The sequence below is a fragment of the Lagenorhynchus albirostris genome, chromosome 15 (assembly GCF_949774975.1).
Source record: "Lagenorhynchus albirostris chromosome 15, mLagAlb1.1, whole genome shotgun sequence".
Taxonomy (NCBI): Eukaryota; Metazoa; Chordata; class Mammalia; order Artiodactyla; family Delphinidae; genus Lagenorhynchus; species Lagenorhynchus albirostris.
In genome coordinates this window covers 22,272,394-22,415,762 of record NC_083109.1, presented here as the reverse complement: position 1 = coordinate 22,415,762, position 143,369 = coordinate 22,272,394, and the positions used below count along the sequence as shown (strand labels likewise).

Here is a 143,369-nt window from a genome sequence, read left to right as displayed (position 1 = left end):
ACGGGTTCGTGCCCCGGTCTGGGAAATCCCACATGTCGCGGAGTGGCTGGGCCTGTGAGCCATGGCTGATAAGCCTGTGTGTCCGGAGCCTGTGCTCCGCAACAGGAGAGGCCACAACAGTGAGAGGCCCGTGTACCGCAAAAAAAAAAAAAAAAAAGTCCTTCAAAATTCCTTATGAATTTTAGATTTTTTTTTTCTATTTCTGTAAAAATGCCATTGGGATTTTGATAGGGACTGTACTGAATCTGTAGATTGCTTTGGGTAATATGGACATTTTAACAATATTAAATCTTCCAATTCATAAACATGGAATGTCTTTCCATTTATTTGTTTCTAGGTTCTTTGTCTTTTGCATTCTATGTTTTCTTCCTTCCTTCCTTCTCTTGTGCTTTAAAATGTCTGCAAGATGCTTTGCCATTTCTTTTTAACTTGTTCATGCTAAATGGATAGTTCAGTTCAGATCTATTTATTCAAATGCTATGAAGGTAGATCTTTATGAATCTTCCTACTTTACATGCAATCTGCTTACCTTCTGAGCTATGGTTGAGGCTGGGGCTTCTTCTGTCCACTTTTCTATAGACTGAGGTTTGGGGACTAGTGGGAGGGCACAGATGTGCTATGTTCAGCTTTTGTTAGAGGATCAGGGCTTTGCTTTCTCTTCTGAGATTTAGTTAAATGTCCCCATTCCAGGGTTCACTATACCTTGGTCAGAGATATCTTCTAGTTCTATGAAGATCTCTCCCCAAATAAGCTAGGAATCTTGGAAAATGGTAGGTCCTGAGAATTTTTCATATTTCTGCTATCTTGGTGGTATACAGGGACTTTCACTTGGGGAGGTTTCTATGACTTTTTACTCATATGCCTACTCATGCCATTTGTTTCTCTCCACATCTGGGTTATTAATGAGTATTTTCAAGATCCTATCAATAGGACTTCCCTGGTGGCACAGTGGTTAAGAATCTGCCTGCCAATGCAGGGGATGTGGGTTCGAGGCCTGGTCCGGGAAGATCCCACATGCCGCGGAGCAACTAAGCCCGTGCATCACAACTACTGAGCCCGCGTGCCACAACTACTGAAGCCCGCGCACCTAGAGCCACACTCTGCAACAAAAGAAGCCACCGCAATGAGAAGTCCGTGCACCGCAATGAAGAGTAGCTCCCGCTTGCCACAATTAGAGAAAGCCCACGCGCAGCAACAAAGACCCAACGCAGCCAAAAATAATAAATAAGTAAAATAAATAAATAAATAAATAAAAAGATCCCATCAACACACCCTTTCCCCCCAGTAACGCTTCTTGGGGATAGGCATACCAGAAGCAACCATTTCCTTTCCTGACCACCACTTTGGAAAATTATAGCATGAAATCATATCCCTCTCCTCATTTGGTTTCTGCTGATAGATAGTCTGCTGATTTTTACTATTCTGTTATTAGGTATTAGGAAATAAGGTTCTCTAATCTGGCCTCACTTTATCATCTTTACTATGAAATATGCTTCTTTTTCTTAGACAATTGCATAAAATTCCATTTTACAGCTGTACCATCAATATGTAACCAGTCTCCCATTTGATGGACATTTATATTGAACCCATTTAAAAACAATGTAAAAAGAAAAACAGTAATGCATAAATTAGGGGTGTTACCAGAATGGAATGTTGGAGCTAAATAACCTTTAAGATACATTTAACCTTGAAAGTCTATAATAATACGAAATAAAATTTATATATAATTTTTAATAGGTACTTCTATCTGATTTTAGGTCAACATACTTTGTGATTGAAATGGTACAGTAAAACTTGCCAGATGTATATCCAGTATCTCCAGAATTCAGAAATACTGAAAACAGAATGGAATACAGAATCTAATTTAAAAGAGACATTTGGAAAAATACTAGTATTGTACTCACTCAAAAATGTTTATAAGTTGTTCACTTGGTGCATTTTTCAGTCCGGCCACAATACTCTGTAACCGGCTCACACTTTGGGTGGCTGAAGCAACAGGAGTAATGACTGCTTCTTTTTCTCTTAAATATCGTCGTCCTGTCAGTGGTGTAGAAGGTGCAAATGATGTTTTCTGTCAGAAAAGAAAATTATGTGAGATTAAAAAGCTACCTTCTTCCCCATTATGTGTTTAATTCAGTACATATGACATCTTCTCTATTCACGTTTAATAGGTTACTTTCTCCCCCTCTTCTGGTTACCCACCAAAATTTTAGCAATATTATGCTAATAACATCCTACCTTTGAATAACACTTTCCCAAAGTGCTTTCTATCTATAATCTCATTTTATCTTCATAACATTCATTTGAAATATAACAGGCACATTTTCATTTTACATATGAGGCAATAGGCACAGAGAAGTTATAAAACTTGTTTAAGCTGACAAAGGTAATGGCAGAGCTGGGACTAAAACTTAGGTTTCCATCTTCTGGACCAGTGAATTTTCCATTAGACCTCATCCTCCAACCTACCTAAGACATAAATACAGAATTAAGCCTTGGCTATTAACAATCAAATCAGAGTTATATGGCTGAAGTTTGGGAAGAGCACATAGTTCGTCATGGGTAGGAAAGCAAACTAAATTTTAAATCAAGAGAAGAGTGGCTAAAGTGATGCAAAGAAAAAATAGGAGGAAAGCATAAATCCTTCTTCATATCCAAAGACACATACTCTACTGAAAAGCCAGGCATTCTGGGAAAATATCCAAATATGAAAAATTGCAAGAAATGAGGTAAAAATACTAAATGCCACAGTTTTGAAAGCTACCTTTAAGGCTTTCATGGGAAATATGAGTTAATAGAAGAAACTCAAGATTTAACTTGAAAGATGCTGCTGCTGTTAGTAGAATCACACACACAGAGAAAAAGATCATTCAAGACTGAGGCCAGGCTAGGTTAATTACTTTTTCAAAGTGTTGTTGAAGGTTACACTCCACATTAGCCTGTGCTGTCAGTTTCCCTAATGGGGCATCACCAGTGAACTTTCGAGGAGTTCCAATTTCCTCTTCTGCATCTGCTCCCAAAAAGATCCTCTCATCAAAGTCACCAACAGTTAAAACATATTCTTCATACTCCTTGTTCACTGCTTTGCTGAAAAGAGAATTATTTTAAGCTGCTAGAACAAAACTAAGTTACACAATGGATTTATCTTGACTTGAAGATAGATTTTGACTCCACAGACTAGAAAAGCTCATGACTTTCTAGTTTTTATTAACTTTGCCCATCTAACAATATCAGAGGTTTCTATCCGATCACAGACATTCTTCACATTCACATACATGGCAATAAATTACTTTGAAAGGTGAATGAAAAGAATATACACTTAATCTGGAAACTAGTTGAACCTAATTAAGACCTGATCATTGAGGAAACAATTGTGTGTGTCCTTGAAATATAAGCACATTCTGAACTTGCCAATATTTGATTAATTTGCCAATATTAGTTTACAAAGAATGTAAACTCAAATACAGAAGTCATTGGGTCTGTTTATGAGTTTCTTAGGAGAGCAGCTGTTTTAAGAGCAAATGGGATCTTAAAATAAATGTACTTAAAGACAGCAAGGCTTAATGATAACACCCACTCAGCCACGGAAGCAGAAGGAACTTGAATTTGGAGCAGTTACCTTCATACAACATTTCACTTAACAAACTGCAACAAATCATATTGATAACTTATGATATGCCAGATACCATCAGTGCTAGACACTTACCTATTATCAGTAAAACTAGAAAGGTCCAGAAGGCATTCTCCCTTTAAAATCTGGGGAAAAAAACCCACTTTGTGACTTCATGTAAGTAAGCATATTAACATACACACAAAAATACTACATTTATCTAAATTTTCACATTGGTAGTTATAAATAACACACACACACACAAAATAGAATTACTAAATATTTCTTTCAGACCTGTAAATCCTATTTAGTATGCAAATAAAATATTAAAAAACATTTAAAGTCAAGTTTTGAAAATACTTTGTAGTCTATAGCAGTGGTTTCCAAATTTTAGTGACATAACAATCATGTAGGGGAACTTGTTAAAAATGCAGACTGACAGACCTCAAGGTCTGAACTAAGGCAGCAGTTTGTTTGTTTTTTGTTTTTGCGGTAGAGGGCCTCTCCCGTTGTGGAGCACAGGCTCCGGATGCACAGGCTCAGCGGCCATGGCTCACGGGCCCAGCCGCTCTGCGGCATGTGGGATCCTCCCGGACCGGGGCACGAACCCGCGTCCCCTGCATCGGCAGGCGGACTCTCAACCACTGCGCCACCAGGGAAGCCCAAGGCAGAAGTTTTAACAAATTCCTCAAGTAATTCTCATGAAAGCTGTCCAATTTTAAACATTGGTCTATGGAAAATGGAAACTAACAGTTACTGAATGATAATATATGTCAGGCAAGCAAAAGATTTGAAAGGAATATAGGTACTGTTACTGGTGACAGAGGAAAACTACACTGTTATCAATATTTTCTGTGTATCCACACTATACTTAGATTACTACATCACAAGGGTTGCAAACTCAAATGATTTCAGGGGTCAGGGATCAACGTACATAAATGAAGATGGCAGAAAGCATGCTTCCCATCCTAAAAGAGGTGGCCAAAAGACGTGGCCATCATTTAGCTTGACAACAGTTACCATGTAGAAATTGCAAACTGGTATTGCCATAGCTTCTGATTTTTAAAAAATTTTCATATAAAAGATCTTTATGTGTAAGTTAAAAATTGAACAAAAGAAAAATGAAATAAAAAATTAAAACACCCTAAACAGGCCAAATAAAGCGTCTGGCCCATGGTCAGGAGAACCACTGTCCAAACCAGGATACTTTTGGAGTGAAAGAAGACACTATAATAATTATGCCAAGACAACAGCCAAAACCCAGATAATTCAGGCAAACCAAGATGAATGGTCATCATAGCCAGGGGCCACTAGTGCCTTGCACAATAGACATAATCCTTGAGTTCCTTTAAAAGTTTATTTTGCTGGAGATTAAAGTTTTACAAAAAGATATTTTACATAGATATACACACAAAAATATATACTGTGTATATATACACATAAATAAATACTTGTTTTTTTGCTGAAAGATAAGACTAAATACAAAATGATGTCCAAGAGGGACTTCCCTGGCAGTCCAGTGGTTAAGAATCCCCATTCCAATGCAGGGGATTCAATCCCTAGTCGGGGAACTAAGATCCCACATGCCGTGGAGCAACTAAGCCTGTGCGCCACAACTACTGAGCACACAGGCCACAACTACAGAGCCCATGCACTCTGGAGCCCGTGCACCACAACTGGAGAGAAGCCCGCGTGCCGCAGTGGAGGATCCCTCATGCCGCAACTGAAACCCAATGCTGGAGATTGGTTCAAGATGGCAGAGTAGAAGGACGTGCTCCTACTCCCTCCTGTGAGAGCAGCGGAATCACAACTAACTGTTGAACAATCATCAACAGGAAGACACTGGAACTCACCAAAAAAGATACCCCACATCCAAAGACAAAGGAGAAGCCACAGTGAGATGGTAGGAGGGGCACAATCACAATAAAATCAAATCCCATAACTGTTGGGTGGGTGACTCACAAACTGGAGAACACTTATACCACAGAAGTCCACCCACTGGAGTGAAGGTTCAGAGCCCCACGTCAGGCTTCCCAACCTAGGGGTCCGGCAATAGGAGGAGGAATTCCTAGAGAATCAGACTTTGAAGGCTAGCGGGATTTGACTGCAGAACTTTGATAGGACTGGGGGAAACAGAGACTCCACTCTTGGAGGGCACACACAAAGTAGTGTGCACATCGGGACCCAGGGGAAGGAGCAGTGACCCCACAGGAGACTGAACCAGACCTACCTGCTAGTGTTAGAGGGTCTCCTGGAGAGGTGGGGGGTGGCTGTGTCTCACTATGAGGACAAGGACACTGGCAGAAGTTCTGGGAAGTACTCCTTGGCATGAGCCCTCCCAGAGTCTGCCATTAGCCACACCAAAGAGGCCAGGAAGGCTCCAGTGTTGGGTCACCTCAGGCCAAACAACCAACAGGGAGGGAACCCAGCCCCACCCATCAGCAGACAAGCGGATTAAAGTTTTACTGAGCTCTGCCCACCACCAGTCCCTCCCATCAGGAAACTTGCACAAGCCTTGTAGATAGCCTCATCCACCAGAGGGCAGACAGCAGAAGCAAGAAGAACTACCATCCTGCAGCCTGTGGAACAAAAACCACATTCACAGAAGGATAGACAAGATGAAAAGGCAGAGGGCTATGTACCAGATGAAGGAACAAGATAAAACCCCAGGAAAACAACTAAATGAAGTGGAGATAGGCAACCTTCCAGAAAAAGAATTCAGAATAATAATAGTGAAGATGATCCAGGACCTCGGAAAAAGAATGGAGGTAAAGATCGAGAAGATGCAAGAAATGTTTAACAAAGATCTAGAAGAATTAAAGAACAAACAAACAGAGATGAACAATACAATAACTGAAATGAAAAATACACTAGAAGGAATCAATAGCAGCATAACTGAGGCAGAAGAACGGATAAGTGAGCTGGAAGACAGAATGGTGGAATTCACTGCTGCGGAACAGAATAAAGAAAAAAGAATGAAAAGAAATGAAGACAGCCTTAGAGACCTCTGGGACAACATTAAATGCAACAACATTTGCATTATAGGGGTCCTAGAAGGAGGAGAGAGAGAGAAAGGACCCGAGAAAATATTTGAAGAGATTATAGTCGAAAACTTCCCTAACATGGGAAAGGAAATAGCCACCCAAGTCCAGGAAGCGCAGAGTCCCTTACAGGACAAACCCAAGGAGAAACATGCCGAGACACATAGGAATCAAATTGGCAAAAATTAGAAACAAAGAAAAATTATTGAAAGCAGCAAGGGAAAAACAACAAATAACATACAAGGGAACTCCCACAAGTTTAACGGCTGATTTCTCACCAGAAACTCTACAAGCCAGAAGTGAGTGGCATGACATACTTAAAGTGATGAAAGGGAAGGACCTACAACCAAGATTACTCTACCCGGCAAGGATCTCATTTAGATTTGATGGAGAAATCAAAAGCTTTACAGACAAGCAAAAGCTAAGAGAATTCAGCACCACCAAACCAGCTCTACAACAAATACTAAAGGAACTTCCCTAAGCGGGAAACACAAGAGAAGAAAAGGACCTACAAAAACAAACCCAAAACAATTAAGAAAATCATAATTCTATCAAACATTTAGAGAAGAGCTAGCACCCATCCTTCTCAAACTCTTCTAAAAAATTGCAGAGGAGGGGCTTCCCTGGTGGTGCAGTCGTTGAGAGTCCGCCTGCCGATGCAGGGGACACAGGTTCGTGCCCCGGTCCGGGAAGATCCCACATGCTGCGGAGCAGCTGGGCCAGTGAGCCATGGCCACTGAGCCTGCACGTCCGGAGCCTGTGCTCCGCAATGGGAGAGGCCATAATAGTGAGAGGCCCGCGTACAGCAAAAAAAAAAAAAAAAAAATCTACAAACAACAAATGCTGGAGAGGGTGTAGAGAAAAGGGAACCCTCTTGCACTCTTGGTGAGAATGTAAATTGATACAGCCACTATGGAGAACAGTATGGCGGTTCCTTAAAAAACTGAAAATAGAATTACCATATGACCCAGCAATCCCACTACTGGGCATATACCCAGAGAAAAACATAATTCAAAAAGACACATGCACCCCAATGTTCATTGCAGCACTGTTTACAATAGCCAGGTCATGGAAGCAACCTAAATGCCCCTCGACAGACGAATGGATAAAGAAGATGTGGTACATATATACACAATGGAATATTACTCAGCCATAAAAAAGGAACGAAATTGGGTTATTTGTAGAGACGTGGATCAATCTAGAGAGTGTCATACAAAGTGAAGTAAGTCAGAAAGAGAAAAAACAAATACTGTATATTAACACATACATGTGGAACCTAGAAAAATGGTACAGATGAACAGGTTTGCAGGGCAGAAATTGAGACACAGTTGTAGAGAACAAACGTATGGACACCAAGGGGGGAAAGCGGTGGGGGGCGGGGGGTGTGGTGGTGTGATGAATTGGGAGATTGGGATTGACATATATACACTAATATGTGTAAAATGGATAATAAGAACCTGCTGCATAAAAAATAAAATTAAAAAAAAAGACCCAAATCTACCAAAAAATAAAATTAAATAAATAAATTTTTTAAAAATATATTTTAAATAAATATTTTTTAAAAAGTATGTGTAAGAGAAGAAACCAGTTAGGGAAGACTTTATGCTCAGAGGAAAATCTCATAATAGTATTTGCAAAGAGGGGAACTATAATAATGACCTAATCCATATTCCTATTTCTTTTTTCCAACCAAAGAGAAAACTCAAGTCGTAGCTGGATTAAATGGCTCAGCGTTGGGGAAATAAATTGAGACCCAAAGGAAAAAGCCAGGGCTTCCCTGGTGGCGCAGTGGTTGAGAGTCTGCCTGCCGATGCAGGGGACGCGGGTTCGTGCCCCGGTCCGGGAGGATCCCTCGTGCCGCGGAGCGGCTGGGCCTGTGAGCCATGGCCGCTGAGCCTGTGCGTCTGGAGCCTGTGCTCTGCAGCGGGAGAGGCCACAGCAGTGAGAGACCCGCGTACCGCAAAAAAAAAAAAAAAAAGGAAAAAGCCAACTCAAACATATAGAAAGAGCGAGGTAAATTATTGAGAAAAAAATCCAGAATGCATGTAGGTAGCCCACAACTGTAAGGGATTTTCTGTTCTACTCATATTGAATTAAAGTTACAGTTGTTATATTGATACATCATCCTACTTTTAATAAACAGTCAGCGAGTTATTCAAATTGTGGCAATAAACTAGCTTACTCTGACCTCCTGCTTTTCATAATTCTTTATCAGGCTTACTCTGATGTTCTGTTCTTTATAATTCTCTATCAGAACCTCCTATAGTTGCCTCTGACAGTGCATTTACTTGACAGTACATACAGATGGTCACATTCTTCAACAGCTCAGTTTTGCACATCACAGAAAATCACAGGACAACTCCACATCACATCAGAGACTGAAACCTGGGAATCCTGACCCTGAGTCCTATAATGTTAAGAACTTGCTTAAAATATTGCTTTTCCCCTTGAGGCTGCTGCTGCTGACCCCCCAAAATCTGAGTCATTTAATTGTAAGTATAGTACCTTCCTGTCAAAGAGCTTTGAAATATATGGCTTAAAGTAGTGCTCCTTTATTCCTTTGGCTTCTACCAGAAGTCCGTCATGTAGTTCACACAGTACAGGAATGATGCAGGGAGGTTCTTCAGAAGCCCTAAAGTCAGCAGTATGGAAATCAGATGGTAACCCTAGTTTGACAGGGTATAAAGAGCAATGGAGGGAAAAGAGAATATGGTCAATTTTTGAAACTCTTTTTCTAAAAATTGATAATCAGTTTTCAAAAATACATAAGGTCTTACCTTTAAATGACGGATTTAGCAAGTCTCGTCTATTTGGGCACATAATGGCATTGGCAAAAATCAGATCCAAGCAGCACAGAAGTAAATGATAAGAGTTTACTAAATCATCTCCAATCATACGAAAATTACCTTTAGAAGAAAAGAGACATAAAACCCAGAAACCTTTCAGGTCAAATAGCACCAAGTTCCCACAGCAGAAATGTAAAACACCTGAAAGTGTCACCTTACCCTTAGTATAAACAAAGAGTGTCCAACAGAAATTAAAGAGCTCCTTAACACTGCAAGGAATCCTCCTAAAAAGGGGGAAAAAATGTACTTTTTATCTGACTTACTAAATATCATTCCACATTTGTCACTTAAATTGAAACAGCAAATATAACAAATAGTAAAGTCAAATTACATATAAAATCTCATTCACAAAGGACAGACAACTATGTTTTATTAAATGGAATTAAAAAGTAGACTTTTAAAAATGCAAATTCCCTTAATAAGTTTGTATCATAATTTTTATGTCAATTATATGAGGATTAAGTGTCTCACCTCTGCTTCCTGCTTCGTGGTAACTTTGGTGGCTCTTCATATGGATTTTGAAATATATCTAAAAAAATTGGCTCAAATTTTTTGAAAATTACAGTAGACACCTCAAAATTTCTTTCTAGCCTTTCTATACGTTCACGAAATTCTTGTGGCAAGTTTGACATGTCCATCCACTTCTTCATTTTACTAAAAAACTGTATTAAACTAAAAAAACAGAAAAAAAGCAAATTTAAAATGAGTCCATATAATGGAAGGAAAAGAAGACACTCTACTTATGCCTAAAAATCTTTATAAAATGCCTGATTTTATTTTTAAAAAAAAAGAGAGAGAGAGAAAACAAAAACCTCACTCCAAGTGCTATGAAATTACTTTGGTTCCCAGAATCACTGTGGGAATGTAGATTTTGAATTAGTAGTCAATACATAAAATACCTTCTACTATGCAGGGAGTACCTATCTACTTTTATTCCCTGCAGCACCTAGACAATACTCTGCATATAAATTACAAAGTAAATGTTAGGCAACAGACTGATGAGTTCACAAAACTAGTTTGAAGAAAGACAGAATCTCCCAATACTGGATTCTGGAATTTGATCACAAAGCACCAGACTGTTAGAGGGCAGGAATAAAATTCAAATGTTTGTGTTCCAACGTGTGGTTCTACCTCCAAATATAAACTAAGAAGGTAGTACATAACCAGAAAATCACTTAATGGATAATGGCTCTACCTTTCTGGCTTATTTAATTATGAGTGCATTTTTTTTATGTCCTCATGTTAGTATGGTCTTAGACTGAAATTTTGTAGTGTTAAAGCTCATTTAAGTGTCTAGGGCTATATACAGAATGATACTTGTAATTTTTTTCTTAAAAAAGGTGGTGGAAGAAATCATTAGCTAGTTGTCCATAGGTGTTCAAACTCCAGACATGCTGATTGAAATCTAAAAATCTGAGTTATTTTTAAAAGATCTTTATCAGGGCTTCCCTGGTGGCACAGTGGATAAGAATCTGCCTGCCAATTCAGGGGACACGGGTTCGATCCCTGGTCCGGGAAGATCCCACATGCCGCAGAGCAACTAAGCCCGTGCACCACAACTACGGAGCCTGCGCTGTGGAGCCTGTGAGCCACAACTACTGAAGCCCGCATGCCTAGAGCCCGTGCACAGCATCAAGAGAAGCCACCACAATGAGAAGCCCGCGCACCACAACGAAGAGTAGCTCACGCTCGCTGCAACTAGAGAAAGCCTGCGCACAGCAATGAAGACCCAACACAGCCAAAAAAAAAAAAAAAAAAAATGTATATCATGATACCCTGTGTGTGAGAATTCTCCTTTTTGGTTTTCTTTTTTTAACGGGTAATATGCATAATTACAAAATTTAAAAGGTACTAAAGGATATATGATGTCTGCTACCACCGCCCTCCCAGTTTTTTTCCACTAAAGCAATCAACTTTGCCTTAGTGACTAATTACATTGTTACTAGTTATTTGTCCTTGCAGAGCTTTTTAAGGCATTTATAAACATATACCTACTTAAACGTTTTTCCCACTCATACGATACCATACTACCTACAATATTCTGCACTTCATTTTTTCCCTGTAATTTATTTTGGAGATTTTTTTTTTTTTTTTTTTTTTTTGCGGTACACGGGCCTCTCACTGTTGTGGCCTCTCCCGTTGCGGAGCACAGGCTCTGGATGCACAGGCTCAGCGGCCATGGCTCACGGGCCTAGCCGCTCCGCGGCATGTGGGATCTTCCTGGACCGGGGCACGAACCCATGTCGCCTGCATCGGCAGGCGGACTCTCAACCACTGTGCCAGAGAAGCCCTGGAGATCTTTTTATATCAGTTCATGTAATACTCCTTCCATAATTTTAAGAGCTGCGTTTTATTCCACTATATGAATGTACCATAAATGTATTTAAACATTCCCTTTTATCCCTTAATCTTTTTATTTTGAAATAGCATCAAACTTACAAAAAAGTTGCAAGAATAGTATACAAGAACTCCTTTATTCACCGATAATTAACATTTTGTGTATTTGCTTTGTCATCCATCTCTCTCTCTCTCTGTATATATATGCGTATACAAGTGTTCCTTGATTTATCATGGGGTTACATCCCGATAAACCCACTGTAAGCTGAAAATATTATAAGCTGAAAATGCATTTCATATACCTAACCTACCGAACATCATAGCTTAGCCTAGTCCACCTTAAACATGCTCAGAACACTTCCATTAGCCTACAGTTGGGTAAAATCTAACACAAAGCCTATTTGATAAAAAAAAGTGTTGACTATCTCATGTAGTTTAATGAATACTCTATTAAAAGTAAAAAACAGAATGGTTGTGTGGGTACAGAATGGTTGTAAGTGTATTGGTTGTTTACCATCCTGACTGCATGGCTGACAGGGAGCTATGGCTCACTGCTGCTGCCCAGCATCATGAGACAGTATCACACCATCAAGTCACAAATCTTAAGTCGAATCATCATCTGTATATGTATCCACATGTGATGGTTAATTTTAGGTGTCAATTGGACTGAGCCACGGTGCCTAGATAGTTGGTCAAACATTATTCTGGATGTTTCTGTGAAGATGTTTTTTGGATGAGATTAAAATTTTTTAGAAAAGTTATATACGGGCTCATGGATTTCCACTGCCTATCTGGACCAAAGCCAACCTGCCTGCAGTCACTGCTGAATGCCCAATCAGCCAGCAGCAGAGCAAGGTTCTTTAGGAGGCTGTATATGCTCCGAATCAGCAAACAGTATAGTGCTGTTTCTTCCATAGCCAGGATTCACAGGTCCAGGAATCAAGAGGTGGGGGGAGAGTGGCACCACTCACTATTACCCCTACTGACCCACCAGCAAAATTTTTGCTTCCTGTCTCTGTCACATTATACTCTGTTGGCCTAGAGGTCTTAGTTCCAAAGAGAGTAATGCTTCCACCAAGAGATACAACAATATCCATTGAACTAGAAGTTAAGACTGCATCCAACCACTTTGGGCTCCTCATGCCTCTAAAGCAACAGGCAAAGAAGGGAGTTACTATGCTGGCTGGAGTCACTGATCCTGATGACCAAGGAGAAATTGGATTGCTACTCCAGAATGGAGGTAAAGAAGAATAGAATACAGGAATCCCTTAGGGTAGCTCTTACTATTACCATCCCCTGTGATTAAAGTCAATGGAAAACTACAACAACCCAACAGGCAGGACTACTAATGGCCCAGACTCTTCAGGAACGAAGGTTTCGGGTCACCTCACCAGGTAAAAAAAACCACAACCAGCTGAGGTGCTTGCTGAAGGCAAAGGAAATATGGACTGGGCAGTGGAAGAAGGTTATTAATACCAACTACAACCACATGACCAGTGAAATGAGGACTCTAATTGTAACGAGTATTTATTTTGCTACAAATATGTTTGTGTGCGTGTATTAAATCTTTGTATTCCTTCCTCTCTTACCCACTTGTTACGTAACATAGCACGTACTGACTTTATACCACAGTATTGTTAACTTTACTTCCGAGCATTTAAGTTATAGGATATCAAGAAGAGTAAACATCACCCAAGGATTTTGCATCCTCTTTTGGGGAAAGGGTTAGGGCATTTTGGGTTGTACAAAGTATACTTATCTCATGTTAGGCTAATGTATGATCTTGTTATGGCTTTTATTTGCAGATTAAGTATGGCATAAGGAGATGTGTATGGGCGCCCAGATATTCAGTCAAACATTATGCCAATGTTTCCATTAAGGTATTTTTTGGAATGAAATAAACATTTGGATTGGTGGATTCTGAGTAAAGCAGATTACTCTCCATAATGTAGGGGGGCCTCATCTAATCAGTCTGAAGGTCTTAACAGAAAAAGACTGACCTCCTCCCAAGTAAGAAGGAATTCTGCCAGCAGACTGCCTTTGGATTCAAACTGCAACTCTTTCCTGGGTTGCCAGCCTGCTGGGCTACCCCATATTTTAGACTCTCCAAGTCTCCACAACCATGTGAGCCAATTCCTTAAAATCCCTCTCCCTCTCCTCTTCCCAACCTGTGCATGTGTGTGTACATGCTATTTTGCATGTGCGCTCGCTCGCTCTCTCTCCATATATATGTGTGTGTGTGTATATACACACACACACACATTAACACATTCTATTGGTTTTGTTCCTCTGGTGAACCCCAATATAACATACATATAATTTTTTTCTGAAGCATTTGAGAGTAAGGTGTAGATATCATGCCCCTTTACTCATAAATACTCTTCTATTTTCATAAAGAGAAAATGTATTTACTCAAAAATATAGTTTCTATTTCCTGAGAAAGAGGTCTTACATGATTAAGTGCAATTATCAAAATCAGAAAACTTTATATTGATAAAATACTATTAGTTCATATTTAAATTTATAATTCACCAATTGTCTCAAGAATGTTCTTGATAGCAATCTTAAATTTCCCAGTCTAGGTTGTAATCTAGTAGCATGAACTGCATTTATGTGTTATTTCCTTTTAGTTTCCTTCGGTCTACATCAGTTCTTTAGACTGTCTCTTGTGACACCAACATTTTGGAAGAGGACAGGTCAGTTATTTTGTAGTATGTCCCTACATGCTTCCCTCATTATTAGATTTAGGCTATGTATTTTTGACAGAGTACTACATAAGTGATGTTATATCCTTCTCAGTGGGTCATAACCATTTGTCCCATCATTGATAATAACTCTGCACTTGATTTAGGTGGTATCTGCCAGGTTTTCCACTTCAAAGTTACTATTTTTCCCTTTGTAATTGATAAGTGACTTATAGGGAGATACTCTACAATTATGCAAATATTTAGTTGGCATTCTAATATAAGGAAGATATTTCCCTTCTCCCCTATTTATCATCAGTATAGATTTTATTCAGTGAGCTATAATCCATTACTGTCCCTATTCATTCTGATGCTCAAGTTATCCCAGGTATGATTACAAATGGGAGCCTTTTCAAACTAGCTCCTATGCCCCCTGGACATGTCCCCAACATTTTTTGAGCACTTCCTTACTTTCTGGCATAAGTTGTTCCAGGTTCGTTAGAAAAATAGGTCTGCCCCAGCTTCTGAATCAGCCATTTCTTTGAAGACATTATGCTAAGTATTCATTTGTTGTGTCCTTCCTTGGAGATATTATGCTATTATTTGAAGACATTAGGCTAAGTGAAATAAGCCAGTTACAAAAAGACAAATACTGTACGATTCCACTTATGTGAGGTACCTAGAACAGTCAAATTCGGAGAGACAGAAAGTAGAATGGTGGTTGTTGAGTGCTAGGAGGAGGAAGAGGGAAGTTATTGTTTAAGTGGTATGGAGTTTAAGTTTGGGAAGATGAAAAAGCTCTGGAGATGGATGGTGGTGAGGGTTTAACAACAATGTTAATGTATTTAATGACAATGAACTGTACAATTAAAATTGGTTAAAATGGTAAATTTTATGTAATGCATATCTTATCACATACACATACAATTCCCCCCAACCCTGCTGCCAAAAGCAAAGTATAGAGTAGGGATGGTAATATGGAACATACATTCCAATAGTGGCACACTACCTAATTTTAATGGCACTCAAAAGATAAAAAAGAAAATTACTCTGTAAAAATTAGTATCATCAATGTTCCAATTAAAATTATGAAAAATCATTTTTCATTCAGGTTCTATTATACTATGAAAATAATGAATGAATGAAAGTTGTCTTGATTTAAGTTACTGAAAAACTTGTAAAAAATTAGTTCTCAATACTTAAAACAATAAGATATAGACAACTAACTGTTTTATTAAAGTGAATTGAAAATTCAAATTATAAAATAGATACAATTTTTTAATACCCTTAATAGCAGAATAAATTTTTACATGAAACTTTCTTTTTAAGTTGGAAGTTGCTTTGGTTAAATTTTTTTTGTTTTGTAGACTGAAGCTGAATATAGATACAGTTCAAAAGGAGACATACTAATGTATATTTGTATATAGATACATATGTAATACAGCATGACTTGGGAGGCTCGCCACTTTCTTAGGTATATAACCTCTGGGAAGTAATTTAATCTCTTGGTGACTTGGTTTCCTCATCTTTAAAATGAGATTTATTTAATACAATTACTGTGAGGATTAAATTAATAAAGATATGCAAACTATTAGCACATATTGTCTGTCACACAGGTAAATATTCAATAAAAATTTGCTAGTTTTACATGTTTATGTATAAATCTATACTTAATCAGTATTTTGCAGTATAATTTATTAACAATATTTGATGGATATTTTCCAATATCTATAAAGATCTACATAGTCATTTAAAATTACATTTAAAGTTGAAATTTTGAAAATAGCCCAAATTATTATAAATCAATGTAAATAATAATCATCACTTGAAATTCTTTTTTATTTGCCTGAATGAACATACTGATGTTGGTCAACAGCTCTTTTAGCAATTAGGAATGTGACACTTAAAAAAATTTTTTAAAACCAATCCACATTTTAAAAAGTATCTTTTGGGCTTCCCTGGTGGTGCAGTGGTTGAGAGTCCGCCTGCCAATGCGGGGACACGGGTTCGTGCCCCGGTCCGGGAAGATCCCACATGCGGCGGAGCAGCTGGGCCCGTGAGCCATGGCCCCTGGGCCTGCGCGTCCGGAGTCTGTGCTCCACAACGGGAGAGACCATAGCAGTGAGAGGCCCATGTACCGCAAAAAAAAAAAAAAAAAAGTATCTTTTGACTCATCACTACACTTTTAGGAATTTATCTGAAATACACACTTACAATAATGTTCACTTGTCTGTAATCACAAGGGACTGGATATAATCTAAATGCTCATCAATAAGGGGGCTGGCTAAGTATATAAAACATCCTTATAACTTAAAATATCCCACAGTCACTAAAAAAAAATTAATGAGGTAGAGCTATACATAGTGATATAGAAGGATTTCCAGAATATAAAGTAAGAAAAGCAACAGAAAAATACATTTAGCAATGATCTCATTTATGCTTAAAAATAAAATGCAAAAAACTAAAAAACAGATTTTTTCCTGCTTAAAAATTTAATAACAGTAAATTGCTAATAGTGGTAAATTCTGGGGGATGGAAAAAGAGACATCTTTCTATTCTTCTATTCTTCTATAGACATCTTCTATTCTTCTTCTGTATTATTTGAAAAATTTTAAACCTTTTTTCTTTTATTGTGGTAAAAGTATATACAATGTAAAATTTACCATTTTAACCATTTTTAAGTGTACAGGTCAGTGGCATTAACCATTACCACTATATACCTCCAGAACTGTTTTCATTATTTGAAATTTTTATCATGAGCTTGTACTGTTCAGTTTCCGCAACAACTTATTATTACAAAGATTTAAAAATTTAGTATGGTCAGTGATGAGAACCATCAATAGAAAAAGATCATATGACAATGGACAAGGTTTTGCTCAATTAAAAAAAATTACCTTAACTCCTTTTATCTTAGTTATTTTTTCATTTTGTTTTTATCATGAATGACAAAAATTATATTTACTAAAGTTTTAAAAATTGTCTTGACTTAATTCTTTTTCCATTTATAGAAACCAAAATTGTTCTGAAGATTTTTTTTTTTTTTAATTTAGCATGAACTGAAACTTAACCCTTGCTGGATAGGGCTTTACACTTTCTCCTCTGTCCTGGAAACCCAGGATAGCAAATAGACAATGACCTCAAATAGTCATTATGAACATTAGCAACTATCCAAATGTGAATCACTCCATTTCTGTTGTTTGGTATTCAGGCAAATAGTTCCATACAGTTGATACCAGAGCAAGTAAAAGCTATAGCTAAGACCCACCAATTGCTTAGTACTTGCAAGGGAAAAAATATCAACCATACAGTAGAGCAACAAGAGAACATCGTTAGCAGATGATCAAAATTAACATCACCAATGAGAGGCAGAAGGATATCATGTGCCTCTAGATGTGATATACTGAGGACACAAAATCACTTATGTAGTTTTCCACCTAGGAATGTCAAACCTGCACCTAATCATAAGGAAACATGAAACAAAACGAGGAACAATCTATTAAAAAGGGGGGCAGGGTGATTGTGAACTATACTCTTCAAAAATGTCAATGTCGGGGCTTCCCTGGTGGCGCAGTGGTTGGGAGTCTGCCTGCTGATGCAGGGGACACGGGGTTCGTGCCCTGGTCCGGGAGGATCCCACATGACGCGGAGCGGCTGAGCCTGCGCGTCCGGAGCCTGTGCTCCGCAACGGGAGAGGCCACAGCAGGGAGAGGCCCGCGTACAGCAAAAAAAAAAAAAAAGTCAATGTCATAAAAGACAAAGGCTGTGGAAATGTTCTTGTTTAAAGGAGACTAAAAAGACATGGCAAGTGAATGCAATACCTGATCCTAGATTGGATTATTTTTTTTTTAAGATTGGATCTTGAAGGAAGAAAATGCTATCAAGAATGTTACTGGATCAACCAATAAAACTACAATAGAGATGCTAGATTATACAAAATTACTGTATCAATGTTAACTTTGTTGACGTTGATAACTGTACTGTAGTTATTTAAGGAAATACACACTGAAGTATTTAGGGGTAAAGGGCTACAATGGACACCACTTAAATTGAAATAGCTGAGGAAAAAAATACTATTTAACAGAAAAAGATCAAATGATAAAGCAAATGGAGTAAAATATCAATAAAAGGTGAGTCTAGGTCAAGGGTACATGGATGTTCTTTGTCGTTTTCTTATTTCTGCAACTTTTCTGAAAGCTTGAAATTATTCTCAAATTTAAAACATTAATGAAAAAGTTACAGAGAAAAAAGATTTAGAACCTCTAAATCTAAAAAGATTTAGAGGCCTCTGGTTTAAGTAAGTTAGAATTTAAGGAAGAAAGGCAGAGAAAGAATGTGAGAATTGGGAAAAGATACCTATATGGATAACAAACTTCGAATGGGATGAAGCTAAATGATTTAAAATAAAGAGAAATTAAATCCTAAAATTAAATTTAGGACTTATAAAATAATGTTTGAAAAATCAAAGTGCTTTACCTTAATTTAGCTGAACGTAGTATTCTGGTAAGTGAAACACAATTTCCTTCCATGATACCCTTTCCAACTGTGGGAATAATGCTTTTGCGGCAAGCGACATATAATGAACATGCCAACCAGTGGATAACTTCTCCCTGGCAGGCAAAAGATAAAACAGCAAAATGGATACACTATGTTAAAACGCTTGAATTCTAGAATCAAAAGAGATCTTAGAATTACCTGATCTAATATTCATCCTGTATTAACAGGCCAGAGAAATGAAGATATTTGCCCAAGGTCACAAAACTTAGTTGGTTGCAGTAATGGGTATAAAACTCCTTACTCTTAGTCCTGTGTAACATGCTAAATCCGTATTAATCTAAAGATAGATCTCTCACCTATACCCCAAATCTAGTATTATTGAAGAGTTTTCAATTTCTCAGCATTAGCTTTCTCAATATTATAACACCAGTCATGGCCTTGATGATGCTGAAGTTCCTACCATTTTAGTTTTAGGTTTCTTTTTTAACCAGTTTGGCAGAGAAAGGAAAGAACAGAGTAGAAGATGGCAAGAGAATTACACATATAAAAATTAACACCCATCACAACACAAAGGAGACTGTCAGTTTTGTGAGGTAAAAATTTGGGGAATTATTTACCCTAATCTTTAAAATAGTAAGTATGGCTCTCTATCTCAGCAGACACTTCAATTTACAATGCTACAAAAAAGGTGTCATTTGGGAATTCAACACTTAATTCTCTGCTTTAGGCTTGAGATATCCAAGCTAGATTCACTTTATGACTTCACTGATGAGTTTTACATAAAATTAAGAACTAGACTCAAATCTCATAGCACAACACAATACTGTTGTGCAGATCCTCTTTAAGATCAGACTCTAAAAGAATAAAATGATTGATAAAGATTTCTTGTAATAATCCAAAAGGGGTGGGTAGAGATGGGTAGCCACCAATAAAGCTAAGACCTAGTGTTCCTACCCTAAAGTACTATAGTGAAAAGTCTCATTTGCTCAAGGCATTAAAGGAGGCAGGTAAGCTTAAGGTTGAATACTTTTAGAAGCCTTGATTAACGAATTGTTTGGGTATAGCATCCAAGTACTCTACAGCTTTTGGATACAGGCTACTAGATGAAAACACTATTAAGACAGAGAAAATTTAAGAACCAAAATTACTGCTTTGATTTTTTTCCTTAAAAAAAAAGCACCTATAGTATTTAATTTAGTTCCTTTACGCTAGGCCTTAGAAATACAAAAACAGTTTCTAACATCAGGGTACTCCAAGTGTAGAGCTAAGAGGAACAGATATTATACTATTATCTATAATTGGTGAGATATATGTTTTAAAAAGAATTTAAGAGAAAGTGTTTTGGGAGAATATAGTGTAGTTACTGATTTTGACTGGGGGTCTGGGAAGGGTTCACAGAGGGAGACAAAAGTGCTAAGTGGCGAAAAATCACCAGAATGTACGGGGGGGGGGAAGTGGGGTGGGTAAGCAGGAGCTAGTCAGGTAGACTAGAGGGGATAGGGGCTGGGCAGAGGGGTTCTTAGGAAGCAGCAGATATATGAAAATGCCCTCCACCAAAAACAAAGCATAAAAGAAAAGGAAAATAAAACACTCTAGATAGAATAAACACTCACAAAATCTCAATTCACACAGCTGTGATTTTGGTCAAACATTTAAGATATCCTGATGAACTCGGCCTAAATGGAGATTCAGCTCTTCAACTTTCTCTGCAGTTGGGAGTGAGGGAAAAGTTTCCAGGCAGAGGGATCGGCATGGAGAAAGCACGCAAGTAGGAACAAGCTTGGCATATTCAAGAATCTGAAAGATGTGCCCAGGTTAATACCTTGACCTCCATCTGCACTCAGCAGTGCTTTTTCAGTGACAGACCAAATGAGGACTCGATGTCAGAAATGCTTTCTCAGACTTTAAAAGTTTGTTTCCAATCTAGAGACCATAATTTATAATCTCCCTTAGCTTCTTATTCTTTCCTCAGCTTTCCAGTCGTGTCACCCAGAGATGCACATCACTGTCCTTCATCCAGTCTATCCAGTCCTACCCTGGAGACATACAAGAGTCTCTCTTCTCCTCTCTCTCTCTCTCTCTCTCTCTCACACTCACTCACACACACACACACACACACACACATTCAACTCCAAATTTCCAACTCTATGCCTTAGAGCCCACCGATTATTTCACCAGGTGATGAGTCAGCAGAGCACTCTGGGTGAGACCAGCTCTCTTGGATCACGAAAACCTTTGACCATAAGGCTACTGGAGTAATTGCAAATACATTCCATCACAATTCTACCTCTATACTGGGCTTATGCTTGTCTGGGTTCCTATGACAATTAGCAGAACGACCCTGGGCAAGACAATCCTCTGGGCCTTGATAATATTGCCTGGAAAGCAGGTTTAATACTCGTTGCCCTGCCACGTTCACAGGGCTGTTGTGAGGACTTAATGCAAGAACAGTTGGGGAAAATCTAATGATAGCCTACATTTATTTTGTTTAGAGACAGACACTGTGATTAGCATCTGGATAATCTAATTATCCCCATCTGAGAGAGGAGGAAACTGTGGCCGAGAGATAAGCATTGTGTGCACACTGGCTCTGATCAAACTGCTGTACAGTGGCAATACTGCCGAAAGAGCAACCCACACCTCGAGGCGGAAGGGTGAAGAGATTATGGCTCAGACTCCTAACTCCGGCTCCACCTCTAACGGTGCGACCTTGCGCTTAACCTCTTCGGGGCTCAGCTTTCCCATCTGTGTAACGGGGATCACAACATGTTCGAAGAGGTGTGGCGGCGAGAACCAAGTAAGATGACATATTTAAAGCGCTGGGCAGTGTCGTCTGGGCACACAATTCACGTAAGCTTCTGCCATTAGAGTAACTGTTTAAGCAGATTTAAGGGCAGTCCCATGACGTTTGTGGCACTGGTCTGAAGACTAGGGGACCCCTGAGTGGCATGTGACCTTGGACAAGCCACTCCTTTTCCGGACTTCGGTTTCCCGCCTCAAAATAAATGGAGAGATTGATCTACACTCGCCCTTCCAGCTTCGCACTCCTCGGCGCGGGGCTGGGCAGAGACCCTTCCCGGTGAGGAAACTCCCACCGCCCCATAGGGTGGGGTAGGGGCGGGGCGGGGGTGGGGCCTGGCGAGCTCGGTCTCGCCGCCCCACCTGCCGCCGCTCACCTCTAGGCTGTAGTTGCCCCGGATGGCGGTGAAGTCGTCCAGGGCTTCGGCCGCGCTCCCCTCATCCAGGTTCAGCTCCTGGCACAGGGCCTGCAGCGCCTCCCCGGCCGCGGCGACCACCGCCGCCCCCTCAGAGTGGGGATCGTCCTCGTCCATACCCTCAGGCCCGGCGGGCGGCGCGGTCACAGACCCCCCAGCTCCTTTCTCCCTCCTGGGCGCGCTACCCACAACCACCCGCGCCAAAAGCGCGCGAAAATCGGGAGCCGCAGAACGACGTCTCTTCGATGGTCTGCAGCCGCGTTTCTCCTCAAAAAGGTCCGTTTCTCCTCCAGGGCTCCTAGCCTCCCTCTCCGGAAATGTGATAAGAAGACGGACTCCGGGGCCTAGAAAACCTGGACTTGGCCCTTGGCGGACAGCGGTGCACACAGCCGGCAGGGCAAATTTGGAGCGGAGGGATCGGCGGTCCGCGCGCAGGATCTGCTGGGAGTTGTAGTCCATATCCTGCCTCCCTTTCTTGGTGGCTCTTTGGTTTGGGCCCCGCTGGGCTGCCAGTTGCGAGGCGGCCCCGTTCATCTTAGGGGGAAACCTCTTCTCTTCTGCCCGGCCAACCCACGGGCCTGGGTTTGTCACTGCCCCGGGACGCCATAGTCTGATCGAGAATTGCCCCTTGAGTTAGAAGATGGAGGAGGGACCTGAAAAAAGTGGTCTCTCGACAGCGAGGGCGGGGGAGGGCCTCGTCGCCCTCTCCTCAGTGTCTCCAGCGCCTAGTGAGTGGTCTTTTGAATGACTGAAGGGTTGGTGAGGCAAGGTTTATTGGGGGACACTTGTCCATCTCTTCTTGATCGCTAGACGAGGCTTGACCTGGGCTGAAAGAAATGCAGTAAGGAGGCACTTTCTCAGCTTCCTGGGAACTGGGACCCTGGAACTCAGTAAAGACTGTTATTCCAGACTTAGGAATGGCCTGAGCATAAGCCTGAAGGCGTGGAGCTGGTCTCGAGGCTTACCCTTCCGCTTCACCAAAAACACCTTCTCCAAGAGCCAGAGTGATCATTTGAAAAGGTAAATCAGAGCACGTCAGTACTTCACACAATACCCTTCAGTAGATTCCTTTTGCCCTTAAAATAATGTCCAGACTTCTTGACCTGGCCTATAAGGCCCCATGTGATCTGGCCTCACCAGGGCATTGTCCCCCTCCTCAGGTATATAATAAGATCCAACCTCATTGCTTTGTTTTGGAACCTTGGAAATGCCAAGCTGCCAAACTAGTTCTTCCCAAGAACCTTTTTCCCGTGCTGCTCAAACGGCCCCACATACTCTATGCCAGACCTTTGCTTGTCAGGCTCCTCCTCATCCTTCAAGTTCAGCTAAAAGTCATCTTGTCAGGCCACCCCTGAGCACTGTATTTAAAATAGCTGACCCTGGTGGCGCAGTGGTTGAGAGTCCTCCTGCCAATGCAGGGGACGTGGGTTCGTGCCCCGGTCCGGGAAGATCCCACATGCCGCGGAACTGCTGGGCCCGTGAGCTATGGCCGCTGAGCCTGCGCGTCCGGAGCCTGTGCTCCGCAATGGGAGAGGCCGCGGCAGTGAGAGGCCCGTGTACCGCAAAAAAAAAAATAATAATAAATAAAATAAAATAGCTGACCCGCATCTCCCCCCATCCACCCCATTTCATTGTCTTCATAGCATCTTACCACTATCTGAAATTATCCTATTTGTTTATTCGCTGGCTCTTCCTACTAAAATGTGAGTTGCATGAGAACAGGGGCCTTCCTTTCATGTTCACTGTATTCCAAAGTATATAGATGAGTGACCAACTCGTAGTTGGCACTCAGTACTTAGCATGGTGTGTTTGAAAAATTACAAAGAAAACCTTTGTTGCTTGGATGAGGGAAGGAGTCACCAGAGATGAAAATGGAAGACAGGTCAAGTTAGGTTGCAAAGGATCTTATAAAGGTAAAAACGTGCACATTATCAGGGATTTTAATGAAAGGAGGTGAATGATCAGTATGTGTTTTGGACAGGTTCCTCTGGCTGCAGTGTCACACGTGGAGTGCATGGGGTAGAGAGTAGAGGTATGAAGATGGTGGGAGGTGGGTCCAGCGTAGAAAGGAGCCAGTCTGGAGAGACAACTTTGTCCTAGAACTGAAGGGGGCACTACTGAAGGGGAGGCGTCTCCAATACCAGGTTTCCATCTGGGCCAAGAGGGTGAAAGGTGATACTGTCAACTAGAATGGGAGTACAACCAGAGGGATAAGATCAGTTCTGGAACTGTTGTGTATGGGATGCTTGCAGGCAGTTTAAAAGGAGGCTGTTGGATCCTGGAACGTAACCCCTCTCTCCTGGGCAATTTCCCAGTCTTCTACATTCTCCACACGTGGGGAGGGGTGGGACTTGGGAACCAGTGGCAAGCCGGGTCTCAAATGAGTAAAAACTCAAACTCCCCCTAAAAATTCAGACGCAAACTGAACCGCCCATGTGGAACTTCCAACTCTGCTTTCTTCTAGCTGACTTCAGGGCCATCTCATTATTATTTTCTGAAACGGATGTTGGCACATAGTGTCCGTACAGAGACTTACCTCCCATGAGATTTTACTTAGAGGTTATGGGCCGTTAAGGGGAGGTCTATCTCCAGTGCCAAGGGTTCTGTAACAGGGCTTATCATCCCTCCTCCTAACTTCCTTTCCTGTCAGCAAAGAAATGTCAGGATTAGTGGAGGTGAAATGGATGAAGTTCTTCCTGTACTGGCTCATTTGTTTTCTAATTAACCTACTGTGCTTCTTTAAGAGAGAGCTCCAGGAGTGGAGACAGCCTAGACATGAAGATTTGGGAATTTTCAGGCAGTACCTGAAGCTAAGGGAGCAGGTTCATATCACTCAGGGAATGTGTTGGCATGAGAAGAGACTCAGGGGTAGAACCTCTAGGAACACCAACATTTCAGGGATGGGCAAAACTTTAGGAGTGAATGAAAAAAAAAAAACTGTCCAGAGAGGTATAAAAACAAGGAGAAGTAATTCAGAGGCCAGGAAAGAATTACTCCATAGAGTACTACCAACACGACAGAGAACTCAGATAGGATGAGGAATTCAAAGAAGATACCTCATGTATTATCTTTCATATGTTTTCAGTGACCTTTGCCAGAGACAGCTGCCTTTAGCACAGTGGGAGTGGAAGCCAGATTACTGTGATTGAGGGGCTAATGGGAGGAAGGTCAGAAAGTTGAAGTAGGAAGTAAAAACTTCTCTTTAAGTAGTCCGGTGGAGGAGAGCCAAATGGAAGGGTATTTTCTAGGACTGGGAAACGCAAGCATGCGAGTAATCAGAGACAGGCAGCAGGCAGAGATTGAAAATAAAAAAAGATCATCAATATAGTCAGGCTCCGGAGAAAGTGGCCAAGCCGGGGATCCAGAGCCTGCCCTTCCTCTTCACAGCTCTTGTCTGGAAGGGGGTCACCTCACATCTAGATTAAGCACAACGGCTAGGTGCTCTGGTGAGAGCAAAATAGCAACATACAGTCGGGTGTTGAGAGTGGGAAAGGTTTGGAACAACTTGAGAAATATCACTGGCTCTGTCAAATGCAGACATCATGGTTGGAATTTTTTGAGGAAAAATGCAGTAAAAGTAAGTCTACCCCATGAGATCCTGGGTTTCGTAGCTAGTCCTGGACAAGGTCACAAGAGCTGAGAAGCCTCAAGTTTTTTTGCCTTTGCCATAACTAATCAATCTCTTTTTTATCCAGATCTGAACTTCAGAGGGTCATTCTGGCCTTGAAAAGAAACCAAGATAAAAGAAAACAGCTCTCAGGAATTATAAATCAAATAGAACCTGAGACTCATTGCCCCATTTTTCATCCCTTTAGTAAGTAGTTGGGCTTTCAGTGAGTTGCAGTATGCGTACTATAGCCCATTTCTTCTTTGCAGCTGGATTTGATTCTCCTGATTCTTGTCCCACTTCATGCATACTAAGTCCTGAAAACCCTTCATTTCTTCATTCCAAAAATGTTTACTGAATGCCTGCCATGTGCAAGATACTGATTCTTCCTTTGTTGTGACTTTCAGGTCATCCAGACTTGAACTGAGGGGCATTGCTGGCTTGAAAATGATCCAAGAACAAAAGAAACACCTCTCAAAGGTCATCCACCAAACAAACAAAAACTGAGAAACACTCTGTTGTTTTCTCCTCAGGAGTGAATCTGGGCTCTAACTTTGGATTTTCAGTAAGTCATATCCTATCTATGTAAAGCCTTCCATTTTCCCCTCCTATGTTTTGATTCATCTGATCTGTAACCCTTTACATCCAATTAACCACTCATGTCTATGACTTTTCCGTTTGCCATGTTGTAATTCTCAGACTGTCCTGAATTGAATTATTAGGAAGTGCAGGCCTTGGAAATGAGGCCACGATAAAAGGAAAATACTCTTGAGTTCCCTTATTTCCCTTATGAAATAAAGCAAATTTAAGCAGTACTCTTTTTTTTTCCTCTTTTGGATTGTAACTAAACTATATCATTGTTTTGTTTTGTTTTTGTACATCTTCATTGTAGCATAATTGCTTTACAATGTTTTGTTAGCTTCTGCTGTGTAACAAAATAAATCAGCTATATGTATACATATATCTCCAAATCCCCTCCCTCTGGGGCCTCCCTCCCACCTCCCTATCCCACCCCTCTAGGTGGACACAAAGCACTGAGCTGATCTCCCTGTGCTATGCAGCCTCTTCTCACTAGCTATCTATTTTACATTTGGTAGTGTATATAAGTCATTGCCACTCCCTCACTTCGTGCCAGCTTACCCTTCCCCCTCCCCATGTCCTCAAGTCCATTCTCTATGTCTGCGTCTTTATTCCTGTGCTGCCCCTAGGTTCATCAGAACCATTTTTTTTTTTTTTAGATTCCATATATGTGTGTGTGTGTGTGTGTGTGTGTGTATTTGTTTTTCTCTTTCTGACTTACTTCACTCTGTATGACAGACTCTAGGTCCATCCACCTCACTACAAATAACACAATTTTGTTTCTTTTTATGGCTGACTAATATTCCATTGTATATATGTGCCACATCTTCTTTATGCATTCATCTGTCGATGGACACTTAGGTTGCTTCCAAGTCCTGGCTACTGTAAATAGTGCTGCAGTGAACATTGTGATACATGTCTCTTTTTGAATTATGGTTTTCTCAGGGTATATGCCCAGTAGTGGGATTGCTGGGTCATACGGTAGTTCTATTGTTAGTTTTTTAAGAAGCCTCCATACTGTTCTCCATAGTGGCTGTATCAATTCACATTCCCACCAACAGTGCAAGAGAGTTCCCTTTTCTCCACACCCTCTCCAGCATTTGTTGTTTGTAGATTTTTTGATGATGGCCATTCTGACTAGTGTGAGGTGATACCTCATTGTGGTTTTGATTTGCATTTCTCTAATGATTAGTGATGTTGAGCATCCTTTCATGTGTTTGTTGGCAATCTGTATATCTTCTTTGGAGAAATGTCTGTTTAGGTCTTCTGCCCATTTTTGGATTCGGTTGTTTGTTTTTTTGATATTGAGCTGCTTGAGCTGCTTGTATATTTTGGAGATTAATCCTTTGTCAGTTGCTTCGTTTGCAAATATTTTCTCCCATTCTGAGGGTTGTCTTTTTGTCTTGTTTATGGTTTCCTTTGCTGTGCAAAAGCTTTTAAGTTTCATTAGGTCCCATTTGTTTATTTTTGTTTTTATTTCTATTTCTCTAGGAGGTGGGTCAAAAAGGATCTTGCTGTGATGTATGTCATAGAGTGTTCTGCCTATGTTTCCCTCTAAGAGTTTTATAGTGCCTGGCCTTACATTTAGGTCTTTAATCCATTTTGAGTTTATTTTTGTGTATGGTGTTAGGAAGTGTTCTAATACCATTCGTTTACATGTAGCTGTCCAGTTTTCTCAGCACCACTTATTGAAGAGGCTGTCTTTTCTCCATTGTATATTCTTGCCTCCTTTGTCAAAGGTAAGGTGACCATATGTGCATGGGTTTATCTCTGGATTTTCTACCCTGTTCCATTCATCTGTATGTCTCTTTTTGTGCCAGTACCATACCATCTTTTTTTTTCTTTTTTTTGCTGTACGCGGGCCTCTCACTGTTGTGGCGTCTCCTGTTGCGGAGCACAGGCTCCGGACGCGCAGGCTCAGCGGCCATGGCTCATGGGCCCAGCCGCTCCGCGGCATTGGGATCTTCCCGGACCGGGGCACAAACCCGTGTCCCCTGCATTGGCAGGCGGACTCTCAACCACTGTGCCACCAGGGAAGCGCAATACCCTGGGCTTGATTACTGTAGCTTTGTAGCATAGTCTGAAGTCAGGGAGCCTGATTCCTCCAGCTCCATTTATCTTTCTCCAGATTGCTTTGGCTATTCAGGGTCTTTTGTGTTTCCATATGAATTGTAAAACTTTTTGTTCTAGTTCTGTGAAAAATGCCATTGGTAGTGTGATAGGGATTGCACTGAATCTGTAGATTGCTTTGGGTAGTATACTCATTTTCACAATATTGATTCTTCCAATCCAAGAACATGGTATATCTCTCCATCTGTTTCTATCGTCTTTGATTTCTTTCATCAGTGTCTTATAGTTTTCTGCATACAGGTCTTTTTTCTCCTTAGGTAGGTTTATTCCTAGGTATTTTATTCTTTTTGTTGCATTGGTAAATGGGAGTGTTTCCCTAATTTCTCTTTCAGATTTTTCGTTGTTAGTGTATAGGAATGCAAGAGATTTCTGTGCATTAGTTTTGTATACTGCTACTTTACCAAATTCATTGATTAGGTCTGGTAGTTTAGTTTTAGTTTTAGTTTTCTGGTAGCATCTTTAGGATTCTCTAGGTATAGTATCATGTCATCTGCAGTGACAGTTTTACTCCTTTTCCGATTTGTATTCCTTTTATTTCTTTTTCTTCTCTGATTGCCATGACTAAAACTTACAAAACTATGTTGAATAATAGTGGTGAGAGTGGGCACCTTTGTCCTGTTCCTGATCTTAGGGGAAACGGTTTCAGTTTTTCACCATTGAGAATGATGTTGGTTGTGGGTTCGTCACATATGGCCTTTATTATGTTGAGGTAGCTTCCCTCTGTGCCCACTTTCTGGAGAGTTTTTATCATAAATGGGTGTTGAATTTTGTCAAAAGCTTTTTCTGCATCTATTGAGATGATCATATGGTTTTTATCCTTCAATTTGTTAATGTGGTGTATCACATTGATTGATTTGCATATATTGAAGAATCCTTGCATTCCTGGGGTAAACCCCACTTGATCATGGTGTATGATCCTTTTAATGTGCTGTTGGATTCTGTTTGCTAGTATTTTGTTGAGGATTTTTGCATCTATGTTCATCAGTGATATTGGCCTATAGTTTTCTTTTTTTGTGCCATCTTTGGTTTTGGTATCAGGGTGATGGTGGCCTTGTAGAGTGAGTTTGGGAGTGTTCCTCCCTCCGCTATTGTATCATTGGTTTTTAGTAAACAGTACTGCCAAAATCACCAAAAAGAAAACCCACCCCATGCTGTCCTCTTTGTTATCACTGACTCCCCTGCTCCTTCATCCTCTATACCTAATTACTAAGTCTTGTGGATTCCTCCTCCACCAGATTTCTAGCTGTCTTTCAACATGTTATATTTTCTTTTACAATCCATCTTATGTTTACTTACTAGTCTAGTCTTTCTCAAGCAGCATTTGTAACATGTCTCTTTCTCAGGACTCTTCAGGGCTCCCCTATTACCAGTTGAATCAATTTAGGCAGCTAAGCATTGAAGCACATCTGTCAGGTCCAGCCTCACCTGCATGCTTTTTTTTTTTTGCTTTTGTCGATATGCTCTCCCTACTTTTTCTCAGGGTACATGTTGGGTTTTATTTTTCATTATTATCCAATGGCCTGCCATGTTAACACTCAACTGAGCTTTTTTGAATAGAAAATGAAGTATGGGTGGTTAGATAGATTTACTCTGCCCTTCATTTCTGATCCAGATACATCATGAAGGTTGTTTCTATTTTGATCCCACTGTGCCTCTATGATTAGCCTCCCAGTTGTGGTTTAGTATTTCATAGTTCCCCAGAGCATGTGTCGAGAGCCTGATGAAGACCTTTATAGGCTCCAAGACTAAAAAGATGATAGTATACAGCCTTCCAAATGTAATTCAAAATATAAACAATTCCAAACCCCAAAATAAGGGTAAGAAAGTACAACAAAGTTCTGATTATTTTTCCCAGCATGAATATTTCATTTTGAAATTCTTTATAAAAAAAAAAAATTTTTTTTTCCCCCATCTTTGTTCTGCCCTAAGCAGCTACTTAGTCTGCACATGCCCCTCTTAGGAAAAACTACTCACCAGCTAACCTTCTAACTGTCAAAAAAAAGCAGTTAATAGTTGTCGGGGAGGGGCAAGACCAGCCCTCATCATTCTTCTGGTTCTTGTTCCTCAAAGGAAAAACTAACGTGGTGGTCCTTAAGCTGAGTCCCTACAGAGAAAGTAGTGCCAGCCCTACTCGAAAGGATAGTTAACGATTTTTCTACCTCGCTTAGACTTTAGATAAAGAAATTAAAAACCAAAAAGCCCAATTTAACCTAATGTTAATTCTAAGGCATTTATCCATCAAAATCTATGTCCAGGGCACTCAATTTAGTCACAAGAAGATATTTCAGAATAGCGTTTTCTTTGAAGTTTTCCTCTAAGAGACTGTCCTGACACTTCATTCTACCTAGAACCAAAACTTAGGATCACTTTTGTTTCCTGAATGTATAATGTTAATCCTGCTCTGCTGTATTCCCAGAGAAGTTGGAAAAATGAACACTGGTTTAACCTACCCCCTACCGCCCCCCAGAGAATAGCCTTTTAATCAGAAGGTCTTGGTGGAAAAGTCATTCATATGAGAGGGATATATGTAACACCCAAAGATAGCAACAGCAGGAGCAGTCTTGGCGAGATTATCCCTGTTGCTTTTTTCCTCATTTCGATTTCCTCATTCAGTTTAGAGAAATTGATATTTTCCTTTTCTTCTTTGAAACAGCTAAAGCTATTACCTAGGGAGCTACTGAAGAAGGTACAGACAATTGGAATCAAGAAATTTGAGTCGGGCTTCCCTGGTGGCGCAGTGGTTGAGAGTCCGCCTGCCGATGCAGGGGACGCGGGTTTGTGCCCCCGTCCGGGAAGATCCCACATGCCGCGGAGCGGCTGGGCCCGTGAGCCTTGGCCGCTGAGCCTGCACGTCCCAAGCCTGTGCTCCGCAATGGGAGAGGCCACAACAGTGAGAGGCCCGCGTACCGCAAAAAAAAAAAAAAAAGAAATAGGAGGCAGATGAGGATGAGGCCAGATGGCTTAGCAACTTATAAAACGTTGTAAGGATTTTGGATTTTATTGTGTGTGAGATGGGAAGCCATTGGAGGGTTTTGAGCAGACAAAGGACACAAGTGACCTACATTTATTCAATAAATATTAAATTGAACATCTACTGAGTGGCAGATTCTGTGCTGGAATAAGTCAGGGGTGTAGAGAGGCAGGAAGAGCTAGATCACACAAGACCTTGTATTCTAAGAACAGATGGAAATCATTGGATCAAAAGAGTGACATGGGTTTTAAGAAGGTAACTCTTATGGCTACATGTAGAGAAAAAATTGGAAGGAACTGAGTGGAAGACCCCATCCCAACATACTCATGCAGAAAAAAGTACTCAGAAGGAATAAATAAAAATGTTAACAGGGGCTATCTCCAGATGACAAGATAGTTTCTCTTCCTTCTAGTTTTAAAATTTTTAACTTTCTATACTGAGCCTATTTATATTCATAATATTAAAAAATCTCAAACCTTATTAAGACAGAAAAGGTTATTGGAGAATTATGTTTTTAGTCTGACCACTAAGTAGCTCTTTAGTGTTCTCTTTTTCAATTCTTTATCGTATTAGGTTTATTTGAGAATATAAAAAGAGTAGATGACCCAGAGAATATACATTTGTCAAAACTATACACTTGGGCTTCCCTGGTGGCGCAGTGGTTGAGAGTCCGCCTGCCGATGCAGGGGACATGGGTTTGTGCCCCGGTCCGGGAAGATCCCACATGTCGCAGAGCGGCTGGGCCCGTGAGCCACGGCCGCTGAGCCTGCGCGTCCGGAGCCTGTGCTCCGCAAAAAACTATACACTTACATTAGGTGGATTTCATTGTATATAAATTTTAATATATAAATTATAACTCAATAAAGTCGATTTAAGAAAAACTATGGACCTTCCTCGGACTGCACCACACAAAATTCTGCATACAACTTTCTAGATGTTCACAGACCCCAATGGCACCTAAGTTAAGCACCCTTACATTAGCAATTCTCCCCAGGAAGAAAATGTTAAGGAAGATCTGCAGGGCCTAGAGAGAGATTATGTATAGGAAGGAGTCTTTTGAAACTCTTGTCTTTAATCTGCAGCCAAAATTAGAGGTTGAGGAAGAAGGAGGCATTGTTGTTAACAATAGAGTAGTCAGTGAGGACAGAATAAGGTAGTCAGTGATAGCCACAAGCCACTTGCTATCACTGACTAAACAGAAAAAAAGGGAAGTAGCATAGTTTGAGGGACTGAGCTTCAATAGGAGGTGGAAAGTTTGGATATGCTTTCAATGGGAGAAATAAGAAAGTTAGTGGAATGCTGTCCTTTTAAACATGACTGTTAGAATATTTATATCAAGGGCAAATTCTCTAAGGAATTCTGGCATAAAGACCTAGTATTCCTACCCCCCAACTTCTCTTCCAATTCCTGGGCCTTATTATGCAGATTGGAGAAATGATGGATAGAGAACAGAAGAGGCTCCAGTGCCTAGAAGATCTGCTGGGGAAAGAAGAAAGAGATTTGCGGATGAAAAAAGGAACAGATTAGGAGGGAGGATCCTAGTTTTGGGGAATTCTTTTTGGGAGTTATGGGAGAAGATTCAGAATAAGTGAGAAGTGAGAGAGTGAAAGAGGGAAATGAGGGGATTTAAAGAGAGGTACAATAGAACCATTTTCTTTGAGGTGCTGGGAGATATTTATTTATTTATTTTAACATCTTTATTGGAGTATAATTGCTTTACAATGGTGTGTTAGTTTCTGCTTTATAACAAAGTGAATCAGCTATACGTATACATATATCTGCATATCTCCTCCCTCTTGCGTCTCCCTCCCACCCTCCCTATCCCACCCCTCCAGGTGGTCACAAAGCACTGAGCTGATCTGATGCTGGGAGATATTTAAATTGATTCACACACTTATATTTGCCCGCTGGACTTTACTACTTCAAATATAACAATGCACAGAGGGCTTCCCTGGTGGCACAGTGGTTAAGAATCCACCTGCCAATGCAGGGGACACGGGTTCAAGCCCTGGTCCGGGAAGATCCCACGTGCCGGGGAGCAACTAAGCCCGCGAGCTGCAACTACTGAGCCCACGTGCCACAACTACTGAAGCCCACGCGCCTAGAGCCCATGCTCTGCAACAAGAGAAGCCACCGCAGTGAGAAGCTGTACACCTCAACGAAGAGTAGCCCCTGCTCGCCTCAACTAGAGAAAGCCCGTGTACAGCAACGAGGACCCCACGCAGCCAAAAATAAATAAATAAAATAGATACATAAAAAAAAAAAAAAGCAATGCACAGAGACTAGGCCACTGAAGGCGCTCAGATATTTTCAGGTTACATTTATTTACGCATTCATATGAAAACGTATACGCTGTTGTTATGTACCAGCTCTTGTGCATCCCCATGAAGATGCAAGATTAATACACAGTAGCTGGCCTCAAGCTGTTCAGTTATGGGAGAGGAGCAGATATGTGAATAATGCTAAGGGCTATTATGTAAGCACCAAGAAGTCACCAGTTTGGGGAGTCATAAACAGGAGGGGAAATAGGCAGTAAAAGGATGGCTCTGGATCCTTCATCCTCAACTAAAGGGCTGCTTACCTTCAGGCTGAGATTTCTGGATAAACACTTCAGAACTTGAGCCATGCTGGCTGTGGCCTGTTCCCGCTCATGGTCTTTGACTGACTGTAACCAGGGGTCCATGTGCTGCGAAAAATAAAGGGAGCCTGAATGGTTTATCAGGATGATCTGGGATAACACCTATATTCTTTTGGAAGAAAGTGTGGAGGGAGAAGTCCCACATGTCACTACTATGTCTGAAAATATCTTCCTAAATGATAAACCAGTTTTGTTTGCAAATGAAAGTAGTGGGATGACAAACAAGGCACAAAGATCTAGGGCATCAGGTGGTCAGGCTTCTACAGGGGCTTATTGTCTAGACTTATTTTCCCTTCATCCACCTTTCTTCAATTATTTATTCTATTCTTCTGTATGTTTTTAGCCTTCTGAAATCTACTTTGGAAAGAAATAAAATTAATGATGTGCTGTAAAGGAACTCTGAGGATGGGAAATTGCATCTGCCTGAAACAGGGAAGGATTCATGGAGGAAATAATATTCATGAGCGGGAGCTTCATAAAGAGGGTGGCATTTCAGGTAGAAGAAACGGCTTGTATTAAGCCGCCAAGACAGGAAAGTACAAGACACAAGCAGATGAAGGAGAGAAACCCAATCTGGCTGGAGTGTTGATATATAAATAGAAGAGGAATGAGAAATAACGTTAAGGTTGGTGTGGCAAAGACAAATGTCCACCTGTATAAAGGCACAAATTATTAATAATAGTTTAAAGGGTTATCCCTTTCTGGAATATTTGCATCTTAAAAAGGGCAAAGTGAGCAAGATGCTTGAACTGCAGTGAATGCACTCCAATGAATAAATCTCTATTGGTGGAATGGCAGCTACTGGAACAGGTACAGGTGAGGGCAGGTGGTTATTAACAACCTTTGAATCTCGCATGGTAGGCAGCTGCCTATTTACTCACTCACGAGGCTGACTCTGTTCTCCTGGTCACTGATTGAAACCCTTCTATAATAATAAGCAATAATAATTTAAGGAATAATTATAGCAACGACTTAAATCATTTATTGAAGGCCATTTATTCAACACTCATAGTAACTGTAATCTCCATTTAAAGGTGAAAAGACTGAGAGATTAAATTCCTTGCGAATGTATAGCCGATGAATGGCAGGGAGTCAGAATTTGAGCCCAAGTCTGACTCAAAATGGACAGCTGATACTCAACTATTACGCTGTCTCCTAAAACTTAATCCTTCCATATTTTCTTCTTCCACTTTCACCAGTTAGTAGCAATAGTTTCCTGTTCTCTCCTGATATCCTGTTTACCTTAAAAATGATGTCAAGATTTTTCAAATGTGGGTCTTTTATCACCAAACTCTGGAGCCATCTCAGAGAACGCCTGAAACGTCTGCCTGTAGAGACACTGCAAAGGCACAGGGTTAGTGAGGACCACCCCCCACCCTGTGAAGTTCCCCAACACTGTACACTTGTAAGGCTCTCCTTGTTATCTTCGACTTTACTCAGAGGTGAAGGACTTTTGAGTACAGTACTAGCAGGCAGTGTGTGACCTGAGATGAAACAATAAATCTTCATTTCAAATGGATACCTCAGCCTTACTGGGAACACAGTTAACTGACTCTCACTACATTTGAGAAATTACTTATGGGTCATCAAAACACTTTCAAAGTTTGACTTGTGAGTCTTTCTGACACCTTGAAACCTAGGGGAACAAAGTCTCCTTGGGCAGTTGCTTCACCTTCCAGTTTACCAGCTGCAGAAGGAAATCCAGGCCTTTGCACTTCTTTCCTCTTCTCTCTGCCTAAATCTTCTCTTCCAGAGATATTCACGCCCTCTCTCTGCAGCTGTCATCTCATCAGGAAGGCTTTCTCTGGCCACCTTATGTAAAAAAAAAAGCCCCTGGACTTCCCTGGTAGCGCAGTGGTTGAGAGTCTGCCTGCCGATGCAGGGGACAAGGGTTCGTGCCCCGGTCCGGGAAGATCTCACATGCCGCGGAGCGGCTGGGTCCGTGAGCCATGGCCACTGAGCCTGCGCATCTGGAGCCTGTGCTCCGCAACGGGAGAGGCCACAACACTGAGAGGCCCGAGTACCGCAAAAAAAAAAAAAAAAAAAAAAGCCCCTGTGCCTCCCAAACACAGTACTATGTATCCTCCTCTTTCCCTGTTTTATTTTTTCATAGTATTTCTTACCACCTAATATTATATTTATTTATTAGTAGTTTGTATCTCTGCACTAGGAGGTAAGCTCCCTGATGAGACAGCGTACTGCTGTATTTCTGCTGCCTGTCATGATGCTTGGTATCAGTACCTGATAACCCTATATATCTGCTAAGCATATGAACACTCCCACCTTATTTTAAATATTTATTTTTTTGGCTGCTCCGGGTCTTAGTTGCGGCATGTGTGATCTTTTAGTTGCGGCATGCAGGATCTTTAGTTGCGGCATGCGAACTCTTAGTTGTGGCATGTGGGATCTAGTTCCCTGACCAGGGATCGAACCTGGGCCCCCTGCGTTGGGAGCGCGGAGTCTTAGCCACTGAACCACCTTATTATAAGTCGTTCCTACCTTATTTTAAAGCCAAAAGCAGGGAAAGAAGGAATGAAGGGAAGAAGAAAGAAGAATAAAATAAAGTGGAATAAAAAAGCTATTTAATTTTACCACTTATTTTATTCACCAGACTTGGCTTAAATGGTTTTTTGGCTAGTTCCAAAAAATCAAATGCACTTTCAAAAGTTCAGCATCAGCTGACCTTGTGGATGGCAAGTTACTAAAGCCAAGGTGTGAGCTACCTCAGAGTTGTAGGATCCACCTGGCATGATTTCCTGCAGCTGGGTAAGAGTCTTTACAGAGGGCAATTACACTTTTGATGACAAGACTGAACAGGTCAGCTCGCTCTTCAGAGCCAAACAGCAAATAGACATCTTGGTAACTAAGAAAAGACAGATTGGGAATAGCAAGCTGGAGGAGTTTGGTTTGAAGTTGATAAGCAGGAATCCAAGTAACCCAAAAGGGAAGGAGAGACTGAATGGTGTATCATCCTGATGGAGGAGATAAAGGGCATGTTTGTCATTCTGTCTAAACCAATCTTGCAAAAGGTTAGAGGAAGAGTTTCAGGCTCAGAGCCTCCACCCTTGTCCCCTTTCCCCCTCCATCCACAAGACGTCACCAGAGTGACATCTTTCAGGCTTTCCTCCAATTCAAGCACAGAGGGAAGCTGCTACAGTCTGGTATAGTCAACCATGATCTTCCAAAGTGTGTTCTGCTGAATGCTTGTTAGTTTGGGTGGGCTGACCCAAGTCTCAAAACCTTTTAACTATAGGACTTCTTGGGACCTTTAGTCAGTTAATGTGCAGTACTAATCTCTAAGAGAGGTAAACAGCAGGCAGCCCTTCCAAATTTCTCAGGCCATGGGCCTCTACTGTTAGGATGCATATATGCGAATAACTTTCCACTGAATATACTCTGGACAAAATTGAACTCCACAGAGGTTCCAGTGGGTCTTTGAGATATAGATGGTAGAACAAATGAAATCCAAGTTCTTACATAAAAACATGGATTTGGCTTCCCCTTCCTTATCTAAATAGTTTTCAGAAGTTAAAAATATGAAACACATCTGTTGGCTCTGGTATTGACCCTGAACGAGGAACCAGGATGCACGTGTAGGGGGCATATGGGCATCACCTGAAGTTAGTGATAGTGACAAAGATCTCCTAGCGCACAGGGCTGAAGAGAGAATGCAGGGGCTCCTTCTCCACCAGCGTCTGCAATGAGAGGGAAAGAACTTCAGAGAGTCGGAAATGGGCCAAGCCATTAGGCCCGATGACAGGAGACATGGATGGCCTGCAAGAACAATGGCAGGTCCTTCGGCAGGCCCTGCTCCTGGGCTTCACAGGACTGGCAGCAGGACCGTGGCCAGGCTAGTTTAGTTCCTGGGGCCTGGCTCTGCCTCTTACTAGCTGTTTGAGCTGATACAGGTTATGTAACCTCCTTGTACCTCAGTTTCCTTACCTGTAAAACGAGATAACAGTACTACTTACCTTCATGGGTTGGTTGTGAGAACTAAATGAGCTAATTCATAATACCCAGTGGCCCACAGTAACTGTGATAGTGTCTGTTAGTCATTATTTTCATTACTAGTGATTATTTCCAGTTTAGGAATCCTAACTCCTCTTTCTACTACACCAGCCATTTCTCCTCTAGTGCCTAATATTATTCTAAGTTAGTTGTCCTAGAAAAGGAACAACGTTCCAAATTCCAAACTGGCAGAGAAAAAGTAGCTTTGCACGGCTGAATAAACCTGCAGAGTGATAGGAGAAACAGAGGCTTTGGAGCTGGACACACTTGGGTTTGAGCACTGGCTCTGCCTCTCACTCTGTGTGACCCTGTGTGTAGTATTTAACTTCTCTGTGCCTGAGTTTCCTTATCTGTATGGAGGAGATGAGCTACATCTCAGGAGTTGATGTGAAGAGCAAATGTAAATGGTTGTAGTGGCCGCCTTACTGGATTGTCTACCCAGCCTCTCTGGAAACTGCCCTTGGCCATCAGGAATGGGCATCTCACAGCCACATTTCTGCTAAGTCATTGTGTCCCACTAACCACAACTCATCTGTCTAGGAGTACACACCAAGGTCCACTAGATTCTGTCTCTCAGGAATCTGGAACTGAGACAAGGAGCCTTAATCTCAGTTTGGCTGGTCTATTAAAAGGAGACAACTTAAAATTTGGGAACACTGCCCTATGGACAGGGGAACTGAGAGAACGAATTTTGGCAACAGAGAGAGAGAGAGAGAGAGAGAGAGGAAAGGAGAGAGGGAAAGGGGAGAAAGAGAGGAAAGGGGAGAAGGAGGGAGAAGGAGGGGAAGGGAGGGAGGGAGAGGGAGGGAGTTGGAAATGCATGCAAAGGAGCAAAGATAAGAGATGGAAAGTTCTCAATGAGCATTCAGAAATTTTTTTTTCTGGTTTCATCCCCTTCCTGGAGCAGGCTGCTCTTCCTATCACAGGATCCTAGGGAATACTCAGTTAACCTAAGAACAAATCTCCCCTTTTGTGTTTCAGCTGCCTCTAGTAGATTTCTCTTACCTGCCACCAAAAAGACCTCGTTTGGAACTTAGGATGGTGCCCAGGAGGCAGTGCTCAGCAAACATTACTGGGTTTTCTTCTGAGCCCTTTCTGAGTTTTCTCTTTCTCTCCTCACTTTCCAACTCTGGTCAGACCTTGCAGGTGGCCTGCTTGCTTTTCTTCCTTATTTCCTCATGGAGCTTACTTATTTTTGTGGTTTTATAGTCTGGAAGGGATAAAGCATAAGACTCTGCCTTCAGCCTGACAGGCCTCTACTCACCCAAATTTAATCATCTCAAGGGCATCACCACTAAGATCACAGCTACAACCTGGCATTTTGCTGTTAAAAGGTGAGCTCATTATTGTCCCAGTCCAAAGGACATACATTCTCTGCCTTCAATTGCTGTTGATGGTGCCCTTTCCCAGGGCTCATAAGATAGATGATTTATGACTCCTTTATTTATTCCCCACATCCAATCAATCACAGTGATAGTTCCTCCCTGCTCTGCACAGATTCTGATTCTCCATTCCTGTAGCCATACTCCTCACATGTGGATGAAGGCGGTACATCTTAGCTAAACCACCAGGCCTGCAATTCTGACTTCAATCTACTTGACCACTTCTGTCAGAATAATCTTTCGTTTTCTTTTTTTTTTTTAATTTTTATTGGAGTGTAGTTGATTTACAATGTTGTGTTAGTTTCAGGTATACAGCAAAATGAATCAGTTATACATGTACATATATCTCCTCTTTTTTAGATTCTTTTCCCATATAGGTCATTACAGAGTATTGAGTAGAGTTCCCTGTGCTATACAGTAGGTCCTTATTAGTTACCTATTTTATATATAGTAGTGTGTATATGTCAATCCCAATCTCCCAGTTTATCCCTGCCCCCCACCCCCTGGTAACCATAAGTTTGTTTTTTATATCTGTGATTCTACTTCTGTTTTGTAAATAAGTTCATTTGTACCCTTTTTTTAGATTCCATATATAAGCGATATCATATGATATTTGTCTTTCTCTGACTTACTTCACTCAGTATGCCTTTTGTTTTCTTTTTTTAATCAGTTAGGTATGAATGGCTTATTAGATATTCACAATTATGCTAACTACTGTGGGGAATCAGAAGTTGAGAGGCTATTTTTTTTTTTTTTGAGAGGCTATTTTTTGATTGTAAAGTATTTGTGTAGCAGGGACCTCCTGGGAGGTGACTTTCCAGACCATAGCAATCAATCACCCCTTCTCTGGGAACTGCCTCTAATACACAGGGAGGGATGCCCAGAAGTCATGTCATCACTATACAGTGCTGCCCTCAGACGCACTTGATTGACGCAGGAGTGGAGAAGAGACCCAGTCTGGGCCAATCAGACTCTCTCTCCCAGAATTTGGAATTACAGAGTGACAGACACAGACTGGGAGCTGCCAGAGGTTAGGGTCATAGTGATGGCAGATCAGCCCCTGCCTTTGAAATTCCTGGAGGTGTCCTGGAACAGACTCCTTTAGAGGCTTGATTGTTAAACATCTTCCTTAAACTCTAAGGGAGATATCCCAGCATCCTTTTGTTTCTAACTCAAGTGAGCCAGAGTTGATTTTTGTTGCTTGCCTCAAGAAGAATCTTTACCAATCAACAAAATGAGACATTTGTCTCAAAGTTCTTAATGAAAGCCATACAGATATTACTATCTCCATTTTCTGGGTGGAGCTAGAGGTTCAGAGAAGCAAAGTGATTTGTCTAAGATCACACAGGTTGTGCTTGACAGAACTAGAACTAGAAATTGTGTCTTTTGATTCCTGTAGCTCCCTTTCTTCTCCATCCTTCTGCTTCAGGGAGCTCAAACTCCTTCTGCTTTAGGCCAACTGGACAGATTATTTTCATATCAGTTCAGTCCACTGTAAACTGTCTGTCCTCTGAACTCCTTCAGCATTTATTATTCATATCACTGAAGAGTCTTCCTGAAACATCATTCTCATCCATTTCCTGCCTCAGTGCTCGAGTAACACAGTGACTCTTCAATGCTGAGTGCACCATTTAACTATTTACCAAACAACAACATAGTGGTAGGGTTTGGTGGAGGACCTCAATGCAGAATTAGGGTGGAGCCCCAAGCTGGCAGAGGAGAATTAAGAGGCACTAAGGACCAGTCTGGCTACATTAAAATTCTGTAACAGTAGTACCGGTGCCTGTGTCTGCTGTTAGCTAACAACAGCACCTAAAAACCACACCCCCGGCCATTCTGCCATATTTCAGGATGTACAACCCTGGCCTTACCAGGTATTAATTTACCAGGTACAACCCTGGCCTTACCAGGTATTAATAACCAGGTATTAATTTACCAATCAAAGCCCCTACTCACTGATTCCTTCTCTCAACCCTATTCATCACATCCTTTGAGGCTTAGATCAGAAGATCTATCTGGATTAATTTCACTCAAATCTTGTCATTACTTTATATCCCAGTTGTCATTGTAGTTCTTCTCTTTTCTGTTAAAGTTCTCAAAATACTGTTTGCATCTTTTCTGATTTTGAGGTAACAGACATACAATAAACTGTACATATTTAAAGTGTATACTTTGATGATTTTGGACATAAGTATGCACACATGAAATCATCACCACAATCAAGATATGGATCACTCCCCAAAGTTCTCTTGTGTTACCTTGTAAATTCTCCCTCCTGCCTGAACCACTCTACTCCTACCTTCAGGAAACCACTGATGTGATGTCACTATAAGCCTAAATTTTCTAGACTTTTATATAAATGGAATCACAAAGTATATCCTCTTCTATCTGGCTTCTTTCACTCAGTATAATTATTTTGAGATTCATCCAAGTTGTACAATGTATTAATAGTTCATTCCCTTTCATTGCTGAGTAGTATTCCATTATATGGATATACCAAAATTTGTTTATCCTCTCATCTGTTCATGGACCTTTGGGCTGTTTCCAGTGTTTAGTTATTCCAAATAGAATGGCTATGAAACACTGGTGTACAGGTCTTTGCATGGACATATGCTTCATTTTACCTAGGAATGGAATTGCTGGGTCATATGGTAAGTATATATTTAACTTTGTAAGAAACTGCCAAACTATTTTCCAAAATGGTTGTGCCATTTAAATTCCTATCAGCAGTGTATGGGAGTTTTAGTTGTGCCATATCCTCCTCACCAACATTTACCTTTCTTTTTATTTTAGCCATTCTAGTGGGTGTATAGTTGAGTCTCATTGTGGTTTTAATTTGCCTTTCCCTAATCATGATGATGGAGCATGTTTTCATGTGCTTATTTATATATTTATTTAGGCTGCTCCAGGTCTTAGTTGAGGCACGTGGGATCTTTGTTGAGGTATGAGGGATCTTTAGTTGTGGCATGCGAACTCTTAGTTGCGGCATGCAAACTCTTAGTTGCGACATGCGGACTCTTAGTTGCGGCATGCATGCGGAATCTAGTTCCCCGACCAGGGATTGAACCCGGGCCCCCTGCGTTGGGAGCGTGGAGTCTTTCCCACTGGACCGCCAGGGAAGTTCCTTCATGCGCGTATTTATAAATCTCCTTTGGCGAAGTGCTGTAACAGATTTTTCCCCCTTCCTTTCCACATTCTGTTCTCAGCTCTTTTAATGTGGATATTGAAGAGCCATGCACTGGGATGGGTCATGAGAAGACTGGCAAATGCCTTAAAATTCTTCTCTCTTTATGATGGCCCTGGCTGTCTCCTCAGCAGAACTGCCTCTCCTCTTGGTTCTTGGGAGCAGCACTCATTTAGCCCCTGCACACGGTCTTGCAGGGACGCTACAGACTTGAACAATCATGCAATGATCCATGCAATTTTCTCATGGACACCAACTATCTTTAATTCTTCTAGGCTGAACCCCTTGCCAGACCAAACTTTGGTTGATACCTGACAGTGGGTATTTTACCCACTGGAGAGGGCCAGGTGCAGAGCATGGGGAAATTCAGTGTGCTTTCGTTGTCCGAGACTTCCTTGTGGATCTTCTGAGCTGGTTGGTTGAACCATGTGGCAACCCACTGCTGCCAATTCTTGTGGAAGTGGGACTTTGGAGTCATGCCATTTTGGCTGAGTTGTATGGCTGTGTAGAATCCTCTTTCCATGGAGTAGAGCCAAGCAGAAATCTGCACTCATTCTCTAATCTGCATTATATTGTTCTGTTCTCCTTGATGTATTCTTGGAATCATTCTCAACCTATTTATCTGGTGTAGTCACTTCCAAACTAATTGTAAACTCTTGGAGGGCAAGGAATTACACTTCCAGGAAATTTGTATCCTTTTCAAAGCACCACAGTGTTCTGTATACGGAAGATCTTTGATACAGTCTATTGCTTAACAAACCTGTTAGCTGGTTAACCTTCAATTCTGAAAACTAATCATCAGTGTAATCAGCCTTGCAGATCTGTGGGTTGAAAGTGAGCTGCTCATTTTTCTGAAGTGTATAAGAAATCTCAGATTCAGAATTTTACAGCTCTAGAGAAACTGAAGGGAACATTACACAGAAAAGAAAACCAAAGCATCAAAAAGTTAAGTGCAGGACTTCCCCGGTGGTCCAGTGGTAAAGAATCCGCCTTCCAATGCAGGGGAGCAGGTCCAATCCCTGTTCGGGGAACTAAGATCCCACATGCTGCGGGGCAACTAAGCCAGTGCGCCACAACTACTGAGCCTGTGTGCCTTAACTACAGAGCCCACGCACTCTGGAGCCCGTGCGCCACAACTAGAGAGAGAAAACTCACACGCCACAATTAGAGAAGCCCGTGTGCCTCAGTGAAAGATCCCACATGCCTCAATGAAGATCCCGCGTGCTGCAACTAAGACCTGACACAGCTAATAAATAAACAAACAAATAAATAATTTTAAAAAACGATTAAAAAAAAAAGTTAAGTGCTTGCCGAAGTGCATCACCTCGTTTCTAAAGGCCTTCTGGATCCTTTGACATGGAAGTGACCACTCACATACCTATTCCTCTGTGCCCTTACTATACCTATTTAAACTTTTGTTACAGTCCCTGTGACAATTGATTGGCTGCAGGAACAGGGATTATGTCTTTGTCGCCCCAATTCCCAGGACACTGCCTGGAACTGTCAAGTGCTTAATAAGGCAATGAATGAATGAGTTAGTGGCAGAGTGTGGCTGGAGTTAAGTGCAAATAGGACAAAATACAATAATAAAAAAGATACAATCATGTTACTCAAATGCAAAATATGTGTTAGGTACCGTGTTATGTGGCTTACATTTATTTATATAATGCTCTCAACAGCTCTGTGAAGTAGATACAGCTATTCTCATTTTATAGTTGAGGAAACTGAGGCACTGAGGAGTTAAGTAATTTCCCAAATTCACACAGCTAGAAAGAGGCAGAACCGCACTTGAACCTAGGCATTTGATTAGAGTCTGCCTCAAAAGTACTGCTTAATTATGCAGCATTGTCCTTACTGAGAAATTTTTTTTTTTTTTTTTTTTTGCGGTACGCGGGCCTCTCACTGTTGTGGCCTCTCCCGTTGCGGGGCACAGGCTCCGGACGCGCAGGCTCAGCAGCCATGGCTCACGGGCCTAGCCGCTCCGCGGCATGTGGGATCTTCCCGGACCGGGGCACGAACCCGTGTCCCCTGCATCGGCAGGCGGACTCTCAACCACTGCGCCACCAGGGAAGCCCCTTACTGAGAAATTTAAATGCTGTTGCTCGCCTTTCTGCTCCTCTTTCAATTGGTTTTCAAGGGTGACTATATTTGTGGAGTACCCTGAGTATTTCTCCTCTACGCAGAGATACTGATATGAGAAGAGGTTGAGGGAATTGATAATATAGGTAAAGCCACTAAAATTTGTTAGCCAAGTCACTGAATTTGCATGGTCCCGATAATTTGTGATAAAGTCACAATACTTACATTTAGCATATGCACAATGTCTACTATGTGGCTGAGAATGAATGACTCTGTGGTTTCATCATAAGGTAAAGTTCGGCTGAGAGAAGACAAAGATCTTAGGAATGTCAGCTTCTCAGGTTCACTCTGAGTTTGTAGAAAAATGATAAAAACACAATTATGCATTATAATCTCATTTTATAGTTGTAAAGGCTTTTGAAAAGTTTCTTGGAATGTTTTAAACAACTGACATCTCATTCAATCCAAGATTAGTTTTTTATTATAAGGAACGAATAAGTTACAGAGGATAAAATTCCTTGTCCACTGGTCGTGCCTGGGTTTGGGACCTCATTTTCCCTCTCAGCTAGATTTTACCAAGCACTCCATGATGGCTCTCCCCATCTTTAGTCTTTGCTTCCCCACCTACCCACCCTGTGTACTGCTGTCTGATTAAGGTCCTAAAGGTGACCTCTGATGCTATTACTTCCAGTTCTCCTGATGTCATTAAAGTCATTATTTTGAGTTTTTGTTTCCTATTAAAATGCAAGTCCTGATTTGAACAATAAAATCTTTTGTATTATTCTCTTTTTCTGATTATAAACACAGTATCTGTTGTAGAAACTTTGAAAAAATAAAGTATAAAGAAGAAAATAAAAGACACCAATAATTCTACATATCTTGAGAAAATTTCTTCCAGTCTTTTCTCCCCTGCATGTAGATGGTATAAACTGATAAGCTCTCTGGACAGTAAGCAGCAAATATAGCAAGAAGCTGACTTTAATGGCCTGACTCTCACCTGGATTAGTATAGCAAGCCAACATTGGGTTACACTGCTCCAGTTCTGCCCCCTTCCAATCTATTTGTCCAGCTATCACCAGTTTCATATTTATAAAATGCAAATTTGATCAGGTAACTCCCTACTGAAACTCTTTTCAACAGCACTCATGGAGGTCAAGGCCCTTCTCAATGTGATGGCAGCCAACCTCTTCAAATTCATCTTTTGCCTTGCCTGGTAGCATTCTGAGCTTTAGCCCAGTTAAGTTTCATGCTTCCCTTTCTTGCTTCTGGGCCTTTTCACCTTCTGAATTCTCTACACTTTTTGTTTACTGACTGAAATCTATATATGCTTCAAGACTTAGATCATGCATTTTCTCCTGAAGCTGGGTCAGGTATCCTTCTAAGTGTATCCATAAACCACATGTGCATATTGCTGACATGGTATTTGTGATACTCTGGTAAAATTACCTTCTTATTCATCTATTTCCCTGACTGGCTGTGGATTTAGGTCAAGGCACAGAATGGACTTTTTTTTTTAATTCACTGCAGCAATCCATCCCCTTTATTAATTACAAAGAAATCCTTTATAAAGCCCTGCTGACATGAAGTATAAAGAATAGTCCAAGTCAAAAATGAAGACCAACATTCTGGCTTTAAGTCTTTTTAAAAAAATTTTATTGGCATTACACATAGAGAAGATGTAAAGCTTGTTGAATTTTCACAAACCAAAAACATCTGTGTATATACACTCAAGGGAAATGAAATCTGGATAAAGAGGTATCTGCACTCCCATGTTCACTGCAGCATTATTCACAGTAAATATGGAAACAACCTAAGTATCTGTTGACAAATGACAGACACCGTTGACACTGTGATTAAGATGTACCAGGCTTCTCTGAGCTCATCAGACATGCTCTGCTCCTTTCTGCCACAAGGTTGTTAAACATTTCATTTCCTATTTCTGGAACACTCCCTCCAATTCTAACTTCCCCTAGTTTCTCCTATTCATTCCTTAGATTTGAGCTCCTCAAGGGTTACTTCCTCAGAAATGCATTCCCTTATCCCTAGGTCAAGATAAATTCTTCTGTTATGTGCTCCCATAGAATGAACGAGTGTTTTACTTAAACAAGGAATGCTGTATTAAGTAGGATAATACAGATCTATAGTTACTGACCTAGAAAAATTTTTTCCTCCCACCATCTCTGATGTGTGTTTTTCTATAATTACATGCATTTGTATGCACAGAAGAAAGTCTGAAAATATATATACCAAAATGTTAACAGGAGTTATCGTAGGAGAGGGGTATTAGGGAAGATTAACCTGTAACTTTTATTACAGTTTTCTTTGTTTTTATAGGAAATTTATAATTTTTATAAACATAAGTATAAACATAATTTATAAGAATATGTAAATATATTTATTATAAATATAAAAATAAATATAAAAGTACTGTGGACAAAGAATGTCACCTGCCATTTCAGTAAACAAAGGATGCTGAAGCCATCAGCTGTCCCACATCTTCCCCTATGTAGAAAAGCACTAAAATCATAAACTTGAGATGTCTGTTTTTGAGATTAGCAGTCATCTTTTGATGTTTCAGTACATGTTTGTTTGTTTTTTCCAGCAAAAACTCCTTCTTATCCTGGCTCCTCCCTTACTTCTTTGGAAGAGTCCCTCAGAGCTGTCAGAGACACTGTCATCCCAGGCTCTAGTCCTCAGTAAGGCCTCCGAAAAAACGTAACTCTTAACTTGTAGGCTGTGCATTTCTTTTTCAGTTGACAGTATAAATACAAATAAATTTTACAAATTTTTTTATAAATAACTTCTACACTATAAATTATTTATATAATAAATGTTTAAAATATGTGTTGGAACAGAAGAATAATTTGGATGACTCAGAGAATTGCTGTGCATACATTTAGTTCACCATTAAAAAACTCCAGGATGGATTGAATCAGCCTCTCAACAATTACCTCATCGAGGGGGCCCTGGTGGGTCAGGTGTCTGAAGGTGTCTGTGAGGGATTCCCAAGGGAGTCCAGGGATATCCGAGATGTCTGAGTCTGTAACACCGGAAGAAAGACATTGGATGACGCCTCTGTACTGTGTGAAGTCGTATGGTTTAGTGGGGAGAACCACTGTACATCAGGATAGACAGGTCCTGTTCTCACCTTTACTATTTCCTCTGCAACCTTGGACAAGTCCCTTCCCCTCTTGAGTCTCAGTTTTCTCAATTACAAATTCAATGTACTCTGAGGGCCTCCTAAGCTACAAAAACCTTTAAGACTGAGCAGTAGGGCTTCCCTGGTGGCGCAGTGGTTGAGAGTCTGCCTGCCGATGCAGGGGACACGGGTTCGTGCCCCGGTCTGGGAAGATCCCACATGTCGCGGAGCGGCTGGGCCCGTGAGCCATGGCTGCTGAGCCTGCGCGTCTGGAGCCTGTGCTCCGCAACGGGAGAGGCCACAACAGTGAGAGGCCTGCATACCGCAAAAAAAAAAAAAAAAAAAAAAAAAGACTGAGCAGTAGCAGGCTGGTTAAGAGCATGGACTTCTCTCAGTTTGAGACTAATTTGAATCCTGGCTCTACCACTTACTAGTTATGTGACATTTATTAAATTAGTTTGCCTCTTGAAACCTTAGATTCCTCACCAATAAAACAGGGTTATTGGAAGGATTAAGTGAGATAAGTGGGAAAAGACTTATCCCAATCTGTGGTCCATAGTAAGCACTTAAATTGTAGATATTATTATTCAAATTCAAGTCTTTGACCCTGTGGTGACTAGAGCTTAAACTATAGCAGCCCTTGGTGCCGATCTCTTCCCACCGGAGCAGGCTGCAGAGTAAGTGTTTGAGGTGCCTCCTTCCCAACCTGGAATATACTTTGGGCACAGGCTGCAGAGTCTGCCTCGGCTCGGATCCGTGTTCTGCCTCTTTCTAGCATTCTGACCTTGTGCGACCTTACTTTCTCTGGGCCTATTTCTACATTTCCAAAATGGGGATGATAACAAAACTTTCTTCATTTGGCTGATACAGAGCCGGCTCCAGCAAAGTATTGGCAGATATTATTCTTTTGCTCACTGAGTGACAGTGATTATGGTGGCTCTTCATGTAGCTTTACATCCTTGCCTCCTCCACTTTCTAATACCAAATTCCTTATTCCTATTGTGCCAACAGTCTTCCTAGTTTCTCCCTAACACACCTATCGTCCGAGGGTTTCTACCACTCTACTTTTGTACTCTGCTTGGTTTCCTGAATAGTCTCTTCTGCAAATTCCTCCTACTCTCTGCCACATGCCTCTCGTCCACTAGAAGCCGTGTTGTCGTTCACCTCTGATCTTTGCACAGGAATTCCTTCTGCCTGCATGTTTCTTCTTCCTGTCCCCCACCTTCCCTTACCTCTCTTTGCCTAGCTAACCCCTACTTATCCATCAGAGCTCAGCTCCAGGATGCCTTTCCTGAATCCCCTCTTTGCCCATATTAGCTAAGTATCCTTCTAGCTGCTAATAAACCTTTCTCTGTCTGCTCCCTACTCCCTCCCCAACCCTTAATCATGCACATTATATTGAGTTCCAATCATTTGTTTGTAAGTACACTGTGTCTATTCTGCAGCTAGATCAGTGTTAAGATCACAGTAGGGCTTCAATAAATATTTGTTGAATGAATGTACAAGTGAATGAATGTAGTTCCTTAGACACACTGTAGTCTTTGCTGTCTCATGCACATGCTGTTCTACCCACGGGAAATGCTCTTCCCTCTACTTCTCACCTGGGTTGGTCTTTCATGGCCTTGAGGCCTCCTTTAGCTTTAAACGGCACCATCTCAAGACAGGTGTTCTCTGACAACCATGGTTTAAAGTAGGTTCCCATCGCCCTTATTTTTTGTCTCACCCCTTGTTCAATTTTTTCATAGTATTTACTGTAAACTTGTAATTACTTTATTTATTGTCTGTTTACTTTTTTTGGTCCTTTTCAGCACTATAATTCTGTGAGGGCGGAGACCATGTCTGTCTTGTTCACTGTCGTATGCCCAGCAACTGGTTCTCAGTAAATGTTTGTAGAAAAAATGAAAGTTATTCTGTAGTCTCATCCAGCTTCCATCCACACCTACCCTTCCCTTTTCAGAATCCTCCTAGCACTTAGACTCTGTCCAAGTCTTCAGTTATCACCTGTCTTAGGACCAAGTTTAGATTACTATATGTCTAGAATAATGCATCTTATCTCATTTTGCCAATCATATTCCAAGGTCTTAAAGTCAGGGACCAAATTCATTGTCAAAGTATAGTCAAAAACAAAAATCAAAAAAAAAAAAAAAGTATACTCAAGAGCTAGACTTGAAAAGATTCCCTTTGCCCTGCCCCCTCCCCCTTTCTAATATTTCCCCTTTTCACCTGTAAGTTCAAGCCTACTTGGGCCTTTTTTAATATCCTCTAAGTTGCTCAGCTGCAAATCCACACTTCCTGAATCATTGTCAGAAGCACAAGGGACCACTACTTCTTCCCGACTACAGGTCCTACGGATGAAGAGGGGATTAGAAAAATTAGTTTTTCAGGACTGCTTCTGTCTCATCACTCAAGTGCAAGCTTAAATGTCTCCTTCTCAGAGAGGCATTTATTGATCACCAATTTAGATTAAGTAAGCTTCTTCCCACCCCAGCCCCACATTTATTTTTTTCATAGTATTTAACCATTACCGACAATCACCAAGTTCATTTGTGTTTGTTTACTGTAAAAATTTATTTCATTTTCTTGTTTGTATGTTTGGCTGTTTTGTTCATGAATGTATTCTAAGAGACTAGAATAGTGCCTGGCACATGGCAATGCTCAATAAATATTGATTCAGTGAATGACTGGATAGATCTATATTTGCTGAATGTCTACTATATTAGTGAATGAAAAAGCAAGTTGCCAATCTGTTTTCCAAAATGCCTGTTGCATTTTACATTTCATTTTTAAAAAATTTATTTATTTCATTTGTTTATTTTTGGCTGCGTTGGGTCTTCATTGCTGCATGTGGGCTTTCTCTAGTTGCTGCGAGTGGGGGCTACTCTTCATTGCGGTGCACGGGCTTCTCACTGCGGTGGCTTCTCTTGTTGCAGAGCACGGGCTCTAGGCGTGTGGGCTTCAGTAGTTATGGCTCTCGGGCTCTAGAGCACAGACTCAGTAGTTGTGGCGCACGGGCTTAGTTGTTCCATAGCATGTGGGATCTTCCCGGACCAGGCCTCAAACCCGTGTCCCCTATATTGGCAGGCAGATTCTTAACCACTGCGCCACCAGGGAAGCCCACGCTTTACATTTCTATCAGCAGTATATGAGAGTTTCTGTTGCTCCACATAATTGCCAATATTTGGTATTGTTGGTCGTTTTATTATCAACCGTTCCAGTGGATGTGTAGCAATATTTCACTGTGGTTTAATATGCAGTGCTGTTGGTCATCTTTTCATGTGCTTATTTGCTATTTGTATACCTTTGATGAAGTGTCTACTCAAATCTTTTGCCCATGTTTTGTTTTGGTTTTTTTTTGCGGTACACGGTCCTCTCACTGTTGTGGCCTCTCCCATTGCGGAGCACAGGCTCCGGATGCGCAGGCTCAGCGGCCATGGCTCATGGGCCTAGCCGCTCCACGGCATGTGGGATCTTCCTGGACCGGGGCACGAACCTGTGTCCCCTGCATCGGCAGGTGGACTCTCAACCACTGCGCCACCAGGGAAGCCCCCATGTTTTTTATTGGATTGCTTGCAAAAGTATGTTGGTAAATGTTTAAAAAAGACTCTCGCAGTGTAGTTCTGAAGTTTGATATTTTCATTTATATTAACGAGTAAGATGTAACTGAAACTTCAGAAGTGACTTCTTTTCTGAATGGGATAATAGTTTTCAAACAGGAGAAGAATATTTCCTCAAGTTTTTGTGCTATTGACAATGTGAAATTGATTGATGCAATATACTTTTAAGTTTAATCTCTATTAACATTTTCTCCAACATTAAGTTTACACAGTAAAAAAGCAATAAGTCAAGCTCTGGTCTGTAGCATGTGCTGACTGTATGGGGTAAATATTCTTATTGTAGCCAAAATTCAGCTATTAATGTTACTGGGAAGAGATTTGTAGTAGCACACCATGATATAAGATTTTTACTATTCAGATATTATAGATATAAGCTACCACAAAAACACAGATGATGGTAAAATACAGCAAAATAATTAGGAAATGATGACTTTGGTTTTCAATATACTTTATTTCATTGTAAGTGCGTATAGTTTAATTTTTCTAAATAGCTGTATTTAACAACCAATTTGCAAAATTCCTTTTATTTATATATATGTTTATTGAAGTATAGTTAATTTACAATGTTGTGTTAGTTTCTGGTGTACAGCGAACTGATTCAGTTATACATATATACTCTTTTTCATATTCCTTTCCATTTTGTTTTATTACAGGATATTGAATACTGTTCCTTGTGCTATACAATAGGACCTTGTTGTTTATCAAAATTCCTGATAAATTTAACAGTAGACTCTCCAAGCCAGTATGAGGCTTCAGCACACCATTGGTTGTCTTATTACTGAGTTGGAAGAGTTCTTTATATATTCTAGATCAGTGCTGTCCAATAGAATTTTCTGTGGTAATGGAAATGTTCTATAGTTCTTCACGGTCCAACATGATCTCCACCAGCCACATGTGGCTACTGAGTGCTTGAGATGTGGTAAGTACAACTGACAAACTGAATTTTTAATTTTAATTAATTTAAATTCAAATTAAAATATCCACATATTTAATGGCTAGTATACCATACCCGACAGCACAGTACCAGACATAGAAAGAACTGACTCTCCCTTATTTAGGATAATAATTTCCGGGACACTAATTATAGTAAGAGTTATCGCATAGTGAATACTTTATATGTTCATAATAGTTAAAAGCACAGATTATGGAGTCAGACTGTCCGGGTTCAAATATTTCAGTTTCCTTCTCTATAAAATGGGAATACAAATAGTGCATATTTCACAGAATGGTGATGAGGAGTAAATGAAATAGTGTACATGGAGTGCTACACTGTCGGGCTATCCCGTAAACTCCCAATAATCGGAGTTAGCTATTATTGAGTTCTTAGATAAGTCACTTCCTTTTTTGAGCCTGTTACTTCGTCTGTAAAATTGGGCTAATATTCTCCTGATACAAATGCTGTGCAAATCAGTTAAAAAATCACTCGTAGGTCAGTTATTAAGAACCGAAACAATCTTTGGAGAAAGTTGCCATAATTTTTAATTTTCTAACAAAACCCGAAACCCCTCGAACATTGCTGGCCCTTCCCCACCGGACCCTTCCTATTCCTTTAAAATCGGCCGGGCTGCAGAGAGACGACTGAGTGACAGCGCAATAGGCCAATCACAGGAGGACGCGTATAAGGCCCACCCCCCCAAGGCCTCGTCCAACCGCGTGCCGGCAGCGCCCGGAATGGGATGGTTGCGAGGCGGTCGGTTCCAAGTGGGCCAGGATGCGGGGGGGAAGCGGGCCTGTACTCGAGGACTGCAGCGCACTCTGCGCGCGAGGACTGGAATTCCGGCCGCAGCTGCTGGGAGTGACCCGGCCCAGCGGGACGGCGGGGGACTGACCTGTGCCTAGAGCCCATCCTAGCACGGGGGGTCTGCCGCGAATCCCTGGCGTCCCCTCCGGCGCAGTCTTGGAGCCACTTTCCCGAGCGGAAGTCCGCCTGTGTCTCGGGCCCTGGTGGGACCTGCTAGGAGGAATGGCTCCGCCGGGTGAGGCGTTGCGCATGGCTCGACAACGGGGTCCCGCGGCCCGCAGGCCTTGGCGAGTGGGCCCTCGCCCGCAGGAGACTAGTGCTCGCCACGCAGGAGCTGGCTAGGCGGGATCCCCTTCCCCTGCAGGGCAGGGGCATGGGCATGGACATGGGCTCGGGCTCGGGCTTTTGGGGTCGAGGGTCTGACGAAGGGCTGGCCAGCGGGTGGGACTGCCGCGGAGGAGGGGTTGGGTACGGGTGCGGCGCGGAGCTGCGGGTCCCCCCGAGGCCCAGCCAGGGACCGCGGCCGCGGATAACGCTCGGGCTGACTTAACTCATTCATTTGACTTGCGCGGGCTTCTGGGCCAGGAGGCGTAAGAGTGAGCTTTTGGCCAAATCGTCCTGTTTTTAAAAAAATATTTATTTACTAATTTATTTGGTTGCACAAGGTCTTGGTTGCGTTAGGCAGGGTCCTCCGTTATGGCATGCGAACTCTTAGTTGTGGCATGCATGTGGGATCTAGTTCTCTGACCAGGGAGCGAACCTGGGCCCCCTGCTTTGGGAGCACAGAGTCTTAACCACTGCGCACCAGGGAAGTCCCTCGTCCTGTTTTTGGACCATGGTTTCCTTTTTAATGAAAGGGGCAAGACAGTCAGTCACCTCTTTGGGAGCTTAGAGCATGAGTCCTAAAGTTAGAGTCTCCGGTACAGACTTGGAGTCTGCCACGTATTCGTTAATGTGACCCTGTGCAAGTTACTTAATTTCTCTGCCGCTCAGTTTCTCATCTGTAAAATAGGTTAGTAAAGTTATCTACCTCATGAATTACAGTGAGTGTTAAATCAGATAATCTCCTTGCGTAGCATGGAACAGTGCGGCACTAAGTAAGCGCTCAGTAAGCTTAACTATATTGCTAGGTATTGAGTGGGCACTGTGCAGGATGGAACCTCATGTAGTCTCACAACAACTTGGGAAATGTGTACTGTTATTATTTCCATTTGACAGACGGAATATCAGAGAAGGGAAGTAACTTGCCCCAGGTAAAAGTGAATAAGTCAGTGAGCTCACTGCTCCATTATTTGAGAGGTTGAGGATAATAGAGCTCCTGCAGTTTGGTTCTCACCTAGTTACGTGTCTTAGGGCAGGTAACTATTTCTGAGACTCAATTTCATGGTCTGTAAACTGCACTCACTTGGATGTTGAGAGGATTTAATGACTAAATGGATGCAAACTACTTAGCATAGTGTGGGCATACCGTACACATGTTATGTGCTCAAATTTTAGACCCCGCAGTTGCTATGATTAATATGAGGTGGGAATATCAGGATTCTGGCACAGATGCTGTGTTAGGGGAACTTACAGTCCACCTGGCAAAAGCTAGTCATAGTTACTCACTAGATCTTAAGGTATTGAGTGCGTGCATAGGGGCCTCTCACTGTTGTGGCTTCTCCCGTTGCGGAGCACAGGCTCTGGACGCGCAGGCCCAGCGGCCATGGCTCACGGGCCTAGCCGCTCCGTGGCATGTGGGATCTTCCCGGACCGGGGCACGAACCACGTCCCTTGCGTCCGCAGGCAGACTCTCAACCACTGCGCCACCAGGGAAGCCCAGCATAAGTATCTTGATTCCTCTTTTACATCTTTCAATCCATTATCAATTCTGGCTTTAACTTTGAATTCTAGCCAGACTTCAACCACTTCTCAGTACCTCCATTGCTGTCACCCTGGGTTAGACCACCAGCATCTTTTTTCCTGGGTTATGGCAGTAGTCTTCTATCCTTACTTCTCTATAATCTCAACACAGTATTGTTTATTCTTAACACAAAGTTCCTGTTAAAATGTATGTCGAGTCACTCCTCTGCTCAAGATTTTCCCGTGGCTCCCATCTCACTTTATAAAAGCCAAAGTCCCTATAATGCCCTCTGGATTTGGCCTCTGCTACGTCTGTTACCTTGTCCCTACTTCTCAATCCTTAATCCTCTCCAGCCATATTGCTTAATCCTCTCCAGCCATATTGTTCTCTTTGCTAATGTGAAAAACACCATCTGCACTCCTGATTCAGGGTATTTGCCCTTGCTTTTCTTGGGATAGTTTCCCTCCAGATTTCTTTATGACTTGCTCCTTTTCCTTCAGGTTTACACACAATATCTTTATTTCTTAGGGCTTCACAGGCTACCATATTTAAAATTACAGCTCTTCCTGATATTCCTTCTGTGCTTTATTTTTCTCCATAGCACTTTTCACCTTCTAAGATGATAAATAATGTTTCATAATTATTTTGTGTAACGTCTTTCTTTTCCAACTAGAATGTAAGCTCCATGAGGTTAGGGGTTTTTGTTCTGTTTCCTGTTGTATTTTTAATACCAAAAATAGTGCTTGGTACATAGTAGGTACTTAATAAATATTTGATGAATGATGATCCACATTATAGATCTCTTTCTAGTTTTTTTCAAGAGCTTTTGCATTCTTTAGGTTATTTAACACACACGAGGACTTAAGTAACACTAACACTCATGCCCCTAGTGTAGGCATCCCTTCTACAACATTCTCTAAAAAATAGTGGAGTGAGAACTCCATAGATAGACCTGGGTTTGAGTCCAAGATTGGCTGTCTCCAAGCTGTTCTGGTCCTCGGTTTTCTTATTTGTAAAATACCTTTTTTAAGGTATTTAAGGTATTTCTAGTTCAAACTAAATTTGACGCTATAGGCAAAGGAGCAGTAATCATTAATGTTAACCTTGTGATTACTGTTACTTGGAAGGCAGACTGTTCATGAAGCTGCCCATCTGAATGTGTTTTTTTCCAAATGAAAAGTAGAAATGTTCCACTTCTGTGATTTCTCTCTGTCCCCTGGGGCATAATGGATGAGGATTGATTTTTCTTTCCATTCAGCAAATATTAATTCAGTACTGCTATGTGCCAAGGAATGTGCAAGATCTGGAATTACTGGGATGAATAAAAGCAACGGTCTCTGTCCTCATGAAGCTTACAGTCTAGCAGAGGAATAAGACATTACACTACTAATTTTAGTTGTGAAAAATTCTGCATAGAAGTGCAGGTTGCTGTGAGCAGATATAGGAACAACAACAACAATAATGTAATAGAAGGAGTAGCTAACATTTATATAGCACTTACCGATATATGTGCCAGTCACTAACATTTTCTGTATTAACGCATGTAATCCTAACAACCCTGAGGTAGATACTGTTATTATCCCACTTCACACTTGAGAAAACTGAGACACAGCTGGTCACATTGTAACTGCCATGGCCACCTTGCTAAGAAGTGACAGAGCTAGGATTTAAACCTGGCCCCAGAAACCTCGTTGTTTGCTACTTTATAGTACTGGGACCTCATCCAAAGGAGGGCTGTTGGGAGGCTTCTTAAGGAAGAGATACTTGAAATCTGAAAGTCGAAATTAAGCAGGAGAAGGCATGCAAAAGAGCTGGGTGGGAAAGAACACGACTACTTAGAGGAGCAGAGAGGAGGGCAGAGAGCAACAGATGAAAGAGTGGGGGAGGAGATCTGGTTGGGACGGGCAAGGCCACAGGGAAGGATTCAGGATTGGGTTTGTCCTACGAGGCATACGAGTTACAAATGTACTTGAGATGGGAATGGCATGATGAGTCCCTTGCTTTAGAGGCACAGAAGCTGCTGGGAGGACTGTCGTTCAGAGAGTTGAAGACCATGCCCACCACTTCCCCAAGGCGTGTCTCCAGGTTGAACCTCCCAGTTCCCTCACCCTTCCTCACATAATTTAGTTCCCAGACCTTGGTGTGCCTCATCATTGGAACTTTGTGTAGAACTTTGGAATAGTGTGGAGTGTATTTATTTAATAGTCGTTTCCCCCCAAGGTTCAAGCACTGTCTTCCTGTTGGCCCTGACAATCATAGCCAGCGCCCATGCTCTGACGCCCACTCACTACCTCACTAGGCATGATGTGGAGAGACTGAAAGCCTCGCTGGATCGCCCTTTCACAAGTTTGGAATCTGCTTTCTACTCCATCGTGGGACTCAGCAGCCTTGGTGCCCAGGTGCCAGATGTAAAGGTAAAGACCACTTTTGTCTTGGTGGCCTCATGCCTTCACTGGGTTCCTTTTGTGTACTTCAAAACTAACCCTTGCTCATTTGAGGATAACCAAGGCAGACCCAATATAATAAATATTTATATCAGTCTGACAGATCCTTTTTTTTTGTTGTTTTTTGAATGCCCAATATACGTTAGGACCATGCCAGGTGTTTTAGTAGAATATAAAGGAGAGCAAGTCATAGATTCTTTAGAAACTTTTTTTTTTTTTTTTTTTGTGGTACGCGGGCCTCTCACTGTTGTGAGTGCTCCCGCTGCGGAGCACAGGCTCCAGGCGCGCAGGCTCAGTAATTGTGGCTCACGGGCCCAGTCGCTCCGCAGCATGTGGGATCCTCCCAGACCAGGGCTCGAACCCGCGTCCCCTGCATTGGCAGGCGGACTCTCAACCACTGCGCCACCAGGCAAGCCCCTCATGCTGTTTTTGAACATATTTCCTTATCTCTTTAATTCCTATAAACTGATAGTTAGCTCTTGAGGCTTAATTATAATCAGGGTCAGTTTTCTTGGCAGAAATAGTTCATAGGCAGTGCTGTGTGCTTCCTATCAGTGGATGCATAATATCTGATTATTTCATTTTTAGTTATGATAAAGTTGAATCAGTGGATTCAGGTGTTGTCATACTAATCTATCTCCTGTACACAGTATATAGTAGGGACTTGTTTTTTATCCATTCTGGCAATCTCTGTCTTTTAATTGGAGATTTAGTTCATTTATATTTTTTTGTAACTATACTGTTGGGTTTAAGTTTACCATCTTGTTTTCTATTTATCCATTTTTTTCCTCGTCCTTTCCTGTCTTAGATTGAATCTTTTTTTTTTAATATTCCAGTTTATCTCTTATATTGGCTTTTTAGCTTACTTATTTTTTTAGAGGTTGCGCTAGAGATTGTAATATGCATCTTAACTTATCACAGTATACTTTGAATTATTATTTTGCCACATCACGAATAAGGAAGGAACCTTATAACAATATATTTCTCTTTAAACTCCCATCATTTGTACTATTGTCATACTGCTTACATTCTTTCAAGGGTCATGGCCTTGTCCTGTCTGTTGTCCAGCATCTCAGCTTCATCTATTTTGTTCAGTTTTACAGTTATTTATGACAGGCTGGTAAATTCAGTACGTTTATTTCTGTCCTGGTCAGAACTGGTAGTCTCTGTTGATGTCTTGCAATCCATTGCAATTGTTATTGTTTTGATGCTCAAAATGTCCCGTTTTTGCCAGTGGGCCAGAATGTCTCTCTGTGTGTGTTTTGTTTGTTTCTATGTAAACCAGTAGTCTTTGAGAGTTTCTGATGTCCTTGGCTTAAATATTTTCTGGCCGAGACTAGAATCAGTAATTGTTATTATTTATTTATTTATTTATTTTATTTTATTGCGGTACGTGGGCCTTTCACTGCCACAGCCCCTCCTGTTGCGGAGCACAGGCTCCAGACGCGCAGGCCCAGCAGTCATGGCCCACAGGCCTAGCCGCTCTGCGGCATGTGGGATCCTCCCGGACCGGGGCACGAACCCGTGTCCCCTGCATCGGCAGGTGGACTCTCAACCACTGTGCCACCAGGGAAGCCCCTGTTATTATTTATTGAATGTCTCATGTGCCAGGTACCCTGGATATGTTATCTTGAGTTGTCTTCATTCTATATGGTCAGAAATATTATCCTGTATTAGAGGAGGAAACGCAAGCTCAGAAAGGTTAAGAAAATTGTCCAGTGTCTGCCAACCATCATCTGCATAATGGCCCCCAGGGTCAAATCCAGCTTGAAGCCTGTTTTTGTAAATAAAAGTTTACTGGAACACGGCCACGCCCCTCACTCACATATTGCTATGGCTGCTTTTGCACTTTAACAGTAGAGTTCAGTAATTACGGAAGAGACTTATCTGGCCCCCAAAGCCTAATATTTACTCTCTGGCCCTTTACAGAAAGTTTGCTAATCCCTGCTATGTGAGAGCTGTGCTTATTCAGATTTCTTCCTGACAGCTATCTCTTGTTGCTGCCCAATATTTCCTTCCTGTGTGTGACTATTAATGAAACAGACTTCCCTCATGTTGTTTTAAACCCTCCAGGTCAATATACCTCCTAATAAAATTAGTTTTGTTCAAGAGAAAAGAGTACAGGCAGCAGAGTCGCTAGTCCAAGTTTTTAATTCTGGCTCCATCTCTCTGTAAAATGGGAGTTGTGATGCCTTCCTCATGGGATCATTGTAAAGATAAAGTGAAATCATATTATGCCTAGTAAGTGACTGGCCCACGAAAGGCCCTTTGAATGGTAGCTATTATTATAATTATATAATATTATATTATAATTATTTAATAATTGTTATATTATAATTTTAAAAGTTTTGCTTCTATTTATAATTTATTCAGGTGAGTTCAGACAATGCTGGTGCAGATACTGTATGGAAGGCCCACAGTGTCTGTAAAGGGCTTGGGAAAGAGAGAGAACAGACAGTTGGGAGACATAGGGTGGAGCAGTCTTGACGAGTAGAGGTTTTGTATCGTAAGGTGTAGGAGAGAAAATTGGAATATTAGGCTAATGTTAAATTTTGGCGGATCTGAATGCAGGATGAGAGTTTTCTGCTGGTCTGTTTGAAAATTCTGTGGGACCATAGGATTCCGTCTAGGGGCCTCCTGGAGGAGTGAGGAGTGAGGCGCTCTCACTCTAACTGAAATGATACTTTTTAAAATTAATTTATCAATCAATTAATTAATTAATTTTTGGCTGCGCTGGGTCTTCGTTGCTGCATGCGGGCTTTCTCTAGTTGCGGCGAGCGGGGGCTACTCTCTGTTGCGGTGCATGGGCTTCTCATTGCAGTGGCTTCTCTTGTTGCAGAGCATGGGCTCTAGGCGCATGGGCTTCAGTAGTTGTGGTACTCGGGCTCAGTAGTTGTGGCTCGCTGGCTCTAGAGCACAGGCTCAGTAGTTGTGGCGCACGGGCTTAGTTGCTTCGCAGTGTGTGGGATCTTCCCGGACCAGGGCTTAAACCCGTGTCCCCTGCATTGGCAGGCTGATTCTTAATCACTGTGCCACCAGGGAAGCCTCAAATGGTGCATTTTTATCTGTCTCGTGATTTAGAGCTGCACGTGGATTTAGGTTGAACTCATGCCCCTATAGGTTTTCTCTGCTGATGTAATGGGTTTGAGGGCACGTTGGTCAGGGCTGAAGACATAGGCTGAAGCCATCCAGACAGCTGCAGTGCAGTGTGATTTGGGGGTAATTGCGTGATTAGCTGTGGGCTTTTTATTCATAATACAGACTCTAAAGTCACATTGGTTGGCTTCAAGATCTTGACTTCACAACTACACCACTGAGTAACCTGTGCAGCTTACCGAACCTTTCAGAATCTTTATTTTCTCATCTGCAAGATGGAGATAGTTTTAGTACTCAGCTCACAAGTGATGGATGTAGGTTGGTTGGCATGGTGATGGCATGTAGTAATGGGTGTAATCAGTATTAGCTCTTAGTAGTACTATTACATGGTAGTAGCGGTAAATGTATGTTGATTGACATTTTATTTTTTCTCCTACTGTCATCCCCATTGCTTAATGCCTAATGAAGAAGGTGTTCCACAAATATTTGTTGAATTGTAAACTTTAGCTTAATAGAAATGAAAGCTCTCTAAATGTGCCTCTTAATTGGAAAATAAATGGGTTAATCACATACTTCATTTTAATCACTTATGAAATGTGCTGTGGTGATGGTGTGATGTGTACATTGTAAGCAGTGGAAGGAAGGGAGTTGTATGGATATTTTGGAGTTGGTGAATTTCCTTATTAGAGGTGTACACTAAAGAAATCCATTGAGAGAGAGTCTCTGTTACTGTCACTTCCATGTAGTGGGATGTGTCCTGCTCAGCTGTTGTTGCTTTCAGCTGAGTAGAGAGAACTCCCTCAGTTCTGCTAGATGCACTGAGTTGGTTGTTCTCACAGATAGATCATTAGGGGAGATTTTGGTTATTTTGTCGAAAGAGATTCAGCAGCAGAACTGAGAGGAATGGGGTTTAATAAGAATATGAGAGTAGAGCGCAGCTCTGGGAACAGTGGAGTGTGGAATGAGAGTTGATTTTAGGTGTTATGAAGACTGAACATCTTTCATTTTGGTATCAAGTACTGTGTATGTATATTTTAAAAACATAAGCACATGAGAACGGCGATTTTATAGATTTTTTTAAAAAAATAAATTTATTTTATTTATTTATTATTTGGCTGTGTTGGGTCTTTGCTGCTGCATGCGGGCCCTCTCTAGCTGCTGTGAGTGGGGGCCGCTCTTCGCTGCGGTGTGCTGGCCTCTCATTGCGGCGGCCTCCGCTGTTGTGGAGCATGGGCTCCAGGCACACGGCTTCAGCAGCTGTGGCACATAGGCCCAGCAGTTTTGGCTCTCGGGCTCTAGAGTGCAGGCTCAGTAGGTGTGGTGCACGGGCTTAGTTGCTCCGTGGCATGTGGGATCTTCCCAGACCAGGGATCAAACCTATGTTACCTTGTGGGGTTAAGAATCCCCACACACCGGGCTTCCCTGGTGGCGCAGTGGTTGAGAGTCCTCCTGCCGATGCAGGGGACGCGGGTTCGTGTCCCGGTCTGGGAGGATCCCACATGCCGCAGAGCGGCTGCGCCTGTGGGCCATGGCCGCTGAGCCTACGCGTCCGGAGCCTGTTGCTCTGCAACGGGAGAGGCCGGGAGAGGCCACAGCGTACTTCAAAAAAGAACAAAAAAACACAAAAACAAACAAACCAAAAAGAATCCCCACAGGTGGATCCTTAACCACTGTGCCACCAGGGAAGTCCCTATAGATATTATTGCTTGCTTTTTATAAGACTTAGGAACATTGAGGGTTATTTTGTATTCGTTTTAATGAAAATATTAAGTAAATGGGAGACATACTATGCAAAAATTGTGATGGTAGATTAGATTCTAATGACTGAAATCAGGACACATTAGACAGTGTTCACAGGTTGTCAGTCAATCAGGCACTTTCCTGATCTGTGAAAGGGGATAAGAATATCTACCTTATAGAGTTGTTGTGAGAATTAAATGTGATAATAAGTGTAAAGTGCTTAGCTCAGTATCTGGCACATGGTGAGTGCAAGGTAAGTATATCTGTATCCATTCAGCAAGTACTGAGTGCTTTTTGAGGGCCAGGCACTCAGCCAGTTACTGGGAATAGCAGAGAAGCAGGCACTCCTTCAGGCAGTAATCATTTTATGGAGCATCTGCTATGTGCAAGGTATTATGCTAAGTGCAGAGGAGCTCATTAACTCGTGAGAGACAGGAACCGTAACAGAGAGAGCAGGTGTGAGTACAGAGACACATGTAACATGTAGTGCATGGAAAGTGCCAGGGGAGTCCAGAAGAGGGAGCTGCTCACTCACCCGGTCTTCTGAGAACACTTACTCTTAGTTCCAACCTTGTACAGGGGGAGTTACCATCTGTGCTGGCTGCTACACGATTCCTTTAGTCATTCATCAGATGTCTAGTGAGTTTCTGCTGTGTGCTGAGCATGATGCTGGGCACCGGGGATTCAGTATTGAACAACAAAGAGAGCGTCTGCCTTTTGGAATGTATACTCTAATAGTGGAGACAAGCATTAGTCGTGTAATAAATATATACATGAATATTTATAACAATGGTAAGTTTTATGAAGGTGAGATGTATGGTGTTATGGGTGTGAAATAGGGGACTTTGACCTGGTCAGGGAAGGCACTTCTAAAGGAATCTCTGAACTTAAATCTCACTCTATATACCCCTAAATTACAACTCCTTGAGGGCAGGAACTTTGTTGATTTTATTTGTTGTGTATTTCCAGTATCTAGAGAGCACCTGGCAGGTGGTAGTACTCAATAGCTGTTTATTAAATGAAGGAAGGTATGATGGGTCTGAATTCTAAAAGGAAAGTAGGATTTAACCAGGAGATGGGGAGGGAAGAGACTTCAGCCAGAGGAAGTAGCACGTGCAAAGGACCTGTGCAGTTAGGGAGCAGATTACATTTGAGAGACTGCAAGGAGGCTGTGTAAGAACAGAGAATGCGAGAAAGCTAGAGAGGAAGGCTGGGGCTAAGCCTCCGTGCCTTGGTAGTCAGAGGGAAGATTTTGCTTTTTCTCTAAAGAGAAGTTGATTTTAAGCAGCAAGTATCAGGATCTAGTTTTCATTTTGGAAAGGTTTCTGTCCTGCCTTGTGGAGGACAGACTTTCGCAGGGGAATATGGCACAAGATTGAATGCTGGTGGGGTACAAAAGATAACACCTGGACTTCTGACTTTTGCCACATGGATGGATGGTTGGGATTCCTTAGGATAGGAATACAGGAAGAGAATTAGGTTTGTGCGGGAAAGATCATAAATTCGGTCTTAAAGATGTTGAGCTTAAAATGCCTTTGAATCATGTAAGTGGCCTTTGAGAGAAGTCTGGGCTGGGGGTACAAATCTGAGAATTATCTGCATAGCGGTTCTGGATGAAGCCATGGGCATGATTGAGATCGCCTAGGAAGAGAGGGGATGGATGAGAAGTGGGCCTAGGAGTTGAAAAACTCCAGTGTTAAATGGTCAGGCAGAAGAGGATGAAACTTGAGGAGCAGCTGAGAAGGAGGAAGAGAGCCAGGGGAGGGCAGGGGAATCCCGGAAGCGAAGGGAAGGGAATGTTTTAGAACAAGGAAGGTTCTATCTAGTGTTAAGGGCATGAGCATTGGAAAATGTCCTTTGGCTTCCATAATTTGGAAGTCATTGGTGGGAAGAGAGAGAAGGTAGCAGCCGGAGGGGAGAGAAGGATCAAGGTAAGTTTTACTTTCAAATCAGTCTTAAGTTTTGTTGATACATTAGGAGTTACCAGTCGAGAGGGAGAAGCTGAACTGACGAGATGGATGGGCTTCCTGATGGAGAGAACAGCCCGTACTAAGCCTAGAGGCTTAGAAGTGCTTGTTGTGTTGTGGGGGCCGTGAGTTGGCTGGAGCAGAGGGGTGGTCAGAGAGCATGTGGAAAAAGCCGGCCCAGCTACCAAGACCTGGTGTGGATGGAGGCTGTCGCCAGCGTGTGCCGCAGTAGCCTGACACAGAGTCTGGCAAGATTACAAAGCCTAGGCTGAGAGGAGACGGGAGTTGGGGGCTGCTGCTGGAGAGGAAAGGGCAGATGAGAGAGAGATTTACTGTCTTCTTGGTTGCTGTTTCAGGCTGGGGAGTTGTAGGGAAGAATGGACTGAGAAAAGCACTCATGTCCTTCACTCAGGAGGATATTTAGGTAGCTGGGCAAAGAAAGTTGGAGGGGAACAGACAGGGGATGGATGTTTAGGAGGCCATTTTCAGCCTTCACTTGTGAGGGTGAGTGTGGAACTAGGGCAGCAGGAGTTGGAGTTACAGATCCCCTGCAAGCGGCCAGCTGAAGCCTCAGATCTGGGTGGGCTTCCTGAGGGTCCAGAGTATGTTTTGTGAGGTCCCTCATTTTTGCCACTATTAAAACTAAGCTGTCAACATTTTGAGCTTTGAAGCCACAGACCCTTGGTACTGTTTACCTAGATCTGTCTGTGCAAACGAGTAGGCATGATGCTGGTTTTATTCAGGAACAGGTCGTTTTTAATAGTCCCTTGAGAGAGAGAGACAGGTTGTATAGCTCAGACTCTGGAGCCAGGCTGCCTGGGTCTGAATTCCAGCTCCTCCATTAAGAGCTGAGTGACCTTGGGCAAGTCAGTTTCCTCTCTAATGCCCCAGTTTTCTTGTCTGTAAACTTAAGGTAATAGGAGGACGTAATGCATAGATCCCCCTGTTAAATGAGAAATGCGTATACAGCACTTGTCAACAGTGCTTGACACATTTTAAGTGCTCAAAAATTGATAACAATGACCATAATCATTGTTTGGGGCCTTGGGTGTTGTTCTATTGCTAAAGCACCAGATGGCGACAAAGCACACGTCTTAAGCTTGCCCACATTCTGCTGAAAGGATTCCTTGAATAGGTTGTTTTCTTCAGATCCCTAATTTGTGCAGTATGAAGTATTTTGTTTCTTTTCTTTTTCTTTTTGGATTCTTTCAGACTTCTGGTTGAAACTCATTTGTTTGAGACTCTTATTTAAGTGTTATTCATAAAATTTAAAACAAAAGTTTTTTGGTTGAAGTAGCGTATGCATACAGTAAAATACCAGATAATACAGAACAGCTATTAGTGAAAAGCAACCATCCATCCTGTGGCCCACCTTGTCCTACTCCTGGGAAGCATCCACTTTTAACTGTTTTTATTACCATTTAATTTTGAATAGCTGAATTTTGTATTACCTCAACCAAAGTATTTAGTGCTATAACTAGCTATTAAATGTTATTTCTTAATATAGTAGGAATAGCATGGGTTTTCTTATGTGCCTACTCTGTGCCAGGCACTGTGGTGGTAATTTTTCAAAGTCTCTGCTCTCAAGTAACTAGTCCCTGGGGGGGAGGCAGTTAGTACAGTGTGGTAAGTGCTTTGGGGGAGTGCTCGGGAGGGAAGGCACCTGGCCTGTCCTGGCTGAATGTCAGGGAAGGTTCTCTGGAAAAGGTGACATCTGAGCAGAGGTGAAGATGGGACCTGGTTTGGCAGGCAAGAAGGACAAGGGAAAGGTGCTCCTGGCACAGGGTGGGGGGTAGCAGGGTCAGGAACATAAATGGTGAGAGCATGTTATGTCTGGGAAGCTGCCGTGGGGTGGAGGGTAAGATTTTGGAGTTGGAGGTGGGGCTGTGGTGAGGAAGCTGGCACAGAGAGTGAGGGTCAGTCATGAGGGCATTTTTAAAAATATATATATACATATTTATTTATTTATTTATTTTTGGCTGTGTTGGGTCTTCGCTGCTGCATGCAGGCTTTTCTCTAGTTGCGGCGAGCAGGGGCTGCTCTTCATTGTGGTGCACGGGCTTCTCATTGCAGTGACTTCTCTTGTTGCAGAGCATGGGCTCTAGGCATGCGGGCTTCAGCAGTTGTGGTGTGCAGGCTCAGTAGTTGTGGTGCCTGGGCTTAGTTGCTCTGTGTCACGTGGGATCTTCCTGAACCAGGGCTCGAACCTGTGTCCCCTGCATTGGCCAGCGGATTCTCAACCACTGTGCCACCAGGAAAGTCCCAGCCATGAGGGCATTTTATGCCAGATCAGAAACTTTGAGTCTTGTTCTGAGAAGGATAAGGAACCACCCAAGGGTTTTAATAGCAGAGTAAGGTGGATACACTTGTCACCAAGACAAAGCTTGTGCTGCTGGCCGCATGACAGGCCAATAACCGAGAGATGAGGTATTGGGGCAAGGAATAAAGACTGTTCAGAAAGCCAGCAGACCGAGAAGATGGGCTCATGCCCCAAAGATCCATCTTGCCTGAGTTAAAATTCAGGCTCCTTTTATAGTAAAAAGGGTGGGAATAAAGTCAAACACTTCCCGGTTCCCATCAGCCTCCAGAGGGGTTGTGTTAATTTCTTCCTCCCTGCAGTCATTCACAGGTGGGCCTGGTCGGGATGTTTCCTGTGAGCTAAACAAAGATATTTTAGCTTAATGCTCATAACCTGGGAGGTCATTCCCAGAGTTGCGTCATCATGTATAATTTAAGCTTATAGTCAGCATCCCTTTAGTGATTAACTTGTAATAGGATACAAAAGGTTCTTCCCTATTACACTTTGGCACCTTGTAAAGATCACTCCTGAAGCAGTATGCAGAATGGATTGCATGACTTGAGACCAGTTAGGAGATGAGTGTAACAGTCTCCATGAGAAATGGCAGGGGCGTGACATAAGGCAAGAAGGGAAGCCAGAGAGTGGGGATCGGGTTTGAGAGACTCGATAGGCTTGGAGGGTGAGGGAAAAGTCGAGAATGAGTCCTAGGTTTCTGATTTAGGTAGTAGGTGCATGGTGATGCCCGTACATGAGCCAGAACGTCCAGATGAAGAAGTAGAAGGTTTCTAGCTTATGTTAGATGTGTTGAACCTGAGTTAGCTTTGGAGACATCGAAGTGGAGACACTGCCATTTATTAGCTTTGTCACCTTCATTACATTACTTACCAACTCCAAGCATCAGTTTCTTATTCTGTTAAATGGGGATGATAGTATCTGCCACAGGGTCCTTATGTTCATTAAAAGGAAGAGCATTATAAACACCCCACACAGGTTATGGCCAGAGCAGGTGATCAGTGGAAGTGGTTCCTTTCTAGGTTCAGAAGGACGAGAGTGCCTTCAGGTTTGCTCTTTCTATGAAGTTAGCATTTTGGGATAATACAGTGTTCTGTGGAAAATATCTGCTTGAAAAATGAAATCTTGTGTAGCTCTCATACTTTAAGCCATCATGGATTGTTGAGAATTATATTTGTCATCCAAAAAACACATACAGTTTTCCTAATCACTGTGTATTTCACCACTTATCATTGACTTTCCCCCCGTTTAGCAAGCATGCACCTTCATTAAATCAAACCTTGATCCAAGCAACGTGGATTCCCTTTTCTATGCTGCCCAGTCCAGCCAGGCCCTCTCAGGGTGTGAGGTGAGTCCAGCTTCTTACATTTACATTTACTTTAAACTGTAAAGTGTATTTTTAAAAAGGGAAAGTCATGTCAGAATATTTTTTTTTTTAGCAGTGAGACCCCATTAAGTGTGGGTGGGAATTCCATTCTTGTGATTTTTTTTTTTCTTAAAGAAATAGACTTTTTATTTTTCCCAAGTTTTCACTTTTCATGAATTTTAAATAACTTTTTCCTATAGTTGCCTCTCTTCTGGGAAGTCTTATTTTTTTTCTTTCAGTCTCCCTTTAACATTTAAAAATGTTTAAAGCAAAAGAAGAATGCCCCCACGCCAGATTTCTAGAAATCCATTGTTTTGAACACAGGAGAAGAGCCATATCAGTAGACAGGTGACTTGCCAGAGTCTTTTCAGAAGTGTTATGCTGAGGTTTTACAGATATTTAATTCTGGCATCTGAGATGTCGAAGAGGGGTGATCACAGCCCAGGCGGGTGGTGTGACCTCGGCAGTTGCTCTGCCTGCCATCTTTGGTGTGCCTACCACAGGCTGGCAGCACCTGTTCTAAACTCTGTGTCTACCCATCCTTTCTTAGATCTCTATTTCAAATGAGACCAAAGATCTGCTTCTGGCAGCTGTCAGTGAAGACTCCTCCGTGGCCCAGATCTACCACGCAGTTGCAGCCCTAAGTGGCTTTGGCCTTCCTCTGGCTTCCCAAGAAGTGCTCGGTGCCCTTACCTCTCGCCTCAGCAAGGAGGAGACCGTGCTCGCGTAAGTCACCATCTTGAGCGCTTCTCAGGCCACTATCCTGAGAGGCTTCATCCACTGGTTCCACAACTATTGTCTGGGCACCTGCTATGTGCCAGGTGCTCTGCTGGCACTGCAGATGTCGTATTGTGCTAAGGCAGGTAAGGTCCGTGTCCTCGTGCAGCTCACCAAGACACGGTCTCCCTCAAGCCGCTCCAGCAGAGGCAGATACTGAGTCCGAGCATAAACACACTGCCACAGAGACACGACTGCCTTTGAGGTTAGGGGCTGAAGCAAGGGTAGGGGTGACCGAGGGAGAGTGGGGCCAGAGAGCCATGTGCATCTCTTACTGCAGCTTGGCCAGGCCATGGTGAGATGTTGGCATTGGAGGCTCCGCCCTGGAGGAGGGCTCACGGGGTCCCTTGGAGAGGTGGGGGAAGTAGGGGCTCAGAGGGGGGAGTATTCTAGGGATCGGACCCTGCTCCTCTGCAAAAGGCTCAGGCGAAGGAGAAACACCTTATAGGAAGGAACTATACGTTTAAATGTTGCAACTGACTCAAGGATGTTTACTAAAGTTAAAAGTAATAGTATACGTAGTTTTTTTTTTCCCTTCGACACTGAAACTCCTCATTTAACACAGTATATGTATTTTTCGTTTTCTATGTGTCCCCCATTTAATTGCAACCCTGAGACAGATTGGAGCACCTGGACTCCTATTCATTGTTCAGCAAGATGTTAGTGACACCAGTTCCCTACTGCGGAATAGTCCAGTTGTTTCCCAGGGTTTTTTTTTTTTTTTTTTTTTGCTGAGAACCAAAATGTTTCTAAACTTGAAGCTTTGTTAAGGGCAGGGCTCACAGTCAGTTGACGTTCTCCCTGTCACTCTCACGCCCTATTCATATTCACATGGTCAGTAATCAGTGACTTTGGGGCTGGTACTGTTTCTCAGGAATGACATTTTCCGCACCCTTTGCCCAATGCTTGGCCCTTGTGGTCCTCCTGTTTCAGGTTACATTACTTTGATCTCGTCCCATAATCCCTTGTGGAATGCCTCTGCAATCATCACCATATCTCCTGTCATGAGATAACTGTCAGTGCCTTACTCTGATGCCACCTTCTACAGAAAAATCTTTCCCTTTCCCTCTGAGCAAAAAGGAAAATCTCCCTCCTCTAAACCCCAGAACAGAAAGAAGTACAAAGAAAGTACATCCATTTTGGAGTCAGTTAGACTTGGGTTTGAACACCAGCTTTGTTTCTTCCTTGCTGTGTGACTTTGGGCAAGTTAGTAACCTCTCTGAGCCTCATCTGTAAAATATTACCAACAATCCTTACATCATAGAACAGATGTCAAGATTAAGTAAGATAATACATGTGATGAGCCTAGTGCAGTGCCTGGTCTTAATGGGCATGGGACAAATGGAGTTTGTGCTCTCTAGAGCATTTCCTTCTTAGGTCCCTTTCTTAGGGAGCTGGTTACTTCCTTGGTTGTATTGTTTTTTCTGTATTAGATTTTAAGCTTCTTTACTTATAGTGCTCAGAGAGCCTAGCACATGGCAGATGCCCAAGCAAGAGTTAATAAAGGCTGAAACTATACTTTTGTGTTTCTATTCTATCCTCTTGCAAAAAGCTTCAGGTAGAAAGACCACACGCTTGGGGTGAGAGAGAACTGTGTCCAGACTCTTCTACTTAATACCTCTGTGGCCATGAGCAGGGTGTTTAACCTCCCTAAACCTCAGTGTTTCCATATGTAAAACAGGGAGAATGATATCTGTCTCATAGGGTTATTGTGAAGATCAAACTGGCAGCATGCCTTATATAATATTACTACTAATTTACCCTATTTAAGCAAATCTGATATAGATTAGGACTCTTCTAAATGGGCCTTCTACATTTAACTGGACTTATTCTAGGAAACGAATGTTCATAAACTTGTCTAGAATGGTAAAAAACATTAGTAACTTTGAATGAACAATTTGAAAAGATGCTATTGTGGTCTCTCATAACCCAATTTCTTTGAATCATCTGCTGTTTATTAGCAAGACAGGATCTGCTTTCTTAGCGTTTGAATATAGTGCTCCAGAGGGAGAGAAATTGCTGGAGTATAAGTAATTAAAGCCAATGACAAAACTTTTCAAAAGCTAAGTGGATTAATTTCATTCTAAAAACTTCTGAGGTTGTTACCAGCATGACGCTTATTCGTTCCAAAGAAGAGAAAAATGATATCTTAATTGAAAAGTTCTTTCTAGGCTCTCCTAGCAGCCTTTTCTGGGCTCAGCATTTATCACGGGCAGATGTGGGATTTTTATCTTGTTTGGAAATTCAGGTTTCATTTTCTCAAGTCTGTTCTAACAACAAGCATCCCAGAGGGGTCATTGAACACTCTGGGGCTTCCCTCTCTGTGAATTGTGACTCCTCTGTTTTCCAGCTTACCATCTTAATGGAATTCGTTTTCCATGGAGGGAATCTAAATTGTTACGATTGTGATGAAAGCGGACAGATTCTCGCTCTACATTCCCCAACACACTGACTTGATAAATGGTGGTTTTACACAAAGGCCCGGTCATCCCTTGGGAATTTGGGAACCTTTCTGGGGTGGACCAGCAGTTGGCTTAACCACCAGGGGTCCTCAGATTTCTCTTTTCCACCCCGAGAAGCACCATTTGTATTTTTCAAGTTATCCACATTAAGAGAATAGAACGTAATAAAAAATCTTATGTGGACATACTTACTACATTCTGCCTTAAAAAGTTTATCTTACAGAAATACACTCATAAGTGGATAAAAATATATGAATAAACCATAAAAAAGAATGAGGTACTGATACATGTTACAGAATGGCGAGCCTTGAAAATGTTACGCTAAGTGAAAGAAGCTAGACACAAAGGGTCACATTTGTATGATTCCATTTATATGAAATATCCAGAATAGGTAAATCCATAGAGACAGAACACAGGTTGCCAGGGGCTGGCGGGGAGGGGACAGGGCAGGGGATGGGAAATGGAGTGAAGCTGTTTAATGGGTATGGGGTTTTATTTTGGACTGATGGAAATGCTTTAGGACTAGATAGAGGTGGTGATTGCACAGCGTTGTGAAATATACTAAACGCCACTGAATTGTTCACTTTCAAATGGCTAACTTTATGTGAATTCACTTCAATAAATTAAAAGGTGTATATACACATACAGCCATGAATAAGGGTTCACAGTTACAGCATTGAACAGTTACAGTTCATCTAAGCAATGCAATGCTATGTCGTTGTTAATAAGGATGAAATATATTTATATGTCCTCACGGAAAGATCTGTACAATCTAAATAAATTGCAGGACAGTTATCTTTTAGGGGTAGGCATTACAGGAATTTTAACTTTCTCCTTTAGTAATGTATTTGAAGTTTTGACAAATAGGTACTTTTATAATCAGGAGTAAATAGTAGGAAAAGAAAAAAAGAATAGACGCTGGTTTGAGAACCAGATCTTCTATTTCTTTCATCTTATTTAATGCCTAAAGGACGGGTGGCTTTCAGGTCTCCGAGCAGGATGGTGACAGCACAAGCGTTAGCTGAGTGTTTACCGAATGCTTCCTGTTTATATTGCATTAATCTGGTTTCAGAAAAGTTGCTCCAAATTCTACCCAACAACCTACATATGTAGATTCCACAGTGCTTCTTTGGTTTTCGAGTAGGAAAAGTAGAAAAGAGGCAGCCAACCTCTGCCCAGCACAGTTCCTCTTACAACATGGGGATGCCAAATATACCTTCATTCGATGAATTGGCTCCTCTTCTCCCTCTAAGTATATCTCTTCTAAATCTGATTAAGTCTTAGTCTGGTGTTCTATATGTGATGCCATTAGGAGCCAAACAGATTTTCAGAGGGCGGTGACCTGGTGCACCCTCTCTTCTCTCTGCCCTCAGTACTTATGTGGATCCTCCTGCCCAGATTGCCTTCTCTCTAGCTGTAGTGAACTTTGTAATGTAATGGTCTTTTTTTTGGTGGGGAGTGGGGTGGGCGCTGCATCACGTGGCTTATAAAATGTTAGCTGCCCGACCAGGGATCGAACCTGGGGCCCTGGCAATGAGAGTGCAGAGTCCTAACCACTGGACCACCAGGGAATTCCCTGTAATGTAATGATCTTTGTTACATCTTTCCCTAGACTGTAAACAAGCTCCTTTGGGGCCGAGGCTGTCTTATAGTTCTAAAGAACAAGAGCAGGATATATGTGTAGGTATACCAATACAGGAAGGGGAAATGGAGACTTGCCATTCATTGGGGTTCTATTCTCTACCTTTCAGAACAGTCCAGGCTCTACAGACGGCATCCTACCTGTCCCAGCAGGCTGACCTGAGAAGCATCGTGGAGGAGATTGAGGTACAAATTTATTTTGGCAAGTGAATTTCCCAGCTTCTGTCTTTGAAACCCTTTAGAAGAGTCTTGCAGATAGACATGAATGATTTGTTGTGGCCAGTTACCTTTCTTTTCATATCCGTGGCACACTTTTGTTCTTTGTATCAGAGCAGTATTTCCTAGGGAATATTTGTTAGGCTCGTATAGTTACACCATCAGTTAGCAACAAACTACTTCAGTGTTTTGTAGGTACAGTCTCATAGTCTACAGATTTTAGAGCCTAACAAACCTGAACTTCAGATTTTTTTCTACTTCTTATTACTTTGTAATCTCAGGCAAATTATTAATGGCTGAGCCTCAGTTTCCTTACGTGGTGGTGGTTAGGAACAAGCGAAGTTCTAAAGTGCCTAGTACAGAATTGGTGCTCAGCAAGTGGTCACTGTGGTTTTTGTTATTCCACTACCCTTTCCACTGCCCACGACCTCCTGCTGCTCAGAGACTGCTTCCATGGACCGCAGAGCCAGGGATGACGGGCACTCTGACAGTGTCATCGCTGGATGCCCCACAGGCACATTAGCTGCCTCGTCACGTTGCCCAGGAGAGCAGTATGTCTCTCTTCATCCTTTAGAGCATTGAATAAGAAAGAGAAATGCTCTGCTCTGGAGGTTGTTTCCAAATGGATGGCCATCGAATCCATCTGTGTCACAATGCTTCCAGGGTGAACTGTGGCTGGGCCCACTGGCCTTCTGCCCAGAGCAGTTGGTGCCTTCAGTGCCATGACTCCTGGGCTTGGGCTTGAGTCGAAGGGGTCAGGGAAGGAGCACTCCGAGAGCTGCAGAAGATACTGTTCTCTTCAAATGCCTATATGATATACGTTACTCTCTGCCTAAGCACCTTTTTTGAGAAAGCACTAAGTGACTGAGGTGGTCTGCAGACTTAGAGTGAGATTTCTCAAAACCGTCTGCACTGGGGTAACAGTGGTTTGTACGTCTCATCTCTGTTATCACTTGACTTCCATTCTGCCTCTGTTTTGTTGTGACAGGACCTTGTTGCTCGCCTGGATGAACTGGGAGGTGTGTATCTTCAGTTTGAAGAGGGACTGGAAACAACGGCATTGTTTTTGGCTGCCACCTACAAGCTCATGGACCACGTGGGCACCGAGCCATCCATTAAGGAGGTGCCTGTCTATATAACAGTTCTTGGGCGTGAAAACCAAAGGCGTTGTTGGCTTTATCTGCTAAGGGAAGCTTTTTTCAGAGAGGACAATTCAGTTAGCTTTGGGGTGTCTTGGGTTAGGCATTGAGAATGAGAAACAGAAAAATGTAAAGCCTGTTCCTGAGAAACTGGTTGTCAGTGGGATAGACATGTGAAGAAATTGTTATACTTGCTTTAAATGGCGTACGGACACATCATGAGGTAGAGACAAGAAGGCCAAGTGTATTACTCTCAATCCACCTCCCATTCCTTCCTGATGCTCCTTACTGCTTGTCTCATGAATGCTTTCCATGCTGGTGGCCTGTGCAAATCCTCTTTCTCTTGAGAAGTGCCCTGTACTTCAAAATTGCCTGTTCTGCTCTCTCCCCACTGACCCTCAGCAGTGCCTAAGTCTGAGCTAATCTGTGCTGATTGACATAGTTCACTGAGAGGCATGTGTGTCTACCAGACATCCACCAAGAGTTAATTCTTTTCTTTCTTTCAAGAGGAGCTTGTTAACCTGAAAGAACCTTTAGTTGGAATGTGTGTGGGAAGTCTTGTGAGTAGGACCCTCTTTGTACCACTTGTTTGTAAGGTTACCAACCCTTGATCTAAAGGACTTAAAATACAAGCTGCTGCTGTTTTAATTTTAGGAGGAAAGATTTGGGTTCCAAGTCAGAACTTCCACTTCTTTTGTGAATTATGAATGCATTGTGAGTTCTGTGCTGAGTTTCAAGTAAACAGCAAATAATTACCTGTCTTGAGTAATTTGAATTAATTTTGTATTTTCTCTGGCGGATATGATCTAATAATTTATTCATGTATTGGCCTTTTTATGTTGTCTTTTCCTTCATCCTAAGTTTAGGAGACCTAGAGATACCACACTGTATTTAAATTTCTGTTACGGGTGAAAGTGCAAGAATGTGGGTCTTATAGTACAAATCATTTCGGAATTCTCCTATACACAGTACAGTACATGAATTGGCGATATTCTACATAAAACAACTTAAACTTTTTCTTGCTTTATTCCCAAACTGCTACTAACCAGGTATTTGGCTGGGATAATTTTGCTGTCACTGCTTTTGACATAACAATTCTGGTGAACACTCCCCCATTTTAACATGTCAACAGCTTACTGATGGAAAATGTAATTGGTACAATTAAAGAAAATTATTTCATGTCGACTGTGAATAACACTTTCGGGAACAGGGAACTCTTTTGTTAGACAGTAGATTTTAAAAAACGAAACTGATTGAAGTGGAAAATGTTTCCTCTTAAGCAAACAACCTCTAGAATTTTAATAATGCCTTTTAGGTTCTACTTTTTTAAAAAATTGCTTTCCGTTTTCCCCTCTAAGCAGCCCATTAGTTCTTAATGGAGAGTTATTTTAGTTTCTTTCTAATGTTCACTTTGGCTGTGAAGTTTGGTCTTGTAAACACCAACTTAGCCCCAGCATACTGCTTAGAGGTGGGTTGGCAAGGAAGGGAGCTTGGGTGGGAGGGTGAGGAAAATCAAGAAAGGACATATTTTATTGTGGAAGGACTTTGGAGACAAACAGACCTACATGTGAATTTGGGTCCTGCTTTTTTTCTTTCCATCGTAACTTGTAGGAGTAACTTAACTTCCTTTAGCCTCAGTTTCCTTATTTGGAAAGGATTGATATCAGTCTTTTCAGGATTTTTGTCAAGATTTGAGTTAATGCTTGTAAAGCACCTGTCACAGTGCCTGGCACATATAGGTATGGAACAAATGGGTACTGCTATAGGTGTTTTATAATATAGTTTCATATCTCAGTAGTTACCTAGAAGTACCTTGCATTTGTATAGTAAGCATCCATAAATGGTTGACAAATAAATGCATTAATTTCAGTCTGTACTAGAAGATGGAAAAAAACAACCAAATTCAAGTTTTACGCTTAAATGCAGAATATGTGCTTCCCCCACCCCTACCAATTTGGGTTACTGGCTAAAAGACCTTCCAAGTGAACGCCTAGAAAAAGATAAGGAATGACTTGAGCCAGGTGGGGAGGGAGGGGTGGCTGGCCACCTGTCTGACTGCTGCATTTCCCTTTTCTTTCAGGATCAGGTCATCCAGCTAATGAATGCCATCTTCAGCAAGAAGAACTTTGAGTCACTCTCAGAAGCCTTCAGTGTGGCCTCTGCTGCCGCTGCACTCTCCCAGAATCGCTTCCATGTACCTGTTGTGGTTGTGCCTGAGGGCTCTCCTTCCTACACTCAGGAACAGGCTGTCCTACGGGTATGACTTCCATGCCCCACATGCGCTGCTCCGATTGCTGTTTCCAGTGTAAGCCTTCCAGAAATCCAAAGACTGGTACACAGCTGATTGTAACCCCCGTGAGGACAGACCCCTTAAATGAAGAGCAAATGGGGATGGCCACTGGGTGAACTAATCACAGAATCCTTCAAGCAAAAGTGTGGAGTTCTAACCTCCGGACGGCCAGCGAATTACCGTCAGAGTGTTTTAAATAGTATAGCTTTCACTAAACTAAGTGCTAGAAAATTGCATTTCTGGATTTGTAAGTCCAGATGTATAGAGAAGTCTTACTTCTAAAATGTATTTTCCAGTACCCAGACTTTCTAAATATATTATTTTAAGACAGCGTTTTAAATTCCCAGGTAATTCTGGTACTTATAGTTGTTAAAATCAATATCAGGTCTCTTCTTCCTTGGAGCCGACAGTGTATCTTTCTGCCTCTTCAGAACATAGCCATCCCTCTCACTCAGCAGTAAGCACGGACTGTTTTGGTGTGTTAACTCTCTGAATAGAGCAAAATGCACACGTTTAGAGTTTTCCATTCGTCATAATGAGGCATTTGTTGCTATTGTTTGGAAACCAGGAATAAGCTAAAATCTTTATAAAAAATTAGCATTTTATTTATGTCTAAACACACGGGTTCCACATAGGACAGTTCCATAAGTTCTTCTGCTTCAGAGGACCCTACAGATACTCTCCTGAAGAAGTGCCCCGTATTCCAAAGTTGCCTCTTCTCTCCCTACCTACAAGTCACATCCCCTCAGCAAAGACTGGGGTGAGAACTAACCTGATTAACATAGTTCACCATGAGTTAGGGGGAGCTAAGAGAGCAAAGTAGAAAAAAATACTGGCTTTTGAAGCTAGGTAGGCTGGGGTTTGAGTCCTTAGCCATGTGGCCTTTGGCAGTCTTGTAACCTCTTTGTGGCCTCAGTTTCTTCATCTGTAAAATAAAGATAGATTCTGCTATGTCTCAGATGATCGGTGGGAGGATATATATAAGAGCCTAGCCTGGTATCTGGCAAATAGTCGACTTTCAACAAATGAGTGTTATTACTGTGTTATCCATATTACTTCAGTTTTCCCATTGCCCATACCTTCCTATTTTTCTTGCTAATAATTTTGTTTTTTAAAGATACTGTAGTAGTGAAGTAGAGTGGGTAGATCAGGGGATCATTAACTGTGTGATCTGGAGCCAGTCCTTATGTTTCCCTGGGCTCTGGTTTCCTCATCTGAGAAATGAGATCATTGGGTAAGATCATCTTTAAGATCTTCCCCACCTCTAACATTCTGTAATCTGTCCCATTCCCAAACTAATTGTGTTTTCCTGTATTTGATTTCCCATAGATAGTAGACCAAAGGTCAGTGATGGTTTTCTAAAACAAGATGGTTCTTTCCTGGCAGAGCTTGCTCCCTGTGGATGAAGCACCCACCCTAGAAGCAAAATCTGTACTCCCTCAGCTTTTGTTGCTACAGACAATTTTAAAATTTATTTCCAGTTGCAGGTCACCAATGTTCTGTCCCAGCCTCTGACTCAGGCCACTGTTAAACTAGAACACGCTAAATCCGTTGCCTCCAGAGCCACAGTCCTCCAGAAGACATCGTTCACCCCTGTGGGGTAAGAACTGAGCACATCTCTGTAGGGTGCCAATATACTTGTTTTGGAAAGTTAGCCTGCAGCCAGTATAACCCAGATTTATGTGGTTATTACCAAGATCATAAAACCAAATTTACCTAAATTTAGGATTATGCTTTATTTATAATAATATGTCATGAACATTTCCCCCATAGGATTAATATTCTTCTATAGTCTTATCTTCAGTGGCTGTGTTATTGTTATGTAATTTTTTTAAAAAATTAAGGGTCAATTTTTTTTTTTTTTTTTTTTTGCGATACGCGGGCCTGTCACTGCTGCGGCCTCTCCCGTTGCGGAGCACAGTCTCCGGACGCGCAGGCTTAGCAGCCATGGCCCACGGGCCCAGCCGCTCCGCGGCACGTGGGATCCTCCCAGACTGGGGCACGAACCCGTGTCCCCTGCATTGGCAGGCGGACCCCCAACCACTGCGCCACCAGGGAAGCCCAGGGTCAGTTTTTATATGAAACTTCGTTAAGTATTAAATTAGTAAGTTAATGAGATTGGGAACTGAGTTTTAGAGAGAAAATGCATTTCTTACACAGTTGTAAAGATACATAGGCAATATGTGAAATTAAAAAGCAAAATCATTTTTTTTAAACATCTTTATTGGGGTATAATTGGTTTACAATGGTGTGTTAGTTTCTGCTTTATAACAAAGTGAATCAGTTATACATATACATATGTTCCCATATCTCTTCCCTCTTGCGTCTCCCTCCCTCCCACCCTCCCTATCCCACCCCTCCAGGCGGTCACAAAGCACTGAGCTGATATCCCTGTGCTATGCGGCTGAAAAGCAAAATCATTTTTACGAATGATCAGTAGAATGGTAAATGACATTGAAGATTTTGCCATGTAGTTAGAGTTAAGAATTCTCTACCTTTTTTTCCCCTTTAAAATAAAAATTAATATTTTAAAATTAAATTAAAAATAAGATGTATCCTTTTTAGGAAATTCACAAAGCACAGGAAAGTAGAAATAATGCAGAAAGTTACCTACAATTATACTACCCTACACCAACCTCTTTGAACATTTCTACTTTTTTTTGTTTTTTTTAACGTAATTGGTATCCTATTGTAGACTTAGCTGTTTTGCATTTAGTTGTGGAAGACTTACCCGAAGGAGGTGGGATTTTTAGGAGCTGAGAGGGGGAAAAATGAAAAGAAGACTTTCGAGACTTGAAAAAGGAGGTCATTTTAGATCGTTTTGAAGGTTGCCCCTCATTATAATCTGTAACTGAGCAGGAGGTGGCCCAGGCGGGTGGGAAGTTGAAAAGTGAAGAAGTGGTGCAGCCCTGGACCATCTCAAGGAATGCCTCACTTTGTAGGCCGTTTGTTATATTTGTGACTTTCCTATGTGAGTTCTTGCTAACCCCACTGTCATTCTTAACAGGGATGTTTTTGAGCTAAACTTTGTGAATGTCAAATTTTCCAGTGGCTATTATGACTTCTCTGTCAAAGTTGAAGGTGACAACCGTTATATTGCAAATACTGTAGAGGTAAGTGCTTTTCTTGTTGTCCCCATCTCCATGTTAATATACATAAGGAAATGACCAAACAGGCACATAGCATTAACCATCTGGTATATTGACTTCACTTATGACCAAGTTAACGTGAATATGTTGAGAGGGATAGGTTTGAACTGTGCTGTTTGACAGACTTAGCCAAGAACTTGATCATAGCAAGTTTTCTTTTATTTGTAAATTGTTCATTTTCCATTATAATTTAGCATTACTATCTTACATAAAATTTAGGAAATAGAAAAAAATTAAAATCACCCATAATTCCACTGAGGTATAAATATTCTTGAGATGTTTTCTGTGGTTGGCCTTGATAGATTTATTTATTTATTTTTAATTAAAAAATTTTTTTTTGTTTTATTCCCCATGATAGATTTAGAAAAGTGCTTGATGCTAATTAGGGGATCAAAAGCATCAAGTGACCTGTAGCACCATAGTGAGTCTGTCTGGGTAAAGTACAAAAGAAAATTGGTAATCCTTCATAATGAACTATGTTTCAGATGTTTAGCTGACTCTAGTTTTGTTGAAGATCCACGTGGTTTTTAAAATTTTATTTATTTTATTTATTTATTTTTGGCTGTGTTGGGTCTTCGCTGCTGCGCGTGGGCTTTTTCTAGTTGTGGTGAGCGAGGGCTACTCTTCATTGCAGTGTGCGGGCTTCTCATTGCAGTGGCTTCTCTCGTTGCAGAGCACGGGCTCTAGGCGCGTGGCCTTCAGTAGTTGCGGCACGTGGGCTCAGTAGTTTTGACTCACGGGATCTAGAGCACAGGCTCAGTAGTTGTGGCGCACGGGCTTAGTTGCTCCACGGCATGTGGGATCTTCCCGGACCAGGGCTCGAACCCGTGTCCCCTGCATTGGCAGGCAGATTCTCAACCACTGCGCCACCAGGGAAGCCCCAATCCACGTGGCTTTAAGGATGGAAAGCTATGCCTCACTTATCTGATGCTTTGTGGGAATGTGGTATTTCACATTAGTGGTTTTCCTAGCTAATTGAAGTTTGCCCCTTCAGGCACTGTAGCTTTCATTTTAACCTTTTTGGGTAGAAGTTTATTTAAGATGAATTACATATTTTCCTACTTTTTAAACTATGGGATATGGTTTAACCTCTTCTTATTCTGGCTTAGGATCATAAGTATGAGCCCTTCATTGAAAGCCTGTGACACGAACCGTACAGTTCTATGTGCTTTTGCTTATTTTATTCTTACAACAATCCTAGCAGATGCGTGGAGTCCTCTTCATTTCACAGACGAGACCCAGAGGGGTAGAGTAACTTGTCCAAAACCTCCAGCTTGTCTGTGCTTGGGTGGATCCCCTGCACAGTACTGGTTTAGTCACTGTGCCCTAGTGAATATTGAGCTAGCTTAGAGGCTGCAGAGCTGTGTGCAGCTCCAGCTGCTGGCCTATTTATAATATTACTTTGTCCTTACTGCTGTCATTTCTTAATGTTTCTGCCACCGTGTCTTTGTTGCACCTACTTGACCACATTGTCATGCATTCTGTTGGGTCAGGGGAACTTGAAGTAGTACAGTGCCTTTCCCGAATAGTTAAATATATGCTGTTTGTGACAGCTATTTTCTTCACTATTCAAATGTCATTTTCCACTCACTTTTCTTTTTTAATGAAACTTTTTCATTTTGAAACAATTTCAATCTTAAGTTGTAAAAATAATATGAAGAATTCCTGTATACCCTTTACCCAGCTTCCCCAAATGTTAACATCTTATGTAACTGTAATATTATTGTCAATACAAGGAAATTAATAATGATATAATACTATTAATCTATATAGTCTTCATTCAAATTCCACTAGGTATCTTACTGATGTCCCTTTTCTGGTCCCAGATTCAACCTGGGATCACATATTCCTTTAGTTGTCATGCCCTTTTACTCTCCTCCAATTTAGGATAGTTTGTCTTTTGTGACCTTGACACTTTTGAAGAGTACTGGCCAGTTACTTTGTAGAATGTCCCTCACCTTGGGTTTGTCTGATGTTTCCTCATAATTAAATTCAGGTCATGCATTTTTGGCACGAATACACCAAAAGTGATGCTCCTTCTCAGTGTATCCTATGAGGCAGTATATGCTGTTGATATGTCTCATTGCTGGTGATGGTAATCTTGATCACTTGGTTAAGGTGGTGTCTGCTAGGTTTCTCCATTGTAAAGTTGCTGTTTTTCTGCTTTATAATTAAGTGTCTGGTGGAGTGATATTTTGAGACTCTGCAAATATCCTGATGATCTTGCCTGTAAGAGTTATTAATGTGGTGTTTGCCAAGAGGTGATTTTCTCTTTCATTCTTTCTACATTTATTAATTGGAATTCTACTGTAAGAAAAAGCTGTCCCCCTTTCCCTGCATTTAGTTATTCAGTTATGTATAATACTTTGGATTCATGGATACTTATTTTACTCTGTAGGTTATAATCCATTACTGTCATCTTTTATTTTTTTTGCTCATATTATCCCAAATTTGGCCTTTGGAGAGCTCCTCAGGTTGGCCCCTGTGTCACTTTCTTTTACTGAAAGGGCAAGGCAGCTAGAAAGTTTGACCTTTTCAAAAGTGGGGCATTACTTAACATAGTTAGATTAAACATTTATATTAAAAGTTTGGCAGAAAGGATATTTTCTGGAACTCTAGTCTCTCTGCCTTTTCTCTACCTCATGTCTGACCTTTTTGGGCAGGAGACATCTGATCCTACTCCATTCACTAACACAAGATTTGGATAGAAATTATTGTAGTGTGTACCTTGAACCTTGAAAATCCAGATTCTTTCAATTTTAGTTTCCTGCGTTAAGGGGCCTTATTTGCAACTGAGCACATTGAAAGGCAAACTTTTTTTTTTGGCCTGAAACCTCCTTCCTTCTACCTATACAATCTTGATAACAACATATCCAATATAAGTGCCATACCCATACATCACAGCCATTCTTAACCCTTCCTTTCTTTCCACTTCTGGTCAGTCGCCATGTCGATTCCACCTTTAAGTGTCTTTTGCATGATTCCTTTGTTCTTCAGCCCCAGTTTTCCTACTTGGGTAGATCCCAAGTAGGTAGATATGTAGTTTCCAGCCAGTTTCACTGTCTTCAGTCTCTGCCCCTTCCATTTAATAAGCACCGTAAACACCACTAGAATTATAAAATCACAGTGTTCCCCTAGTTAAACATTTCTTTGGTTCTCTATTGCCTGTGAATAAGGTCTAGACTCCTCATTGTGGCTTTAGAAGGTCCTCCACAGAGCACATGCGCATCCTTCATTGTGGCTGCATCCCCATCCCCTCAGCTCTAGCTGCTCTTGACCACATACTCATCCTCATATACATTTTATGTGCCCAATACACGTAAAGCCTTTGGACTTCTCTTGTTTCTTCCATGGGGAATGTTCTTCCCCTCCCTTGCTGAACTACTCATTCTGTAAGGTCTAGTTCAAATATTGCTCCTTCATCTGTGCTCCCATAGGATTTTAATTTAATTTAATTTTTTATTTTGGACTATTTAAAAGATACAGAAAAGAACAAAGAATAATATAATGATTGTCATATACCTACTGGCCACTCATCTCCCTCAAGCCCTAACATTTTGCTATGTTTTTCTCCTTCGTTTTATTTTGGTAAGAAATAAAGCCCTATAGATTGAATTTAAGCTCTCTGTGTATTCCTCACTTTTTCTTCCTCTTTCCCCAGATTTGAGGTGTATGTTCCAATGCCAGTTTTTATATTTCTGCTACATATGTATTTTTAAGCAATTTATTGCATTGATTTCCATCTTACCAGAATTTATATGCTTCATTATACTATATGTATCCTCTCGCAATTTGCTTGTTTTCACTCAATATTAAAGACAACTAGCCATATTTATGCACGTAGAACTAGAGCTATATGGATAAATATGAATAATTTTCATAAAATTGTCTTCCTTTTATGAATGCATCAGATTTATTAATTCATTTTCTGTTGGACATTTAGACTTTCACTGTTAACAGACAATGCTGCTGTGAATATCCTAGTACGTTTGCTTATGCACATTTTGTTTATCTAGAATGAAGTTGTGGGATCGTAGGGTATGTTCATCTTCCAGCTTTATTAGGTTTTGCCAAATTGCTCTTTTCTTCATATTTGTACCAGTATTTGCTATTATGAGTTTGGATAATCTGATGGATAGGAAATGGTTATCTTGTTGTTTCAATGTTTTTCTTTGGTTTCTAGTGAGATAGAGCATCTTTTCTTGTGTCTATGGGCCATTTAGGTTTCTTCTTCTGTGAATTGTCGTGTATCTTTTGTCTTTTTCTTTTGGTTTGTTAGTCTTTTAATTATTGATTTTTAGGAGCTACATATATTCTGGAGCTATATATATTAGTAAACCCCTAGTTATAAGCATCAGACATTGTCCCTCAGTGTTGCTTTATGGCATCTTTCGATGCACTGAAGTTCATTTCAATGAAGCCTAATTTAAAAGTCTTTTTTTCCCTAGATTTTACTTTTTGTGTCTTTAAAAAATTCTACGCTGCTCCAAGATAAAAAAGATAGTCTCTAATATTGTCTTCTAACAGTTTTAAAGTTTTTTTCCCCGTATATTTAGGGCTTGTCTACTTGGTTTATTTTTGTTGCTGTAGTATTTTACACCCTGTCCATAATTGTTCTTGCTGCATTGTATTACTATTGTTTGCTTATAAGTGTTGCTCTTTCACTGGGCTGGGTGCTCCCTATGGGCAGAGACCAAATCTTATTTTTTCAGTGTTTAGCTTCCATCTCAGACCACTTAAAAGAAGAAAAGGATGGAGTGGTCTAAACATTAAAGATGTTTCCCCACATTCCAAGGCCCTTAGAACTATGGTAATTCATCTTCTAGGGGTGAGCCTTTTACCCTACACAAAGTAGCTTCCTTTTTTCTTTCAAATAACAGCTTTACTGAGGATATATGTAATTCACATACCATAAAATTACCCAGTAAAAGTATATAATTCAACATATTTAGTATATTTAGATGAGAGTTGTGCAACCACTACCACCATCTAATTCCAGAGCATTTTTACCACCGCCAAAAAGCAACCCTGTGTCTATTTGTAGACACTCCTTATGCTATAGGAATATATCCTCCTCCCAGTCCTGGCAACTACTAACCTACGTTTTGTCTCTATGGTTTGCCTATTTGGGACATTTCATGTAACTGGAATAATAAAATATGTAGCCTTTTGTGTTTTTAACTTAGCATAATATTTTTAAGGTTCATTCATGCTGTAGCATGTATCAGTACTTTATTCCTTTTTATGGCTAAATAATTTAGTATTCCATTGTGTGGATATACCTCATTTTGTTTATTCATTCATCACTTGATGGACATTTGGGATATTTCCATGTTTTGGGTATTATAAATAATGCTGTTATTTACATTCATGTACAGGTTTTTGTTTGAACACCTGTTTTCAGTTCTTTCAGGTTTATGCCTAGGAGTGGAATTGCTGAGTCATATGATAACTCTATGTTTAACTTTTTGGGGAACTGGCAAACTCTTTCTCAAAGAAGCTGCACCATTTTACATCCCCACCAGCAATGTGTGAGGGTTCCAATTTCTCTATATCCTTACCAACTCTTGTTATTTATTATCTGTCTGTTTCATTTTGGCCATCCTAGATGGGTGTGAAATGGTATCTCATTGTGATTTGATTTGCATTTCTCTGATGGCTAATGATATTGAGCATCTTTTTATGTGCTATTTGGTCATTTATATATCTTTTTTGGAGAAATATCTATTTAGGTCTTTTCCCCATTAAAAATATTTTATTTTTTCTCTTTATTTCTTCCTTCCTAATCTATATACTTCTTTTTTCCTTTTCTTATTGCATTGTTTGTCTTTTTATGTTCTTGAGTTATAAGAGTTCTGTATATATTCTTTTTTTTTGTATATATTCTTAATACAAGTTCTTTATCAGATATATGATTCACAGATATTTTCTGACCGTCTGTAGCTTGTCTTTTCCCTTTCTTGATGTTGTCTTCTGAAGCACAAAAGGTTTTAATTTTGATGAAGTCCAATATCTTTATTATTCTTTCATTAATTGTGATTTAAGTGCCGTATCTAATAAACCGTTGCCTAATCTGAGAGCATGAAGATTTACTCTTATGTTTTCTTATAAGAATTTTGTAATTTTAGCTCTTACATTTAGGTTTCTGATCAATTTTAAGTTAATTTTTGTATGTGGTGTGAGGTAGGGGTTCATCTTCCTCCTTTTACATGTGGATGTGCAGTTGTCGCAGCACCATTTGTCAAAAAGACTGTTCTTTCCCTATTGACTTGTTTTGGCACCCCAGGTACTGTCTGACAGCTCCCCATTTGCTCTATTTCCTGAAGAGAATAGGGCAGAGTCCCCACATTCCAGCCCTTTCCCCCCGATCCCTTTCCCTTTCCGGGGCTCCCCCAATAAACTATTTTCGTGCCAGCTACCAAAAAAAAAAAAAAATCATCAGTGTGACCATAAATGGTTGCAGTTATATTCCATTAATCTATATTTTTATCCTTATACCAGTACTATGTTGTCTTGATTATTGTTACAGCTTGGCTTTTTGTTACATCAAATCTGGTGTTTGCACAAGTGTTTCTATGGTCGTTGGAAAAATTAAATAAGTACAAAGTAACAGAAATGGTTAATAGCTGTTACTCATGCAATGATAGTAAGCTCCCATAGAGGCCATTGCTGTCCTTTTCCTTCCCAGTGATGGAGTAAGCGTTAAAGATCTCTCCTCATTATGTTAAGCTTTATGTGTGTGTTTGCATGTGTTTGTGTGTGTGTGCCTGCCTATGTGCACGTGCATGCTCTGACCTCTGTCACATATGCAACTTTACTTTGTAATTTCAGTAATAGTCATGCTTAGAGCCTCAGAGAGGGTCAGCAGGTCCTGTTTACTCTCCTGGGAGATGCTTGACATTGGTCAGAGTGCATTAATGGTGGTTTGGTGTGGAGGGCCTGTAATAGCACTCATTGACATTGGACTTGCTGTCAGGGGAAGCATGGGTTTTAGAAGCTGTCATTAGCATTAATTGCCCCTAATGCACCATCATTTTTGACAGTAATGAGCTAAACAGGGAGGTTATTACTCTCAGCAGAAAGACTGCATTTCCTGGCGTTAAAACATTTTTTGAGGTGTATGTGGCGTGCAGTACAGGCAAAAGAAGGACTAGTTGATTCACTGTAAAGCAGGCTTAGCTGCATTTAAAGTGGCTAAACAAGTCCCTTTCTTATTATAAAAACTAATCCTGCAGTGTTAGTTTGAAGGAAGAAGCAGCTAACCAACAGGGATCCTACTCTGAACTCTTTACAACAGGGTTTTGAAAAAACCTCAATTTAAGAGAGTAGCATAAAAATACTTTTCTTTTCAGTGTTTCCAGAGACCCATTTGTGATAAGATTTTAGGAGTGGAAGGACTTGTGTTTTAAATGGTTCCTTATTTAAGAACAGCCCTACGGTGTTTCTGTGCAACACAGAAAGCTGTAACTTAGGAGGCCTTTTAAAATTAGGGCTGAGAGCAAACCCAAAATGACTTGAGTTCACTGCAGTTTGCCCTTTCATTATTCCATGTGTCTGTACTGTGAATGCTTATAATGTCTTCAGAACAAACATACAGTTGAATCTTGATTAGCAGACTTTAGTGACCGTGTTATTATTGTAAGTTTATAGTCAGGATTCTAAGTAAAAACCCACAAGTTGATGGCTTCCTTATCACTATAATTAGGATACACTGAGGAGCCTTACACAAGCCTTTTAACATGTTTGTGTTTATTCATCTGTTGAAAGGGAGAGTGATTGTCTTTTAAATCATATTTATTGGGTGGTACTTTTTTTTTTTTGGCCGTACTGCATGGCATGTGGGATCTTAGTTCCCTCACCGGGGATCGAACCTGTGTCCCCAGCATTGGAAGCCTAGAGTCTCAACCGCTGGACCACAAGGGAAGTCCCTGAGTGGTACTTTTTAATACAGAATCGTTTATAAAGAAGAAAGTATTTGTCACACAATGCCAATGCTCAGATAATCCCTATTTTATTTTTATTTATTTATTTATTATTATTTTTTGGCTGTGTTGGGTCTTCACTGCTGTGCACGGGCTTTCTCTAGTTGCGGCAAGCAGGGGCTACTCTTTGTTGCAGTGTGCGGGCTTCTCATTGCAGTGGCTTCTCTTGTTGTGGAGCATGGGCTCTAGGCGCTCGGGCTTCAGTAGTTTTGACACACGGACTCTAGAGTACAGGCTCAGTAGTTGTGGCGCATGGGCTTAGTTGCTCCGTGGCATGTGGGATCTTCCCGGACCAGGGCTTGAACCTGTGTCCCCTGCATTGGCAGGCAGATTCTTAACCACTGTGCCACCTGGGAAGTCCCAATCCCTATTTAAAAAAAAATAGGAGTAAAATATGCATGTAGTTAAAAAAATTCAAACTACAAAAAGGTATATAATGAAACATTAGAGCCTTCTCTCATCCCTTCAGTCCAGTCCCTCTCCTTTGAGCAGGGGTCCCCAGCCGCCAGTACCACTCCGCGGCCTGTTAGGAGCCAGGCCGCACAGCAGGAGGTGAGCGGCTGACCAGCAAGCAAGCCAGGCTTCATCTGCCGCTCCCCATCGTTCACATTACTGCCTGAGCCACGCCATCCACCCGCCCACTCCCCCACCCCCACCCCCATCCGTGGAAAAATTGTCTTCCATGAAACTGGTCCCTGGTGCCAAATGGTTGGGGACCCGCTGCCTTAGAGGAATCCATTAGTAACAGTTAACTGTATATACTTTGAAAAAGAAGGATGCCCATATCATTGAATGTATGCATATCCTTTCTTATTTACACAAAAGTAATCATTCTATGAACAGTTGTATTCTTTGCTTTTGTTACAAAGTAGAGGTTCCCAGCTTTCCCCTTGGGGTCTATTCAACTTGATGGCCTCCCCCCACCCCTCACCCCCCGACTCCCCTGCCATAATTCACCCAGTTGCCTGGACTCAGTGACAGGCGATGTTAAATATAATTCTGCCAATAGATGGCTGTGTATTCAAAAGTAGGAGGTGGTCTCCATAGACACCTACGTTGTTCTTTTTAATTGCTCCATAGCAGTTCAAAGTGTATGTGTGTATATCATTATTTCTCTAACTAGTCTCCTCTTTATGGACATTTAGGTGGGATGATGATTTTAAAATCACACTTACAAATTAAATGAGTGAGTCCTTAAGAGAATGAGTCGCAGAAGTGAAGAGGGAATTACCTAGTTAATGGTGATGAAGATTGCAGAGTAATTACCCGTGAAAACAGATTATTTTTATAGCATGGAGTATTGCTAAACTCATGCTTCTCCTGAAACCGGAGGACTGCCTAAGCCCTCCTGCTACACATTTCCCACTCCCCAAACAAGGGCTGCCTGAGGCCGACTTGGGTCACAGTTCCTTCTGCTGTGCTTCCATAGCACTTTGTCCATCCCTGCATTAAAGCAGCAGCCTGGTCTGTTATAATTTAGCTTTGCCTTTATGCTTCCCTTTAGGACAGGAAGTGCATCTTGCCATCTCTGTCTGTCCCTGCACCTAGATGTTCCAGATGCTCTAGGGGGATATAGGGAAGTGGTCTCAGTGGGGTGTCTTGCTAAAAATCAAAGCTCTTTGGCTACTTCTTTGCTTGAGCCTTCCATTCCAGTTTTTCTTCAAATGGAAGTGCTGTTAGTGCCTCTCTGGGTTGAGCTTTATAACAGCAAAGTTGGCTCTGGTTCCAAGCCCTGTATGAGTTGTGAAGCTGTTTGTTCAGCAGAGCGCCCAAGAGCCAAAGTGGAGGATACCAGCTCTCTCCTTGGTGGTTTATTCAACTTGAAGGCCATTTGTTCCCCCTCCCTCCCCCACCCCCCACCGTAGTTCACCCAGTTGCCTAGATTCAGTGACAAGCTATGATGCTAAATATAATTCTGCCAATAGGCAGCTGTGTATTCAAAAGTAGGAGGTAATAATATGCTTATAGCCTTTGATAATCTTTTACATTTAGGGTTTTTGTTTTTTTTTTTAAGCAAAACAGAACACCCCTATTCAACCTGATAATTGAGGTTGTTGTCACAAAATAGTTATTATGGAGGCTGTTAAAAGGAATTACTTGATCGCTATCTTTATCTCTTTTAAATTTTTCTTCTTTGCCCTTGATTTGAGGTTCTCACACCTTGATAGTGCACTTCAGAAAAATGCTGAAGCTCTCCTTCAATTATTTGCCCAGCCTTCTGTCTCTATTCCTTGATCCTAACTTAGACTGTAAACCAGTGTATGTGGCAAGGATCTCTTTAAGCATTACATTCAAGCTTATCAAATATTTGGAAGTCTCACAGATATGTTTACACATTAAAAGTGCCTTGGGATTGCATAATTTGCACATTCAAACTTAGATTTTAAATAAAAAATTTAAATAAAAAAATAAAAAATTTCCCTTGAGGTAGACTTTTAGCATGTTTTCTGTCTCTTTTGGAATTTTATGTTTATTTTAATCTAATTTTTAAAAATTTCTTGTTTACTAGCATTGGCTGGCCCCTCTTTGTGAAAATGTTTATAGGGAACGTATAGAATTTAAGCAACCTAAGAGTTAAGATGGACTGGTTTGTGCTTGTAACAAACTCCAAATCTCAGGGGCTTAAAACAAGTTTCTTTTTTGCCCATGCAAGGTATCTTTAATGTGTCAGCTGGAGACTCTGCTTCACATTGCCCTTACTCCAGGACCCAGGCTGAAGTAGCAAGCTCCTTTGTAGGTCGTCTATGTCCATGTCAGAGGAGAAGAGAATCACAAACGGACTCTTAAGCTTCCACTTGGAAGTGACATGCTTCTGGCCAGAGCCAGTCACATGGCCATATCTGACTCCAGGAGGGCAGGGAAGTACATTTCTGCCACATGCTCAGAAGGAGAAGCAGAAGTACTTGGTGGATGGCAGAGATGACTGCCATAGCTTCTTAAATCTTCTTGGGCAGACCTATAGTCTGCTTGGCACAAACTTAAGTGTTGGCTGGGAAGTTGGACAGGAAGGTGCCTAAGAATGTGGACTCTAAGTCAGGATGCCTGAGCCTGAACCCTGGCTCTGCCTTACTAGCTATCTGAACTTGAGTGAATGGCTTCATTGCTCTAATCTTCAATTTCCTCATCTGAAATAGCACTACCTTAGAGTTGTGGTGAGGATTAAATGAGATAATCTTTAGAAGGCCAGTGTCTTTCACATAGTAAACACTCAATAAACATTAGCTGTCATTAGAATTGAGTACTTGTTGATTTAAATTATTTGAAGTTTACTACTGAAGGAGTTTCTCCCTTATTTATTTTAAAGTACACATGAAGATACCTACTTTTTTTCTTTTTGTTTCTTTTTTAATATATACCATTCAGTCAAGGCCAGAGAAAGGAAGAAGGGATAAGAATCAAGGAGCTACTTTTAGGCCTCAAGATGGAAGAGGTAGAAATACTACTGGGATGGGTCAGTTTTACTAAAATCATTGAAGACTCCTGTCCTAGGATTATTTTCATGCCTTTACTCACAAGTAAGAGAAAATTTTGGATATGTATATTAATTCCTGGTATACTCACCAGCTGACTTGGCGATTTTCTTCTGTGTTTCACCCTAGCTCAGAGTCAAGATTTCCACTGAAGTTGGCATCACAAATGTCGATCTCTCCACTGTGGATAAGGATCAGAGCATTGCACCCAAAACCACGCGGTAGGTGGGATGCCTCCTGGGTACAGGGAGAATCCAGGCTTGAGCTGGGAGGAGCATGCCTAGGCACTGAGCCCCTTCAGATGTCATTTCTGTGTCAGCAGTGACCCAGCTTGTACTCCAGATGAAAGAGGCTGTCATTCCTCTGGCACTGCATCAGGGGTGCTGCTTGGCATCCAGACAAATTTGGGGGTTGTCTATATCAGTGATCAGTCCCTGAGCAAGCTGTTTATTAACAGTCCACAGCGAGGCAAGGAGCTTACCTCAGAATGTAAGTCTGCGTCAGTCAGCTGTGCTACCAAGCACATTATTTAGTTCAGATGTCGCTTCTTTTTAAAACAAGACTTTCTTTGGGGTTTTTTTTTTTTTTTGGCCGCATTGCATGGCTTGTGGGATCTTAGGTCCCCAACCAGGGATCTAACCCTTACCTTTGATAATGAAAGTGCAGAGTCTTAACCACTGGATCACCGGGGAATTCCCTAAAACAAGACTTTCTTAATGGAGGAAGCAGTGTATTAACTTATTTTCTGATGTCATCTCTTTATCTTCACAGTCTTGAACTTGCTTTTAGGGGCCTCACGTCAACTCTCTTTGGCCCACAGTGAGCCTGAAATCAGTTGTACGTCTTGCAGGTCCTTAGAAGTGAGATGGCAGATACCCAGCGCTAGGGCTGTGAGTCCCTTTCTCAAGTCCATGGAGGGCATCACTGATCAGTCACAGCATTTGTTCCTGCTGAACTCAGAATCTTTTTTTTTTTTTTTTTTTTTGGCCGCGCCATGTGGCGTGTGGGATCTTAGTTCCCCGACCAGGGATCGAACCCGTGCCCCTTGCATTGGGAGCACAGAGTCTTAACCACTGGACTTCCAGGGAAGTATTTCAGAATGTTTTTTAACACAGACTTCTAGGTAACCATTAGTAATTGATCGGAGTTGGGCCAGAACATTGTACGAAGCCATTTCTCAGCTCTCTCCCAGATCCTCATTGGGTGCGGGGGGAGGGGGCATCTAGACATCTGGGTGTAGTTCAGACCCCAAATTTACTCAACTGGGGTGGCTATAGATGCCAAAGAAAGTAGGGGAACCTTCGAGGCTGTTTTGAAGATGGGATATTAGCCAGAGACTAGAAGCTAAGCATTCATTCATTCCTTTTAAGTCACGTGGTAGGGCTAGGCTTTCTGCCTCTGGCTTGGATATTTTTATAGTGACATTGGAAATGAGAGCACTGTTGAGAATCCACTGAAATAATGTCTGTAAGAGTGCTTTGCAAAGTTTAATACTCTACATAGATAAAGAGTTGGCATTACTCATAAGTAAATATAAAGCCTAAACATGAAACGTGGCCCTTGTGAGCTCTGTAATCACTTGGCTTGTTTTTTATCCCCTGGCCATCTTAATCTAAAGTCCCAGGAGATAGCTGTGAAAAGAACAGTTTTCTCATCAAGCCTGCCTTTTGAGAGAATGACTTTTTAAAGCTCAATTTCAGGCAGAAAAATAAATTGAAACGGTGTCCAGGAAAAAAAATGCAGCATTAAAAAAAAGAAAAAACTGTACATACCCTTCTGTCCTTTGCGTCTCCTACCTCCTAGTCTCCCGACCCTGCTCACATATGCTGCTAACGTCGATCCTGTGATTTTTTTTTTTCTCCTTGTGGTTTTGCCAGAGCCCTCCAGTCCGCCTGTGAGCTTGCATGGGGACATGTGAGCCCCATTGGTGCCTGACTTGGTTGAGTTGATATCCTTAGGTCCTTGAAGTGAAAGCCTGGAGCATCTGCGCATAGCATTTTCCCCAGACCCTGATGAAAGTTTATTCTGTGCTTTTCTCAGTCCTGGCTTATCAATCCAATTTGCCCTCAGGCCACAGACAATTCTCCACTCTGTCCACAACAGAAAAGTGTTACAATTGGGAGAGGGAGGATTAGGCAGTGAAGTGAAGTTTGTATTCTTCTCTCTTGTCTCAGAGATCTGCAGATCCTCCTCTCTGAAAACTTACCTTATAAATGTCTCTTTCAGGGTGACCTACCCAGCCAAAGCCAAGGGCACATTCATCGCAGACAGCCACCAGAACTTTGCTTTATTCTTCCAGCTGGTAGATGTGAACACTGGTGCTGAACTCACCCCTCACCAGGTTAGGAAAGAGCGCAGACGGTTCTCTTGGCCTGAAACATTGATGTACACGATAGTTGTTGCCGTGATATATAACACTGAGTCGAGAAAATTCCGAATTCCTGCTTTCAGATCTTCACTCTGAACCCTGACAATCCCTCGGGTTCTCCCACATGACACTCTGCCCCTCTTATACTGGTTGTAACCCTGAACCTGGAATGCACTCTTCTTTTAAAGAGATTAGCTGGCATAGAAAAGATATATTTAAGGAAGATTAGCACTTAATTGAGGCTTTTTACTTTCTGACTAAAAAACATATATTAAAATAATTTTGAAAAAAGGAAAACCTAGGAAGTGAGCCCAAAGTATGCTTTTGTTCTGGCCAAAGCAGATTTTGTAGGAATCTGAAAACTAGCATTTTTTAACTTGTGCCTCCCTCGTGTTATGAAACCAATAGGCTTCATTTCTGTTTTCCATATATAACATAATGATGATTATTATTTAAAAGATTTTCAAACCGTATCTTTTCCCCAGAGAGTCTGATATGGCCCTTGTCCTCTCAGACACCTCCTTTCCTGCCTCTGTCATCCCACTTGATTGAGAATAACTGCTCTGAGCCCTGCCCCATCCATGGTTGTATGGTAAAGGGAAGTTCAGAGAAGTACTTTGAATGTGGAAAGATAGGAAAGAACGTGGGACCTAGTGGCCTTGGTTTAGGTGCTTTGTAGCAGTACTTTAGCAAGAGCTAGTGGACTTGTGTCCATGCTGAGGGGCAGCTTCAAAACAGACCATGGAGGTGAGTGGACTCAACTTGGAAACCTTTTTGCTTTCTGTTTCTTGTAGCTGCAGCTACTGTGCTTGTGCCCAGGCCCAGAGTGGCTGCCGCCAGCACCGCCGTCCCGGCCCTTCTCTGCTTCTCCTCCCTCCACACCCAAGCTCCAGAGAGCTCAGTCAGGCCACTTAGCCACGACTAACTTTTCAGCCCCTTAGCACTTCCCAGCTCCTTCTCAGAATGACATCTGCCAGTGAAACAGCACAAGGGAAGACAGAATATGAAGAGAAGTAATTACAAGACAAAATTGGTGGGATTAGGGTTAGGGCAGGAAGAGTTAGTGAGGAAGTATAACTTTTAACTGAATACTGCTCATCTCATCCAAGATTCTGTTTTGGAAACCCTGGCTTACAGACCTCCTAGGTAGAGATGACATTTTGTAGATGAGCCTGGCTGCTGCCTGTGCTTGGCTGTGACAGGAGGAATATCAGGCATCCAGGCTTCTAAATCCCATTCTTGGCCAAGACTGCTGGAGTCAGGAGGCTTCACAGCTCTGGGCCTCTTTCCCTAAATACTTTGATGGTGGTTCTTTGTTGCCCAGGTGTAAAGTAACAAATGAGATTTATGCTTTTTCTGTGGATCCAGCACTAGCTCTGTGACCATGGCAACTCATTTAAACTCCGTGCCTCATGATCTGTGAAATGGAACCGATCTACCTGCTTTGTTGAATTCTTTATTTTGAAACACTTGAAAGAAAAGCTGACTGGATATTAAGTTTTGCTGCAGTTCTAATTTGCAGAAACCTTAGTTTCTTAGGCCATTGGGGGGATAAGGTGATTAGACTCATACCATCATTGATAAATGTTTGTTGACTAGCTAGTATATAGTGGGTCCTACGCTAAATGCTTTGCCTACATTATTGTGACTCTTGACATAGATACACCACATGTAGAAGTTAATCTTTCTATCTTAAAGATGCAGAAATCAAGGCTCAAGGAGGTTAAGTAACCTGCTCAGCCAATTAGTAGTGTAACCAAATCTGTTTGTCTTCAAGCTAGGCTCTCTCTGACACTGGGCTGCTTTGCTTGATTAGAACTCTGCCTTGCTATCAATCCCCAAGCCTTCTCTCCTAAATCTTCAGCTGGAGGCACTAGGAAATTGAAAATGAGCTTCTTAAAGTTCCACCTCATTTCCCTTCTTTTCACCCTCTGGTGAAGAAGTTAATTGGGCAGCAAAGTGGCCAAAAGGCTGGCAGAAAGAAGAAATTACAGCAACAGCAAAGGGCTTAAATCATCCACAAACTGGGCATTCGGCCTACAAGTCGTTGAGAATTGGCTGGACCCCTAAGTTAAATTTCTTATACTAGCAAAAAGTGATCTCTGATCTCTGAGCTAGTAAGCAGGGTGGGACGGCCACTCCTCCTGCTTTCTCGGGCAGGCCTGGCAGATCCCAGAGCTCCCACTGCGATGAAAGAACTGACAGCCTGCTGCCTTGTTGATTTGATGTTGGGCCCGGAGGGAGTTTCGAAATTATCAGATGAAGGGTTGCGTTATTGTTCTATCCAGACATTTGTCCGACTCCATAACCAGAAGACTGGCCAGGAGGTGGTATTTGTTGCAGAGCCGGACAGCAAGAACGTGTACAAGTTTGAACTGGATACCTCTGAGAGAAAGCTCGAATTTGACTCTGCGTCCGGCACCTACACTCTCTACTTGATCATCGGAGATGCTACTTTGAAGAACCCAATCCTGTGGAATGTGGTATGTGCCTCCATGTATCTTGACCCAGGCAAGAGTGGCTGTGCTGCAGTCAGACACAGACAGCTCCTCTCCAGGGCATGGGCTCCCTACCCTGGCCTCGCCCTGCCACCCAGGGCGCACGCATTGTGAGGTGAGGGGCTGTGTGCTCTCCCCATTAGTAGTCTTAGGGGCATGCACATGGCCTGGCACGTCTTAGGGGTTTAATAAATAGTGATTGAGGGAATGATTGATGCATAGATTTGCCCTCATGGGTTCTAGCAAATTTCTATAAAAGTTGTAGTAGAAGAAGGTTTTCATAATACAGCAAAGCACTATGGGGGGGGTACATAGATATGAGATAAAGGCTTTGAGATATGGCTTGGCCTCACAGTGTGGGCCAGGGAGGGGCCTAAGATTTGAAATCCAATTCCAATTCAGGATGGTGTGGGACAGTGAATTGTGGGATATGCAAAATGCTAATTAACTAATAACCAACAACTACAAGGTGTATTAATAGTTTACATAGTGTGTTTCACTTACATAACTCACTTTTGACTGGTGTGTTAAGAGAAAGCTTGAAAGACATGGCATTTGAACTAGGGAAGAATTGCAGGGGTTTATCAGAATAGTATCTGGGGGACTATAGATTGATTGCTGGGGGAACAGCCTCCAGAAAAGCTTGAGGTGCTTTCAGTGAGATATGAGTTGGGTCCATTTTGCTGGAGCACCTGAATCTGGTCCAGAGCAGTAGGCGGTGAGGTTGGAAAGGTAGCAGAGGCCAAACTGCAGGCCTTGAGTGGTTGGCTCCCTTTGCAAGACAAAGGGGCAGCTGCATTTTCTTATGTTGTATTCAAAGCTCCTTTTCTTCTCTTGGACTTTGGGCTGCTTTTTGTATGAGAGCACATTTTCATTTCTTTTTTTTTTGGGGGGGGGCGTCTGAGACTAAATTACACTTCCTAGGGACATGGAGCAGTTTCTGATTGCAACTGTAACAGCCTGAGTACCAGCTGGGATTTTTGTATTAGGCAGCTCTGTGGGGCTCACCAGACCAGTAGAAAATTGGAACTCTTGGTCTAAAAAGGATTTTCAACAAATACTTATTTTGTTCTTGAAATTTTTACTGCCTCAGTTTGTCGGCTAATGGATCAGAAGTGATTGGACTGCTTGGAGCTTTTTTCAGTTATGGTCCTGGACGTGAGTTAGGAGATACTGTCCTGCTGATGAGTTTCGCCTCGTTCTCTGCCCCTGTGCCTTTAATGGCTGCATTTATTTTTTTAGGCTGATGTGGTCATCAGGTTCCCTGAAGAAGATGCTCCGTCGACTGTCCTGTCCAAGAACCTTTTCACCCCCAAACAGGAAATTCAGGTAGATCCCCAAAGAGTTCTTCACTAAACATTGAAGAGAAATGTGAAGTGGACACAGTGAGAGAGGGCAGCAGACCCCTGGACACTGGCTCTGGTCCCTTCTTTAACCTGTTTATATGATGTTTTATAGTTTGGTCTTTGCCATCTTGTGGATCAGTCAGGGCAAATATCAGCCCCATCCTAGTGCTGAAAAAACAGGCTCAAGCTGCCCACTGACCAGCTCCCAGAAAACAGATAGTTGGAGACAAAATCAGAACCTGAATCTGTTTTTCCTAAACATGCAGGAGGTTTAGCCCTCAGATCACTGCTTGATACTACAGCACACATGGATTTGGCTTTGTTCCTCTCTGCTCCTGCATAGACCAGGGGCCCACAGGTGGACAACTCAACTGGAGAACAGGGCTTTTCTCCCCTAGGCAAGCCCTTCCTCTCTCCTGGAACTCACTTTCTTTGCATACAAATATTAGCAATCCCTGCCCAGCCCAGCCCATAGGACTGTTGTGAGGATCAAAATAGTTCACAGATAAGAAAAGAAAAGCTTTGAAAAGTTTCTGAAGCAGTTCACAAAATAAACAATAATTATTAAACAGTTTGAGCACTGGTTAAAGAAACTGAGGTAGAGCCACTCGGTGGACTGTTCGCAATCGTGAGAAATGATCATACTGCAGTAACAGGGAAATCCCCATTTGAATTAATGTTGAAGTGTTCCAAGCAGACCACTTACTCTTATTTCACTGTTAGAAAAAGGACAAGGGCCCAAAAGCTAGAGTAGTAGGATTTCTTTTTTAAAATCCTCCTAATGTTGCTATAGCATCATTTAAGAATGTCAAATGCAGTTAAATAGTGGAAGGTATAAGCATGATGACAGAGGGTGCTGACTGATTTATAGGGTTGGAGTAGGCAGCAGTGACTGCCACAGGCAATGTTAGAAGTCCCTTCATGACAGTGGCAGCAAAGAGGAGCTGAGGTTAAAAAGTTGGGAACAGGAGTCTCAGGTGGAGGAGCTGCCTTGTTATGGAGCTGGGTTGGCTGGACACTGGCAAGCAAGAAAATTTTAAATTATTATACGCCAGTTAGCTAATTTAAGTTGGTTAGCAAAATATGGTAGTGCTATCCTAGGAACCCAGAAGCATTATGAAATCCAGAGTCCTGCCTTGGGTGTGTCACCCCAGCCATCCAGATACCCGGGCACCATCTTCGATACTAGGCAAATGCTGCTTGATAGGTTGCATTCTCCAACCTCTAAATGGCAATATGTCTTGGAGGGAAAAAGAGGGTTGGTCAGGAGTAGTGAACTGGTGTAGTGTCTTTGGAAGCAGGCCTCTGGAAGCAGAAGCCCCTGTTGAGAAGAGGCGAAAGGCTAAGTGGCCACTCATGGCCAGGAAGTTTCAGCCTCTGGGAGGCATTTCCTCTTCTTGACTGTCATTGGCGTTTGGTTCCTAGTACATATACATGGCAGCCCCCGCTGGGAAGAGCACGTTTTAAAATATTCCTGGCCTGTCTTCTTTTGGCAGCACCTGTTCCGCGAGCCGGAGAAGAGGCCCCCCACGGTGGTGTCCAATACATTCACCGCCCTGATCCTCTCGCCCTTGCTCCTGCTCTTTGCTCTGGTGAGTAGCTGTAATTAGCATGGGCAGCGTGTGTCTGGCGCCAGACTCAGCAGATGTAGCTGTTCCAAAGGAGGCTTTGTGCTCTGGCCTCAGCACAGCTCCAGAGGGGTCCAGCAGCTGTGACCCAAACCGATGGTCAAAAAATTTTAGAATAACTAAAATTCCCCATTATGGGGGAGCAGCCAGAAAAACTGATCCATTATCAAGGGGCATGAGAAAGTACCCAGTAGCCGTTAAAAATGGTAAAAGTGTATAGACGGGGATGCTCTGTAGGAACGTTCAGATGAGGTCAAGTGTGAAAAAAGCAAGACCGGATGCTAATAGCTATAGAAAAAGTGAGTACAGAGGCTGTGCATTTCAGCACTGTTTGGAGCATAAAACTATAAACAACCTAAAGTCCTCATAAAAGCAAGCGTTAAATAAATTATGTACATCCATACAATGGAATAATATGCAGCTCATTAAAAGAATGGATAGGGCTTCCCTGGTGGCGCAGTGGTTGAGAGTCCACCTGCCAATGCACGGGACACGGGTTTGTGCTCCGGTCCGGGAAGATCCCACATGCCGCGGAGCGGCTAGGCCCGTGAGCCATGGCCACTGGGCCTGCGCATCCGGAGCCTGTGCTCCGCAACGGGAGAGGCCACGACAGTGAGAGGCCCGCGTACCGCAAAAAAAAAAAAAAAGAATGGATAGATTTATGTACTTGTCAACTGATATGACGAGGTTGCCAAGATGTTCTATTGAGCGAAGAAGGCAAGGGGTAGGATAGTATGTTTAGTACAGTGCTCTTTGTTTAAAAACCTTAAAAAGGCATCATCTATTAGTGTTGGTCGCCTCTAAAGAGGGGGCCTTTTAGGGAGTATAGAAGGACATTTTTACCTCTTATACTTTAATGTACAGTTTGAATTTTTTTTTTTTTTTTTTTTTTTTTGCGGTACGTGGGCCTCTCACTGTTGTGGCCTCTCCCATTGCGGAGCACAGGCTCCGGACGCACAGGCTCAGTGGCCATGGCTCACGGGCCTAGCCGCTCCGTGGCACGTGGGATCCTCCCGGACCGGGGCACGAACCCGCGTCCCCTGCATCGGCAGGCGGACTCTCAACCACTGCGCCACCAGGGAAGCCCTCCCTTGTCTCTTTTTTAAAAATTATAAACATAGATGTAAATCCTCAAAGTTCAGAGAATTTTGAGAACTGTATGGAAAACTCATTGGATCTTACTTTTGGAAAGTTGCTTGTGTTCATAATTCATTCATTGATTTTAATAAAAGAATTATTGGTCAATCTAAATCTGGAAGGCATGCCACAAGCTTTCAGAAACCAGACCTAGGATATGGGCACCTGTTCTTTTGAGTGATCAGAATTTCAAAAAGCATGGAACCCACAGCAAGAGCGTGTGCATCCTCCCAACTGCTGGTGGGTTTATTTCACCAATACTTAGAGAAATTAGCAGGGGTGCCAGTTACTGCATCACAAATACAGGTTCTGACCTTTCAGCCTCATGGTTTCACCTGTTTTAAAATAGAAAAGTTTGCTGTCATTAAAAATGATGTTCAGGTTTGAGTTACCCAAGCGCATTTGAGAGCAGGTGTTGGAATGCCTTTCTAAAGAAAAAAGAGAACAGTTTTTTCTGAGGACTTGTAATAGGGTGGTCGTCACTTGGAAAAATTCCCTGTTCTTCAGGTACGCATGAACTTTTAAGCCCTTAGGGCTGTTTATTGGATTAGCATTGGCATGGCATGTGTTGCCTCCCTTTCAAGTTCTAATGTCTTTTTAATTTATTTCTCCCCATCGTTCAGTGGATCCGGATTGGTGCCAATGTCTCCAACTTCACTTTTGCTCCTAGCACGATTATCTTTCACCTGGGACATGCTGGTAAGCGCCCCAGGCTGCTAATTCCATTTAACCTCCTTTGACATTTTGCCTGCCCACGCAAAAGCCCTGTTAAGTAGACCCACAGCCTATTAACTATAATGACTTAATAGCATAACATTTCCCTCTTCCTCGTGGCCTTTTACGACAGTTAATATGATGATAAACCTGTTTGGCCCATCAACTTAGAACAGCTGTCATTATATTGGGTTTCATTGTACTAGGCTGCCGTTGGCAGGCCGTTTTACCTTCATTTAATAGCTCTGTTCATTTCCAGAGATTACTCACTTATTGTATCTTTACATTGAGCCATCTTCCTGAGTGAACAGCATTAATGCAGTTTCCAACGGTTATCTTCCCCCAACGTATTGATCTTCACATTTGCTAGCGGCTGTGTCTGGACTGTAGTAGAAAACAGTCCCTTCCACAGTCAGACATGCTGTCCTGCATTGTTCTCTTGAAAACTTAGGACCTAACTGTTACAAGACAGTAAATTCACAAATCAGTTAGGCGTTTCAGAAACTTTCGATACTATTGAATTGGTGACCCTTGCATTTCACTGAGACATTAATATTCTTTTCTGATTTCTTTGACTCTTTCAGGAGTCACCCTCTTTGTGTCCATAGTGTGCTGATTCTGTAGGGGTCCACAGACGAATCCCTTGAAACTCTAGGCAAATTTATATCTCTGTTTTCCTGGGGAAAGAGAGAGTCTGTAACTTTGATCAAAAGTCTGACAGTGGTCCATGACCTCAGAAAGGGCTAAGAACCCCTGCTGTAGTTCATCTGTCATCCTTCTGGGCAGAATTGACAGGAAGACCTTTCTCTCCAGCCCAGTTAACTGAATTTGAGTGATGGCCCTCCCAGGTCAGGCTGAGAACAAAACCTGAATATAAATTTGTTTAGAGCCATGACTTTTTTTGCCAGAGTGCTTTTTGTGTACATTCCCTCATTTGATTCTCATCACAACCCTGATGGGGGTGACCAGGGTAGGAATTATGCTCCTTGTTTGATGGGTGAGAGAATTTAGGCTCAGAGAAATTAAGTGGCTGTGAAGGGCAGAGCCTGGGCCAGAACCCAGGGTCCTCAGTGCCCAGACCTGAACCCTATTGACTAAACCTTCCTCCTCTGTCCTCCTTGCTTCCTTCCTAGTCACAGTGGCAAATTAGCCCTAAAAATTTTTTTAATGAAAAGAAAAATGATTCATTTCTTTAATCCTATGGGCTTTCATCCAGAATTTAAAAAATCAACTGAATCCCAAATATAACATGACATAACTTAAAAAACAAACAACAACAAAACCTGCGTTAAAGAACAAAGATGCGAGCTGGAATATGGAACCAAGTTGCTGAGATCTGGTTTTTACCTGTGGATTTCTTGGTAGCCAGGGCTGAGAAGCAAGTATATTGAGCTGTTTATTTTCTGGCATCAGATAAAGGGAATAAAACATGCTGTCTATAAATACAGACCTCTTAGGATCTGCAGTTACTGGCTTCTAACTGTCCTCTGCCCAGGGCAATGTCACTGTTTGACTTAATTGGCTATCATGACGCCTGTTCTCGTAGCTATGCTGGGGCTCATGTATGTCTACTGGACGCAACTCAACATGTTCCAGACCCTGAAGTACCTGGCCATCTTGGGCAGTGTGACGTTTCTGGCTGGCAATCGCATGCTGGCCCAGCAGGCAATCAAGAGGTAAGGTTGGGGGCGGGCCAGGGACCCAGAGTGGGATTAGAAATACTGTTGTCAGCTCTGTCCACCCAGCTCTTTGAACAGCGGTGTGTGGCAAAATGATTCATGTCCTTAGGGGCCAGTGTGACACCTTAATCCAGCCCGATACAGAAGCCTTTTAAATCAGAAAAGAGCCTTGGTGATAAGTTTTAAATACGTTAAAACCACAACAGTTTATGCCCCGGCACATTGAAACAAGAGAAGAAAATAATTGCTTTATGAAGATTAAAATGGGTTAGGACAGGTGGCAGAAGGTTGTTGTTAGTGTGCTGGCTGTATAACAGTTTTCTCCTCTGCTGCCGCAGAAAACCCTTTTCTGCCCTCCTCCCGCACCCCTGAGGAGGACTCTTCTGTAACCACCACAGCCTCCCGGAGCTCTTCCTCCTAAGTATGAGGTCCATGATCTTCCCCCCAGAAACCACGTCGGGCTTTACAGAGGCCCCCAGCAGGGAGCACTGCTCAGTGGCCCGCATCACGTCCCCAAGAACCAGACAAACTTAGGTTCACACAAATGGTCAGGTCCCCCCGCAATGGCAGCTTGCTGGCAGCTTGACTTTAGAACCTGGCTTAGAAGCAAATTTAAATGTCACGTAGGTATTTCTCATTGATTTAACTTTATTAGAACTTGGGTGATTTCAGCCACATAAAGGTCAATAAGAAAAGGTCAGAATTGCTTTCACCTTTGGAAGTTCACAATTTCAGACGTGCCCTACTTTCTCCTCTCCAGGACTTTTGGTGGAAGAATGTAACACAATAGTATTAGCCCCCACCGTGCGGCTGCCAGTTAAGTTGGTCAGATCAGAGAGAGACTTGCTCAGAGACTGTTATGGGCGGGAGAGTCCCACGTCTCCTCCCTGCCTGAGACTCCATAGAGCTCTCTGAGTGTCTCACCGTGGATACCGGCCCCAGCATGCTCCCTGCCCCGCCTGTGGCCGTCCAGATTCCGCTAGAGCTTCCCTTAGCACCAGCAGTGGCCACTGGCTCACTTCTCTGCCCCTCCAGCAGCCTGAACTTGGTGGCTCTGCACTGCATCTGAGAAAGAGCCAGGACTCAGCTGTTTTCTCTGAGCAGAGCCCTGTTCCCTCAGAGCAGCCCGTCCAGGCCTCAGGGAGCCAAAAGGCTGTCCTCTGCTGAGTTCACTCTTTTCTGGAAGTTGCCCACACAAGATGAACAAGATTAAGGAGAGATGGGAGTGGAAACCGTTTGATTTAGGTCCTGCTCAGCGGGAGTTCCTAGTCTGGAAGGCTAACATTGTGTACACTTTCTGGGGAGGAAGACCATGGTTCTCATCCCACCCTCCATTCTATATAGAAAGTCACAGCCCACTCTGTTACTGTCTTCCTGAGTCCTAGAGCAAGCTCTGCCCCCGGGGAAAACGATGACTCTAACAGAAGCTCTGGTCGGGTGTTTGCCATTTCTTTCCTCAGCTTATTTCTCTTCTTACTGTCCTTTCTTGACTCTCAAACCCTCTTTCCTTTGGCAGGATCGCTGCAGAGCAGAGCAGTAGATTGGCAAAATATAGGACACTACGGTAAAGATGAAGGGCGACTCATCCCAGGAGCAGGGCCCCTTTCCATCTTGCCCACCTCATGCATGTCAGTTATTTATCTGATTTTCAGCACACTTGTTCCTCCCCATCCCTCCCTAAGCCGAAGCTGAATTCTGAGGCCATTTCCCCACTTCCTGGACCAAGCTGTAACTGGACCAGGGCAAAAGCCAAAGCCCCCTGAGTTAGCCCAGCAGATGGTAACTGCAGCAGAGCAGCTCTGACCTGGCTTCGACTGTAAGGCTCCATCCTCCCGTGTGTCCCACGGGGTACTTTATAGACACAGCCCCTCTCTGTGTTCAGAGGAGAACAGAGTTGAGGATAGACAGATTCAACCTTGGACTTCTTAAAAGGGGACACCCCCCCCCATTCAGGACATCTAAATTCATTAAATGATGGTCCCATGGCAAATCCTGGCACACCTTGTCACTGTTCTAGGCCTTTTTGTAATATTAACCTCTGATTGGGCCAAACAGTGTGGTTTGGTGAGACGCTAAATTTTGAAGACTGATGGCCACATATCAAAGCCAGCGTCATCAAAACCCAGGTTCCTAGAGCTCAGGATATATGGTTCAGGGCAGCTCCCTGTGTGACTAAAATGTCAAGTGAAATATCACCCGTTCTCCATTGTGTCAGTCCTAGGATGAGGATGGGAGTGGAGGAAGGTGAAGGGAGGGAAGGAGAAGAGAGTGTCTGATGCTTCACTGATCAGCTCCTTTAGACCAAGGATTGGCAGAAGTTTTCTAGAAAGAGCCAGATAGTACTTAGGCTTTGCAGGCCATACGGTCTCTGTTACAACTACTCAACTCTGCCACTATAATGTGAGAGCAGCCATAGACCACGTAAACAAACCCGCATGGCCATGTTCCAATGAAACTTTGTTTACAGAAGCAGGTGGTGGGCTGCATCTGGCCCGTGGGGCACAGTTTGTTGACCCCTGTACTAGACCAACAAAGAGGAGGGAGGTATTTGAGTTTTCAAGTCATGTTCCCTCTCGTCCTTTGCCATGGAAATGGCTTTCCCTGCCAAAGCAACAAAGCCGTCTAATTTTCACTCCTCTGAAAATAGGAGAAATCAACAAAAGCATAGAATGTAGAGCCTTTTTCACTGATGTGTGAACATAAGCTGGAACATCTAGTTCTCAACACAGGCTTGCTCAGAGACGACTTGCTCAGAAAGCGACTACATTTGTTTTGTTTTTGTTTTTTCAGGATTAATTCATATACAGTAAAATTCACCCTTGTTAGTGTACAATTCTGTGAATCTTGAAAGATGTAGTAGACACTACCTCAGCCAAGGTACAAACTTATTTCCACACTCCAGTGAGCTCCTATGTCTCTTTGTGGTCTGTCCCTTCTCCCCACCCGCCATTCCTTAGCCTTATCCATTTGGTTTTGTCCTGAATTACAGTTGCTCTTGCTGAGATTTGTTTTCAGAACTAGTCCTTTCTGCTAAGTATTGAGCTCTTTAATTCTTTAAAACTAACTGGATTCGTTTTGTTTTTCTTGATTTTTAGATAGTCTGCCCCCCCGCTACCCCCAAACCATACTGCTTGAGAAAGAGGAAAGTCACTTGATCATTTGGACATTTGGGACTTCCTGAGGTTGGGACCTTGTCTTTTAGAGGAAAGTCCCTAGTAGCCAAGTGTTTTTGATCTGAGAACAGGTATTGATTTGATCAGGCGTAACAGAGGGCTAATTTCTTAGCTAAGATGGAGGCTTGTGGGTCACCACCCTTTCTGCTGTTCTTATTTCATAATTAACGCTGTCCTCTCTGCATGAACGTTTCGAAACACACATACTTTTTTTTTCTTTTTTGGCCGCCCCACGTGGCTTGTGGGATCTTAGTTCCCCGACCAGGGATCGAACCTGTGCCCCCTGCAGTGGAAGCTCGGAGTCCTAACTACTGGACCGCCAGGGAATTCCTGGAACACACACCTGGGAACCTCTGAACACTGGCAGAGAATTAGGGGCACTCACTTTGGCCCTCAGGATGAGTTCCATGCCTGTGCATGCGTGCCCCTTGGAACTGTTGATTAATTGGTTTGGAGCCTGCCATTCTGCAAGACCGCCTTGTCATCACATCAGCCCTCACCACTGGGGACAGCTGCCTGCTGAGGACGGCCTGTGTGTGAGCACCTTGCTTCTGCTCACCAGAACCATCTGAATCACTTACTTGGTGCTGTCATCCTCTGGCTGCACAGTGTCTGTCCAGACAGTCACTTCCCTTCTTGTGTTTCCCCGTCACTTCCTGGAGTCTAGGGGGGGCAGCTGTGGAGAAAGAAGGAATAAAGAGAGTTAGTGTTTATCCCCTCAAACTTTTTCTGTGAGCTGAGTCCAGTTTCTGAGAATCATTCTTTCTTAAGTTTAGACATCGAGTCTGATCACTGACAAGAACATGACCACACGATAGGAATATGGTGCAGATTTCTGTACCGAAAGGTCGGAATGTCATCTTCCAAGCTACGTGAGGGCATGTGTTGTTTGGCAGACCTGGAGTCCGGGAAATTGAAGACGAGCGTTCTTCTATTCATCTAGTTGAAATGTACAGTGTCTTTTTGGCCTTGTACTGTGAGAGGTGTGCCTGGAATTACCTCATCTTGTGTTTTCACATACCACACTTACTTAGGTATCATCAGGTGTGTTTCATTGTTTATTTAAGATGTTGTCAGCTTCAGTTCGAGCTATCTTATATTCTTTTGTGAAATGAGATGGGGCATAAATAAATAGAATTAATAGATGAATGAAAAAAAATAGATGAATGATTGTTCCCTTATAAATGGGATCTCCTAGTACCTTGGTCTCTCTGTTGTCACCAGTTAGGAGCTGCAACACTGAATTGAAATATTCAATAATTTTGTGTTTGTCTCCATTTTCTTTCAGAACAGCACATTAGTTCCAGGAAAAAGAAGGAGATTCTGAAAGCCTAAGTGAATATCAAGAGAAGGAGTCAAGAATAATTCATAGTTTGAGAAGAGGAATGAAAAAAACCCTTTATTTAAAAAGAAAAAAGTCAAAATCGTTTTGCTTGTTTTTCTATTTCCCCAACACAGAGCAGGTACCTGTGAGCCCAGATACTCTGTTTCTGTGGCATGGTGCCCTAGCAAGATGCTGTGAATATTCTAACTTACCCACATGTTGCATTGAAAAGTTGAAATCTGTAATTAATCTGTTACGGAATAAAGAGAATAATAGGAATGAAGACCTGAGAGTTTCTTCCGGTACTTTGGGGCTGATTGGATTCCCAGGGCACATAACATGAGGCCTTCGTTGGGAAGTATGCTTGACACAGTGGCCGGGGTGTTTCTCCAGGACGTTTTACGTTGGTCCTTCTCACCTCTTTCTTTCTTTCTTTTTTTCTTTTTTTTTTGCCGCATAGCATAGCATGTGGGAGCTTAGTTCCCCGACCAGGGATCGGACTCATGCCCCCTGTCACCTCTTTCTTAGCAGAGCTGAGGATTACCTGGAAAAGCCAGCATCCTTTCTTCCTCTCCAGCACTGGGTACCAACTATGTCCTGTCGATATCTGAAGACGCCCCTGCTTTTGCCTTGAAAGTTTGGTCTTGGTGTGCAGTGGGGAAGGGAAGGGATTATCTTAAAAGAAGGCTGAGCCCATGAGCTATCTTAGGTTCTTAGAGGGACACATGCATCTCAAGAATGCCCTTTTGGAAGTTGTGCCCGGGATGACCATTACGTGGAGGTTATACGATATCACTTAGAGAAGTAATATTGAGCAGTGTGTTTATGTGTGCAGACTTCAGTGTTGGGCAAGCCTACTGTTACCACTTACACGCTGAAGGACTTTGGGCAAGTGGCTTAATGTCTCTAAGCCTCCTTTTTTTTCTTCTGTAGAAGATAATACAGTGCCTCCTCATATGGCTGAAAGAGTTTCATGAATCTGAAGTGCTTGGCTCAGTGCTTGGCATCTGTCCTAATTGGCCCATAGTTATGTACTTTGGCTCATTGCCTCTACTTCTGTTAATTGAAACATAATAGTAGATAACTTTTGAAATGCAGGTAATCCTAGGAGTATTTATTGAGTTTGGGGGGTAGAAATTATTTTAATCAGATTGCTTTCCAGCGTAGCTGGACTTGCCCCTTCAAAATGGGGATTTTAACTGGGGAAAGAGGAAAGGAGATTCTGGAACTTTGGCTGGTTCTGAATGGGACTCTGCAGGGGAGCGGTTGATACGGGCAATAACAGGGGTGCCTCTAAGATAGGAAGGAGACCTCACCTTTCCCAGAGGTTGCAAACCGGTGGCCCATGTTTTATTTGATCCATAGTGTTCTTTGGTTTTTTTTAATTGAGTTAGTTGCTAACATTTACAAATTGAGAAAATTCATATAAAAATCCAATTTGGGGACTTCCCTGGTGGCACAGTGGTTAAGAATCCGCCTGCCAGTGCAGGGGACACGGGTTTGAGCCCTGGTCCGGGAGGATCCCACATGCCACGGAGCAGCTAAGCCCGCGAGCCACAACTACTGAGCCCGCAGGCCACAACCACTGAAGCCCGCACACCTAGAGCCCATGCTCCTCAACAAGAGAAGCCACCGCAATGAGTAGCCCACGCACTGCAGCAAAGATTAGCCCCCGCTCGTCGCAACTAGAGAAAGCCTGTGTGCAGCCACGAAGACCCAGTGCAGCCAAAGATAAATAAATTTATAAAAATAAGTAAAATAAATAAATTTATTTTTAAAAAATCCAATTGGGGGTTTGGGATTCTCTGGAAAAAGAAAATCAGAGCCGGCAACATTGGGCCTGATTCCTGTATGACAACAATCAGCTGAAGCTGAATAGCATCTGCTGCCTTTGGGTTGGGCCTGCACTCTCCAGTCTGCCACAGTCCTGCCCCCACGGGTTCCGCCTACTCTGGCATCGGTCCTCCCACCAACTTCGCGCGATTGGTACCTGCCTGGCTCCTGTAGACGTATGACTGAAAGCCTTGCTTTTAAATTTTAGCTTCTTATCCCGCCCTGATGGGAAAAGGTGATGTTGGTCTCCAACTGCTGTTGGGTGGCTCCTAGTGTCCCTGCTTATGGGTGCTGGGACCTCAGCAGCTCAGAGTAGTGGGGAAGGGAGGAGAACAGGAGACCCACCCACCTGGTACTGTCGCACCTGTAACCAGACCTGTATAGTTCTGGAAGACAGATTGGTTGAGGCCTGCTGGACAGAGGTGTAGAGAAGGGACAGTAGGGCCTGAGCATAGAAGTGCAGTGGCTGGAGGGCAGGAGATCAGGAAACAGCTTCCTAGAGCAGGGGCTGGCAGGGCTCGGGGCGCCATGGCCAGTTCAGGGCTGGCCTGCAGACCTAGAGGAGCTGGAGAATAAAGCACAGCAGACGTTTGCTACATGCCAGGCTCTGTGCTTGGTCCAGCTGTGGCAGTGAGCAAGACAGATTGTTCCCTGCCCTTGGTTCACTTATATCCCAGAGGGGACAAGGGAAAGGGAGCAGAGTAATCACAAATCTGAAAAGGAATATTTATCTAGAGGGATTGGGAAGGCTAAGCTGACAATCGAAGGAAAAGAGGCAGTCTTTGCAGAGCTGGGGAAGAACATTCTAGGCAGAGCAGCAACATACGCAAAGGTTCTTGAAGCAAGAGCTTGGCGTATCTGAACTGAAAGCAGGCCAGAGTAACTAGGGCGGAGCTAGCAAGGAAGAGAGTATCCTTGGAAGCCATAACAAATATGGATTTTAAGGGCCGTGGTAAAGGGGATAGATTTTATTTTCAGACTGACAGCAAATTAAGGGAACTTGAATTTTATGCTGAGATACAGCAGAGGCAGAAACAGCTCGTATGCTGTCTTTCTGGCCCTACCCACTGGGAGAAGCCTCTTGAAGGCTGCGGGAGAGAGTCCGCCTGCTTGTAGCCTCGTGGTAGGTCTGGGGAGGCTGTAGTTGAGAACAGGCCTAATGAAATCCACTGGATTTGTTGCTCAAATTATTTGCTACTAGCAAAGATCCTTTGCTTGACCAAACTTTAGTCAGGATCCTGAAATTTCTCCTACGCCCATCTGTACTCTTTCTTTTAAAATCTAGTTTTAGCAAGAACCCTGCTAAGCAGTTTAACCAGACCCTCCCACCTCCGTGTCTGATCACCCTGATATGTGGTCAGATTCCTCACCCTCCACCATCTCCCAGGTGATGTCTGATCTTCCTGGCCTATCTTCAGCCAGAATCCTGTTAGGTCAGCTTAACTAGAATCCCCTTACCCCTGATGTATCTTCTTGGTAAGTTTCCATCCACTGTTCCCCACCCTGCTCCTTGGCTATCAGTTCCCACTAGACCATGCTGTATTCAGAATTGAGCCCACTTCTATATGAGGTCTCTTTCCCCCTATTGCAGAAGTCCTGAATAAAATCTCTTTTTACCTCTTTAACTGCTGTGCAGCTCTGGTTTTCATTTGACACCACAGTAGTGCCTGGGCCTTGCTTTCTCTATAAAGAGTACTCAGCACAGCAGGTCAGAGTCCAACTGACCTTTCTTCAACCCCCTGAGCCTTAGTTTCTTATGGGTAAAAATGGGATAATACCTCTGAGGGCTTTATAAGGATTAAATGAGGTCACATCCAAAACACAGACTACAGTGCCTGGCACTGACATTGACTCAGAGTTTTCTTGGATTAGTATAGATATTACCATTGTTATTTCCTGTGTGTCGTTGGCAGGAGCCCAGTAAGCAGTTTGTACCAGGTCCACGTTTCTTTGTTGGTCGAATTCACTTGCTTCCCCAGCTGTCATTTCCTGGAGGGCCTGGAGGCTTGAAACAATACAGGAGCACTGTCCTGGAATCAGGAGTCTGTTACGAGCTTTGCCCCCTCCGGGCTGTAGGACCTCTTACCTCTGCTCTGCCCTCCCCCAAGGGCTGTGGTAGGGAGCACATGAAGCAATGGATGGGAAACCCCTTTGTGAATTTTAATATAAACATAAGGGATTATCATAAGCAACAAGTTCCCCATTGATTAGAGCATTTCTTTAGGGGAAAAAAAATAATAGCACTCCATCTTAAGAGGGACCCCCCAAAGGAATGGGAAGCTCCCAGTCCCTCTGTGGGGAGGGTTTAAGTCCTGTAAACTGCCATTAGTGTCATACTTAATGGAGATAAAGCATCGGAATTGTTGCCATCACGGTCTTTTCCTTTATAACGGCATTCACCTCGAAAACCACAAGTAGCAGCGGGGCCCAGTGCTCGTTATTTCATTTGAAAAACTCATTGGAAGTTGAGAGAGCCCTCAGTCTTTGCTTTTGTTGGGACAGGCGGAGGAAAGAGATGAGCAGGTGGGTCTGGGGGAAGAAAGGGGGGGCTCAGGCTGGCCTGGCGAAACCACCATTCAGCAGCCTCCTCCTTTGTTCTCCTTCCTTGGCAGGTTCTCGGCCAGCCCGCTCAGCTTGGTTGAAGTGGACCGCGGCCCTCAAAGGCCAGCCTTCTCTTCTGAAGGGGGCTTTTGTTGCCCATTGTTGGTATTGTCTCCTCCACGGAGCCATGGTGGCCCCCCGCAGAGCGTTTCCCACGCTTCACATTCTTTCTTGGAGGGCAAACTGGGGGCTCCCAGAGAGAGCAGGTGGTCTGAACCGGGTGAAGCCCCGAGCTGGCTTTACAGCCCTGGTGTGGGAGACGGGCCCACGGGATGCGGGTCCAGCACTGTGTGTGCCAGGTCGGAAAAGGCCGGAGATGGGACTGCTCACCTCTGAGTCCCCATCAACTCTGAGATGCTACAGATCTTCTCGTACTTTTAATCCAAACACACATCCCATCATCCAGACGTTTCACTTTTTTTTCTTTTTTTAGATTTAATCTACTTATAGTAAGATGCACAAATCTTAAGTGTATAGCTCAATGAAATTTTACATCTAACTACGCTAGTGTAACCATTACCCAAGTCAAAATATGGAATGTTTTGATCCCCTCTCGGAAAGTTCAGAGTCTAAGAAGAGGCTATGTGTGGGGTGCTGTGTGGTGGTGTAGGTGATGTGTGTGGGTATCTGGCCCAGGTAAAACTGTTCATGAATAGAAAAAGTTGGGTATCACTGACATAGGTACATCTGGTCAGTGGCTTCAGCTCTCTGCTTCCCTTTATAGCAAAACTTCTTCAAAGAATTGTCTCTACCAGTGCTGTCCAATAGAAATGTAATGCAAGCCCCATAGGTGATTTAGAATTTTCTAGTAACCATAACAAATAAGTAAGAAACAGGTGAAATTCAATTTTAATATATTTTATTTAACCCAATCTATTCAAAATATTATTTTAACATGTAATCAATACAAAAAACATTCCTGAGATATTTTGTATTCTTTTTTCATACTGTCTTTGAAATCCACTTAAAGCACATCTCAGTTGATATTAGCCACCTTTCAGGTGTTCAGCAGCCATATGTGTTCAGTGGCCACCATACTGGGCAGCCAGGTCTATACTCACCAGCTCTGACTCCTCTCCTGCCATTTTCTCTCTTTTTTTTTTTTTTAAGATTTTTTGGATGTGAACCATTTTTTCAAAGTCTTTATTGAATTTGTTACAATATTGCTTCTGTTTTATGTTTTGGCTTTTTGGCCGTGAGGCACATGTGGGATCTTAGCTCTCCGACCAGGGATCAAACCTGCACCCCCTGCATTGGAAGGCGAAGTCTTAACCACTGGACCGCCAGGGAATTCCCCTACCATTTGCTCTTGAACCCACTCGAGTCAGACTTTTGCCTCCACCATCGACCCAATTTGTTCTTGCCAAGGTCATCAGTGGTTTCCATGGTCACTTTCATGTTCAGTTCTCAACTGACTTGACCCATCAGCGGCATTTGGTACCGTAGATCATTCCCTTCTCAAAACGCTTTCTCCGGTTGGCTTCCGGAATTTCTCTCTTGTAGTTTTCCTGTCATCTCACTGCCTGTTCCTTCTCAGTCTCCTTTGCTGGTTCCTCATCTTTCCTCCTAGCTTTCAATGTGGGGTGCCCCTGGGTAGTCCTTGGACATCTGCTCTTTCTGTTCCTCTTCCTTAGTGATCTAACCCACTCTCCTCACTTTAATGACCATCTAAAGGGTGACAGCTACCAAACCAAACCGGCTGACCAGACCTCTCTCCTGGCTCCAGACTTGTACACCCAGGTGCCTACTCAACATCCTCACTGGAGCCTTTAAGGGGCGTCTCAGACTCAGTATGTCTAAACCCAAACTCCTAATACCCGCGCCCCCCACCGCCAAAGCTCGTAAATGGCAACTCCATCCTTCCAGTTGCTCAGGCCAAAAACTTTGGAGTCATTCTTGACTCCTCTCCAATCCCCACACCGTATCCATCAGCAAATGAGTTCTACCCTAAGAATGTATCCAGAATCTGACCCTTTCTCAGAGTGACATTAAATACAAGTCAGGGGCTTCCCTGGTGGCGCAGTGGTTGAGAGTCCGCCTGCCGATGCAGGGGACGCGGGTTCGTGCCCCGGTCCGGGAAGATCCCACATGCCGCGGAACGGCTGGGCCCGTGAGCCATGGCCGCTGAGCCTGTGCGTCCGGAGCCTGTGCTCCGCAACGGGAGAGGCCACAACAGTGAGGGGCCCGTGTACCGCAAAAAAAAAAAAAAAAAAGTTACCATTAAATACAAGTCAGATCACGTCGTTCTGCTTAAACTCTGCGATGGCTCCCATCTCACCAAGGGTGAGATTTTTAAGTCCTTACCATGGCCTCCAAGGGTCAGATGAGCTGGCTTCCCGCTCCCTCTTGGCCTCCTTTCCTTCACCCACAGCCTCGCTGTGCTCTAGCCGCACTGACCTTCTGCTCCTCCTCCCTTCACACTCTTGCCTCAGGGCCTTTGTGTTGGGTTTTCGCTCTGCTTGGAATGTTCTTCACCCACATATTGTCAAGGCCAACTCTTGAGGGACTTTACTCAAATGTCCCTCATCAGAGAGGCCTTCCCTAACCACCACACCGCATATTCACTAGAGATAAAATAATCCCCTCCCACACTCCCATCCCATTAATTTTTTCCCTTTGCAATCGCCACCATCTTACATATTCTATACATACGAACCTTCAAGTCGTGAGCTTTCAAATATGTGAACATGCGTTTGTATGTCCAGTCACGTAAGCTAGTTCAAGTGTCTGGCGTACATTGTCACGTGTGTGCATCCTCTATAAGTGGTTGCTTTTTTTTTTTTTTTTTTTTTTTTGCGGTACACGGGCCTCTCATTGTTGTGGCCTCTCCTGTTGCGGAGCACAGGCTCCGGACGCGCAGGCTCAGCGGCCATGGCTCACGGGCCCAGCCGCTCCGCGGCATGTGGGATCTTCCCGGACCGGGGCACGAACCCGCGTCCCCTGCATCGGCAGGCGGACTCTCAACCACTGCGCCACCAGGGAAGTCCGGTTGTGCTTTTGTGTACTTTGCTGTGCAGTACTGTTTAGAGTACAGTAGTTCAGTATCTTTATTTCAAACGCAGGATGTCCGGAAGCAAGCGTAAAAGCAGCGGTGACGTAGCTGGTACGGCTAAGAGGCGCCAGCTGTGGTACTGTACTACTGTACGTTTCAAGGTATTGTAGTGTAAAATTTTAAATGTTTTCTTTATTTTTTTGTGTTTGTTTGTTCTTTACGTATTATTTGTGTGAAAAGTATTATAAACCTATTACAGTACAGTACTCTATAGCTCTATAGGCTAACTTTGTTGGACATAAACGAACAAATTGGGCTTACGAATGCGCTCTCAGAACGGAACTCTTTCGTATGCAGGGAACTTACTGTATTTACTTGTTTTTATTATACTTTCCCTTTTTTTTTAACATCTTTATTGGAGTATAATTGCTTTACAATATTGTGTTAGTTTCTGCTTTATAACAGAGTGAATCAGCTATACATATACATATATCCCCATATCCCCTCCCTCTTGCATCTCTTTCCCACCCTCCCTATCCCAACCCTCTAGGTTAGGTGGTCACAAAACACCAAGCTGATCTCCCTGTGCTATGCGGCTGCTTCCCACTAGCTGTCTATTTTACATTTGGTAGTGTATATATGTCAATGCTACTCTCTCACTTCGTCCCAGCTTACCCTTCCCCCTCCCTGTGTTCTAGAATATAAGCTCTATGAGGTCAGGGACTTTGTTTGCTCACAACTGTATTCCCAGTGCCTAGAACAGCACTTGGCACATAGTGGGAGCTCTAGAAATGTTTGTTGAATGAATCAATGGTATTGCTCATAGGTGAACAAAGTCACCAGTGGATGAAGGATGACTTTCGCCCAGAGTAGACAAATATGGCTAAGAGCCCGGTTCTGGGCTGGACCCCCTGGGTTTGAATCCCAGCTCTCTCCTTGCCAGCGGTGACCGTGGCAATTCAGTTCACCCTTCTGTGCCTCAGTTCCTCGTCTGTGAGATGCAAAGGATGCCAATACCTCCCATTAGGCTGTGTGAGGAGCGCATGGGATTCTACACGTGAAGCTGCCCGGCTGACGCTGAGTGTTTGGTAAGTGTGAGCTTTTTTTTTTTTAATATCTTGTAATACCACTTTGGGAAATGTAACTATGTAAAACATGAAAAATTAGGTTGAAGATAAAAGAAAAATGGAAATGCAGACCAGTATGGGGGAATTTTATTGTATTTATAAAGGAAAAGGTAGGTCAGAAATGAAATAGGATTAATCGGATGCTGTTGCGTCTCAGCTGCAGGGAGCAGGAAACATATGCAGAACCTTCATCCTTGGGAATTCCTGTCGCAGAAAGGAAGATAAATCTCAGCCTGGGGGCACTGGAGTAAAGGCCAGACGGGACAGGACACCCGGAATAAGGGTGATGGAGACTCCGGTGTTAAGACCGACTATCTGGGTCCCAAAAGGACCTCAGTCTTAGCCCCAACCTACTCCCAGTGAGATCCTGGGCAGTCACTTGCCTGTGTAGAAGCTGCTTCTAATCCCCAGACAGGGTTAGATTAGGTTATTCTTTCCAGCATACACATTCACCACACCCTTTACATCTCTTACCATTTATCACACATTAAATAATTCACCGTACAAGTAATTAATTTCTGTCTGCCTCAGTGTGTTATAAATTCCATGTGAGCAGAGACCACGGCTGTCTCATCCACTGCTGTCCCCCCAGCCCAGAGCCTGGCCATCTTGGGATGATTTTTTTTTTTTTTTTTTTTTTTTTTGCGGTGTGCGGGCCTCTCACTGTTGTGGCCTCTCCCGTTGCAGAGCACAGGCTCCGGACGCGCAGGCTCAGTGGCCATGGCTCACGGGCCCAGCCGCTCCGCGGCATGTGGGATCTTCCCAGACCGGGGCACGAACCCGTGTCCCTTGCATCGGCAGGCGGACTCCCAACCACTGCGCCACCAGGGAAGCCCCTGGGATGATTTTTAAGGGATGGGAAGATGGATAAATCTGAACTTGTTTCCTTATAGGACTGTTACGTGGACACAAAGTGTGGTGAGTGCAAAAGGATGCCATCTGCCAAATCATTCTACTCTGCACTCTTAGGGTGTAAGAACTCATTCTGCTGTTATGTTTTCTCAGGCCCACTGTGATGTCCTGGTATTTGCAGCAGTTGAGCTGGAGGGGGAACAATGGCTGGAGCAGCCCCCAGGCCCCTTCCTGCTGCTCTATGACTTCGAGCTCTGTGAAGCCTCTGGCTTTTAACCTGCAAGAACAAAGCCTGCATTCTTAGGACTTGGCCCTCCTTAGGGCCACTCTGCCCCACTGGGGCCTGGTGGGAGTCATAAAGCAGGTGAATGATGACCTAATCCCAGCGTGAGAGGCACAGGGGAGGCATTATTCTTAGGGGCATTTTTTAAAAGAATTCTAGCCTTCGGGACCTTGGCGGTGATTGGAGCGAACCCACTCCCTTCAGAGAGGAGGGAACTGGGAAGCTGACTTGCTCTGTGCGGAGAGTTGGCTGCAGAACCAGACCTGGGCCTCAGGTGTCCATCCTGCCTCCCAGGCTGGTTCCTGCCCCTCCTGCACTCTTCCTGTCACCCTGCTGCTGCTTGCATCTCCCCAGGACTGTACTTGGTGAGATCTCTGAGCTCTTGGTGTTTAATTAGGCTGGGAAGAAGGTGAGGGGGCACACGGAGAGCTCTGCTGGGAACTGAATTTGCTTAATAGTTTGGTCCAGAAGTGCCTGGCAGAGTCGTGCTGGGACACGTTTGTGCTCACAGTTCAAAGTCAGGCTCTAAAATATAGCAGTTTCTCCAAACAGTAGTGTCATTTGGGGAAACTGTCTGCGAAGTGGAGTTCATGTGAAGCGCTCCAGGGAAGCAAGGCAGGTCTTGGGCCTGCCTGGTCCCTGACTTGGGGCCAGATGCTGCCCCTTCTTTGCCTCAGTTTTCCTCCTCTGTAAAATGGGAAAACTCATTCCTGATCTCCCCTGACTCCTACTGGGATTGTGGGGGTCAGGGAGAGGGGAACTGACTGTCACTCCCGTCTTCCCTCTCACGAGCGCTACTCACACTTGTCCACCCGAGGGTGTTGGGAGGGGCTGGTCTTCCTTTGGCTTTACAGTTTTATGAACTTGGTAAGGGATCCAGGGCACGCCTCCTACTACATCAGCATCAGAGTCCCCTGGGACCCTTGTTAAGATGATTTAGATTCCTGGATCCTATCCCAGAACTGTTGAGTAACATTTCTGGACACAGACACTGAGCCTGGCCTCTGGCTACACACTGGAGTTACAGCAGTGGACAAGACCAGTCTCTGTCGCACATTTTCTCCCCTTCTTCCGGTTCTTGATGTGTGGAAGGAGGGACCCCATTCCCAGTTTGCTTGGTAGAGCCCCACACCTTTGGAGATGAGGAGTTTCTTTCCTTTTCCAGCCCACGCTCTGGGAAAGAAACCTCTGAGGTCCCTAAACACACACACACACACATGCACACATGCACATGCACGCATACACATACACATAGACATGTATTCCCACCTGTGCTCCTGCAGCAGGGTCACCAGGATGTTCTCCAATGCCATCTGCTTTTGGTCTGCCCACATGCTGTCCACCTGACGGCCAAGCCGTACCTTTGCTCCTTGCTCCTGGTTTCTCTCTCTATTCGATTAGAAAAAGAGAAAAAACTGAGGTTGCTACTTGAATAGGACGCCGGGAGGCCTGCGAAAGGCCAGGGCAAAGTTAACAGAGCAGGGTGCGTCCCTCTGCCTATTCCAATATCTGGCATAGACTCTTGCACCCAACTGAATTAGACTCAGTGACATTTAAGAAGACAGTATCTATAGGAGTGAAGACAATAGACTATGAAACACATATCTTCCTACAGACGACTTATTAATTACAAAGGAGAAAATGTTAACTTTACAGAGGAGAAACCTGGCAGACATCATGCTAACCAAGTGATCAAAGTTACCATCACCAATGGGACAAATTGACATCATGTGCCTCCTGATAGGATGCACTGAGAAGGACGTAACATCACTTCTTTTGCATAACGTGAATGTAAGCATGAGAAAGCACCAGGCAAGTCCAATATGAGGGACATTCTATAAAGAACTGGCCTTTACTAATCAAAAATGTCAATGTCACAAAAGACTGAAGAACTGGTCCAGATTAAAAGAAACTAAAGAGACATGACAACTATGTCACCTGTGATGCTGGATTGGGTCCTGGATGAGGAACATCTAGTTAGGGACAACTGGTGACATTTGAATATGGACTCTAAGTGATAATTATACTGTGATTATGTAAGAGAGTGTCCTCTAATTAGATACTAGGAGACACACAGAAGTAGTTAAGGATAAAGGGTCATGATGACTGCAATCCACTCTCAAATGGCTCAGCAAAATAATAATAATAATAATATGTACCTGGGTTTGTGTGTGTATGTCTAGATACAAAGTAAGCAAATATAATAAAAATATTAGGAACTGTTGACTACAGGGAAGGGAATGTGAAAGCCCTTTGTACTATTGCTGCAACTTCTCTGTAAGTTTGGGATTTTTTCAAAATAAAAACTAAAAAGTGGGGCTTCCCTGGTGGCGCAGTGGTTAAGAATCCGCCTGCCAATGCAGGGAACATGGGTTTGAGTCCTGGTCCGAGAAGATCCCACATGCCGCGGAGCAACTAAGCCCATGTGCCACAGCTACTGAGCCTGCGCTATAGAGCCCGCGAGCCACAACTACTGAAGCCCGCGCACCTAGAGCCCATGCTCTGCAACAAGAGAAGCCACCGCAGTGAGAAGCCCATGCACCGCAACGAAGAGTAGCCCCCACTCGTCACAACTAGAGGAAGCCCATGCGCAGCAATGAAGACCCAACGCAGCCAAAAATAAATAAATTAATAAAATTTTAAAAAACAAACAAAAAACTAAAACGTGTTCAGGCTATAGAGTCAGGCTGTTTGAATGCTAACTCTGCCACTCTTCGGTGTGTGTCCTTTAGAAGCTATTAATGTAGCTTCTGTACGATGGGGGTAAGAGAACCTGCTTTGTAGAGTTGTTGGAAAGAGCACATAAGAAGCTAAGAATAGGGACTTCCCTGGTGGTCCAGTGGTTAAGACTTCGCGCTCCTAATGCAGGGGGCCCTGAGTTCGATCCCTGGTCAGGGAACTAGATCCCGCATGCTGCAACTATAAGATCCCACATGCTGCAACTAAAAGATTCCCACATACCGCAAATAAGTGTTTTCTTGCCACAGCTAAAGATCTCGTGTGCTGCAACTGAGACCCGGCACAGCCAAATAAATAAATAAATACTAAAAGAAAAATAAAAAGAAACTAAGAATAATGGCTAACACTACCAAGGGCTTACTCTGTGCCCAGCACTGTGCTGGGTGTGTGCAAATGTCCCAGGGTAAAGTCTTTGTTTCTGGCAGAGCCACAGTCAAGTGGTGACTACCACTGGTGTTGTCACTGTTGGAGCCCATCACAGGGACAAGCACATAGTGGGTGCTCAGTGACCATTTATTAGTTAAGCGTAAGCTGAGGTTTGACATTGGAGCCCTTCTGCTATGGCGAGTCCAGAAATGACAGATGCTGTGCAAGGGGAGAGACCAAACTCGGTCCCTCCAAACCGCGATGCACTTGGGGTATGGGAAGAAGTCACGAGAACGTCAGCTCACCCCTGCTGCCTGCTCATGATGTCCTGGAGAAGCTTGCGGGCAGACAGCTGGGCCAGCACCTTCCGGTAGCTGTTGGTGAAGATGGCGTCTGCGTACCTCGGCATCCTAGTGGAAGGAGTCGGAGGTCAAAAGGCAGGGTGGGAGGCCCAGGAGGGCTGTGCTCACGGGGTCTCTATAAGGTCCTTCTGTGGCCTGTCCCCAGAGAGAGCTGGAACCTGGGCTGAGTGACCTCTCCGGGGCTCAGAGTCTGCCTCCCTCCCAGAGATGAGTAGTGGAGGCTGCCCGAGGAGATAGCTGGGGACCAGCTGGTGGCTTGATTCTGCACCCCCTAAGTAGCAACCCTGGCAGGGCTGGCTTTGGGGTGGCAGGAATACAGCAGGCCCTGTTGTCAGGACTGCTTACCTGAGGGGCTGGGAGGGCGGGGAGCCGTGGGAGCCGCTGCTGAGGGTGAGGGTCACGAGGAAGAACACCCAGAGCAGCATCCTTCACCCCTGACCTGGCACCTGGGGAGTGACAGACAGGAAGAAAAGGTCAGGTGAAGCCATAGCCACTGGGATGTCTTTTGCTGGGTGGGCCCAGCCCTGGGCTTGGCTCCATGCAAGTTTGGCCCTTGTCTTTTGGAAGCTGTTGGGTAGGAAAAGGAACCCAGACACACCTGGGTTCAAGTTCTGCCTCTGACAGTCACAAGCTCTGACCTCATTTTTTCCATCTGTAAAATGGGCATGATAAGGCTACTCTGCTGACCTCACAGGGTTGAACATAAAATGAATGATAATGGTGAAACTGCCCCTCCTTGTAAGGCCTTATACATGGGATTCAGGCCTCAGCAAGGAATAGGGGAGGAGCAAGCACCTTCCCCTAGTCACCTAAGTCACCCACCAGCCCAGTGTGGCACTGACGGTATTGAACAGGGCTAACAGCTCAGGCTCTGAGTCAGACAAATCTGAGTTCACATCTGGGCTCTGCCATCAGTAGCTGTGCATCCAGGACTAGTGGCTTCTCCTTTCTGGACCTCAGTTTCTCTATCCATAAAATGGAGTCAATAATTACACCTACTGCATAGGATCCTTGTGAGTATGAGGTGAGATGAGGCACCTGAAGTGAGCGCTTGGCATGTGGGCAATTCTCCACACACCTCTGCTCCGACGACGTAATGCTCAGGGAGCAGGCTGTCCTGATTTTGTGAGGAGTCGGAGGAAAGGGAGGAAGGCTATACATCTTGCTCCAGATGCTTAGATTTTGCCCTGGAAGAGACCAGGGAGCCTGGGGAGCCTGTGAGGCAGAATCATCTCATAGATCACGTAATTGTACTTCATTGGGGCCTGCTGACACCGTGCTCGGCAATTAGGGGAAGAACAGTCTACAGGGAGAGAGCTGCCTCGGCTGGGGCGGTGCCCCTACTGTCAGACCACGGTGTGGAAATGGCTGGCCTCGGAGTGACTCAGCCATCTCAGATCTGGGTCTTCTCATCTCCCAGGGGCACCCCCTCTCAGCAGGATGTGCACTCCATGGGGATACAGACCCCTCAGGAGGCTCAGCCAGCCCCTGGGAGGGCAGGACCCCTCATGTTCCACCATCTCCCCGCATCACTCCATTTCCAGCTGGTCCTGCTAAGGAGGGGTTTCCGGCAGGCAGGGCCAGCCCTGAGGGAATCCACTTCCTTTCCCGGGCTCACTTGCCCTCTCAGGGCATCACCCCTCTTCTCCCAGACACTGGGGTCTCGACTAACCCAGGGATGCCCTGAGACTCCAGGAAGCACGCTGGGGACTGCTCAGTGCTGCCCGAGACCCCTGCACCTCCAGGGCTGGAGGGAGCAGCCAGCCAGGCCTCAATCATCAGCCCCTCTTTGACGTGCACCCCTTCATCCTCCCCGTCCAAAGACAATGCTCCAGTTTCAGCGCAAACACTTGCTGCTGGTGAGTGACAGGGAGCTCACTACTCTAAGCCAGTCTGTCTTATTTCCAGGCAGCTCTTCCTTTTAGGAAGTTTTTCTCGTTGCACCAAGTCCAAGTCCCCTTATCCTGCAAATACTTGTTAAGCGTTTACTATTCTGCTAAGGATTGGGGCTAGAGAAAAGATGAGACCGCGGTGTCAGCCCCACGGGCTGCCCCTTTGACATCCACCTGCCGTGCCTCCCAGACCTTCTGCGCCTTCATCAACACGACAAGCCCTTTAGGTGCGTCTTGCATCTGACTTAGAACTTGACCCCCCAGACCAAGGATCTTCAGTCTTCTGTCCTCATCACACACTATCACACCTGGCCCCCCTTTCCCGACCTGGTCCACTGCTGGAGTTTCCTAAGTAAGGAGATCTTTGGAGGCAAAGGGGTCTCCTTGACATGACCACTGTTCTTCTGTCTCCCAGCTGCATCCTGGGATTTCTCGCATTCTTTCCTGCTGATCTTGTAATGACCTGAGCACATCCAGGCCCCCAGTCACCTCACTCACCCCTCCGAAGCCCGTGACACCTCACCCCCTCCAGAGCGAAGCCCTAACCCCTGTTTTTGGCCTAAGCTCCACGTCAGCCTCCCCACCCACTGCCCCTTCTCCCAGGGCTGGCACAAGTGATCCCCAGCCCCTGTGCCCAGCCGGCCCGCACAGCCCACCCTCACACTCGCCCTCGGGAGCAGGTATCACGACCTCCAATTTTACAGCCAAGGAAATGAGCCCAGAGAGGAGAAGGGCCTTTCTCCATGGTCCTCCATCAAATTAGTTTCGGACTGGGCACTTCAGAACGGGCCTCCTGATCCGCACGGCGGCCTCTCAGAAACAAGCCCTTATTCACAAGACTCCCTATTCATGGGGTGCTTCAGAATTCATCACCTGCACATGGGAAACGGTTCTGAGAAGACTGAAAGCTTTTGCTCTTTGTTACTGGTCTCTGGGGAAGAAACAAGGGGGACAAACAGGAACACCTGCTTGGTTGGCGTGTCCCTGTGCACATCCGATGGTTTTAGGGAGTTGAAAATAACCCGATAGTGGCAGACTTTGGGGGGCAAGTCATAGTAAATCCAGTAACCCGTGGTCATGCAGAAGGAGACTGGGCAACCGCATAATCTGGTCAACCAAGAGGCACAAGATTTGCCATAAACGGCTTGCCCCAGGGATGGGTCAAGCCACCACTGTAACCTCTGGGGTATGAGAACCTAATCCATGGAGTGGCAAAGTCCCATTAGACAAAGAGGGAAAGCAACAAGAATTATCCAGTTTCTGGTATGATGAGAATAGAGGTTGTGTCACTAGGACTAAAATAGCTGTCGGCAGACATCTTCCACCTGGCCAGTCTAAGGAGCTAGAATTCACTGAATTAAATCGAGCGTGAGTCCGAGAGCACCACTGACACCCCCTTGATGGCTCCGAAGGCATTTTAGGGTTTATCATCTATCATGATGAGTATCAGTTAGCTCTGCGCAGTGCTTACAAACTAATTCTGTGATGAGATATATTTGAGGTCGTCTGGACTCAGGATAAATGGGCATTTGATTTACATCAGTTGACACTTCTTGCCAGACTTCATGCCAGGATTGCTAAAGGAATTCTGCAGATGAACCTTCAGCTAACAGCAGAGGTCAGGTCTCAAGTGCCAAATTAGCAAGGCCATGTTTGAGCTCCTGGAAAAAAATCTTTTACCTTTCTTAAATATTCTGCTGTGTAATTTAAGAACCCCAAAGCATTGGCGTCCTGATTCAGTTTGTAAACTGTTTCACCGATAGGGTTCCGAGTCGAAGGAGATCTAAGTTTTTCATGAGGAAGCATCTTGAACGGTCATTCAAAAGAGTGACACCCCATCTCCTTCCAGAAAGGGTTTGAGATGGTTTATGGTAAAAGATACAAATACTTCAGGACCATTAAAGCCCGGTCGAGAGACGAGCGTGGGGGTAATGGAGTGCTCCAAGGGTAGATAATTGTGTCTAAAACCTAGAGTAAGGAGCGCGGCTGCAATTGAGCAAGAAAGCAGAACGTTTATCAATTTCCAGGCAATTATGCTGAATCGGTTCTGAGCGATCGGTGCGCGGTATTGATTTGCACAGCCACTTGGTTCCTTTCTGGTCCATGGCAGAATCCCGTGCTTGACAGGAGAATCTAGCCAGGTGATGTCTTGCCCCAGAAGCCCACCTGCACACCCTCGAAGGAGCACTGCACTGAGACCTCATCTGCCCCAGACAGACACCTGGCACGTGTCTGCTGCCACCTCTCCAGGGACTGAGGTCCACGCATTCGAGATAACCTCAAAATGACACCCACCGTCAAAAGCATATTCCAGAGCCCCTAGCGAGGGGCCTAAAAGGTACTCACCAGTCCACGGGCAAAGAGGATGGCAGTGGCCTCTTGGATGTGGTGTCTCTGAGTTGCTCTCAACTTTCGCACCCCCATCCAGCCCAGCCCCCGGGGCCGCCCCCCTCTCACCTCCGAGGTGGTGGGTCTCCCTCTGCTCTGAGACGTTGCTCCGGCTCCACGGGCCCCCGCGCTCGGCGTTTGCTCCAGCGGCTGCGTGGCGCTCCCATCATTTATACCTTCATTTTCCCCAGCGTTGTCAGCGTCAGAGAATCAATTACTCACAAGTCCACCAAAGGATCATTTTTAGCATCACACTGACGAACCCTAATAGGGGAAAGAGGTTTTGCCCCTTGCAAATTAAGGCTTGTAATGAACTTTCCCTTTATCTTTGATAGAACAGACAGAGCGGAAAGTTATATTATTCCAAGAGGAATAGAGAGTCTAATACTGCTCCTCTAATAATTGGAGTACTCCTTACAGTGAAACACCAAGGGTTCATTTACTCTCTGAGATAAATGAGCCTTTTTAAAAGTTCATATAATCTTGTTTTGTCCGTGTGCAACTTTATTTCACTTCAGGGCAGTCAACTTTACAGACTAAGTGTTTTGTGTTTTTCTCCCCTTAGTGAGGAGAGTTGTTTGCGGTTTCCCTTATCCAATTATCAGGATTTTCCTCTATTTGACTTAACCCACTGTGGTCACAGACTGGTGTAGGCAGCTAGCCCGGGGGGCACCCATAGTCGCGTGTCGGAGCAGCCAGACGTAGATAGTTGCCTCAGAGGTGTGTGAAGTGAGAGGGAAGAGATGGAAATCTTGGGACAGCGGTGTTTCCAGATTTCTCTAGCCTATAGCTAAAGAATCTTCAAGAACGGCATGAAAGTGCGCGAGGCAGAAGCTCTGGTTTCCCATACGGCTGTTGTCGAGGAGTGGAAATAGCCCTAAGTTAAGAGTCCAGACACCTGCTGTCCCTCCTATGCCTGTCCATCACGACCTCGGTGACCCTCAGCAAGCTACTTCTACCCTCCAAGCCTCAGCTTCTATACCATCAATTCCCACTTGCACCCCCAGGGAAACAGCAGAGAACAGTAGCTTTCAAACTTTTAAAAGAGTTTGAAACATGGATTTTCTTCGGAAATCTTCTATGAAAGTGCAGTATATAAAACAGATTTTTTTAAACGGGGCTGCTCTGGTCGAAGAATGGAGACTGGAGACTGTCTTTGCCTGCCCCTGGGCAACTCTACGGTTCACATTTAGAACCAGTAATGTCTGAAGGAACCTCCTAGCAGTGACATTTGTGATCCAGTTTCTTAGCTTGCACTGAGCCATGTTCTTGGTAAACATGGGTTGTTCCCCAGAGAAGCAGGGACTGAGTGTCATGTCGCCCTGTAGGCCCGGACACAAAGTGGTCAGGTCAGGCCAGATCCCCAGGGACTAAGAATAGGCTGACAGGTCACAGCAGCAGGTGGTAGATGGAGGAGTTGGGAGCCCCCAGGGCAATGGGTCAGAAGGTGTGGGGTTATCTCAGCCAGCACAAGGTGGGGACCATAGAGAGCTGGGCGCCCAGAATGGACACAAGGCCAGGGGACAGATATAGGACACACAGAATTGGCTGAAGAAACCATGGGACTCAGAATTCAACCCCAGCTGAAGCTCTGCGCCAGAGATTGAGCTAAAGACTTCATGCTTGATCTCAGTTTCCTAATCTGTAAAGTGGGAGTGAAGCTCATGAGGCTGTTGGGTGAGGATTAAATGTGACAGTGGATAAGGTACAGGCCTGGAATAGAGTAAGTCTCATAAATTAGCTCTTACCACTGCTGTCGTTGTTGTTGTTATAAATGAGGAAACGGGCACAAAGAGGCTGCCCACTTTCCCACAGTCACACAGCTGGGCAGTGGTAGAGCCAGGACTCAAAGATTTCTGACTTGCAAATTCAGTGCTCCACAACAAGCTAATGTTTCATGGTCCACCAATTCTTATTTTCCTACTTTTTTTTTTTTAAAGAACTTTAATGGTTTTATTGAAGTACAATTCACACATCATAGAAGTCATCTGTTTGAAGTCTACGGTTCAATGAGTTTTCATAAGTTTATCCAGTTGTGCCACCATCTCCTCAGGCAGGTAGACCTAGAGAGGGACACACTAAGTGTTTAATTGCTCTGAGCCTCAGTTACCACATCTGTACAATGGGCACCATAATACCTACCTCCCCAGGTTGTTGTGAGGATCAGAAATATGCTTGTAAAGTGTCTGGTACACTTGGCCAGTGTCAGCTGTTACTGTAGTTCTTATGATCAGAGCTGAGCTCTGAAAGCCGGGCAGGGAGAGCTGGGAGCCATCCTGGGTGATGAGCTTAACTTGCTGTAAATTCTTAAACCCATCAAGGAAGAGGCTGAAGGGAGGAAGCCAGGACGAGCCTTGAGACTGAGAGTCCAGCCCGCTCCACCAGTTCCGTCCTCATCCTCCGAGAGGGGTGGGAACAGCTCGCTCACCACCCGGCTCTCTTCCCAGGGCGGGTTTTCATCCAGGGTTAATTAGCGAGATCGGGCCTGTGTGTAAGGGTCGGGGGCTTGAGCTGTGGAAAGAAAGCGCCCCAGAGAAAGGCTGGCTTTAAAAGGCTCCAAAAGGCTGGGGCAGTGAGGCTCCACTGAGAGACAAGCCGTGCATTTGTGTTGCAAATTTGCAGTGTGCTGGAGCCAGCCATTCAAAGAGGGTGATGCTGAAAGCAAGGGGCTTGGGGGTGGGGAGGACAGAGGAAGTCGACAAAGGGGGCCTGTCCGAGGGCCTCAGACCCTGCTTTGTAAAAGCTGCTTTCATTGCCCTCCCTGGATGATGGCAGCGTTCCCAGCCCGAGGCCACCGTGCAGGGACGGAAGGCCTGGACCCCAGACTCCCAGATTCCCTTGACGCCCCCTGCCCCCCACTCCGCGCCTTCTGGGACTGTTTTTATGGAGTCAGCGGCAGCAGATGGCACAGGAGTGCTCATGAATGCTGTGTCAGAGTGAGGGGCTAGTGGTTGGCCTTGCTGGGTGGCCTCAGGCAACGTGACGCGACTTCCCTGAGCCTCAGTTTCCCCTTCTGTGAAACAGGGCCAGTGGGGTCCTTGGGTCCTACCCAAGCAGAAGGGCCTGTGATTGGAGGGTGATCCAATCACCGTTAGAAGTTCATCTCTTTCTGGAAAAGTCTGCATTTGGGAAGGTCATTAGAAGAGTTCTTTTTAAGAGGTAAAGTCGATTATACTTAGCAAATCAGTTAAGTGACTCTGGGTTGCTCAGAAATGTTACTCGCATGAGTATTTTAAACAGTCACCTTGCTTGGAATCTTGGGGCCTGCCCCAAGTCAGTTATTATGGCTGTGAGTCAGGTTGGTTTTCTGGGTTGGTAGACACAGTGCAGGTGCCAGGCATGAGGCACAGGAAGGCTGTTCCCAGCTGATCCTTCAGGCAAGCTCTCCTTGGTGAAGATCTATGTGGCCACCCTTCAAAGCACCCTTTGGATCCCGCCTCTGCAAGAAGCATTCCCTACTGGTCTTGCCTTGTGATTCATAGATTTTTTTATGTGGTAAAGCAACTCCTTCTCTGAGACCCTTGGGATGTCTGGGACCAGATCTGATTCATATCTGAACCCCCCAAAGCTTTTAATTTCTTCCAGCTTTATTGAGATATAGTTGACATATATAAAACTTTCTAATCAAAGTGCCGTCCCTAGACCAGGGGTATCAGCAGCTTGTTAGAAATGCAAAATCTTAGGCTCCACCCTAGACGACTGAATCAGAGGCCAAATTCCCTTTTGTTCCAGGATTCTAAAGGCATCGGGCACCTAAGATGGTCTCGGAACGCCCTGGGGTTCTCCAACCAGGGAGGAGGGCCATGGCCGCAGGCAACCAGGAGATGTCACTCTTCCCTAGTCATTGGCCGTGTCGGGCTTTGCGAAGAAAGCCAGAGGCCCCAAAGCCAGGGCTTTGTCCGTTTTGAAAGCCTGGGAGCACCGAGGGGTCCAGGTCAATTACATCCACCAGGCCATCCTCTCCTCAGCCACCCAGGCTCCCCATCTTTCTCTGCCCAGTTCCTGCCCTGGGTTCTCACCTATGTTTCCAGTTAGGAGAGGCTGTGTGATCCCCGAGCCCAGCCCCTGCCCCAGGATCCCCAGGAGGAAGCCCAAAGGAGACTCAGCCCTTGGAGCCTCCCTAGGGCCTGGCTCATCAGGCAAGAACGTGGCCGGGTGAGGACGAAGACATCTTTTGGGAGGCCCCTTCTCACTTGGAGTCTGAGTTGTTGCATCTCAGTGACAACAGGACTTGCAGACACAGAGAGAGAAAGTCGAGTGTCTATGGGAAAAACCCAAGGCCCGCCTGGCACTCTAGTTTCCAGTTTCCCATCTGAAATCGGTGCCCAGTGCCAGGGGTGGGGTTATGGCTTCACTTCCCCTCTGTGGTTACAGTGCAGTTAACGGAGCTCCATTAGCCGTGGATGCAGCAAAGCTGGCCAAAGAGCCCTTACTCCAGACTGGAAGCAGAATAGCTGGGGTTTCCCTCTGGGGCCAAAGCTCCCCATCTGGCCATATCCTCCTGGCCTTCCCTCATCCTGCATCATTTTTTCTCTGAACATCCAGGCTACAGAGCAGAATATGATCCGTATCCATACTCAGCATCACCCTTGGAGCTGGAATTCTCCTCTAACCTGGGAATCCATCCCTAATGGATGGCGGAGACTTGGCTTCCTAACTCCTGTCATTCCAGCCTCCGGGTCAGCCCCACTCAGCGCCACCCAATCGTTTACAGGAATCTAGTTGTCCTGGGTCACAGCAGCATAGGAGTATCATCTCTTGATGCTTACCATGTGCTAGTCATGTAGCATACATGATCTTCAATAACCTTAAGGGTTAGGAGCATAAAGTGATCTCATTTTATGGTGGAAGAAGCCATTGGGCTTGGAGCCATTGGGTAAATTGTCCAACCTCACACAGACAGTAAATGGGGAAGCCAGGGCTAGAAGCGGCACCCGTCTCCCTCCAGACAAGCTTTACTGCCCTCGCTCCAGCAGTGCTACCGGCTACCCCAGCCTCAGCATTTTTTTGGGACCATGCTGTGTGGCTTGTGGGAATCTTAGTTCCCCGACCAGGGATCGAACCCGGGTCCTCGGCAGTGAAAGTGCAGAGTCCTAACCACTGGACCTCCAGGGAATTTTCCAGACTCAGCATCTGAAGGCTGATTTCTGCCAGCTCCTAGTGACAGATATCAGATTTCCTTTGAGCAGTATCAGTAGGCTCTCTGTGGACCCTGTGAGGTGGAATGATAAGTGTGATAAGTGAGGATTTCCTATGGCTGATGCCAGGAAAGTTGTGATGGGAGATGGCCCTGTACTTTTCACATGGCACTCATCATGGTGACAGTGACATTTCTGATTAATATCAGAACTTTGGTGATTTCAGCAGTGAACCTGGAACCAAAAGTCCTGGGCTCACATCGGACCCGATTCACACGTCCTTTAGGTTAGAGATGGTCTCAGGCACACACAGGCTTTCCAGAATACTAATCAACGATGAAAATTCATCATTTGTTTATTTACATATTTCATCATTTCAGGCTCTCATCTTGCCTTTGATAATTCATCCATCAGACATCATCGTAGTAAAACCTTGCCGGGAGCTAAGCATTATGTTTGAGATCCAGGAGCCAAGAAATAGTAAGATACAATTTAAATTAATTAATATTTATCAAGTGCCTGCTGGGTGCCATTCACTGTGTTGGGGGCTCCAGGCATTCTGGGGACTTGCTTTGGTGGAGATTTCATTCTAGCTGGGAAGGCAGGCAGGCAGCAAACACGTAATTACATACAGTGTGATACACACGGTCTACAATAGAGGTGTGTGCCTGGTGCTATAGGAGCAGAGTGGGTGGGGAATTCACTCTGCTGGGGAGCAGCAGAGGCTTTGCAGAGGAGATGACATTTAGGCTAGGCCTTGCAGAGACGGGAAGCGTTGATACAGCATGAACAGAGGCCTGGAGGCACGATCCAGGCAAGCAGCTTGCTGTGGCTAGAGTGGGGATGCTCAGCTTTTGTGTGCTTTGGGCCTAGACCCCCCGATGCAGTCGTCTGGGGTAGGGCCCAGGGTTCTGCATTTTCCACCAAGGCCCCAGATGATTTTGGTGCAGAGGTGAGAGATGGCAGTCTGAGAAACCCAGGCCTAGTGCTTCCTCTGCAGGGAATGCAGAGGATGATTCTGGAACCATAAGTGGAGGCCAAGCTGTGCAGGGTGTCAAATACCTTGCTAAGGAATTTGGGCCTTTTCTCTTCTCAGCGGAGAGAGCCCATGGGAGGCCTTCAAGCCCAAGAGTGGTGGTTTTGGAAGGAGCATCTTGCCAGCAGCCTGGATGGGGGACTGAAAGCAGAGAGGCCCCGGGGAAGGAGCCCGGGTAGGAAGCTTTTAGAGCTGGCCAGGTCTGCGGGCCTGAGGGCCTGAGCCAAGGCCCACCGAGGAGGTGGGTGGGGCACCTGAGGTAGATTTGAGAGGGCTCTCTGGAAGATGGGACCACGGGCCTGAGGTAGACGGGATGAGGGAGGGGGAGGAGGGGGAGGGGCTGGGGGCCGTGAGGGCTGATCGGATGCTTTGGGGGGCAGATTGGGAGGAAGAGCAATGAGTTCCAATTTACAAATGTTGAGTTTTTCCGGACGCAAGGCGCCTCCAGGAGGAAGTGGGTAACAGGCTCTTGGATCCAGTCTGGAGCTCCATCTGGGCTGGGGGTGCGGGGAGCCAGCACAGAGGAGGCAGTGGGGGTGGTGGGAGGAACCGCCTAAGCACCAAGGGGGGTTCCTGGAGAGAAGACACATTTTCAGGGCAGGTGGAGGCAGAATGGGAAAAAGTGGAGGAAAAGAACAAATTAGAAAAGTAGGCTCTTTGTTGTCAATGTATTATCTCCACTTTGCAGATGGAAAAACTAGAGCTAAGACAGACACTTAAATGCCTTGTCCTTGGTCCCTGTGCTCATCAGGGTGGGGCTGGGATTTGAATCTAAGCCTCTTTGGCTCCAGCACCTATATATTCTCTTCTCTGCTGCGACCCCAGGAGGCAAATCCCATCCCCAGATATGAGATAAACAGATTCATAGATTGGGGGAGGGGCAGATGCAGCAAAAAACCAACTTGCGAGAGAAAGGCAGTGGAGAACAGTGTATTAAGGGAGCGTGTTTTTCTTGACCTCTCCCCACAAGAGTATTTTGAAGCAAATCCCAGACTTCATATCACATAATCCATAAATATTTCAGTCTGTATCTCAACAAGATAAGGGCTCTTTCTTTAACAGCGTCACAATACCATTATCACACTTAAAGAAAAATCTGACGGTAATTCCTATTAAGTGAACCTACTGAGGGCAATTTGACAAGACCTCAGAATGTGCTTATCCTGAGCCAGTATTGTCACAAAGCCACGATAAGGAATTTAAATTTTCCCAAGATAATTACAGTGAGGGCTGAACAGGGGATTGGAAATGCAGGAGATTTGAGAAGCTTTGGGGGCCCTGGAAAGGAAATGTTATAAAGGAAAAAAAAAAAAAAAGTCTGGAAAGGTTTGCAGAATACAAACGAAAAGAATCTTCTTCCTGACTTCCTTTTCCTCACCCAAGGGCCTGTAGTCTTAAATGTGAAATAGGAACCGGGTCTAAAGTTAAACCAAACGGATAAAAATAACACAACAAGTAGCTGTTAAACGTAAGGAGACAGATTCATTGGGCCGGTTTCCCACCTAGCCTCTCCAGACCGCTCACTTCTTAGATAAGGACTGTCTTGCTGCTGCTGTAAGAACGTTAGCTTCCTGGGAGGTCACGTATATTGTTTATTACCTGGTGCATTAACTGGACTCTGCCTTTCCACTGAGCTTCAGGAAACCTGGTTTATAGGCCCAGCTCCTCTACAAACTTGCTCTGTAACCTTGGCCAAGTTACTTCACCTCTCTGAGCTGATGTGCATCATGAGAGCGTTAGACCCCAGGATCTCAAAATTGCCTTTTAAGTTCTTAATTCTGTGATTCAATGAACAACTAATAAATGGCGCTCATCCCCTGGAGTTTAGAAAGTGTTACCAGGGTTTGGTTCCATGTTGCCTCATGTCTGCAAAATGCTTGGCTAACCTAGATGAAGGATGCCATGGAGACACCACGCTTTTATCATACAGGTTCGTGCTCCAGAATCACCTGGGGCTGCACTTGGCTGCAAGGAGGAAATCCAAAAGGCAGCTCCATATGAGCTCTCAGGAAACCAGCGGTGGATGGAGACCAGACAGAAACTGCACAGAGCCATCCACAGATGGAGCTGGTTGCCTGAGACCCAGGAAGCAAATTGTAGAAATAAGTTTAAATGACAGCCCAGTGGGTTTTTTTATGGCAGGTAAAGGGGTTGATGGATGGCAACCAGGGATTTGGGGCTGAGCTGGAGCTAAAGGGAAGGGGCCAGTGAGAAGCTGTCAGCTCACATTGCCTTATGTTGCTGGGATTCTGGACCTTGGCCTGGGGAGCTGCATTCAAGCAGAATCTTAAGACCTGGGGTCGGAGGGGAGCCAAAGGAAGATGCATGAGAACGTGAGCCGGAAAGAGTAGGGGAGAAACAAAACAGACCTCATCCTGGGCCCGAATAGCAGCCCTTTCCAGAAACCCTGCCCCCGACCCAGCTCCTTGCCGTTCTGCTGGGAAGGAGAGGATGTGTAGCGCTCAGCTCCAGCTGCCCTGATTTCTTTCCTTTGGTTCCTCCAGTGTGCTCTGCTCTTTCCCATGAAGACCTTCTGCCGGAGCTGTGTCCTCTGCCTGGAAGGCAACTCTCCTCCTCTGGTCAACTTTCACTTAGACCTCAGTTCAAACCTGCCGCCTCCAGGAAGCCCTCCTTGACCTCCCTATCTAAGACAAACCACTCTGTCTTTAGGTCCTTACACCACTACATACTTAAAAAAAAAAAAAGCACTCTTCACTGTTTATAATTTGTCATGTATTTATGTGAGCCTTTAAAAATTTTTTTGTTTATTCACTTATTTATAATGAAATTATGGTCTAAATATTTACAACATATAGGAAAACAGAGGATACGTTTATACAAGGCCAGCCTGCAAAGTATTCAAAGGTGTAAAAATGACAGTTCAGTATCTCAAACTACTCCTGGTTCAGCAGACCAGCTCCTTCACTTCCACACATCAATATTCAACACAAAAAAGTTCTTTTGGAAAAATCTGTAATGCTAAGAGAAAGGACAAGTTGCAATTTCAGAATGTGATCCTTTTTTAAATTTCTAATTTTGAAATAATTTCAAGCTTTCAGAAAAATAAGAGTGATACAAAGAACTCACTCCCGTATACTTTTTGGCCCAGATTCAACAATTAACAGTTTGTCACATTTGCTGTATCATTTTCTCTGTGTGTGTGTGTGTGTGTGTGTGTGTGTGTGTTAAATATAATCATACATGCATAGATAATACATTGATTGTTATTTTTTTCTGAGCTTCTTGAGAATAAATTGCAGACATCTTGCCCCTTTACCCTTATATACTTAAGCATTATTTCCTAAGTACAAAATCATTCACTTATGTAACCACAGTACAATTAAACCATCTGATTCTCTGAACCGTCTGTTTCCTTTTACTTAAATGTAGGCTCCATGAGGGCAGGGGCCACTCTTGCCCACCGCCCATGTGTGCAGCGCCCAGCAGAGTGTCTGGTGCTCTAAAAATATTTGTTGAATGTACAAGAAATCCTGAATTTGAAGGGACTTGTCACAAGTATTGCATCCTGCCCCAGCCGTGAACTTTCTCACTTGGGATGCTGTGTGCGTTGGATGGGGTTGGGTGTTTGGATTTGTCTACTTGCCTCCATTTCTGTGGGGAATCATAATCCCACTGCGGTAAATTATAGTGCCCGAAGATTTGGCTTCTGTCATTTTCAAATCCTCTCCCACCAGCTCTGGCCCTTGCTCAGCCACAGTCTTGACTGACAGACGCCTTTCCTCTGGCTCAGTGGCACCTGTTGGCCGTCACACCCAGTTAACTGGCCCCATGAGAGAGTTCTGGCAAAGACAGCTGGAGTGCTGGCCCATCTTCCCAAGCAATTGCTCGTATGAGGTGCTGGCTTCGGCTTTGGAAACTGCCCTCTAAGCCCTTGGCCCACCAGGTGCTTTGGGCTACCTTACAGCCCACGTGGGTCCTCTGTCAGGACGTTGTAACTACTTAGTTAACAGAGGAGCTGATAGAGGGGCTGGATGTGCTTTACTCCTAAATACTTAAGCAGTATCCATTTCAGGGCGAGCAGGAGCTGGAGCCCGCAGCTCATGGAATCTCGAGTTGGAGAGGCCTTTAGAGATCATTAGGGTGGTGGTCCCCAAACGTCGGTTTCCATACCTCCTGGGAACTTGTTCGAAATGCCCCAGCCCAGACCTATTGAATCTGAATCTCCGGGGCTGGGTGGAGCATTTTAACCGGCCTTCCAGATGATTTGGCTACACGCTCAGGTTTGCAACCCACTGCTCTAGGCTGACCCCACCAGTTTTCAAGGGGGGACCTCAAGCTCCAGGAAGGTCACCTTGACGCCTCCTCTCATGCAGGTACCTTCTCTGCTCACTGCTGCATATCTGCAGCTTGCTGGTGGGTTTTGTTTTTTTAATGTTTTCAGAATCATAAATAAGCTTACCACTGGCTATTACATTACCATGGCAACCTGGCAGCTGGCTAGAAAGAAGCAGGTAGCACAGCTGCCTTGGGGTCTCGGCGGCACTAAAGTAATTGCGGATTTTTTTCTCTGTTGGCCTCTGCCTGGCCTCTTCGTTTTTCTCCTCATTTCCTCCTCCTTTCTTCTCCGTTTGGCCCTTATTCCTCCCTCATCTCATTAGGAGCAACATGTGCTCTAATTGTTTTAGATTTTCCAAGGGCTGCCAAATCTAACCTCTCCTTTGAAACTAACAATAATACCACCAATGGGCCCATGTGAGCCTGGCTATTTGACTGCTTTTTTATCCCCATTAAAATGTTGTATTAAAATGTCCTTGAATTTGTTTTTTGTTTGTTTGTTTTTTTTGCAGTACGCGGGCATCTCACTGCTGTGGCCTCTCCCGTTGCGGGGCACAGGCTCCGGACGCGCAGGCTCAGCGGCCATGGCTCACGGGCCCAGCCGCTCCGCGGCATGTGGGATCCTCCCAGACCGGGGCACAAACCCGCGTCCGCTGCATCGGCAGGCGGACTCTCAACCACTGTGCCACCAGGGAAGCCCCTTGAATTTGTTTTGATAAGGTACATGCACAGAGTGCAAAATTCTAAAGGTACAAAATGGCACACATTAAGAGTAAGTTGGACTTCCCTGGAGGTCCAGTGGTTAAGACTCCATGCTTCCAATGCAGGGGCCACGGGTTTGATCCCTGGTCAGGGAACTAAGAACCCACATGTGGCGCGACCAAAAAAAAAAAAGATAAAGAAAAAAAGTAAGTCACCCAACTCCCTGGGGTCTAGGTCTTAGCGATCCTTCTCCAGCATTTAGAGTTGCCTCACGCTTTTTAATAGCTGCATATTCCAGGGTGTAGATGTACCACTACTTCTTTAAGTGGTCCCCTGTTGATGGATATTTGGGTTACTTCCAGTCTTTTGCTATTTTCATCCCCATTTTACAGCTGGGAAAGCTGTGATTCAGAGAGGGAAGTGGTTTCTGGAAACTCCCAATGCAATTGTGGGCCTCTGTAGGCATTGCTTAGCTACAGAATCTAAGAAAAAAGCAAGAGTTGACTGACTCCTGAATTGCAGACAAGAAAGAGCCATCCAGAGACCTGATTTCTTTTCTTGCCCTGCTGAGGTCTTAGCTAGTTCAGTTAAATTCTGCTAACATTGACTGATGCCTGGTATGTAATTAAATGATTGTGGAAGTGTTTCTCATCTGTCTTCCCTGCTAGATGATAATCTTTGTTAGGGCAAAGATCATGTTTCCTTCCCTACTGCATCCCTAGCAAGTACTATACTCCTGGCAAGCACTGGGTGTACCATAGGTGCTCAATTAATACTTGTTGAATGAATGAATGAATGTGCCAGGATTGTGTGTGGTTAAGACAATGGGCTTTAGAGGCCTGGGTTTGAATCCTGACTAATTAGTTGTGTAATCCAAGACCCATTACTCAGCTTCTCTGTGCCTGAGTTTCCTCAGCTGTGAAATGGGAACACACCCTCAGTGCTGTTAGATCAAGTGAGTGGATGCTGTCAACTCTCCGTCACGGAGCTCTGTACACAGCAAGCGCTCAGCCGTTTCTCTCAGCTTCTTCCAGGGTCATGTATGAGGGAAATTCTGATGGGGGAACCGAAAGATCTTTTAAGATGAGGTAATTTGAGCTGGGCTCCGAGGGAGGAGTAAGATCCCAGTTTATGCGGCTGGGGCCAGATCTCTTTACTGAGTCCATGCAACTATAAAATGGAGATGACGACACCCAGTTTCTGGCTCCCTCTGGGAAGATGGTCCCACCTAAAGTCCCCCAGGAGGAAGACAGCACGCAATTAAAAGGCAGCATCATTATTCAGCTGGAAAACCACCTTCACAGGACAAGTGAACGGAACCCCACCAAATATGATTTGCTTGTGCTGTGTGTAACTGAATATTTAGCGTGGATTTAACCCAGGGAGCCAACTATGCTGTTGGTTTGAGTCAAGTTTAATGAGGCACTTCATAAACGTGGAGGTAATTAGTACCATCCAGATGCTGGTTGCGTGTGAAGCTTTTGCTGCTTCCATGGCTGAAGCAGGGAGATGAAGTTCTGGACTCTGGACTCCTCAGGGGGATTTGGAAGTATGAGCTCCGGCCTGGACCTTTGCTTCAGTTGTAATCTCCTCCTATAGATTGAATGTCACCTACTCTGGGAAGCCTTCCATGATTGCCAAAGGCAGAGTCTGATGCTTCTCCCGGGTTCTTATGTCATTCTGCACACACTTCCTTTGTAGAACTCAAAATATCCTACTGTGTTAGTGTCTATGTCTGTCTCTCCCACCAGAGCCCAAGATCTTGTCTCCAGTGTTTCCCTGACATACAGTTGGCACTTAATGGATGTCTGCTGGATAAAGCTTTTTAGATTTCAAAACTGTGGGAAACCTTGGGTCTCAAGAACAAGTTATAGCATTTGGATTTTCCCGGGAAGGGCAAACCCTCTGTGGTGTTGACGTGTAATCTACCTTCTGATGGAAATTCTGTTTGATGACCTCTCTAATGAGCCCAGCATTGAAATGTGAACCGCACCTCCTTTGTAGCAGACCTGGTCCTGGAAGATCCTACAGCACAGGAATAGGACCTGGGTACCATGGGTTTATAGACACCCAAGTGTGGAATCCAGCCCTTAGTTCACACCTTGTAGAAAGCAAGAGGACAGGCCTTGAACTATCAAAGTCGGTTATCTGCTGGAAGGCTCCTGGAGGTCCAGAAAAAGAGTCCAGAATGCGGTGAGCCTCCACTGTTGTTTGGGCTCTGCTGGTTCTGAAATGAATGTATTGCTGGCCTTTCTGGCATGTAGAAGATGTCCTCACCATTTGGAGGAAAGCGGCCCTTCGTTTTGGTCCTGCATTCTGGATTCATCAGGATGTACCATGCTCAGCATTCCTGGTTTCTCCCTGGAGCTGAACCTAAGGGCAGAGAAGGAGTTGATGGAACACTGCAGAACTGGGCTCAGGCAAGAACCCCACCCAAGGCCAGGTGTGGCCAAGATCCCTGCTCTGAACAAGGTCCTGGACTCGGAACTCACCACAGTCTCTGGCTGACCCTTGCAGCTGGCATTGCTGCCTGGGGTGGGGGCTGCTGATGGGTCGTGGTTAAGTTCAGCATCTTTGCTCCAGCAGGGACTGAGGAGAGGGTGTGTGCATCCCATCCATCTGCCTCTTCCTACCTCTTGGGATTCCCACAAATGGGGGTTCAGATTTCGGGCAGCCGAAGTGACAAATACCAGCTTTTCCCCTATTCTGTGAATTCCATGTTGTCTTCTAGTACTCTTCAGAAAGGCTCCATCTCCTGGTCCCAGTTAGTCACTCAACAAACATTCATTTGAGCCTACATGTACCAGGCAGTGTGCTAGGTGCCGAGAGGCAGGAGTGAACAAAGGAAATAGAGTTTACATTCTAGAGGGGGAGAAACTGATGATAAATAGGCAAATAAGACAATTACAGATTGTGATAATGTTATAAAAGAAACAGGCAGGAAGCTGTGATAAAAAGTAAGGAAGGTCTACTTAGAAAGAGAATTTCTGTTATCTATACCCCAAAACTTAGTGGCTTAAAATACCCATTTATTTAGATCATGATTTTGTGGGTCAGGTATTTGGGAAAGACTGGGCTGGGAGGTTCATCTCTGTTCCATGTGGTATCAGCTGAGGTGTCTGGGGCTGCGGAGTCCACTTCCAAGATGGTTTCTTTTTTGCCCACAACTTTGTAGTGAAAAATTTCAAACATACAAAAAAAGTTGAAAGAATTATACAGCACATGCTATACCTACCACCTAGATTCTACACTTAACATTCTACCACCTTTGCTTTATCACACACCTGTCCATCTTTCCACCTCTCCAAGATGGCTTCTTCACTCCTGGGTCTGGTATCTGATGCTCCTCTGATTCCCTTCCTCCCCACGTGGCTTGGGCTCCTCCCAGCTCAGTGGTCTCAGGCTGGTCGCACTTCTTACATGGTAACTGACTTCCAGGCCAGTTAAGTGCCATGCCTGAAACGGACACAACATCTCTTCCACTGTACGCTATGGGTCCAAGCAGTCATGGGGCAGAAGAGCCCCTGTGGGATGGGCAATACTGCTGGAGCCATTTCTAGAAAAAACAATTAGCTAGAAAGGACGATCACGGAAGCCCTTTCTGAAAAGTAGTATTTGGGCAGAGCCCTGAGGTATGAGAATGAGCCTGTCTTGTAAAGAGCTGGGAGAAGACAGCATTCCAGACAAAGACACCAACAAAGGCAAAGGCTAGGAGGTGAAAAAGCAAGTCTTGCGCCTCTACTTTCCTTTGCCCATATCCAAATCCAGCCCATCATCCGGGACCCACATCGAGCCACCTCCCTCATGAAGCCTTCCCAGATACCTCATTCTCTGCTAATGCTTCCCTTCATCCTAGAGCACTCATGCCTGGAGTGCTCATCTGGCTTGAACAGCTTAGCTGGGTAGTACAGCGGTTATGCATGCAGTCTCTGTGGGGACTTGGGGAAGTTGCTTAACTTCTCCGGCCCTAGGTTTCTTCATCTGTAGATGGGAATAATACCTGCCTTACAGGTTTGTTGGGGGGAGAATACTGATATATGTAAAGTGCTGCGCACCTGATGAATACTCAATAGATGGCAGCTATAATTAATCATTTCAAACTGGTTCACCCTGTTGTGTTAATCTAGTTTAGAAAATTTTCTCAGAGCAGACACCGTGCCTTTTTCAACTTTTTCTCTTTCATCGTGCAAGCAGTGTGCCTCGCATAGATATTATGGATAGGAACAAGCACGCCACAGAGCGCTCCACCATGCTGTGGTGCTAATGAAGCCATGCAGGGCACAGAGATGAGTAAGACTCAGCTGGATCCCTCCAGAAGCTTCCAGAGAGTAAGAAAGTAGCTGTGCTTGCAGCAGCCATGCTGGGGATTTTTCACATTTGGATACAGATAGTAACAGGTTTCAAAGCACCTGCACATCTGTATTAGTTTGCTATGGCTGCCATAATGCAGTACCACAAACTGGGTGGCTTAAATAACAGATAATTATTTTCCCACAGTTCTGGAGGCTAGGAATCAGAAATCAAGGCTGAGGACTGTGGGGAGGAATCTGTTCCATGTCTCTCCCGTAGCTTCCAGTGGTTTGCTGCAATTTTTGGCTTCCCTGGCTTGTAAAGGCATCACCCTGATCTCTGCTTTCATTTTTACATGGCATTCTCCCTTACGTGTGCATCGTGTCCAAATTTCCCTGTTTAATGAAGACACCAGTCATACTGGATTAGGGCCCATCCTAATAACCTCATTTTAATTTGACTACCTCTGCAAAGACCCTGTCTCCATACATGATCACATTCTGAGGTACTGGGGTTAGTTCTCCAACAAATCTTTTTTGGGGGACACAATTCAACATATAAGACATCCCTGTCTCCTATGACCCTCCTCATTCATACCCCACAGTGAGCCCCTCCAGGACAAGTACCAAGTCCTGTCCTAAATATCTGTATCTTTCCTTCCTTCTTTCTTTCTCTCTCTCTCCCTCCCACCCTTTCTTCCTTCCTTGCTTCCTTTTTTCTTTCTCTCTCTCTTCCTTTCTTTTTTTCTTTCTTTCCTTCCTTCCTTTTCTTTCTTCCTTTCTTTCGTTCTTCCTTTCTTTCTCTCTCCCTGCCTCCCTTCTTTCCTTGCTTCCTTTCTTTCTTTCTCTGTCTCTCTCTCTCTATTTTTCTTCCTTCCCTTCCTTCTTTCCTTCCTTCCTTCTTTCCTTCCTTCCTTCCTTCCTTTCCTTCCTTCCTTCCTCCCTCCCTCCCTCCCTTGCTTCCTTCCTCTCTCTCTCTCTTTCCTCCCTCCTTCTTTTTTTTTGACTGTGGCGAGTGCAGCTTGTGGGATCTCAGTTCCCCAACCAGGGATGGAACCTGGGCCCGGGCCTACAGCAGTGAAAGCACTGAGTCCTAACCACTGGACTGACAGGGAAGTTGCCTAAATATCTGTACCTCTCAGGCCTCAGCTTCTCCCCACTGTCTTATGCGCCAAGCCTTTCCAACAGCCTTTCCACCTCCCACCATGCTTATTCCTTTTGTGCCTGGCAAATTCCTATTCATTCTTTGTTTCTAAGTTTAAATGTTACCTCCACAGAGAGGCCTTCCCCGATCACCTTTTCTTGATTGTATCTCCTATGTTATTTATTCTCTCATGGTTTCCTCTTATTTCCTCCCTACACACCTCATTGTTCATAAATATACATTTCTTTGTGATTGATTAATGAGGGTGTCAGATAACCCCTGGTCTGTAAACACAGTGAGGGTAGGGATCCAATTACTCACTATTGCCTTCCTGATTCCATAGTGTATGATCCAAAACAGAAACTCCATAAATATTCGTTGAATGAATGAATAAATAATACATCTTTGGATCCTCCATATCATCTCACATAGTATGGGATTAGTGGATGTTGAGTGAATTATAATTATTTCTGTCTGTGTCCTCCAGGAGAGAGTGAGCTCCTTGAGGCTAAGATTAGGTCTCATTCTTTTTTTTTTTGTTTTTTTGCGGTACGCGAGCCTCTCACTGTCGTGGCCTCTCCCGTTGCGGAGCACAGGCTCTGGATGCGCAGGCTCAGCGGCCATGGCTCACGGGCCCAGCCGCTCCGCGGCATGTGGGATCTTCGCAGACCGGGGCACGAACCCGTGTCCCCTGCATCAGCAGGCAGTCTCTCAACCACTGCGCCACCAGGGAAGCCCTAGGTCTCATTTTTTTTGAATCTTTAGCATCCAACCCCTCCTCCTTGATCTTCTCTGTACTAGTTATCTATGCTGAAAAAAAATTACCTTGAAACTTAGGAGCTTAAAATAGTAATATTTATTATTTCACAACTTCTATGGGTCAGGAATTCAAGAGTGATTTTGTTGACTGTTTCTGGCTCAAGGTCTCTCATGAGATTATATTCAAGATTTTGGCCAGGGCTGCAGTTACCTGAAGGTTTGACTGAGGCTGGAGGATCCACTCCCAAGATGGCTCACACACATGGCTGGCAAGTTGGAGGTGGTTGTTGGCAAGAGGCTTGGTTATTATTCATGCAAGCCTCTCCCCAGGGCTGCTTGAGTGTCCTCACAACATGGATCCCTGATGAATGATCAAGAGAGAGCAATGAGGAAGAACAATGTTTTTTATGTCTTCATCTTGGAACTCATACTCCATGATTTCCACAATATCCTATTGACTATATCTGTCAGCCCTATTCAATGTGGGAAGGGGCTATACAAAGGCATGGATACCAGGAGTCAAGAATCACTCAGGTTCATAGTGAAGGCTGATTACCAAGTCCTATTAGATCTCCTTTCTCCCCATTACTTGCCCCACCAATACCCAGTCAGGAACTCTGTACTGCCATCCAAACACTTATCACATTATATGATAATATGTTCAAACTTAAGCTCCACAAATGCAGAGACTCCATCTGTCTGGTTCAACAACCAGCACAAGCCATAGAGTAGGTACTCGGTGAATGTTTTGAATGAATTTTAATAATTTGCTTCTGTCTGAATTACAAAACTGTGCTTGTTTGTCTCCTCTCTGCATTTCATTGTAGGCTCTTAGCTCAGGGCCTGGCATAGAATTAAGTCTTCTATACAATGTAAATCAAAACTACAATGAGGCATCACCTCACACTGGCCAGAATGGCCATCATCAAAAAGTGTACAAATAATAAATGCTGGAGAGGGTGTGGAGAAAAGGAAACCCTCCTGTGCTGTTGGTGGGAAAGTAAATTGATACAGCCACTATGGAGAACAGTATGGAGGTTCCTTAAAAAACCACAGTTACCATATGATCCAACAATCTCACTCCTGGGCATATGTCCAGAAAAGATGAAAACTCTAATTCAAAAAGACACATGCACTCCAATGTTCACAACAGCACTGTTTACAATACCAAGACATGAAAGCAGCCTAAATGTCCACTGACAGATGAATGGATAAAGAAGATGTGGTACATATATACCATCTACTCTGCCATAAAAAAGAACAAAATAATGCCATTTGCAGCAACATGGATGGACCTACAGATTATCATACTAAGTGAAGTAAGTCAGAGAAAGACAAATATCATATGATATCACCTCTTTGTTGAATTTAAAGAAGTGATACAAATGAACTTACTTACAAAACAGAAATAGACTCACAGATATAGAAAACAAACTTATGGTTACCAAAGGGGAAGAGGGGAAGGGATAAGTTAGGAATTGGGGATTAACTGATACACACTACTATATATA

The 143,369-nt window shown here is 43.6% G+C and overlaps 3 protein-coding genes and 2 long non-coding RNA genes across 8 annotated transcripts in view; 3 read left to right on the top strand and 2 right to left on the bottom strand.

Annotated features, from left to right (window-relative positions):
- RBL1 (RB transcriptional corepressor like 1) overlaps positions 1 to 22,387 on the bottom strand; it is a 75,770-nt gene extending 53,383 nt beyond the window's left edge. The window contains exons 1-9 of the mRNA XM_060123987.1: positions 22,189 to 22,387; positions 18,992 to 19,125; positions 9,969 to 10,169; positions 9,657 to 9,721; positions 9,429 to 9,557; positions 9,157 to 9,317; positions 3,707 to 3,756; positions 2,901 to 3,087; positions 1,905 to 2,071 (exon numbers count right to left, since the gene is read on the bottom strand). Of these exons, the coding sequence (XP_059979970.1) occupies positions 1,905 to 2,071; positions 2,901 to 3,087; positions 3,707 to 3,756; positions 9,157 to 9,317; positions 9,429 to 9,557; positions 9,657 to 9,721; positions 9,969 to 10,169; positions 18,992 to 19,125; positions 22,189 to 22,344 (1,250 nt within the window). The 5' untranslated portion in view covers positions 22,345 to 22,387. The remainder of the gene's footprint in view (positions 1 to 1,904; positions 2,072 to 2,900; positions 3,088 to 3,706; positions 3,757 to 9,156; positions 9,318 to 9,428; positions 9,558 to 9,656; positions 9,722 to 9,968; positions 10,170 to 18,991; positions 19,126 to 22,188) is intronic.
- A 310-nt stretch (positions 22,388 to 22,697) lies between these two features.
- On the top strand, positions 22,698 to 31,565 carry LOC132505779 (uncharacterized). Its single transcript, XR_009535527.1, has 3 exons — positions 22,698 to 23,247; positions 26,242 to 26,399; positions 31,197 to 31,565. It is a non-coding gene; the product is annotated as an uncharacterized LOC132505779 (long non-coding RNA).
- A 21,811-nt stretch (positions 31,566 to 53,376) lies between these two features.
- RPN2 (ribophorin II) lies at positions 53,377 to 107,342 on the top strand. 3 transcript variants are annotated; one of them, XM_060122705.1, is made up of 18 exons: positions 53,377 to 53,534; positions 57,363 to 57,556; positions 67,953 to 68,048; positions 68,617 to 68,792; positions 73,057 to 73,132; positions 74,151 to 74,285; positions 76,382 to 76,558; positions 78,073 to 78,191; positions 79,599 to 79,704; positions 91,322 to 91,413; positions 93,419 to 93,533; positions 95,849 to 96,043; positions 97,301 to 97,387; positions 98,901 to 98,996; positions 100,793 to 100,868; positions 102,430 to 102,559; positions 104,079 to 104,126; positions 107,024 to 107,342. In XM_060122705.1, exons 1-18 carry the CDS (start codon positions 53,522 to 53,524, stop codon positions 107,034 to 107,036), a joined length of 1,944 nt encoding a protein of 647 aa, XP_059978688.1. In that variant the 5' UTR covers positions 53,377 to 53,521; the 3' UTR covers positions 107,037 to 107,342. The 3 variants fall into 3 exon arrangements, with proteins under 3 accessions (XP_059978688.1, XP_059978689.1, XP_059978690.1); XM_060122706.1 differs by lacking the exon at positions 104,079 to 104,126; XM_060122707.1 differs by lacking the exons at positions 102,430 to 102,559; positions 104,079 to 104,126.
- Positions 107,343 to 114,490: 7,148 nt separating this feature from the next.
- On the top strand, positions 114,491 to 116,173 carry LOC132506064 (uncharacterized). 2 transcript variants are annotated; one of them, XR_009535693.1, is made up of 3 exons: positions 114,491 to 114,646; positions 115,469 to 115,573; positions 115,770 to 116,173. It is a non-coding gene; the product is annotated as an uncharacterized LOC132506064 (long non-coding RNA). The 2 variants fall into 2 exon arrangements; XR_009535692.1 differs by having other exon boundaries at positions 115,312 to 115,573.
- Positions 116,174 to 117,072: 899 nt separating this feature from the next.
- On the bottom strand, positions 117,073 to 120,639 carry GHRH (growth hormone releasing hormone). The gene is made up of 4 exons (XM_060123873.1): positions 120,560 to 120,639; positions 120,158 to 120,262; positions 118,017 to 118,136; positions 117,073 to 117,145 (listed from the first exon to the last, which is right to left on the bottom strand). Exons 1-4 carry the CDS (start codon positions 120,637 to 120,639, stop codon positions 117,073 to 117,075), a joined length of 378 nt encoding a protein of 125 aa, XP_059979856.1.
- Positions 120,640 to 143,369: the final 22,730 nt, after the last annotated feature.

Excerpts from the sequence above, each read along its gene's own strand:
- RPN2 (XM_060122705.1), top strand. Across the intron at positions 97,388-98,900 it reads CCCCCAAACAGGAAATTCAG|CACCTGTTCCGCGAGCCGGA; the intron begins GTAGATCCCCAA and ends TTCTTTTGGCAG. Across the intron at positions 98,997-100,792 it reads TGCTCCTGCTCTTTGCTCTG|TGGATCCGGATTGGTGCCAA; the intron begins GTGAGTAGCTGT and ends CCCATCGTTCAG.
- GHRH (XM_060123873.1), bottom strand. The coding sequence starts at position 120,639 with ATGCTGCTCTGGGTGTTCTTCCTCGTGACCCTCACCCTCAGCAGCGGC. Across the intron at positions 118,137-120,157 it reads ATCATGAGCAGGCAGCAGGG|AGAGAGAAACCAGGAGCAAG; the intron begins GTGAGCTGACGT and ends CTAATCGAATAG. Across the intron at positions 117,146-118,016 it reads ACCCTGCTGCAGGAGCACAG|CCTAATTAAACACCAAGAGC; the intron begins GTGGGAATACAT and ends CCTTCTTCCCAG.